Genomic DNA, 105,731 nt, shown 5'->3' with positions numbered 1-105,731 from the left:
GAATAAAAGCTATAAATATCCTGAATATAAAAGTTTACCTGCACATTTTGCCTTAATCATTTGATGCCTATTAATTTCTCTCAGTAGAGCTTAAAAGAAATTGTACGACTGTGTTCCGTTCGCAATTTACCAAATTCCTTGGCTTATAGGGTATCAATGAATTTGCCTTAGGTTTTAGTGGAGAAAAGATTTGAAAGCTATTTATGTTTATACAGTACTTAAAGCTGACATGAATTCATAAATACGCATTATTTCCCTTTTATCTCCGACTACTGCCATATTAGTTGTCGATTTCTATTGTTCTGTTCATCGCTAATCACCCCCTATATAAGGCCGAGAGCCCTCGTCATGCTTCACCGCATTCAGGACTTTCATACACCCGAACACGTTACCTTGGACAAAAAGACTTGTAAAAACGCGTTTTGAACAAAAATAATATGACAACCACTGCACTGGCAATATATATCCAATAAATGACGAAACAATACAGACTGAAATCCAGGCGCAGATACTTCAAAAATTCCTCGATAATTGTAGACTGTTTTCCTGTGGATGTTATAACATTGCACATGCGCAAACCACTAACTGTGGCAGATCGAGCTATGTCAATTATCGCATGGATTTCATAAACGGGGAGTTTTTGCAGGAACGGATGGAAACGTTGTTACTTTCTTGGATTTACTATCATTTAGCTACTGTGTTGGATGTAGTGTCACCGGGGTTTTCAAGAAGATGCAGACGTTATGCACTCTGTATGAACGACACACGTGTTCGATATGGATGCGAAGTAAGGCAGCACTGTCTGTGCAAGATACGGATATCTTGGAATCCTTTCAAAGAATAAATATATATTGTATTTCATTGATTGCTGTTTTATTTATTCTTTATTACTACATTTTACTACAATGTATAGTTCATGCATTTAGAAGTCCGTGCAACGTGAATGCCTCGATCGGAAAGCAACCGACCGTAACTTTCTCAACCGGTATATACCACAGTATATACCAAATGCTTTTATGAATTCATGTCAGCTTTAACGAGCACTGACATTAGTCGCATACAAATATACTATCCAGGTTTTACAGGAGTCGTTTTGAAACACGTGTACATTAATCTACTGTAGGATAATCCAGGATATGACATTTAAGTACTTATTGAATTTAAATTATATTGCACAAATACTATAACATACCTCTTTGCTTGGATTGTTATATTTTTAGATGAAACTCAGTTGCATATAATTAGCAAACAAACAAAATTCCTCCACTTGCTATCAGGAAAGGGGGGGGTCTTAAAATCTTGATGTATAATTTCTTTTAAAAAGATATTCAAAATATAAATTAATACAGATGAATGTAAAAAATGATAATAATCCAAGATCTACTTATTTTAATGTTTTTGAAAAAAAAATATCATCTGTATTTTTTTCTTTCATTTTTCATAAAAAAGTTAGATTTTCAAATCTATTAATGGAAAAAAATTAAAGTTTCTTTCAATATTTCGAGATCTTTTCAAGATAACGGAGCTAAAATGAATGTCGCACGTGGTATAATGTACTTTGAAAGTCCCCATACTGTGGTGTTTGTGTTCGTACAGAGGTTAAGTATTGGACTCCCTCCCCCTCCCTTAAAAATTCACTGGCTTGCTAGATCGGAGTAAAAGTTTAAATATTAGTAATGGTTCAAACTTCACTATAAGAAGTATGGGGAAGGCAATACGCATCGGAGTTTTTTTGTGTAAAACTTACTAGTTTCACTGAGATGCAAAACAATACATAGTGTAAGAATATATGATATTTTTTTATTTTTGTAAGGTCGTAAGCAATATTCAATTTGTTGCAGCTCTTTATTTAACCACTTTTTAAAACCATTTTTTATTTCATTTATGCAGAGATCCAAACTCCAACGGACTTCCTGAGTGGCCTTCGTACGATAATTCAGAAGAACAGTATGTTATCATTGGCGCCAACATTACGAAAGGAAGGCATCTAAAATCTGGAGCAACGAAAATATTGAATAAGATATTGAATGCAGGAAGCAAACAACTTTCACATTCTCAAAAGTTATCTCCGTTTATCCATATAAGTGTACTTTTTCTCCTTTTGTCTTTTGTTTTTCACCTGTAAACATTTTGATTATAAAAACGCCTTTTTCTCTGCTGAAGATATAAAAGGAAACATTAGATTTTAATCTGTCACGCAATGCCCAACCGATCCAACAAATGTATATATTTCGTAAATATTAGATTCAATATCTTCATTTAATATGAATTATATTTTTTGTTTTGTAGAAGACAGATAAATAATAATAATTTTATAATTATCTAATAGCCAACATGAAGTTTATTTTTATCAATAAGTAATTAACAATGTAATAAAGCTATGTTTTAACATTGGTTGAAACGCCAAATGTGATTGATATTTCTGCCAAAGTGAATATGTACATTAATGTATATATAGCATGTATTATAGTAAATAAAACATTTTTTGCATTTCTTTCCTTTAATTATAATTAACGAGGTTTGTTACTTATTTGTTTTGGAAATTTAAGTAAAAATCTGATATTAATCAATGATAGGTTCGGGAATTAATGAAAACCCAGAGGATTTGATAAAAAGTAATAAGAAAAAAAATATTGATACTTGTGACATCAAAGGTATTTATTACATTAATACATTCCCAATAAATTATTTACTGGATACTCTAATATCGCTTTACTAGATTAAGACCCTTGAAGAAGAATACCATAAACAACCCAACAAGTCAGTAGCCAGTAATTGACGCTCACATTATATTCAAGATGGATTATGGATACGGTACACATTCAAATAATGGTACAACTTTGGAATCTTTTCTTCTTTACAGTTGTTCAGTCAATATAAATTCTTACTTAAGTTTTTAATCATAACCACAGTAAAACGAGGATTGATGGAAATAATTGAAACATTAACTCTTATTCTCTTCGGAAATAAGGATAAACCCTCGATTTTTAGCAGAATAAAAAGTACGATGAATTTTATTTATAAATTTTTTTTAAATCAGTGACATCTTTAGATCATCACTGGTAAGCTGGTAAACTCAATTGCTAATGTCCATTGATCAGAGGCGTGTTCCTCAGAGCGAGCGTTCGCCAAAAGTTTCTTCTATATATCAAGCACATGAAAACCGAATGGGAAAAACATTTATTGATCAGTTTTTGGTTGTATATAAAGAAACAAGCATTTATATTTTCTCTCTATTCTTCATTTATGTGAACAAAATTTGATTTATTGCTACTAAAACATCTAGTTACCGAGAAACGTTTCTTACAGCCAGACTATACATATTATAGAACTGTTGACAATGTAAAAAGTATTTATTTTTTAGTTTTTTTTTTTAACAAGTGAATAAAAACATATAAACTGAAATTCTTAGCCCTTTCTCGTCCTCAACTTTTTTTTTAAGCAGTTGCTTTTGAGTTAAAAGGTCTTCCGAGATTCTTACCGATACCAAATTGATATAAACTCGCTGTGCTGCATTGAGGTCAAAACTTAGAATGCCGTCATTTTCAGATTTCTTTTGATTGACAACTGTTCTCCTACTATCTCCGTAATTCAACCCCTGCACCAGTGAAACTTTCATGAAAGTTAGTTAAACAAAGTACACAATTAGCATATGTCATTTGATTTCTTTTAGTATTGTAATATGTCTACAGGTTCTTTGTAAAAGTAGAATTGTTGTTATTTCTGATTTTATAGAGTATATTAATCTTTTAAATATGACAAATAGAAATAAAACAAAATAATCAAATTTCTAAGCTTATATGTATGATTTTTAAGTAAATGATAATTTATTGCTTAACACCTTATATCTAAACATTTAAGGTAAGTTGTGACCACCAGTCTCCTAAAGATCAATTTCCTCGTTACATGTAAATATAATGCAATCAATTAAAGGCAGTGAATAGTAACTCCTCTCATATATCGTAAGCTAATGCACGTAAATTTATTAAAGGAATAAATCATTAAATTGTGGTTGCCATGGTATCGTACAGCATCGATAGCAATTATCGTTTAGTTGTGAGAGGCCGAATTATTTACATCTTGCTTATTAACAATTTGTAAATAAATCCGTGTGGTTGAAGAAATAAATGTCTAATCATATAATTTTTCTGTATTGTTTGCAATAACTGCAACAAGGAAATCAAATAAAGATGTCTTAAACCGTGAATATAAGTGAGTATGGTTGCAATGAAAAATGACAGTTACAAACTGTCAACCATCTCAAAAATTCATAAAACGAAATACAAATTCCAAGCAGAGCAACACTGACCTCCAAAAAGATAGAGGTATGATCAGGTGCTAAGGAGGAATACGTATTTTCTGCTGACCGGTCTCACCTGCCGTGTGAACTTTGTCGTAATCAATTATGGTGTAACAATTAGTAGGAAAAACTTCAGTCAGCATGCGACCCAGTGGAAGATTGTATTTGCTGACAAGGTCGTTGTATCGACTATAGAACTTACGAAAAGATGACTTCAAACGAGACTGTTGATAGTCCTGTTTTATTAACTTGTTTGTTAGTAGCTTGCCTCGCCTCAGAAACTGTTCAAACAAACAGCATGCCCTTGTGTATCGAATTAAATGAGAGACAAAAACACCGTATGCAGGTGATGAAGGTATATTGCAACATACGTTAAGTAGAGTTGACAAAAGAAAAATTGAAGTCATCGCGTTTATCATAAAATTTTGTTGTCAGGTTACCTTCAATGTTCATTTCAAGTAAAAAAAAAATCAAAATATGAGACAAATTGAAATATCGAATTTATTTTTCATTAAATGTTGGGTTTTTCTCTACAATATAGTGGTTTAGTCGTTTTTGACCGGCATTGTCTTTTACCGTTTTTCAGCGGTGACATTTATTTATTATGTACATCAAACGTTTACACACTTGCTGTCGTTCTTGTCTATTCAGGTTTTTTCATTTTTGGCTACTACTCATGAACCTCTTGGTAAATTTCAACCAAATTTGGCTCAATGCATTCTTAGGTATAGTGAATTAAAGTTTGTTAAAATGAAGGTCAACATTTTTCTTTGAAAAGAAGATAATGATAGGGTCCTCCACATCTTTGGGAAAAGTTTCTCATACAAACTCACACTTTTATATTCCTTACTTAGAGATATGGAATTCTAGCGTGCATTTGGCTTAAAAATGACAGAAATTTTTTTTGAAGTTTTTGAAGGTGAAAAAAAGCTTGGAAAAGAAGGCGGTGGGGATTTTCGATTAAAACTATCTTTTAACAATATAAATCAATTTGCAAGTTTTAAGCACAATTTTTTTTATTATAGTCTGTCACACAAAGAAAATGTTGCCTTTAGTTTTAGTGGTATTGAGCATTCAACCAAAAATGCCTAGATCTGTGCTCTTATCACTGAACCATTTCATTGACAACAAAATACGTTATTTAAATACCATATGAATTTACAAACGTGTATTGTTTTCCAAAAACGTTTAATTGTAGGGATACAAAATAATATAACTAATGTATTATGGGTTATCTCCAAGTTTAAATGAAAGAAAATAGTTTGTTTTTCCATTAGAAATTAATCGGACTATAACAAACACACCGGTTAAAATAAATATATATTTAAGTTTTTAACAAATTTAAGGGTAACAAATCTATGTTATGTCAAGGACTCGTTATTCAAAACAATCAAAATTCGGTTGACATTTTTTCTAAAACACCATTTGTTCAGAGAAGATTAAAAGCTTTCGGTATCCTATGGTAGTGTTAATTCAGGTTTGTCAAAATCATGACCTCTTGGGGTAGGTTTGGGCACTATGGAGGTTGAATTTTTCAATGTGAAATAAACAGAGGGAAATCTCAAAATACATTTGGTCAAAAACTAAAGTTTTAGTAGAATCCCCCTCAGGTTGTGTAGTTTGTTTAAATCAAGACTCTATGGGAGGAGCCACAACTATTTATCGAATTCTTACCTGAGAATAATAAGCGAAAAATCTCAAGAGATCTTCTGAAAAAGGTCTCGATATTTTAAATAAAAATATTTGGTTAAAAAACCTGAAAATCTATCTAAAAAGGATCTCCTCAACTTAAATATATATGTACTTTGTCTTTGTCTTTGATACCATTAATCTGATTTTATCAGTGATTTTGCTATTGTTGTTCAGGTTGGCAATGTCGCTAATATGGACCTCTTTCACTAAATCGAATGAATTGTTAAATACTTTCAATGTTTATCATTTTTTTTTCAATTCCGCTAAATAAACAATAATCTGTGTTATTGCCTTACCTAATTAGGGCAGTTAATGGTATTTTTGTTTGACTAACATCTTTTGATATACAAAACATCGATCTCAAGATGCAAATCTTCCCAACAGTCGTTTAAGGTGTTCTCAGAAGTGAAAAAAATCCAGATAAGACCAAAAATTAGTGAGTAAACTAAAGGAAAATTTCAACAACGCTAGATAATACAAGTAATTTTATGTTTAAACGATGTGACAATGATGTCGCAAGAACCCATAAAAAAATCTGCAGTTTTCTTAAACAAGATCGACAAAAGTCTTTGGTATGCTTTATTCATATGCAGCAATATGCAAACGTGCACTCATTGTGCGAGTGAGAAATTATTTGGACCACGCGTACGAGAATCAATTTCAATTCAATTTTAAGTTTATAAGTGAATATCTAGAACGATGACTAACTAAACAAATAGTCTCTACCCCATTTAAAAAAAGATCGACCCAAATATGGTTACAAACCCCCCTTAAGCCACGTGTCTTGCATTTGCTTTTATCACTATATATGGTTAAAATGATTATTTGCATCACTTATCGTATTTTTAGATCTTGTGTTCTACTAAAAAAAATGTTGTTTTTGTTGAACTTTACACTCGCGTATCGACTGTGGGAGTCAATATTAGGAACGATGACATATGTGGCGAGTTCCTTTTTAACGTTTACTTGCAGTGCAGACGAAATCAAAAAACTATGTAATACAAAATGTGTATCTATGTGTTAAAATCTAGTATGATGACAACGATGAGGATTTTATTAATATCTCTGATTAACTTTTAGGTTATAAAAGATATTTAAGTCTGCAGAACATGTGCAGAGGCCATAGATAACCGAACAAAAACTTGTTTTGTGACCTGCATATATCAGCACAAATCGGTAAGTGTTCTTTTTTAAAAGATTATTAGATGTAAACACAGATGCGTACAATCATATTGCAGCTAGTTGAACTAAGACATATTTGAACTGTTTTTTAAAGAAAATATGAAGTCGGCTGTTCTAAATCTTAATGTTAAATTTTGAAATCTGCTTTTGTTTTCATTTCACAAAATGTGATGGACAGAGTGAACCATGATTTGATGGTCCTATTCAGCGATGATTGGAATATCTTTATTATAATTGTACTACTTTCAAAAGATGAATATCAAATTATTGAATGCAGATGTTTCTATATCTTTTGTTCTTTGGCGTTATAATTGCTGCAATAAAACTTGTCTATTGTTTACCTTTTGTTATCATATTTGCATCAACTGTGATAGATTCTGAGAGTATCTAATAAATTTAAATCCCCCATTCAAAGATAGTACGATTTTACATTAAGTTTCTTTTTTTTTTTTTCTTTTTTTTTTTTATAAATGTTTAATTTAATGACGACAAATCTTTATGACATTTTCAAAGGACTTTTGTCTTTAGCTTTTTCTTTACAATTTTTTTAAATAAACATACGTGCACATCTCTGATCATAATTGTATTATATAAAAGTCATGTCGGTCGTATGATTACAGATTTTCAAAGATGTTTTCCTTAATATTATGGTTTCTTCTGGAAATGATACAACTTGATCTGATAAATTTAGATCATCGAAACCGGCAGTAAAATAGGAAGCATGAGAGACGAATACCATATATAAATAGTATATACGTACACGTGCATGTGCCCTTATCGTAGTGATTTTGAAAACAATAGAACATTTTTATTATAGTATATAGAATACCATATTATATAAATATTATATACGTGCACGTGCATGTGCCCTACTTGTAGTGATTTTGAAATAAAACATTTTTAATATAGTGATAATATGTTTAAAAATGAAAAAAATATATTCAATTCACACTCAGTGATAATTTTTTCATGTCTGCAACTTACTTAAGTTTATAAAACTATAAGTTTAACAAGATACATACGATGAAGTATATAAATACATGTATTGTTTGTCATTTAACTTTTGTTAATATTTTGTCTCTAAGGTTTAATGCCTTTACAATATTTTAAATTGTTTAAATATATGCTATCTAAAAACATACATATCTTTACACTGAAACAACACAATTAAGCATTCGCATTTTCTAAGCATTATTCAAAACAAGTTTCAGTCTAAAATAACCAGAAGATATAAATTGAATTATGCAGAATTTCAGTAGACTTGACTCATCGCTGGTAAAATATGAGACGAAAGAGCTTGAAGTCACTCAGTATATTTCTGTTCGTCTATAGTTGTTACGTATAAAATGTTTAAGTTGGATCAAATATTCACTATTAATTATTGAACACAATCATTTCCTAGGCATACACTTTTCTTTAATACACCTTTTTCAGATATCTGTCAAACAATGCAGAGTGTTATAGCAATATGCATGATTGCAATTGTGACAGGCTTCAATATTCAAAATGCCGTAGAAGTCAGGACTCCTTCGGGCTGGGTGAGGGGATATGAAGAAAACTATAAGAATGGACAACTACACAGATTCATCAAAATTCCATACGCTGAGTCTCCAATAGGAGAATTGCGTTTTAGGAAAACAAGTCCAGTCAGAGAATGGGTAGACGTAAAAGGAATAAAAGATGTCAACGCCCCTCAGTGTCCTCAGGTACAATATCCAATTCCGGGCTTTGATACTTTAGAAAACGACGAAGATTGTCTGTATCTCAATGTCTATGTGCCTGGAAAAATTTCAAAAGACAATCAATTATCTGTAATGGTTTGGATTCATGGCGGTGGATTTATGTTTGGCGGAGCAAGTCAATATAAACCTCAAAAGATTGTTCTTAGGGGTGATGTCATTGTTGTAACCATTAACTATAGGTTAGGTCTTTTAGGGTTTTTGAACTTACATGACCCTTTGGCGCCTGGGAATTATGGTCTTTGGGATCAAATCGAAGCACTACGATGGATTCAAAATAATATTGCAGCTTTTGGAGGAAATCCTCAATCTGTAACTATATTTGGACAATCAGCAGGTGGAATAAGTGCAAGTATCCAAGCACTTATTCCATCTAACGAAGGATTGTTTCAAAGAGCTATTTCTCAAAGTGGGGTTGCTTCATTTTTCTCCTTTCCAAAACGAAAAGCAGAGGAACGAACAAATGCAATACTATTTAACAAAACGAAATGCAACAGAGAAAACACTGAAGAAACGCTGAAATGTCTGCGTGAACTACCGGTAGATAATATAACAGAAGCCATTGGTATGACCGAGTTTTCTAAACCTTTAAACGTTAGCTTCGAGATTGGGAGTTTTGTTCCATCCGTTGATGGTGAGTTGGTTAAAGAAAATTTGGCGTATCCAAAGTCTTGGGACAATGAAATCTACAATTTCTTCCGAAGCATTGACTTTATGTCGGGAACTTTGGATGGCGAGGGAGGATCTGCGTATTCCATGTTTCCTTCAGAGCTTTTAGAAAAAATGCATGTCAATGTGACCGAGTCCGTCCCAAAAACCGTTTTATGCGAAGTTCTTGCACCAGTGTTTGTTGAAACAGTTGCCGGAAACAAGCCGTCTCTGACTCAAGAAATTTGTGATTTTTACACCACTGAAGATATTGATGAGCAAAGCAACAAAGTATTTGAGTTTCTTGGAGACGCATGGGTCATTGCTCCAAGCAATTTCTTGCTATCGATACACGCGAAAAATAATAACAAGGTCAAATCTTTCCAGTATCTTGTAACTAAACCTACTCCCTTCCCTCTCGTTCCTATGGACCCTCCGGCGTGGCTAAAAGGGGCGGGGCATGGAGATGAATTACATCTTTTGTTTGAAATGTCACATGATGGTATATCAGAGGAGAAACTTAAAAATGTAGATCTTGCTGCCGTGGACAAATTGTCGAACGACGTCATTTACTACTGGACCAATTTCGCAAAGTTTGGGTAAATACTATTTATCATCTTAACCATAATTTAAAATCACACATTAAATGTTACCATATATCGTTTTGAAAGGTGAAATGAGAAGTAATTTGAACCTCATATTTATCAACATTCAACAAATAGTTATGATATATATATATATATATATATATATATATATATATATATATATATATATATATATATATATATATATATATATATATATAAATATATATATATATATATATGTTTCTAGTACGTGTAATTTAGTTGAGTCGATTGATTTTTAAAACGCAATGCGGTAAAGTTTATAAAGTTTATCTTAATTATTAAGTTTGTAGTATATTCAATTTGTCATAAAGACCACAATATTATTTTCCAATAATTATAGATGTAATGTATTTTGGCAGGAATCCGAATTCCGATGAAGTTCCTGTTTGGCCATCATACGGTTCTACAGAGGAGCAATTTGTCATATTAGATATCCCTATCACAACAGGAAAGCACCTTAAATCTGGAGCCACGAAGCTGATACATAAAATTATGGACGAAGGCAATTCTGCTTTGGCTCACGATGAATTGTAACAGAATTTAGACTTTCATTTTTTCTTCAGTTTTTATTCGTCGTTGTCGTATTGTCGGTGTTTTGTTTGTCATAACAATAAACACGTAGAACTTTATAAAACTAGCCAAATCAATGGGGTCTTGTATTACACTATGTCTCAATGCTTGTATTATCACTGTGAATGACAATTTGTAAAAAAAAAAGAGAGAGAGAGAGAGAGAGAGAGAGAGAGTATTGTTTCATGACCTATTTAGTGTTTGCTCTAATCGTTTTTCTCTATCGCATTAATATCCATTTGTTTTCTGGGTCGATCAAATGATATATCTCTTTTATTGTTGTTTCTAAAAGCTGTTAATTGAAAATTGTATGTCATTGTGAACAGTGAATATTTATTAGTTACACCATGTAATAAAATGTTCAGCGACTTCTGACCGGAAGAAAGTATGTAATATTTTTTAAGCAGTATAATTTTTAGATGTATTGTGAAACTTGGGATAACTCTGACCCACTTGTAGATTTGTACAAGTATCATCATTAAATTAAATTGTATATTATAAAATATAAAAAATCAACCTTTTTGTAAAAAAAAAAATAGTTATGGAAAAGTACATGTACATGAAATAGACAGTCAACAGATTGACGTTTTTAATTTACTTCTTCTGAGCCATTGATCATTAAATAATCAAAATAACGTGATCCACGGACAATGACTCGAGAGAGCAATCATTTTTATGGTTTTATGGTATCGTGTATTTCATGTTGCATTGTATTATTTTTGCAAATTATACAATTAAAAAAATACATAATCTGTTTTGATATAATTATATACATCACAAGGTACATGTACATGTAAGTGTACATGTAGCTGAATATTAATAATCAAGTTACATGTACAAAAATGACACGCTTCACAAAACGTGACTGAGGTAAATACTATTTGGAGTATCTTTATAGCGTCTCTAATAATATTTATGATAATGCTAATAATGATAATGTTCTTTATTTATAAAGGATAGTACAATTAGTTTTCAGAAACTAGTTCCGAATGTGGGTCTGTTAAAACGTAATATATACAGAAACCGACGTAACATACAAAAACATGCTTTATTGTTGTTTTTTTTAAAGAAATAAATGTAAATTACGTTTCTGTTTAGATAGTATGTAACTGATAGAGGAACTTTTTTGCTAATGTTTGTTAACAGGTTCTCTATGGATTAAATTTTTATTTACTAGTATTTTTTTTTGTTAAAAGAAAAGACGGATATACACATGTTTCATATTTCTCGAAATGTTTCCTGAAATCCATATTTTTCCAAAATTATTCCATATGTGCTAAGTAAAGGTTCTCCATCGATAATCTAATACTTTATCATATTAACGATGCACATATTTTAAATACACTTATCAATTGACGAGATTGAGTTCGGTCCAATGTCAGTTTTGATTTCAACTGCATATAGAAAGTTTTAATGATGCATTTGAGTGTGTTTTGTTAAAATACTTTCAATATTTCCTCCTTTAGAATTAATTTGACATTTCGGCACACAGCTAGACTTTGGTACTTTCAATATTTAGGTATATGGGTGAATATCAATTGAAAAAAAGCTAAAAGTACTACCGATTAACGAATTTCGAGTATTGCCGCATTGCAAATGTTTTCTGTCTTACAATAATGTTTGTAGACTTTTCTATACGGACCATTTCCATTGTTATCTGGGTTGTTCCGTCCTCATTTGCACAATGTAAAGGGTATGATTATTTTATATCTTAATATTTACATTTTTTAATGTCTTTGCCTGTGATAACACTACGTATCGATTTTGTACTATATAACCCATAATACCATAATATTATGAGGTGATAATTTCGGTCGGGGCGTAATTAAATTTATAATAAAGCCCTTCGGGCTTTATTGGATTTCATCACGCCCCGATCAAAATGATCACCTCATAATACTCAAAGAATGATTCCTTATTCCCTATATAAACTTTTTGAAATACTGGGTATAAAAAGGATATTTTCTTCTATCTATTTGCTTGTTTTCATTAAACAAAAATTAAAGATATTATCTTATCAAATATTTTAATGCATAAATAGTTTTCAGCATCTTGATCATGTATATTTTTTGACTGCACGTTCATGTGTATAAATCATACCTTTTTTACTGCATGCATGAAAATGGTAACAATCGTATTTAAGTACAAGAATTAAATGTACATTTGTGAAATTCTAATGAAGACTGGTTTCAAGTTTTAAGATGTTTTAGTAAATTTATGCAAATTATTTTTTTTAATTTCAATCAATACTGAAACTCTGGTTTATCCGCATGCTTAGAACTTTGACTAAAAATAGACCTCTTGCTTTGTTCTTTTCAGAAATATTGATGTAACGTGTCAGTGTCATTGAAATATTTTATAGATGTTTCGAATTCTGAACGTGTCTAGCACATACATCTTGAGTCCTAATGAGCAATCCTCTTTCTTAGAAATTAAATGACGAACCATGCTGTGTTGGAGAAAAATGGAACGTTAAGGAAGGAAAATGTATTGGTGAGTGTAGATCTTATGTCGCCCTAAAATATGTCGGCCTTTTTCCTGTTGATTAATGTCAGTATATTTAAAAAAAGACATGTCACTTCAATTGTTTTTCTGTTTTATTTTTGTATTTATGTTTTAAAATTATACCACTTTTATTTTTAAATTTTTTTTTGGGGGGGGGGGGGGTGGGGGGGGGTCTGAATTGTATACATTTAGATATACTGTATATCTAAACTTTTGTTTCCGCCAATAAAATAAGGATCAAAGATGAAATATCATATTATTACGGAAACAATAAAAGCCAGCATTGCATATTCATTATTTTCATATATTGAACTAAAAAGCAAAATAGATCACTTATTCACATTTACCAAAACTTTAAAATAGATGTTTAAGTATTTGAGTGAACAATATTTATTTTTTGATATTTAGATTTTTTTTACAAATTTGAAAACGTTAAGGTTTTCATGACATTCTAACACAGGGGAGCGTTAATTTTGCACAAAAGATCAAACATCGTAATAGAGTAAATATTATAAACTGTTTCCTTATAAAGTAGAGAAGATATAGCTATATGCTCAATGAACAAGAATTAGATAAACTTTGTTGAGTATATATTTTTAAAGGCTCTTTTGTAACTGTCCTTCATCTCTCCTTCTTTTAAATACGCCGTTCAGCCTAGAAATAATTCAACGTATGCATTGTTTTTATTAAAGGATGTCCAACAAACCACTTTGGAGATAATTGTACGTTCACATGCAGTGCACCTGAGAATGGTTACGGATAATTAACGGGAGTATGCAAATGCAACCGAATCTCTTGCAAAGTAAAAAAAACTCCTCACCAAAATGTGTGGCTTCACAAAGTAATTATGATCACTGATAGTCTGCATTGTACTCAATTTTCTAAACTCTGACCGTTATTATTAAATTCGTGAAAGTATACTTTTCAGGCATTTCAATTGTATTTTAACTACACCATCACTAATTCATCGAACGCTGCCTCGTTTCCTGTCCACTTATACCATGAACTCGACTGTGAAAAATTCTTTAAAGAGAGGAACATAACATGAAAAATGTTTGCAGCATGGTGTACAATATTTTGTGTATCGAGTAGTGTTAGTGAAGCACATTATGTATTTAACAGGTTTAACCAGCAATTTAAAAGTCAAAACATCATGCTACAGACAACACCTTAATTGTGTTGGTGTGTTATAGGACCGACGACATCCAAAAATAAGCATTCAATGCTTAATTATTTACGTTTTCTTAAACCTGAAACAGATTACATCAATATAAAATCGATGAACGTTACAGTTAAACTTATTCCACAATCAGCATCGCCTCCCAAACTTTCACAAGAGAAAATTAATTAGACCTCATATAATTACAGCTTCTTTTATAAAGCTCAGAATACTCACAGGATACATGACTACATATTGCACCATCAGAACATCCAACTTGATGAAAATACATCATAATAATACATGATAAGAAATATGAAAAAACAATCGTTGACATACAAACAGATTATCATTTAAGGTGGAACAACACACCTGGAAAAAGTCACTCAAATTAACTGAATTTGTTTCGAAAATGAAAGATATAATGATAAATAAACTGTACAAATGTCAAATAAGCGAAAAATTTGCAGTTTGGGATAAAAAATGAATATCTAAAATAATTATTCCAGTAAGCAACAACAAAAGCGCCTGCGTGACTCGAACTCGGGATGTACATTATTACATCATTTACATTATATACATTTTTGATCACTGACACTTCATATTTTATGATTTGAAAATGTTTGCGACCGGTCAGCAGAGAATGCTCACTCCTCCTATGCGCCTGATCCTACCTATATCTCTTATGGATTTTTGAAATCATTGACGGTTTGTTATTGTCAATTTTTTCATGATAAGAAATGAATTTAATAATTTTCTATTGATCGACGTATCAAAGGAAAAATTGACCGGAAAACTTCATTCATGCGCATATTTCTTAAAGTTTTTAAAACATGAGGTGTCCTTAGTTATTTAATAGTTGCAAAACTCTGTTTGAGATGTGAAACATATACTTTATTAGTACATATGGTCAGTTTGTTGTAGGTGGTATTAAGGTATGTAATCAACAACATATTTATTAAATTTGAATGTTATATTGTACGTAACTGTTTGTGCATTTAACGTGTATTTTTTATTAAATTAAAAAACAAATTACTTCGTCCCATTGAACCCTGAGCAGGATTGATTTGCAAATCTTAATTTTTGACATCCGAGCTTAATTATGGGATATTGGTAAAATGTATTAAATGTTGCGTTATAAACGATTGAAAAAAGTTCCTCAGCCGTGTGCATAATAATCGTAATCACAAGATACATACAATGTATAATATTTTTTCTGTTCATATTTCTTTCGAATGTTACCCGAAATCTACATTTAATTTTTCCAGTAATCCTTAATTAAGGTAAGCGATGTAAAGCATGCAGTTTTTCATGAAAACGTTTGATTCTGAGATGTTCAATGTCTATTTTGATTTCAAGTGCATTGGAAAGTTCTCATGAAGTAATCAAGTATGTCTCGTGGCATACAACATTAATACTTCCCCTTTATAATAATTTTTATCCTGAATAGAGTTTATGTATATTTCATTGTTTACAGTCTATAAATAAACATTTATACATTGTAAATGTTGTCCTTTTCAACAAGTATGGATGTAGATGTTTTTATATGGAACTTTTTGATCGGTATCTGGGCCGCTCCATCCTCATATGCACTCTGCAAAGGGTACGATTTTTTAACTTTTAAAAACTAGAAATATTTAGATGGAATTCAAATTCTGTTCTTTAGTTTTCTTTCTATTTGACTTATGTAATGATCACATCATAAGTTTTGGAGCTTATTTTTTTCCAGCATCTACATAATGATTATTTTACCGCATATTGATTTTGTTTCTGACTGCACGATTCTACGCCTTTGACACGCCTCATCATGACTGCTTACATGAAAATAACCAATACTATATCTTCTATTTTTAAATAATATTGAACTGCAAACTACCCCAATGCTATGAACTTTGACGTTAGCAGAATCTTTTAATCTATTTCATAAATAGATATCTTACAATGTTATTTTAAGAAAGATCGAGGAAACATGTCAATGTCATTGAAATATTTTATACAAATGTACAACAAATGTTAATGATTCTGTAGGACTTTCATTATCTTCTCGGGACGCACTGTTTTACAGATGTCTCTTAATTAATATTGTGCTGTTTAATTGTCTATTTCTTAGAAATTTAAAGCACGAACCATGCTGCGTTGGAGAAGAATGGAATGTAAAAGAAGGAAAATGTAAAGGTGAGTGTAGACTGTGTCTTCATTTGGCCTAATGGTAGCCCGAGAAAATATGTCGGCCTTCACTTTTTCCTGAAGATTAATATCAATATATTTTTTTATTAAAACAAAAATTTAACTTAATTTGTTTTTCTGTTTTAATTTTGTATTTGTGATTAAAAGTATACACATATATTTTTTAAATATTTATTTTTGTCTGCATTTTATACATTTAAATATACTGTATATGTAGATTTTTTGATTCCGCCAATATATTAAGGATCAAAGATTAACTACATGTATCATATTATTACGGAAACAATTAAAGCCATTATTGCATAGCCATATTTTTATAAATTGAACTAAAAAGGAAATCAGATCACTTCCAAACATAACAAAACGTTACAAAAGATATTTACATGTAAGTATTTTACTGATCCACATTTATATTTTTTAATATTTAGATAAAATGTTACGAAATCGAATACATCAACGCTTTTATAATATTCTTATAGGAAGGGACATTCATATTGCACAGAAGATCAAACTTGACAATAGAACAGATCTTATAAAATATTCATTTTTAAGTAGAAAACATTTCACTTATGTTCAATGAAAAAACATTAGATTAATTTTGTTGTTTATATATAGTTATAAGTTGTTTTATGACTGTCCTTTATCTCTCCTCTTTTAAATGCATCGTTTTGCAGCCTAGAATTATTTACAGTATGCATTGTTTTAATTCTAAAGCGTGTCCAAAAAACCACTTTGGAGAGAATTGTACTTTCACATGCAGGATACCTGAGAATGGTTACAGATGTTCTACAGGAAGATGCAACTGCAACCGAGTCACTTGTAATGTGACTATATCTTCACCAAATTGTGTTGCGTCACAAAGTAATTCTGATCATTGATAATCTGAATTGATCTCATTTATTTTGTGGAGATTTTCCAAACTCAGAACGTTATGTAATTTGTGTGAATAATTTTAAAAACATTTGAATTGTATTTTAGCTCCACTATCACTAAACCATCGGACGCCACCTCGTGTCCCGTCTACCAATACCATTTACTCGACTGTGAAAAGTTCCATAGAGAGAGGTACGTAACTATAAAAATGTTTGCAGTATCCCTGCAAGGTTATGTACAATGTTCTGTTACCTGATTAGATTCAGTGAAGCTCGTTATTAAGTTCGCGGGTTTTAGCAGCAATTTAAAAGTCAAGACACCATGCTACAGATTACATGCTTATTGTGTTCAATACACTGAACAAACGTTCTAATTGTTCACACAATAATGTTTGGACTATGAATAAACAATTTGCAAAGCTTCATTTCATAAAATATGATATATGTTTCATTTGGATCTTGTGTAAAAATTGACCCCCATGTGCCTCATGTTACGTTATTTCTTTTTAGAGGTTTCGTCACGAGTAACTGATTTCAATTGGTTATTCAATTTTTGTAAGTGGTATTGTTAAGAGACACGCCGTATACAACATTTTGAAAATTCAATATCACTTTATTCTTTGATTTTCCAATTATTCTATTTAAAAGAATGAACAGTTAGAAGTTTTGTAAAGTTTAAACTTGGTAAAACACATTATCTAACGGATGAACAATATACAACATGCACACACGGTAACTAGACAGTGTAGAACGTAACGTTGAATGTATTAAATAAAGTCTCACGTGTAACAACAGATGATACACCAAACACAGAAAGATGAGTTATTGTTTACATTTTCTTAAACCGGAAACAGATTACATCACTGTAAAATCTAAATATGGATGGCACAATTAAACTAATTCTAAAATCAGCAATACCTTCAAAGCTTTTACAAGAGAATACTATTTGATTTATAGACTGATAGATTTATAGATTATAGAAAGTTAATTACAACTTCTCTTATTATACTCAGAAGAAGATAGGATTCTGGCATATTTATTTTATTGATATATTAAATTTGGACTCATGACTAGACCATGTTCTATCAAAAAATTCTCTTGATGAAAATACATTATAATAATACATGATAAGAAATCTGATAAAACATAAAACCACCGTTGACTTACAGACAGATTATCCATAAAAATAGTAACCATCATGTTTCAATCTATAAAACCGATTTCTAACCTAGGAGACAAGGTGGGGCGTCAGTGATGAACGTTATTCCTTTTGAGAGTTTCAGCAGCAATTAAAGTCAAAACCAATATGTACCCACCAGGCCTGTTTTGGCTTTTTTAACGGTTGCCAGAATTATCTCCTTTGTTACATCTACATCTATCTGAAAATTGTAAACTGTATTACATAACACGTATTGCAACAAATAAATGGGGGTGGTGGCGGAAACCAAAAAACTATCCGTATCAATTTATAAAAACTGTAATGAAGACGTGTAAATGAGAGTTTTATTTTCATTACAGACATGAGAACTACCTCCAAACATACTATTTTCGCTATCTTATCCACTACGTCATTTTTAACTCGTCAAAACAATAAGGTAGAACTTTCAACCATGAAAAGAAAAGGTTTCCTGATGTATATTTATTGGGGTGTGGAATAGGAGTGTGCACTTTATTAGTTTTTCAATGTTTGACCACCATAAGGAAAACGATCGCGAAAGGCCATAGACAGAGAAGCAGGGAAGGGAAGTGCAGGACCCTATATACAGTGAAACCATGCTCTAATCATTGTCAATTTAGAAAAAAATAATGTTTGGAATATTTTTACATAAATTTCTTAATTTCCATTTTCCAATCCGGCAATTAGATATCTAGAAAATGATAACTATTTGTAATAATTCTTGATGATATTGATTGGTGTCAAAGTGATTGCAACTATTTATTGCAGATGTTTTAAATATTAACACACTATTTGTTTAGGTGTGCCATATTGTGGGATATATTTTTGTACTAATTGGACGTCAAGTTTCTCTTAAATGACGACTTTGCCTTTTTGCATATACACATCAGAGCGGGGGTATCACTAGTGAGCATTGGCTCACAGCTATTTTATTTTGAACATTGTTAGTGTTGTTGTTTTGTATTCATACGCGCCGCTTTATTTACATTATATACATTTTTGATCAATGACACTTCATATTTTATGATTTGAAAATGTTTGTGACAGGTCAGCAGAGGACGCTCACTCCTCAAATGCACCTGATCCTACCTCTATTTATTTGGAGGTCTGTGTTGCTCTGCTTTGAATTTGTTTTTCGTTTTATGGATTTTTGAGATGGCTGACGGTTTGTTATTGTCATTTTTTCATGATAAGAAATGAATTGAATAATTTTTGTATTGATCGACGTATCAAAGGAAAAATTGACCGGAAAACTTTTTCATCAATGCGATTCGCGCATTGATGAAGTGTTCCGGTCAATTTTTCCTTTGATACGTCGATCAATACAAAAATTATCAAATTTATTTCTTAAAGCTTTTAAAACATGAGATGTACTCAGTCATTTAATAGTTGCAAAACTCTACTGTTTGAGATGTGAAACTTATACTTTATTAGTACAAATCATATACTTTATTAGTACAAATGGTCAGTTTGTTGTAGGCGGTATTAAGGTATGTATAATTCAACAACATATTTATGAAATTTGATTGTCATATTGTACGTAACTGTTTGTGCATTTAACGTGTATTTTTATTAAATTGAAAAAACAAATTACTTAATTCCCATTGAACCCTGAGCAGGATTGAAATGCAAATCTTAATTTGTGACATTCGAGCGCAATTATGGGATATTGGTAAAATGTATTAAATGTTGCGTTATAAACTATTGAAAAAAGCTCCTCAGCCGTGTGCATAATTATTGTAATCACAAGATACATACAATGTATAATATTTTTTTCCTGTAAGAACCCTATAAAATGCCAACAACCTTCAATTTTGAAGTGAACTTCTGAATGACTTCACAATGTTTACCGCACATGCTTATCATTTGACGATTGATGTTTAAATATTAATTAAATGCTTTGTATTACTCTCAGTCTGGCCAGGCCATGGATAATAAATTAGTAAAAATTGACGTGCTCTAAAGATGACAAACTTGTTGTTCAACTTAATGAAATTTTGTGTGACTTTGTCACCTTTACATACCATTTTACTGAGAAAAGAAACTTTGCACTAATGTTTGTAAATAAACTATAGATTTATTTTGTAAAAAGGAAAGATTGAAAAAATTGAATGTTCATATTTCTTTCGAATGTTACCCGAAATCTACCTTTAATTTTTCCAGTAATCCTTAATTAAGGTAAGCAATGTAAAGCATGCAGTTTTTCTTGAAAACGTTTGATTCTGTTAAGTCCAATGTCTATTTTGATTTCAAGTACATTGGAAAGTTCTCATGAAGTAATCAAGTATGTCTCGTGGCATACAACATTAATACTTCCCCTTTATAATAATTTTTATCCTGAATAGAGTTTATGTATATTTCGTCGTTTACAGTCTATAAATAAAAATTTATACATTGTCAATGTTTTCTTTCCAACAAGTATGGATGTAAATCTTTTTATATGGAACTTTTTGATCGTTTTCTGGGCCGCTCCATCCTCATATGCACTCTGCAAAGGGTACGATATTTTAACTTTAAAAAACTATAAATACTTAAGATGGAATTCAAATTCTGTTCTTTAGTTTTTATTCTATTTGACTTATGTAATGATCACATCATAAGTTTTGGGGCTTATTTTTTTTCCAGGATCTACATAACAATTATTTCACCGCATGCTATGAATTTTGACGTTAGCAGAATCTTTTAATCTATTTCATAAATAGATGTCTTACGATGTTATTTTAAGAAAGATCGAGGTAACATGTCAATGTCATTGAAATATTTTATACAAATGTACAACAAATGTTAATGATTCTGTAGGACTTTCATTATCTTCTCGGGATGCACTGTTTTACAGATGTCTCTTAATGTATAATGTGCTGTTTAATTGTCTATATCTTAGAAATTTAAAGCACGAACCATGCTGCGTTGGAGAAGAATGGAATGTAAAAGAAGGAAAATGTAAAGGTGAGTGTAGACTGTGTCTTCATTTGGCTTAATGGTAGCCCGAAAAAACATGTCGGCTTTTTCCTAAAGATTGATATCAGTCCATTTTTTTATTAAAAGAATAATTTAACTTAATCTGTTTTTCTGTCTTGATTTTGTATTTGTGATTAAAATTACACAAATATATTTTTTAAATCTTTATTTTTTTCTGAATTGCATACATTTAAATATACTGTATATGTAGATTTTTTGTTTCCGCCAATATATTAAGGATCAAAGATTAACTACATGTATCATATTATTACGGAAACAATTAAAGTCAGTATTGCATATCCATTTTTTCAAAAATTGAACTAAAAAGGAAATCAGACCACTTATAAACACAACAAAACGTTACAAAAGATATCTAAGTATTTTAGTGATCCACATTTATATATTTTTTTTTTATTGCACAAAAGATCAAACTTCTTAATAGAACAGATCTTATAAAGTATTCCTTATTAAGTAGAAAATATTTAACTTATGTTCAATGAAAAAACATTAGATTAATTTTGTTGATTATATATTGTAATCAGTTGTTTTATGACTTCCTTTATCTCTCCCTCTTTTAAATGCATCGTTTTGCAGTCTTGAATTATTTAACGTATGCATTGTTTAAATTTTTAAAGCGTGTCCAATAAACCACTTTGGAGAGAATTGTACTTTCACATGCAGGATACCTGAGAATGGTTACAGATGCTCTACAGGAAGATGCAACTGCAACCGAGTCTCTTGTAATGTGACTATATCTTCAACAAACTGTGAGGCGTCACAAAGTAATTGTGATCATTGATAATCTGAATTGATCTCATTTATTTTGTGGAGATTTTCCAAACTCTGAACATGATATAATTTGTGTGAATAATTTTAAAAACATTTTAATTGTATTTTAGCTACACTATCACTGAACCATCGCACTTCGCCTCGTGTCCTTTCCACTAATACCATGAACTCGACTGTGAAAAATTCCTTAGAGAGAGGTACGTTACAATAAAAATGTTTGCAGTATCCCTGCAATTTTATGTACAATATTGTGGTACCTGATGAGATTCAGTGAAGAACGTTATTAATTCCGTGGGTTTAAGCAGCAACTGAAAAGTCAAAACATCATGCTACAGACTACATGCTAATTGTGTTCAATACCCTGAACAAACGTTCTAATTGTTCACACAATAATGTTTGGACTATGACTAAGCAATTCACACAGCTTTATTTCATAAATTATGATCATATAAGTTTCATTTGGATTTTGTGTAAAAATTGACCCCCATGTGCCTCATGTTACGTTATTTCTTTTTAGAGGTTTCGTCACGAGTAACTGATTTCAATTGGTTATTCAATTTTTGTAAGTGGTATTGTTAAGAGACACGCCGTTTACAACATTTTGAAAATTCTATATCACTTTATTCTTTGATTTTCCAATTATTCTACTTAATAAATGAACAATTAGAAGTTTTGTAAAGTTTAAACTTTGTAAAACATATTATCAACAATAATGAACAATATAAAACTTGCACATGCACACACGGTAACTAGACAGTGTAGAACGTAATTGTTTCTTTAATGTATTAAATGAAGTCTCATGTGTAACAACAGATGATACACCAAACATAGAAATATGAGTTATTGTTTACATTTTCTTAAACCGGAAACAGATTACATCACTGTAAAATCTAAATATGAATGGCACAATTTAACTAATTCCAGAATCAACAATACCCCCGAAGCTTTCACAAGAGAATACAAATTAAATTTATAGATAGATTTATAGATTATAGATAATATTATTACAACTTCTCATATTATACTCAGAATAAGATAGGGTTTTGGCATATTTATTTTATTGATATATTTTATTTGGACTCATGACTAGGTCATGTTCAATCAAAAAGTCCTCTTGGTGAAAATACATTATTAAAATAATACATGATAAGAAATCCGATAAAACCACCGTTGACTAACAGACAGATTATCCATAAAAATAGTAAACATCATGTTTCAATCTATAAAACCGATTTCTAACCTAGGAGACAGTGATGAACGTTATTCCCTCTGAGAGTTTCAGCAGCAATTAAAGTCAAAACCAAGATGTACCCACCAGGCCTGTTTTTTGACTTTTTAACAGTTGCCGAAATTATCTCCCTTGTTACATCTACATTTATCTGAAAACTGCAAAATGTATTACACTACATGTATTGCAACAAATAAATGGGGGTGGCGGCGGAAACCAAATAACTACCCGTATCAATTTATAATAATAAAGACGTGTAAATGGGAGTTTTATTTCTTTACAGGCATGAGAACTACCAAACATACCATTTTCGCTATATCATCCACTACGTCATTTTTAACCCGTCAAAACAATAGAGTAGAACTATCAACCATGAAAAGGAAAGGTTTCCTGATGTATATTGTGTTGGGGTGTGGAATAGTAGTGTGCACTATAATAGTTTTTCAATGTTTGACAATCATAAGGAAAAAGATCGCAAAAGGCCATAGACAGAGAAGCAGGGAAGGAGAACCGCGGGAACCTGTATATAGTGAAATCATGCTCTAATCATTGTCAATTTAGAAAAAAATAATGTTTGGAAAATTTTATTCATAAATTCTTTTATTTCCATTTTTCAATCCGGCAATTAAATATGTAGAAAATGATAACTATTTGTAATAATTCCAGATGATATATCAAAGTAATTGCAAATAAAGAATTACAATTGCAAAGGTCTTGATTTTGCATGCATACCAATGAAACCTGCTTTTTTGATTTTTGCCAAGCGTTTGATTTCCTTTTTCGTCTTTTTTAAAAACTAATTTGTTGTCGATGGATGTTTTTCGACGAAAGTGACACAGGCCGTTTTAAGAATTTAATCGCTTGATAATTGTACGTCGAAAGCCTTACAATAAAAATACTTGGCACGCAAAAGCAGGATCAATTTATCTAGCTTTTGGGAGCAGGGTGGTGGGTTTTTTTCCGACTTCTTCAGACTTTAAAGTAGTCCAAGTGTCGCACTACGTCATAATACGGAGTTTACAATATTGGTTCGACTTTAACATAGCGTTTTAGATATCCTGTATCTATTTTTCTCTACATCGCTCTTGTAAACAATGGCAACAATAAGCGAACGGTAATAGATGTACTTTATGAGAGATAGAAATGGCTAATGTTGAGAAACTCTATCGTGTTAAAGTAAAATTCTGATTTTCTGATTAACCAGGTGAAGAACTCAAGTATGCTTATATCTTCTTTGTTTTGACCCCCCCCACCCGATTTTTTTCTTTATCTTCTACTAAAATCGGTTTAAATTTAGAGACAGAACCTATCTCGCATTAAATAAATCGTCAATTTTAAATTATATTATTTTATTGATATCTAAAATTGTTGACAGATCTAAGCAGAAAACTGTAACAAACTGTGATTTTTACGGAATTTTTCGTCAGGGTCTAGAGCTTATACTGGGAAAAGTAATCCATCAACATATAATTTATTTCACCAATTTTTTTTCTATGATGTCATTCTATAGAATAAACACTATGAATTTAAGTTCGAGTCCATGAAATAGTAAAAAATGACAAAACAGGATAAATGCATTATATTTTTTGTATTCTATTTTGATACATCAGGTCCATGAAGGTTACTAACTTATAGGAATTTGCGAAAAAATATTGATGAGATATGGTTTAAATAAAAGTTTCTGTTTTGTATGCCCAGTTCTAATTTCCCCAACACTCGCAAATTTCATCATTGTCAATAATTTTCGCAAGGGGGTACACTCGTCTGAGAAGTGATAACAAAAAACTAGCATGTAAACATACACATGAATCATGAATATGTATTGCTATATCTATATATCTATAATTCAAAGCAAAGTTTTTAATGATTGAATCCATTTAGCGCTGAGTATAGGACTATCTTGAAGAAGACCTCTTGGTGTCTTTTTAATCACACATCTCATTAAGACTGTTTTTTAGACAAAGCTACAACTTAAATATGCAAGGTCCAGTCCTTTTCCCAACAAATGGTTGTTGAGTGGAAACCCATGAACTATTTTCATATATTTTTTTTTAATTTTAAATCTTAAATATATGAACGTTTTTATTTTATTTGAAAAAAAAAAACCCACCAAAAGTAACATTTGTCAATTTTGTTTTTATTGAACAAACACAAATTTCAATTAAAAATTTAATAAGACAACACAAAATATCAGTATCAGGATTCAAGAAGCATCATCTTCATGACATACCCTGTTTTTACCCAAATATATATTTTTAATTAAAAGTAATATCTAAGTACACTTACTACGTGGAAATTCCTGTGTGTTTGGGAAAATGTGTTCGCATTTTTTGCGATCATGATAAAGGTTCTGGATTATATTAAGGGAAATAAGTTGTTGTCGTCATTGTGTGTTTTTGAGTAGAGCACTCAATGTATGTTAATTGAACATACCAGAAAACATTCAGACTCTCAACAGACCATACAAAATTTCAGTGCGATACTATTTACTATGATCAGAACACTTTACTGTACTTTTAAATGCATACATGTCCATGTATCTAACTAGGCACAACATGCTACTTGAGCTTCTCTGTATCTACAAGAGTCCTTTTTTCCCCTGTTTTTAACACTTCCTTCAGATCAGTGTATGATATAGCCTGCTATATCACGGGTGTTGTTTTTAATGTCCTTTGGCGCCTATGTCCAGCAGTATGTAGACAATGACAGCTAGCGCCAGAACACCTAGTGCTACCAGCTGACCAATCAGGAGGAAAAACCTAATTCTAGAAAACTGAAAAAAGAAAGAAAGCGACGTGTTAAACCAAAGGATGCCAATCCTTTCCAGACTGTTTTTATGTACAGTTTTGTACAGTCATCTTCTTTATTTCCTTGTGAAAATGATATTCTAAAAATAAATGATTATCTAGAAAAATATTTCCTCTTATATGTTACTAGTTTGCAATACTTAAGATTGATTTACTTTTTGGGTTTCTCCAGACATCTGTTTCTTTTCTTCTCCTTCAATTATTCTCATTTCATACTTTGTATCTGTTATAGAATTAAAATTCATTTATCAATTTACTCACATTAAAAGCAGCTTGTACTAGCAATGCATATATTTGATGTCGACGATTTTAGTATATTTTTATGTCATCGTGTTCTATTTTTAAAAAAATTGCATTAATGCAATGTAGTTACATGAATGCTATTGTTTGATTATCATATATTTATTTTATTGATTTTATTAACGGATTTATAAGCAAGCAAAATTACACTCTAGAACTGTTTGATTATCATTTATTTATTTTATTGATTTTTATTAACCCATTTATAAGCAACAAAAATTACACTCTAGAACTATGATTACCGTCAACTTGGTTTCGCTCTCGCATTTTGATAATTTCAAAGATCACTTCAAATACAACAAATACAGCAATGTACACATAAACAACATAGGTAGCTCCTATTTTCACTCCTGATTTCGTCAGTTGTAGTCCGAAGATTATTGTGATCACTAAGATAAGAAAGAGAAAATTAAAACCTTATAGGCCTCAATATCTCATTATCATTAATTGATAAAAAGTCACGAACGTGTTGATTCAAGTCTAAGTTTATTGAAAAATTGATAATTGATCATTATAATATTTCAAAATAACTCTACATAAACCACATGATAACTTCTTGCCATCATTCCCTAATATATTTATGATATTTGTAATTTGTTTGTTTTTGTTTATGTTTTTTGCAATTAAAAGCTCTCTGTTACTTACCCGCCAAAATATGCGAGGATACTCCTACCCCAAAATGTGCCCAGTTAAAGATTTTACGGCGACTATCGTCTGGCGAACACCGAAAGAACGTCATGATTGGCTGAAATATAAATTGTAGCGTTTTTATAAAATAATAGATTGCAATGATTGGCTAAAAATAAAAGAAAAAAAACAAGGAGATAAAAGAATGTCTTGATTGGATAAAATTCAACATTACACATTTTTATGAAATAATTCCAAAGCTTGAACAAATAATGAGAGCTTTTATACAAATAATTGTTACACATTATCTTGATTAATAAAATGATTAATGTAATGTAAGGTAGTTGCAGGTTTGTAATACGTACATTTATACATGTCAGAATCAACACAATTATTCCCAAAATTGGATGTGAATTCAAATGCTTCTTGTCCGACGCCTCCAAGTTCTGGAAAATAAAATCGTTTTAATAATTCATAGAAATACATTTGAGGTTTTATAGACCACATTTAGCTGGGCTTGGAACATGAAGGTATGTAATGTAACATCGATTTCTGTTCATGTGGACCCATGTAAAGTTCGTTAAAATCACATATTTGACGTATATATCATTATGTGATAAGTTTTACAGTGTATTTGTAAAGTTCATATATTTAAATTATAAAATTACCAAAAATATGCCATATGCCTCGGACACCCCCCCCCCCCGGTAAAATTTTCTGGATCCGCACATGCAATGTACAATATGCACTAGATGATAAAAACTATAAGTATATATATTATGTTAAATCTTACATCTCTGTATCCCCCCGCAGACAGAATAATGATGAAAAAAGAAACCACTGTCAATGCCAGCACCAACACCATGCAAGCTCTGTGAACCTGGGGCAGTATAATCAATGAATTAATACATAATGCACATGTCTCAACATTTTGTTAATGATCGAAGATCGATATTGTAAGTGCAGTACCTGGAACCAGACTTTTTGTCCCAAGATTGTTTTGTCGCTCCACTCTGATTTAAAAAACCTCGCGATAGTCATTCCAACACTAGAAAACACCATCCAGGCTAAAACCATGATCAAACCTGCAAAAGTTCAAGGTAAGCATATCAATGAATAAGAGCCTGACACTTGAAGGCATCAACAATTAAAAGACCGATGTCACAGATATTCACAAAGCGTTTAACGCGTTTTTATACGAAAACTTGGCACCGACTGATTTTAAAATTATCAATCTTCAAGAAATTGATCATTGAGTTAAAGCGGACTGTATTATTACTCTAGGGGTCTGTTTTATGTTAAAGTCCATTGCATAACATTTTTTCCAGATCTGATTGATACATGCAATGTCACATGCCATTTGGCAGCATAAAATCTAAATATTCGCTATATAAAACTAAGTAAGAAAGTAAATATTTAGTGCTTAAGTTGACTAATACATGTACAAGTAAAGTATATAATCCTATAAAGTTAGAACTGAACAAACACTTTGTTTATGAAAAAAACGCACCATGTAATTTTGCTGTTTTTTCATTCATCTTGCCTCCGATAAAAACCTCAAAGGCAAACATATCAACGACGTCTTCAGTCTTAGGGGGATGGCTGGCATAATGTTCTTGGAGGATGCCATCTTTTGAAAAATGATAAAAAAATTTTAAATTGATAAATCAAAGTTTGCAAGAGTTATATTTGAGACGGATTGGATAAGAAAAAAATCACGAAGTTTTAATGTAAATTTTACACAATTGTCATTCTTTTCCTTCTTTCTTAATTTACAACTCTTTCTTCAACTATTAATTAACATATGACATTGTCTCGCATACGTATGGTATTGAGAATATATTCATTAAAACGATGGAACAAATTACCTGTTATAAATCCTTCTGCAATAAATAAGTACCATTTGGTGTTGAGATCAAATATCTTTGGATTGGTGGAATTAATTTGTCTATCAAACGAGCACTTAAATATGGATCCGGTTGCTGACGTCACAATATTAGTTATTTTCTCTAAAGGCTGAAAGCAAAACTTTATTTGAGTATAAGGTTCAAATATTATTCGTGTTATCTTATAATAGTAAACTTGGAGTTTCTTTAAAGTATTATCAATTTTATATTAATTTTAAAGATTAAGGAATCGTTCTTTGAATATTATGAGGTGATACATGTAGTTTCGGTCGGGGCGTGGTCAAATCCAATAAAGCCCGAACGTATTACTTATAAATATATTATTTCCAATTGGTATACTTTAAAACAACTTTACTTTAAAACCACTATTTTTTATGTGGCACATGCTATGTATTACTACACGGCGCAGCCAATACCGTTTTTCGGTTATGCAGTAAAACACGCCCATATTGTGTCACACATGTTTTATGAAGTTAATGGGTTTTAGGGTTCAAAATTGATTCGTAATGTTATTACAAACAAAGACAGTTGAAATTGTAAATAAATTGGATGATATTTAAGCATGCTGCATCTATCAGCTAGTGATACAAGAATTTACGGTAACGGTCGTAGCTGCTCGTATCGAACATGATTACATGTATTGTTTTGCTAGTGAAACAGACTGACTGATCGGAAGACATTCTATTAACCGGTTGTATTTAATCAGATATAAAAATATTGTCGAATTGTAAATTCAGAATTTACTGGGTGGTTATGATAACAAAATATACACTAATATGGCATTACTCCTAACCTATTCGTAGCTATCCTCGGATTCTGAGTATTTTTGATGTCACAGTTTTCACAAGTATGATGGTAAATAAAAAGGTGACTATAATTGTGGAAATCGTCACCTCCACATTTATTGATATCGCTGGTACAATTTATGATATTTTCTTGTACAAAGAAGGTGTTGCAGTTCCTATTCTAATTTTCCTCAAAGGAGTTGCAGATAAAATAGAAAATCAAAGTTACAGAATTCGATTAAAAAAAATTTCCATGCAACGTTGTACATAAAGCAGTGTACAATTTTATTTGGGAAGTTTGTACTAACTTGTTTAGGACCATGAAATAAATTTAAAAATGGTTACACAGACAAATATGGCAGAAATCACGCTATATAAAAGGGGAATCCTCATCATTGTGAAAAAAATGCCTCCTTGAGACAAAACTGATTTAATCTTAACGTTTCGAGTAAGACAATTTCTTGAAATCTGCCATTTCCGATTTTTGTTTCAAAGAGGCATATTTTTAATAAATTTGACTTTTGGAAAAAATCATGAATACCTCTGAAGTCTAAAAACGACGTATTAAATTTCCCCTATTTAATTCATGTCTAGATTGGTCGAGTGGTAACGCAGTTAGAATAAACTAAATCCGTCTCTTATATTTTTTAACAGGGGTTCGAATACCGAAAAAGTTGGAATTTTTTTTTTAATTTTATTTCTTTTAATCGCATGGAAAGGTAATGTATAGAGATAATTTAAGACTGTCAGAGTAAAGTTATTTAAACTCTTGTTAATGTAATATTGTGCATACCTGCTTATATTTTTTTTCAACATTACTGTGTGAAGTCCCCGTTATAAACTTGAAAAACATTTTCTTCTGAACAAGAGATTTTAAAGCAATGTACTTAGTATGCATCAATGTAGAAAGTAGATTTTTCCACCCTTTTTATGAAATAACGGGTATGCTGATTTCAAAGATACATGTACAGGTTGTTAAAAGCAAACAAAATCATTTTAGAAAGTTTGAATGGGTGATGAAGCAATAGGTTACTGAAAATATGTACGTAAAAAATTGTACTTTTTTACTAGACTTAGCGTTTATTTAGATACTATAGAAACAAAGAAACATATGATGATTATAATTACAACTCTGACGGATTTGAAGAGCCAGAATAAGATTTTTTCATGTATCTCAAGAATGATATTTTAAACACGCTGGACAGTAGATATCAAATTGAGATATGTTAACATTCGAATACAGAAAACATGTAGAACCATTTTAACAAGACCTTGGACTTTCGGTTGGACCTAGCTATCTATTTCTTGCGTCAAAACAAGTTAAAATGACGCCGTTTCAAGCGAAATATACACCCACCGATTGCGTAGTCTTAGCTCAAAAGCCAGACAAATCTTGTTGATTTCACAGAGCTATGGCTGAGTGGCCAGCAATGAAATAGACAGGCCTACGTCACATTGCTGTTTGACACAACTACCCAAAGTCCAAGCTCTTGTTAAAATGGTTCTATATGGTTATCTTTCTAAATGCATTTGGTGGCTGCCGTGTTAGATAGAAATGTTTGTTTGGTTTGCCTCCGTACGGAACATACCCGCTATGTAAATATAGTCGTCTACGTAATGTGTCTATATTTAGATGTGGCGGATATATAAAGGTCCTTTCTACGTTAGGGAATAGTCCCACTGTTTTGCAACACCTTCTTTTTTGACACGGGTAGTGGAGAGGAAAGTAATACGTCATTACATTGCGAACATTAATTGTAGATTTGTCCTGTAAGTATATACTTCGAAGCAATCCAGGGAATCCACTCAATATAAAAAATGTCCTAAATAATGCTGAACGCTACTCACATTGGACAGGATGGTGTAGGTTTCCTCTACGTTGTAACCTCCTTCTACAGACACCGAGCCCGACTCATATTTACAGGTCATCGTACTATCGTCTCCCTACACAACAGTGAATGTATCATCCACAAAAAGGAATAACTGTAGTCACCTTAGACTAAGGCACATGTATGTGTAAAGCACTCAAGTCATATTGAATCTATAAAATGTTGTCCGTCCAAAGTTTCTAGTTAGTTAATGTCACTGTATCTTAACTGATGAGTTTACACCCATTCTTTCACTTTTTTAACCTGCCGTTTATATACAGTAACTATATTTTTTATTTTGTTTACCATCAAAAATGTTGACTAATATATAAACAATTTAGACTTATTTTAACAATTCGATGCACCATATTTTTTTTCTTTGAGACGCTCAGTAAACGTCTATAAATGTTTGTTAAGCAAACTGCGCAAATTTAAGAATTAAATTGTTCTCAAAGCAATAAAAACAATGATTTTATTGACAACATGTAAAATATCAATTTTAAAAAAAGACAATTTCGTGCTTTTCAAAAATTAAGAGCATAAATTATTTAAAACAATACCATAATATATATTAAAGATTTTAAAAGGAAATTCTATCAATAAATTGATAAAAATTAAGTATTTTCAAGCGTACTTAATATGTAAAATTGCATTTTGCAGTATGACAATGTCTTTATAGCTGCTAAGCTACTAAGAGTCAAATAAGAACTTACCATATCATCATCATCTGAGAGACCAAAACTCAGGTATTTACTAGAACCAGTGATTGTGGAAGTAAATTCAAACTTCATTTGGTCTCCGCTCCTGTACCACGTGACCAGATATGAGCAGTCGCCAGACGAACACTCGTACGATTTGAAGCACCCCTTGGATACCCCGCATGTTGAATCAGCAGTAAAAGCTTGAATAGCCTGTAACGGGGTAAAAGTGTGAAAATATAATATTACATGGAAAAGTTTAGATATACAGTGTATATATTATTGGGTAAAGGTTATACAGTCGAGAATGAAAATAAGCGTTATCTATCATTACAGATTTTGCCAGACCAGTATCCTTTTTCAGTTGTGTACGGGTACTAGAATTATTGATATACACCTGTGCAGTTTCAAATGGAATTTTGTCCATGTATATTGCAAATCGTTTCTATGGATGAAACTGACCAAATTAGTTTAGCGAAACGATTCGGCAATTACCTAAATCTTATTGAACGTTTCCTAAAGAACACTACACCTATTCGACTTTTGTTGTTTACATTATAGATCGACTAATTTTTTGTAACGAAAAGCGTAAACACTAGACATTTTCACCCTTTAGAAATTCTCTTTGTTCAGTTTAGTATTTCGTTCAAACAAAGTAAAATATATTTTGGCCAAAAATGAGTGGTTCCATGTTAGAAGATAACAAATCAGATTTAGAATTTCACTTGTACACTAATTCTGATAGCTTTGTTTTGATCACAATTGATCGTTTTGTCCAGATTTGAAATTGAGTATTTTTATGTTAAATTGTTTATTTATTTTTTATTCATACATGTAATATTCCTTGCTGCAAAAAGAGCGGAGCACATGGGAAATATTGTTTATAATCTGTTTAACATGTACGTAAAAGATTTTTATGAATATTAGCAAATTCAAATATCAATATTACAATTCTAGAAATATAAAAAAAAGAAGGCAACCGTTATGGATTTTTATTTTTTTTTATTTTGTCAATTTTGCATACAATTTTATTTATAATTGATTTACATCATTTAAAATTCTGTTTGCAATCATTAGTAATGTTGGTCTGTATTTAATGAAAATCTAAACAGTTATATCTCAAAGACAAATGATTGGATTGAAAATGGGCAGTTTTAATACAGGATAATGAAAATAGATGTTTGCTTAATTACAGAATCTAACCTACAAAGCATACTTGAAAAAAGTAAAAATAACCGGGTAAAGTTTTCTTTTAGGTCCTGGAGAAAATGATCCGACATGAAAATCACAGGTTATTTTACCGAGACAACACACAGTATACAATACTCTATTTCATAAAATGCATATATCAATCTTTATTTTCGTTTACTAATTGTGTTCTTAAAAAGAAATGCGGTAGTATTTTCATTAATATGAATTCAAAATTGTTTAGTTTAATATATCGTTTACTCATGTACATGGTAAGCGATATCTAAAAGGAGCGCTGACTAACCTTAACCGACCTAGTTATTGATAGACCAATTATAATGTTCTCACATTCCATATTCGTTCAGAAATTCACTCTCTCTCTCCCTTTTGAAAACATGCATTTAAAATTACTATTAAATAGAATAACGGCCAACAGTTCAATATAACATAAACTACTATTAATGACGAAATTATCCTTATAAGATCTGACACCGAGTGTTACTCTCGTGCAATATGGTCAAAACTGAGTCCAGGATCTAGTATAATGTACAAAAGATCACACTTCAATACACTAACATTGTTTTCGTTATCTCCTCATGCAATAAGGAAATAAAATACTCCTTACCCCGATACACAGGACTGCTATAGATATCTTCAGAACATCCCGGCTGGTCATCTTCTCTGATCCTCTACCCTGGGTATACAGCGCCTAATCTCTCCAGTGTACCAAGTTCAAATGATCGACGTTTTAACGAGGACTTTAAATGGAACATAACAGTCTCGGGTTCCCTCACGATTCTTTTTAATTTGACAATGCTGAATAACTAGGTTATGTTTAATTTTCACATAACAGGATACTAGTATTTCGAAACCGAGTGCTAGTGATTCACGTTCACTCCGGTTTTTTTTTAAAGGGAAAGGTCAGGCAAAAGTAAACAAGAGTTGAAATATTTATATTTATCATAAAAATAATGTCAACCACTAAATTCTTCTTAACATGATCATAATTCAGCAACAATCACTGATTGAATATCAAAGTTTGACAAAGTCATGGGAGCTGCCATTTTGATGCTCTCCACTGTTTAGAGTTAAATATATTGTGGCTTATCATCGGGTTTTATCCCAGAATCCCGATAACTTCCAAATGTTCTGTGATGTCAGCATACCCCATTCACAGTTCTTATCAGTTCACATGTGTGGTCAGTGTCTAGGGAAGTTACACATCCTTGTTGTTTCTTAAACATCATAAATTGAATAATAGTAATGGAAAGAACATCTGGATTAAGAATTAGAAGATCAAATTGGTCATGGTCAGTTATACAACCTATCTCTCCCATATTTTCTATTGAATAATCGCAATGTTTACAACACATGCATTCCTCGGCAGTGGGCATGACCTCAAACTGTCTACAGGAACACCATTCCTCTAATGTTGGAATAATTGGACTTAATGATTTATTATTGGCAGGCAGATTTTCAACTTCTTCAGTATATTCAGGTTTAAATGCATAAGGTACTATCCCAAATATATTTTCTTGCGCCATTCTTGCAGAGTTATGTTATACAATAAGTGGGTCAGTTTATTGAAGTGGTATGCTGACGTCACAGAGATGCTATCATGGCAGCCTCCATGCGCTTGCAGGAGATTTAACACTGACCAGATAATTAAACCAAGTTTGATGGCTTAAGATGAGATCATGAGATAAAGTTTATGGTGGATGTTTTAAACAAACTATTGTTTATCTATTTCACTAGAGATGTGTTATACCTGACCTTTCCCTTTAACATATGCTATCATAGCAACATTAATTACCACGTGCTGGTTGGCTCATTTAAAGATCCGATATGTGTCACACCACCATTCCACTCTAGGTACACTTTATACCTTATCTATATACCCGGTGTTGTGAGATTAACCAAGGCTGAGTAAATATTTTTTACCTTTTATTCCTTATCGATTTTTTTCGTAGGAGACGATGACCTGACAACGAATAATCAGAGCATGCAATACATTCGGCTAGAGAATAAGGATGGCCGTATACAAATACATGAATTGCTATATTTAGCGAATTGTTTACCTTCAAGTTGGGGATTTGATAAACTAGATACATGTAATTTGTTTGTATTTAAGATAAAAGGTGTAATATAGATGTAATGTTAGATAAGATAAAAAGTGAAATTCACATGACTAATAATATACGAGAATCCTGCCATTTTGCATCTTCAACGGGTTTTTTGAAGAGTTGTCTTCCCCATAAAAAGAAGAAATTTTTTAATTTTTTTCAAAATATCTGTGCTAAATGATTCATTTTATTGTATATTGTAATAAAGAGAGACTTTATGCATACATTCACCAAGAGATTTGTATGAAGCACGACTAACATTTTTCTAATATCTTGCGCTGCCCATAAACTTCAATGTAGAATTCAAGGTGCAATTAATTAGACAAAAAGCAAAATAATGAAAAGATGTATAGCGCCTTTTCTCATTATTTCGCCTACACCTGTGTTAAGACGGAGCATGCGCGGATCTAGAGGGGGGGTCGGGGGGGGGGGGTCCCGACCCCCCCTGGAAAATGAAAATTTATTAAATTTACATAGTAAAATTATCGCGAAAATATGCCTCGGACCCCCCCCCCCCCCCCCCCCCCGGCAAACACAATTATCCTTCGGACCCCCCCCCCCCCTGGAAAAATTTTCTGGATCCGCGCATGCGGAGAGTACCTGTTACTAAAAATAGCTTCAGGTATTAGCTGTCGCAATATGATTTCCGAAACCTGGATACACTGTACTGATTTTATAATGGTGTCTATAACAACTGATTTGTCACAAATTCGGGAAACTCTGTGTATAACAGTAGTTGATATTCTGAACCGTGATAAGTTCAAGCAAAGTGCAATAATTCTGAGTGTAAATGGAGTACATGTACAGTGTTAATGAAGAGAACTGTTTATATTGGGTGTGCTCATACTCAGACTGAATTAAACAAGATAATTAAAATAAAAATAAAAAATAGAAGAAAAGTTACATGTTACTTTACCTCTCTATTCTGTTTATGTTTCAATTTAAGTGAAAAAAAACCAACACTACTTAGTGGATTCGATCCAGCGACCACAAAATCAGAACGATCACCGCGTTACCACTAGGCCACGCGTACGCATCTAACGTTTACAACAGATGCATTTTCAATATATATGGCTATAAACATGATTGTATTAGAAAAGACACTAATTGAAATATTTGTCTGATTTTCAGTACGAATACCACGTTAAATCAAAAGTAATTCAATGTAAACGTGTACTACAATACCTGTAGAACATAATTTTAATCGGATGTCTTTGGTTTAGAGTGGTTCAAATAGTCAAATATCCATTTTTTTTTACCATGTACTAACTACTTTCCTATATATCCCTACCAAACATGAATATTCTAATGATGTCGTGTAAGATAATTAAGACTCTCAAAGCATGGTGATCGTGTAATTTGCGTTTCTTTGAATATATTTAAACTAAATATTATGTAATATTGAAAATGTCTGATTTTTGCATAAGGCTATATTTGAGGCCAAATCGTATATTAATTGCGCTATATATCTCTTTCAAAAATTTCTTTGGTGAAGCTTTTTCATTTGATACATGTAACACCTTCAAAATGCTACTATGATATCAATTCATTCATTTATTAGGTACAAATTGTGGTCGTTATACATTGAATACCATAAGTACATGTACCATTAGTCTGATTGTGAAAAAAATATAATGGCTGTTATATGAAGAAGTAAAGAAACGATAACAGTTTCATGATTTTATCTTATTTTAAGACAAATTCTTCTAAAATTCACTTCTTTATAAAGTATATTTCAAACTTTTTGTGGTGTGGATTGTCGTTCAAGATATATCATTTTTCAGGATCGATGATTCAATTTCAAATGCGCGCCCACCGTCCACGCACGAGTTGACATGAGGTCACGAAGTCTTATCTATCTACACAAAGTTTGAATACCAAAATCCTGGACTATGTGTACATAACATTTTTTGTGACATAAAAATCAATAGTTACCGCTCTAAACAAGTACTTAATGACTATTAAAACAACCAAGGGCCATTAGCGAAATGTAATCATTGAAAAAATCTTTTGTAGTGTGGATTTTTTAATCTGGCGTAGATATATGATAAATCGGGTTTTTTGAAAGCTTGATCTATCCATTAATATTCATTTTCCCATTTTAAATATATTTTATACATGTAATTGTGCAAAGATGGAATGCTCTAGAACCAAAAATGCATACATTTGCGTTAAATTTTTAACAGTGCCAAAAAAATATGTGCTTGGATTCTAGTAGAATTTTGGAATAAATATACAAACACAGCTCTTGTAAAGGTTTAATCGGACATTGACATTGTCATACAAAGTCAGCAGACTACAATGTCTTTATACATTTTATTTGGCATAAAGTTTTGAAACGACACATAGATTTTCTGATGACATCGATAACTTATTTATTGAGTTCAATTGATATTTACAGTACGTGGTAGCAGCTACATTTGTAATTATGAAAATGGGTAAAAAAAAATATCGGTACTGCTTTCCATTGTTTTATTATATATGATTTAGACATAACAAAGTACATAATTACAACTAGGATTGGGCCAAAGTTCAAAAACTTAGACCGCCCTCTCCCATTACAAGTATATAATACAATACAAATACATGTAATGTTTACGCAGCATGTAAGGTCAACAGATCATATGACAGTTACATATAAATTGTCAATGGTGCACAAACATCAACTTAATCTTCTTGTTTCTTTAATATAACTGTAAACTAAAGAAAATTAATTTTTGTTTTCGCTGATACTGATTGCGCGGTCGCCTCAAAGTAGGACATGGGTATTAACAATATTCAAATATTGAAAATTTATTATTTTTCAAAGCTTGACAGAAATGTGCTTAAAAATCAAAACTATGTAATTCAGCTAATTCTGTATATCAGTACACTCATGAAGGATAAAGAGGGATTAGTTCTCTGTAAAAGTATATTTGTTCACAGTGTCATTGTACATACGAAAAAGGGAATATGTGCAGCGTTCGTGTATTTAGCGTCACCAAAGCAAACCAGAAAGGATGGTGACCTTAAAAGTGCCGGATTTAAAGTTTATCTACGTATGTGTACATGTATGTATATTCGACCGTAAATTTAGCAGAACCGTGAACTTTCTTCGGCTTAGTTTACAATACCAATCCATTAAATAAATACTGACAAGCAAAATCCGCGTTTACTCTCTCATATACGCCGTGTCCGGTTGCAAAGGTAAATACATGTACCATTTCAAATAAATTTATACCAAGCAGTAAGCGCAGAAAAGAAATTCTATGTTTATCTTGACAACATTGATCTCTATATCCTCAGTTTATGATTATTTTCCTTGATAGATTATTTCCTCTTTATTTGCATTCAAACCTATTAATGTCCAAAATCTAGGGTACATACACATTTCCAGTCTACTTTAGGGGAATGAATATTTTGTATTTTTATTGATAAAGTCATAGTATATATTTTCATTTAAACTATACATCAAAATTTAAAACAAAATATCATATAACATAACATATAATATTGGAATTACGTAGTGGATAATTTCACATCTTCAAATCATTAAATTGTGGAGGTAAAAAAATAACAGAAGATAGGTCGCGACTGACCTTAACTTCGCCATACAAATAGACAAAATGAAGACCTCCGCGTGATTCGCCATCTCCCCTTATTAAGTCTGGATTAAGAAGAAAACAACCAGGGTGGATGACACGGTACATAGTGCAATCACCGTGTAGAACAAAACTTGCTCAACGGGCACCTGTAAAATGTAACCAAAAGTATCATTAGGGGTAGACTGTACATGTTGTAACATTTATAATCTTTGGTGTTATTTATGTTGTTTTTTTTTTTTAAATGATGTTTTTTTTGTATTTAAACCAGAGTTTATAATTTAACATAATTGATAACAATGTTTGTGAATGACTTCTTGTCTTATTCATGCAGATGTATTTTTTTTTCATAAATCTAATGACGATTACATTTTAATAGCATCTTTAAACCTGAATGAAGCAAAAAGCGTTCTTATCTATTTTTGCCGGAGGGGAAGGGGAGTTAAAATTTTGTAATCAGGTCACTTAGTTTTCAGATAAGAGTATGTCAAACAAACACACCACAGACCTTAGCGCTGTCACTGTCATCGTTTGTCTTCGATATGGACGCCGTTTCTGAAATAACAGTCAAAATAATATTAAAGAATATTTTATGTTTGCCAATCAAAGTCAGAACTGAAGTGAATTTAGAGAACATTGCTTAATATAATGTTTTATTGTTGACACAATGTGCGCTCTGTTTAATTAACAAGTATATAATGGAGCCGTCTTAACTAAATGCTAGGATTATCTTACCTTTATCCTGGCAATCCTGCCTGCACCTCAAACAGTTATGGACGACTTCAAACAGAACAAAAGCCGCTGTATGAGTGTATACCACGGCCCCGGCCTCTGGCGGCAGCATACTCCTGTCCAGCTGAGTCCCCACGATGATGGTCACAACTGTCGTAATAAAAAAAATCAAAATCATACTTAATAACATAAATTCAATAAATTAATGGTTCTCTGAACCTCGGGACATTGACTTCAATACGTTTTTACGTTAATCAATTTTAAAATATTGTGAGGAACATTGCTTTGAAATAGGATAATTAATATATGGCATTAATTAGTTTTATCCGGACTTTGAGAGTTATAATTTTGTTTTATTGTTTTGTGGTGTAAGAGTAACACACACATTTATGTACATCTAAATACACATGCATTAAAAATGTTTCAATAATTCAATATTAATGGCCTATTTGAACTGTATTTTGTTTTTCTTCTGTTATTTTTATTTATTTTAAAGGTTCGTCTAAATGTTTTCTTACTAGAGAGATAATGTGAACTGGATCCAAAGAGTCTATGGACCCCATTGAATACCACCCTATATTTGTCGTCTGGTGGACAGCGGAATACAGAAATCAGGGCCTAAAATGAAAAAACAACACTAATCAATTAGTTTAATTTCATCCGTGAATTTTAAAGAGTAAAACAATTTATTTCAACGGCATACATGAATCTTTAAATAAAGGAAACTAGATTTAAATAAATACATATCAGAAAAAATAATAAACTATAGATAAAAACATGGATTTACGTTCGTAACGCAGAGACAAGTCACTCCAATGCCAAGAATAGGGTGTATATTTCGATAATCCTCAGTTATATTCGTCTGAAATAAGGAAATATATACAAGATACATATAACAGTAAGGAAGACTTATACACGTGTGTAAGTCTGAATTAAGGGATGTCAAAGCTTTCACAAATATTTGAAAAAATGGAAGCAAGATTATAAACACAGTTGAATAAATTATTGCTTATATTGTGGATATTATGCAGATAAAAGCATAACTATATTGTTATAAACAATCAATTCATACATATTTCGATTCAAAAATCTTATAATTCACAGGTGACTCTCTGTTAATGTAAAATTCACGGTAGTTTCATGGAAAGGGAAATCATCCAATTTTATTTGCTTGCAAGTTGCAAAGTTATCCACTAAAAAGTCATGTCTACTTTGTCTAGCTGCTCAGTGAAAATCCAATTCAGCCATATAGGATGCCAAAATGTAAATCAAATACACTGAACAGTTCTTTTCTCTCGAATTATGGTTGCTTTAGTACATCAGAACTATATTTTTTCACATTTTACATGTAACATGTTTGAAAGTTTACCTGACTTAGCCCCTTTACATCAGTAGCTATAGCGATGACAGCAGTGACTGTGAGAGTGACCACCAGAACCATGCATGCCCGATGAATCTAAAAACAAATTCGTTAATGCCCCAGTCACACTCATGGATCAACTCCACGGTTCTACTACGGAATATTTTCCACGGTTGACACCGGAAAATCAAATAATCGTTAATGCCCCAGTCACACATTCACAGATCAACTCCTAGGTTCTACTACGGAATATTTTCCACGGTTGACACCGGAAAATCTAATGATACGGAGTTAGTACGGATGCACTACGGAATGAATACAAATTGATACATACGAATAACTACGGATTTATACGTAGTTAAAACGGACTTCTACGTTCTAAAACGGTTTAGTAAGTTTTTCTAAGGAAGTACTACGGTGGTTTCATCCGTAGTGGAATTATGAACATGTTCAAAAATTGTCGCAGCTATACAAGTATTGCTACGTTTGGATACGATAACAGACGGAAAAGCCACGGGTCAATACATATCGCCACGAATGATTCCGGATCGCTTCCGTAGCTAATCCGGCATTTAATCCGCGAATGTGTGACTGGGGCATTATACACCTAAGTGACGTTAAGACAGACTAGATACACAGTAAGACCGTGTTAAAAAGATAGGCTTCTATTCACTCGCATATTAATAAGTGTAAATCTGGATATCAGCATGTTTTAACAATCGTAATCAAATTTCATTAAAAAAAAATATTCAGGTAAAGAGGCGATCTTAGTACTTTTTCGTCTTGATGACTATATCTCTTGTCTGTGCAGTACTGGAACTTTTATATAATCAGTTGAATACTTGCAACTACTCTCTCTCTCTCTCTCTCTCTCTCTCTCTCTCTCTCTCCGTACCTGAAACCAAACTCTTTGACCACATATAGCTCTCTTCCCCCAGCTCTGCCTGCAAAACCTTGATGCATAAATTCCTACCGGGGCAAATAACATCCAAGCAAGGACCATAAGAACACCTGGCAAAAAGAAATGGTTAGGAAATGTGATGAGTAAAACTTTTACGAATAATAATTGCTAGATTTTTATCAGTTGAATATATTAATTTTGTCCTTACATGTTTAAATATATAATTTTGTTCCACATGTGTTTTAGCGCAATACCTCATCTGCCAGAAAGGCTTACTACATGTACTAATTCATCGAATCAAGAAAAAAATTAACCACAAAGAAAATGGTAGCTCGCTTTTTAATTTCATACTGTAGATATCATATCGAAATTTATGAATACCGTGTATTTTGAGAAGAACTCGAGATGGGTATTCCTCAGTTACTATTGAATTAGACAAAAGGTCAATCATCTCGACGCTGACACTCCGTTCCGTGTGATATTGGAGGCTGTTCTCTGAAGGAGATAACATTGATTATCTGTAGTACATGTACTATTACAAGATGTGCGAAGTTGTTTGTTCAATGCATACAATTTTTTTTATATTTCTTGCTGTAAAATACACAGACTATAGCCACACGGAATGAATGAATTTTGAATTAACTCTAACAACATCAAACTATGAGCTATTCTTTTTCTTCGAATTTACAATTTCAAATATTGAAAACAAATGAATTTTAAAATTTATAAAATAGGGGTTTGACACCTTTTTAAAATAATGCCAATCTTACCTGATACAACACCCATTGCATGTAAAATATGCCATCTTCTGGACAGCTTAAAGAACCCATTGCCGTCTATTTTCCTGTCGATCGAGCATTTAAGAACACCCCCGACTACAGAAGTTTCAAGTACAATCAAGTTATCGGAAGCCCACTGCAAAGAAAAAAGAAAGAAAAAAAAGTATTCTTACTATGTCTGATAAATTATGAATGCATATTGACATTCTTCATCACATGGCATTACATTTGCTGTAATACCCTATATTATTCTCTTAAGGAAGGACAATCAAGATAAAAGTTTGCAAAAATCAAAATTCAATACATACATCACGAATCTGTTGGTAGCTTTTTCTATCAGCCAAGTTGTAACCTAATTCAAAATGTACGTCACCGCTGTAGGATTTACAAGACATGACGTCATCGTTTCCCTGCAAAACATGGATTACTATTGACTGTTAACAAAATGCTGTTAAATGGGTTAGTTTTTATCGGTTTGTTTGTTTTCAGTTTTCTACTCACCATAAATTTGTCGTCAGAAAAAGCAATAGATTGATAGAGGTTTAGGCCCATATTCAGTTGGTTCAAATCCGCCAGAAATTCAAATCTAGCGAATTCCCCGCGCTTTTCCCACGTGATTAAATGTGAACACGAATCAAGAGTACACTGCGACAAACAACCAATGGAAATTCCACAGTTTTTATGGACTTCTTTAATTGAAATCGTGTTATTCTCCTGTAAATAACCATGAGGATTTATATTTAGCTACACGCAATTTGTAAAATTACGAATAAAAAATTTGAATTTCTTCAAGTATAAAAACAGTGTAGAATTTATTCATTGCACGTACCTCACTCTGACTTGGTGTAGAGAACCCTTCTTCTGTTGAGAGTATTTTATACCCTTGTTCATATGTTACCACGACCGTCGCTCTGAACAAAGGCAGTTATAATTTTTGCAGATGTAATCTTTTGCGTCGCATACTAGCATAAAACTAAGCTGTAACATTTATCTTGACGCTTTAAATTTTGCCATCCAATGAATTTTTTTTAATTTACAAGTTTCACGAACCTACACACTGCCCAAATGAATACCAGCAAACATTTTGTTAATTTGTTAATTGCATAAAATTATACAATCATATGTGGTTTATCAAAATTGTATATCGTAAATATATCTATTTACTTTATGGCTTATTTTCTTCTTCGATAAATGTACACGTTAATGTAGCAGTTCATTTTTTTGCATATTAACTTTGTAATCATTGACTACTGGTAGTAAATACTAATTACAAACAACTTCATACTATGACTTACTTGAAATATACATTTCCATGGTAGTAGGAATCGGGTCTCCATATAAATTCCTGCGAAGTTCGGTTTAATGAGCTCCTTGTATGACAAACATCCTTTGAATAAAAATCAGCCATAGTAATTAGTTGATGTAAGTTTCAAGCTGCTTATTTCAAACCAGCAATTTTCCATTTAATAATCATACATAAGCACTCTATAACTTAACACTTAAAATACTGACATGAACGTCAAGTTGAATGCTATACATGTACTTATATTAGTTTATTTTTGCCCCGTGTTATTTTCGCCCTTTAACACTTGCAAATAGTTTCGCCTCATCTTTCGCCCGAGACACTTGTGTACGAAAAAAATAACTTGGAACATTGGAATTTGCCCAGTCTTAAATTCGCCCGCTGACAACGAGGGTGAAAGGGGCGAAAATAAAACGGGGGCGAATATTTCCCTGTATAAAATATTTTAAGCGTGTATTGACTATCCATTATATATTTTACATTTGGAAAACATATTTGAACAAACCATTTTTGAACATGCTCGAGATTCTGGTGGAATATCTGTAAAACTCCCATTCACCGTTTCTTCGGAAATGGTTGATATTACTCGTAGGTAGAATCCTTTAAAGAACGTCCCCTCAGTCCAAATTAGAACTGCTCATTTCAAAAATAATGTACAGCAATTCTTTAGAAATTACTTATTTTCATATTTGTTAAATTGCAAGATTTTAATTGTGTTCAAAGTTCAGATGTTACTTATTTCCAAAGACAACTAACAAACAGACACGATTGTTAAAACGAAAACGGTATTGTTTTCTACTCCATTATCCAATACAACAAACAAATAATTCTTAGGTCTTGAAAGGGCTTACAATCATCCCTATTGCACAATCTCTTAGAATTGCACCTGATTATTATCCTGTGTACCTGACCAGTCCGTCCCGTTTCTGAGTGCCCGGATGTAGATCGGGAGACTCTCGTTGTGAGGGGAATCCCCATGGGCAGGGATAAAACTAGCATCTGAGGTACCACAACCTCTGACTCCATCAGGTCGACCCTCAGTCGCTACAACAATGCTCACCCAGACCAGGAGGTAGTGACCATTCATGATCTTCTTTTGACGATAGCTGTTTCAAATAACGCCACAACTAAAATACTCTTGTGTTCGGAAAGCACATTTAGATTTAAACTGAAATCTCGTAAAAATTTCAAATATTAATACATTAATAAAATGTAACTTTCTTTAAGTGCATCACAAAAAAGCATTAAATTGGTAAAGAGTAATCGCATTTTCTAAATCAGTTCCCGTACAAAAGCTACCATAGAGTTACAAATTTGATTCCAAAGATGTATTCATCTGTGTTGATTAAATCTCCACCAAGCAGCTGGAATTCTCTTTTCGCATTTCAATGTCTGATACATTCAATGAATAAATGTATCATTTTTCTTAATCTCAATCCTTTATATATCTGTCGGTTAGTATTCAATCCGGGGGTCAATTTTAATGCTTCTGAAACCTATTCATATAGCTTTCCATAATTACAGTCGTTAAAACTGGGCGCACATTAAGTAATCTAATATACTATTCCACAAAAAAAAGAGTAATTACAGGTACTTATGTTATTGAAAAAAATGTTATAATTAAATGTGAATAGATTATCATGGCCAATTTTTTATTTTTAAATAACCATTTATGGGAAGACAATACGAGGTATTATGAAGCATTATTGGGCATGGAGAAAAACCTACAATTCATTTTGTAAGTTTAGGACAAAGAAGTTATGTAATTAAAACAGTAAACAAATTTATGCAGAACAATGGTGGTAGTATTACACATCAATCTGGCATACTGTCCGAAATTGAAAACTTTATAAAAATCTGTACTCCAGTTGTGATAACAAACTACATAATGTAGGTATTAGTACAACAGTTGATAAGACAAATGTTAACTTATTAGATAAAAATAGTCTGTCTGTCTGTCTGTATATTACAAATATGAAAACATTTGTGGGAGGACAATTCCGAGGTTCCGTTTAGCATAAGGAATGTTCCTTTTCTCATCTCTTTTGATTCTATTTCAGCTCAACACGAGTAAGCTAATATTTTTTTTTTAATTTATAAAGTATCTTTTGAACATAAGTACAATACACATATGACCTAGCTATGAACTATGAGGTACTTTTTTAAATAGTTCAAAGCTCTTTTAATGTTTTAGGAGTTAAATGTTCGTAAAGACTGTATGTATTCACCACAACAATAAAACAGTAACCGGCCATTATGCAAACAAACTGGAAAACCATCAAAATAAGATAAAAAAAAAGTACCACCTTTTTTCAATTTTTACAAATCACAAAATTTTATATAAAAAAAATGTATTTTATTGTTCTTTCATCAACATAACAATATAATGCCCATTTCTTTCCACACTTTGTTACAGCAAAAAGTCTTTAAAATTGCTTATTTTTGCTGCAATTTTCTTTTCTTTCACACTTTTTTTTCACATACTTGGGAGGCCAAATGAAATTTGATTATAAATCAAAGTAAGTTAGAGTACGATTACAAATATTTCTGAGAGCACTTCGTCTCTGGTCATCAACCAGAAAAGAAGGGTGATAAAATATAATTCATATACAAAAGTAAATACTTCAAATGTACACACTCAACAAATGTATGCTGGATATATTATGTTATAAATAATCATAACTATAACACTGCACGTGAATTTTTGCCTACATGCACGTGTCTGGGGTGTATCTCGTTTACAACGTCAGAATTTACACTGACTGTCTCAATCAATATTTCATGAAGTATACAAAATATGATACAGGGTCTAGTTTACAGCCTACAAATTTGTAAAAGTCTTGGAAGAAATATTTTTCCAAAGAATCTCTTTATGGGATGTTAATTCCAAGATGACATCATTATGAGGTTATTACTATGACGACCATTGCGACACAGAATGCAATCATGAGTAGCATGTGAATGTACAGGAAAGTTTCTTTTTTTATTGCCTGCAAAAGAAACGAAATAAATCACGTCAGTTTTGTATTCATGCAGTTATAAAAATACTTTTATAGCAGAGTTTTACCCTCAATTAATTAATTATTAGATGCTAGCAATTCCGATCGCTTTGCATAGAATTGAGTTGCTGCACTTAACATGCATGCATTGACTTGCTTTGCAAAGCTAAAAAGGTAACATTTCGGTACCAATGTCTTGTTTCACAATAAATATTATTTTTGTTTAAAACTAATATGTAATTGACTTGATAAGAGTAAAATATTCTTTAACATAACTTGCAAAGTTATTACACTAATATCTTTTTTTCTAAACATATGAAGAACTGTTTGATTATGATTGACATACCGGCCTTTTTTCAAACTGAATGCTCTTTTCGCTTTTTTCACTGGTGCACTTCATTTCTATGGCAACATCGTTACCTTAAAAAGACCAGAATGTGGACCCGTATGGTATAGTACGCAATTTAGTTTTTGAGAGCACTTACAAAACGCTTCATTTTTATGCAAGGAAAACACAGAGTAAACAAATTCATACCCTTTTTTGCATTTAATACTGATTTAATTGAACAAAGAACAGGCATGTATATCAAGTTACCAATAAATAATGATAATCAAATATGAATGTTGATATCCATCATTAGTGCAATCAAACTTAGAGTTGAACTTACTCGAATTGAAACTTTTTTCACATATTCTTTGGAGTTCAAAGGCCAACTCTATGGCAACGAAGGTCGCCATATACGCGTACATGACATAAGAAGCGTCCATGGAAACATTGGATCTGTCAATGTTCATACCGAATAGAACAGTGATGGCTGAAACGAAACAACCAATAAATGGTCACTTGCACAATTTAATTATAAATTCTTTGCTTAATTTAATTCTGTAATTCAATACTATACTTTAGCTTTTGGGGATTTTTAATAATGGTACAACCTGCTTACAGTTCTACCAAACATATCGAAACTATTATGAGCCTTTTAACAATTCTTACTTTTAAAAATCTACGCAAAAACTTTTTTGGACTGTCTACCTGCAAGTATATGAGCTCCAGTTCCCACTAAAAAGTGAGCAATATTGAATATGGGTCGTCTTTTGTCATCCGGTCCACAGCGAAACAAAGACATTATCGGCTGTTATAAAAAAAATCGAGAGATTAAAGTTCTAAATAGAGAAAAATATCGATATATGCGATCCATTTATTTACTGCTCGATGATTATAAATTATCTCACGTTAATAACTGTCAGGGCTGTGACGACTATTCCCAGTACCGGGTGGTATCGTAAATAGTCCCTGCCGTCAGACACCGCTACCTGGTGAATAAAACAGTAAATCGTCAACCCTACACACAAGAGTCGGAAATTGTAACACGAATACTCGACAGTCTTATTCCTGTTACGATATCCCTATATGTATCAGCTGTTAAACGATTTCTTCTTCTTACCTCTCTATATTCTCCCACATCAATGAATATAATGACGAACGCAGCGACCGTGAGTACAAAAACAGACACCATGCAGGTCCGATGAATCTGTAAAATGTTTCACCCTTTATCATTTTAATGAGTAAATAGATATACATTTACAGAAACGTTACAATCAGAAACATTACAATACATGAATTAATATGTAAATCGTGTGACCGTTGGACCGAGCGCAGATTTTCAACACAGTGCAGTTTGATTTTTGTAGAACAAAATGTATTTGAAACGCACTAAACGTCGCGTGCTCTGTCTACATTATGACGTCATGTCTCATACGTAAAACGTTCAAGTTTTGTCTTCGGAAATAGCCGAAGAGAGTTACGTTATGCCGAACATTTTTTTATTTCTTCTTTCATTGTTTATCAATTTAAATCATATAAATGCCGTTGTAAAATCTGAATACTTTATTTAGTATCTAAAAGATCAGTTCTTTGAAGTTAATGTTTTTATTTTCCATCTGATACTGACTTTGATAAGACATTCATAGAACCTGTCGTGTTTCTTGATTTAAGCACTACTTAAACTTATCTGATGTCCTCTTTTATTTCTTTTAATTCATATTACCTTCTATTGAAACACTGGAACTTATTTAATTGAGTTTAGGGGCAATAAACATCGATAAGTACCAGTCAATCAATGATCGAACTAACTTTTTAAAAACAAAATGGCTGCCAATATGGCGGCGCCCAGGGCTGGAAGAAATTTTTTTTGGCCTTAGTACCCCTGATTCAACTTTAATTTTTTCACTGATTTTCTTACATATATGTGTTACCATTAATCCTCGCTTCGCGAGGCGGGCTTTGCCCACCTCTCGCTGCGCTCGGTAATATGTAAACGGTGTGACCGTTGGACCGAGCGCAGATTTAACACAATGTAGTTTGAATTTTGTATTATAAAACGCACACAGTAGGATCCGCCTGCCTACTCATACCATTCGTCAAAGTTAAACTAAACGTCGCGTGCTCAGTCTACATTATGACGTCATATTTCAGACGTAAAACATTCACGTTTTGTCCTCGAAAATAGCCGAAGAGAGTTACGTGATTCCGAATTTTTTTTTTTCTTCTTTTATTGTTCATCAATTTAATTCATAATATGTAAACGGTGTGACCGTTGGACCGAGCGCAGATTTAACACAGTGTAGTTTGATTTTTGTATAATAAAATCTATTTAAAACGCACAAAGTAGGATCCGCCAGTATAGTTGCCTACTCAAATCATTTGTCAAAGTTTAACTAAACGTCGCGTGCTCAGTCTACATTATGACGTCATATTTTAGACGTAAAACGTTCAAGTTTTGTCTTCGGAAATAGCCGAAGAGAGTTACGTGATTCCGAAAAAAAAATTTCTTCTTTCATTGTTCATCAATTTAATTCATATGAATGTCAATGTCATAAAACTGAATACTTTATTCAGAATCTAAAAGATCAGTTCCTTGACGTTTATGTTTTTATTTTCCATCTGATAATTGATAAGACATACATAGATTAAGTCGTGTTTCTTGATTGAAGCACTATTGAAACTTATCTGGTTTCCTTTTTAATTTCTTTAAATTCAAATTACCTTCTATTGAAACACTGGAACTTATTTTATCGAGTTTAGGGGCAATAAACATCGATAAGTACCAGTCAATCAATGATCGAACTGACTTTTTAAAAACAAAATGGCTGTCAATATGGCGGCGCCCAGGGCTGGAAGAAATTTTTTTTGGCCTTAGTACCCCTGATTCAACTTTCATTTTTCACTGATTTTCTTATATATACGTGTTACCATTAATCCTCGCTTCGCGAGGCGGGCTTTGCCCGCCTCTCGCTGCGCTCGGTATGAATGTCGCTGTAATAAAACTGCATACTTTGTTCAGTATCTAAAAGAACAGTTCCTTGACGTTTATGTTTTTATTTTCCATCTGATAATTTGATAAGACATACATAGATCAAGTCGTGTTTCTTGATTGAAGCACTACTAAAACTTATCTGGTTTCCTTTTTAATTTCTTTTAATTCAAATTAACTTTTCACTGATTTTCTTATATATACGTGTTACCATTAATCCTCGCTTCGCGAGGCGGGCTTCGCCCGCCTCTCGCTGCGCTCGGTATTAATATGAAGAACACACATACATGTAAGCATACATTTGATTTGTTTGTATTCCATTTCAACTGTCCATATTGACAAACTGTCCTGAACTATAAACATAGCTTATTCCCTTTGTTGTTAGACAGCAAACTGATATAATTGTAGAACATAATTTTAAACATGTAATATAATTCATAAATATAAATAAGCCTGTTTTGAGGTCTTATTACTCATTCATGTTAAATGTACTGTAATAAATCAATCTGTTGAAAGCTAAACGTGAAACATCGCTGATTCTCGGGCTCTTTATTCAGTGTCCCATTACCTGAAACCACACTTTTATTCCTCCCAAAGTTTTCCCTTCCCATCCGCCTTTGAAAAACCTGGCTGTAACTATACCGATACTGGAGAACATTACCCAGGCGATCATCATAAAGGACCCTGTCAAATATAAGAAAACGATGTGAGTATTGAACAGTAAAATTCAAATAGCACTATTTTTACCTCATTTAATACGTGTGTATGTACCTATACTAAAATTAGCTTGACAAACTAAATATTAACTTTTCCATTACAATTTTTTTTCATTCTGGTCGCCTGGATTCTCACGAAGAATAACTGCTACCATACAAGTAAAATCCCAAAAAACACTGCCAAGCATTTAAGGTAAATCTAACACTAAATATACCATCAAAGGAAACGGGAATTTTAATCCTACCGTGAAGTTTAACCATTAGCAAATCTGCTTCCGCTTCCGTCACCAGTGAAGCTGACAGGAAGTCAACCGTGCTACTGCTAGAAGTCTTGGCCCTGTGTGTGCTTAGTGATCCCCCTAAAATAAAAGTTTTTATATTCTATATGAATATTCATTTGATGAAAATGGACTTTGTGTCATCCAAATATCACATCCTGGGGCAGGGCAGACATAATTCGATTGAATATGATTCCGTTATGCTACTATAAGTTTGTAGGAATTGTTCAATTGTAATGATATCACACAATTCATATATAATTTTCTCACGATTGAACATGCACGTTAAGTACATATAACGATATTTTGTAGCACATTTGGCCCTCTTAATAAATTCGATGTTTTAAGGGTTGGCAGTGTCACTAAAACGTTTTATGTTGTTGCCGCCCTTTTGACGTTTGATTCGATATTTTTTCTAATACATACCTGATACTGGTCCTGACGCTCTCAATAAGTACCAGTTCCGGGTCAGACTAAACACCTGATTGTTTGTACTGTTGATGGTCCTGTCAATCACACACCTGACCACGCCCGAGGTATAGGAGGTTTCTATAACGCTGACCCCCGTCCCTGTTAACTATTGAGGATTCAAATATTTCAATATGAGACAATCACATGCTTCAGTTATAATTCTTCCTCTTTACGAAATGCGCAATAAAATCAAGACGATTTATGATAAACACTCTTCACATTAGTCCCAAAGTTGAAAGTGTTCATTTAAAATTTCTTTATTAAGGTACGAACTTTTCATTTTTTTTTTAATTTACTTACATCAGGTATTGAACTATATGATTTGCCTGTGTTGAATCCAAGTTCAAATGATGCACTCCCCCCGTTAAGTTTACATGCCATCACTGAGTCGTCTCCCTTTAAATGTATAAATATTCAGCGTTTATAGGGATATTTTTAACATGTTGGTTAAAGACTCGTCATCCATGCAATCAAGTCGATACACATACAATTAAAATTTTATAAACCCGCGAAATTAATTAGTTAAAATAATTATTAAGTTATAGGATGCATCACAATATGCTTGAAAAGTACTTTTGTACATCATAAAATAATATCTTGAAAATTCTAACAATATTTTGATTGTTAAATTGATAATTGTATCTACCATATGATAAAACACAGACCATTTTGTTGTCACTGGAGAACCCCATAGCCTGGTAGTTGTTTCCGGACAATGCTTCCATCATTTCAAACCTCACAAGGTCATCTCGCACCTGCCAGGTAAGCAGGTAACTACACGAGTCGCCGCTACAGCTGAACTGACAGCCTTTGGAGACCCCGCAGTCTGGGTCACGACCGATGCCAGAGGTTGGAGGCTGGATGTTGGTTTAAACAAAAGGATAAACACGATTGGCTTAAGACTTGATCAACATGACCCTTTCATTCAATATGTAGCTTGGAGACATCATAGAACACCGAGTATTAGACTAAGTATCCATCGGGGTTTTTTTAACAACAGAGTTCGCATCATATTAATAAAGATTTTACTTAGTCTCTCTGACGCATAACGTCTTGAAAAAGAGAACTTAAAATTTCGTGAATTTCGTGATTCGAAAATAAGACATACCGGTTGGTTTGCCGTAAGGAAGTCCACCTTGTTTTGGGTTGATGTTGTGGCAGTGTGCTTTACGACGTAACCACCTAGGCAAAAATTACACACCACTGTGTTACACAGAATGGGATAACTAATTACTGTAATTATTATATACAATATGTATTGGTATGTGGTTACATGTTGATTTATACTATTTGATGCTTGTATTACATTAGCAAATTATCAGGCTTCTACAAAATTAATATAACAGCTTATTCGTAAAAAGAAAATAAATGTATGCTGTTAATGGCAGAAATAGTTTGTTAAGTCTGCAGTATTTCGAAATACAAATGCCCATTTGTTTATCTTTACATCCACCTAGATTTGGGTATGACTTTAAAAATAAACTATAACGTCTGCAGGGACAGTTCTTTAGATAATCTCCTCAGAACATGCATCGTTTGTGACAAATTAAAGATTTTTACCATTAAATATATTTGTAAGTACATGTACATGTAATTTGTCAACTTTTCCGGGTAAAAAGCAGTGACACACACGTATCAAGAAAGAAACCCTGGGTTTTTCTCCTTTTGTCAATATTATTTTTGCTAGCGTCTTTGATTGTATATTTTCGCTAATAATACCTGTAGTTACAAGGTGATAGAAACGGTGACCTTTGACAGACAACAGTTCTTGTGCTTTAACTCACCAGTAACAACTGGTCCTATGGCGTGTAGGAGATACCAGGACTCTGTCAGAGGGAACACATTCGAATCGTTGCTGGTGATTGGACGTTCCACCACACACTTAAAGACGCCATCAGCTTGGGACGTCTCTATGGTTCTGACGTCATTCGGCTAAACGTGAAGCACAGTCAAACGCAACATTACCATAAAAATTAATACAGTCAAACGCGAGTATTTACTTGTATGTGTAGTTCAGTGTATAAATATGTTCAGTGAAAAGTTTGGAAGAAATGGCACTTGAAAACGTCAACGGAATTTCGGAAAATTTGGATCCTGTTAGAAATAAAATGTAATCTGGATATAACAGACAAAATATCTTACATTTCTAAGGGATGCATAGTAAGAGCCAGGTCCTGGTGAGTTGGTACCTTGCTCAAACGATGCAACATCTGCTGAGGACTTGCAAATCATTACACTGTCATTACCCTGAAACGTTTGAATATAATGGTAAGGCACTCTTTACTGGTCCTATATATATATAATATAGTATTTACTATAATGTACCATTCTATTTTACATCATTAATTTACACTACTTTAATATTTACTTTTCCTATGCCAATTTTTTTTAAAAACTTTATCAATAATTTCTAGACTCAATGACAAAAATATCTTTAATACTCTGTCAGATTAATATTTTTTATTAAAAATGCCAAAATAAGGGTTTTCTTTCTTTATGGTTATTTACATAATTATTAAATGACCTGAATTTTAAAATTGTATGTGTGAAATTAATAAAAAAAAATGTGTTTTAATTAAAATTAGATTTACCATTAACGAGTCGTTAGACAATCCTACAGCTTGGTACTTATTACCAGTTCCTAATAATTGCTGAAATTCAAATCTCACGAGATCCCCCGATCTTTTCCACGTGACTTGGTAGGAACAGGTGCCCGTGTTGCAGTCGGATTGACAACCCTTGGTAGAACCGCACTCAGAGTCCGGCACAATAGTTGGGGGTAGGGAAGTGGTAATTTTGTAATCTGTTGATTTTGTATGAACTATCGTTGCTCTAAAAAAGCATATTTTTGTATCCTTTACCACACGTTATTTTAACAATATCCACTCAGTTTTATTTTTATTCATTTATTTTTTGTTTTTAGAAATTCGTTGGAGTCAATTTTCTTACATTATGCGAGACACATAAGTTAAGGGAAACATAAATTCCGAATCAATGGATATACTATTACAAAGTGTTGTCATGTTTTAATAGTTCGATTTACTTCAATTAACTTTTAATTTCAACTTCAAAATCCTAAAAATTGGCGATAAACACAAATACAAAAGATATACGTACATGTAGAACATGAAAGTTATATAAGTTTGGCTTGAAACATTTCATCATAATTGTGTTCATTGTGATATTGTACATCTGTAGAGTGTTTCAATATAAGTTACGCATGTTTCAGCACAAAAGATAAATCTCTGTAGTAAAAACTTACTTGAAATAGACATCCCCCGACATTGCGTCGCTTTGTCGCCATAAAAAAGTGAGAGACGTGTGGTTGGTATCCGCTGATGTGTGAGTAGCATCCTATAAAATTGTTTTTGGTATACTTCAAATATTTTGTTCACTATACCAAGGCCTATGTGTCTATTTATGTTTCTTTTAAATGTTTTCAAAATATATGCACATATGTATAAATAGAGAAATATTAATTGAAATCGATGAATAAAAGTAAACAAAAATTCTTCTTGATTATGTCGTTTTTCTGTTCGACGAATTGACTAGAGGGAAACAATTTCTACGGTAATTCATGTAGACATTTCATATCTGAATGAACAAAAGAACGACTTTTAATTTTTCAAATTTAGAAGCCGGGTACCTTTATATTGATTCCTAAACAAAACATTTTTTATCTATAGCCGTTTCCTAAACATGTGAAAATATTGATGTTGATTTTTATTCTATAAAATTTATGTATATAACCCCCCCCCCCCCCCCTTCTTCCAAAAAAATACGAATTAGAATTCATACTGTAGCTGAACAGTTCCTTGTGTCTGATGGTATTGTCACGTAACTTCCTGTCACTGTTTCGGAGGAATTCATCGGCATAGCACGTAACAGAAATCCTTTAAAATAGCTATTGTCCGCTCGAATAGTTACTGTAGAAGAAAATTAATTAATATTACAAATAAATAAGCAATAGACATGTCTTTACATGTGTACAAGCAAGTTTTGTATCATTTCATTATTTTCATATAATTATCATATCACGTAATTAAATGAAGATGTATATTATTTTGAAAAAAAAATGACATTTTGAATGACGTGTTCAATTCTTTTTTTTTTTGGGGGGGGGGGGGGGGGCGGCGGAGGGGGTGTTTAATTCATATTGTCAAAAAAGAAATAATAAAAAAAGAAGAGATTTTGAGGTATTCTTTCTTTTTAAAAAGCATATAGCCATGTACATGGCTGTACATGTAAATCTGAGACACCATAGATTAACAGAGAGTTAAGAACTTGTTATTCCATGTTAAATTTCCATACCTGTCCAATCTTTTCCAGACTTTGTAGCATTGACTGTATAGGGGAGACTCGGGTCGTTGACAGTCGTACCGTGAGAGGGGCTGAAGTCACTTGGGCCTCCGTTCGAACACCCCGGGGCTCCAGAGGGGTACATCAGCACAGGGCTCACACAGGCGAGCAACACAGGCCACAGAACTTGCGATGCCATGGCGGTCTGAAACTGAAAGCTTACTAAATATTCTATATTTCTTACGGTGTTCTTCTCATAAATGTATTTCTTGACTTAACAGGACCATACGTCGAAGATATTACTCATGGGGTACTTTTTATTAATCATTAGAGTGCCACAATAAATGTCCCAAATCACGAAATGGATAATTTTTAGAATGAGATTTAGAACATTATCACATGCAGAGTTCGCGGAGTGCGACATGACAAAGTGAATTCAGATAAAGAATTTGTAAACAAAAGGACGTCGTATCAAAGGATGATGCTGATAATTTTATCATTCGGGCCAGTCTACAAGTTCATGTAGCTTAAAATTCACAACTACAAGATGGGCATTTATTTAGGGGTGGACAATCCGACACTATTGTCCATAAGATCCCTAATTCTAAATAATTGCCGTTTTTTCTGACCTTTTTAACGATTTTGATATTTGACGTTTGTCAAAAAGCCAGAAAAAGTTTAAACGGCAACTATTTGGGATTAAAAGAACTGCTGCAGTAAAGAGCGTGATATCTTATGGTTCTGTCCTAATTGTATGACAGCAAGTGCTTTACATTCAAAGACAAACACATGATGTAAACCAAAAAACATAATAACAATATTTGGTACCTACCTTTTTATAACGTCAACGCCAAAATGGTCGGTGGAATGTTCCTTTGGACCTTTCAGAATACTTTTGGAGAGCAATATGGTTGTGTTTAATCACTGACGAGCCGTACTGACAATAAATTACAATGCATTGTAAAACAAGAGCGATTGCAAATGGATTTACACATCCTACAATATTTCATATCTCATACTTAGAAATGACAGGGAGACCGCCATTCCTGATTTGTCAACACAACTACAGATAATGGAACGGTAAGGGAGAGATAGATACCTACAGAAGAACGCACGCGGGATGGATTTATAGACGTTAACAGCTGATAGGGGCCGGGAGGCGGGGGTCATGTTGTTGTAAACATTATAAAATCTGGTGTTGTGTAAACAACCAATTTTTGATGACATAAGCATAATGACCATCAAAGCCATGTCACCAACTGCATGTTTGCATTTTACATAGTAAAGTAATAACTTCACTAGATCCGTAAACTAGATCCGTAAATAAAAATTAGAGAACAAATTACACCTGTCTGCATTGTGTCAACTGAAAGTGAATCTGTACTTATATTTTATAAAATAAAAAAAAGAAATAAGACATGCAAGATCCATGTTAAGACCGCAAATTTTCTAAGCATAGATATCTATAAGAAATAATATCTAATTTTTAGGTAAGATCAATTCGCGGAACTTACAGAGCTTGACCGCATTTCTTTGTTTCTAGGGTACATTCTAGATCACATTCACCCAGAGATGTATGCACAGGTTCATTACGACTCTCACAGATAATGTCACTATTTAACCGCTTTGTAACGTAAGAGAGAGAGAGAGAGAGAGAGAGAGAGAGAGAGAGAGAGAGAGAGAGATCCTTGGTATAAAATTGTTTACTGTTTCAATGTGTACTAGTAGTGAAGATTCGTCTATAACTTTAAATTTAAATTAATGTCAACTGCCATCAAGAAGTCGTGGTGATTTTGGTTCGGTTGCATTTCGGCCCCTTATAGATCATGATCAAAAACTGGCTACAAAGCTTTTCCATTTTTTTTCGAAAAAATTTAAATATAACGAGTAGTGTTAAATTGAATTGATAAAATATTTTTTAAAGTAATATCTTAAAGTGAATTTCGAGACGGCCTTTAATAATGGCGAAATTTGATAAATACTGTATTTCTGTTTATTTATGTAGACGTTTTGCAGTTTGTTTTACTCCTGACGGATTCACTGAACCTTGGTTACACAAAAGCAAACTACAGAAGGTTTTCCAGTTCGTCAGAACAAAGAGCAGGCTATATATGATATGATGTACATGTATGAAGGTGTATGTGAAAAATCTGTCTATAGATACAATTTTAGAATTCATTTAGTTTTATCAAAATAGACATTGCTCGCGTGAGCGTTGAAACCCGGGGTCCTCTTATTTCAACCTTTGGTCGAAATTAAAGCGTGCACTCGCGAGGTAGATGAAAGTTTCATGTAAATGTGTCATGGGCGACTTAAAATTTTGGCCTGTTCAGTTGAGTTTATTACCGCTATCGAAATTTTTATTATTGAGCATAAATTCGTGTCAAATAAAACGCCGATGCCATCGCAAAACTTCTTAGAATTGTTATGTTTAAGAGATACATGTACTGCAACTCTTTAAGACATAGCTACAGGGTTTTTTTTTTAATTGGTATATCATCACCGCAATTGTCAATTCAAATTTTTGGTTTTGGATTTTTCAAAATGACATATAACGTCATAAAAGCCTACGGATATAATGCAACTGTATATTGAGACTCGTTAACCTTTACTACGCTAGTAGAAGAAATATATTACTAGGGAAGAAGAAGCGGAAGAAGAGAAAGAAGAAGAAGAAGAAGAGAATGAAAGACTTGAGAAGGGATTTTAACACACAGCTGGCTCGGACATGTCATACTTGAAAACTAAGGACAATAAGGACAATCGAAAATTATTTGCCTAATAAATAATATATAATAATGATAAGAAATAATTTTTAAAAACTTTAAGATTTCGCATTCAATGTATCCAAATAAAATATATCCAATTTAAAAGTGTTCAAAAGCAAATAAGAGTATGAACACTACATACAGATGTGTACACATATCACATCATGAATGGCTGTACATAGTTATATTAATATGTTAAGAAAAGACCACAGAAAGTTGTTGTGTTCCCTTTAGGGATTTGGTGTATCTGCAGGTCCTGTAGATATGTAGTTTCCGGTCTGGAAAATATTCAGATGGACGACCTGGGACCTACAGTTCTTTTCGTGCTCAAAAATAGCAATTTAAGGCGCATAAAAAATCTGCAGTAGTTTTGGGACGGAAAGATAATTAAGCGTGAATTGCATTATTAATACCCTATCATTATCAGGATGTTAGCCCAGGTGCTTTCTTTTGATAGTATTATTGATAGTTATGAAAAAAAACCACATTAAAGATATGAAACAAAAGTGAGGAAAAAAACAGCAGTGTTGAAAACATAATTATTGCTAATTGTTGTTTTGTACATATAAACTTTTATTTCAACAAAATTAAAAGAAAGTAGTTTTGAATTTGTCAAACATGCGGGGTTAAATACAAAGTCATTTGTTTAATATACCTGCTCTGCTGTGTAAAGCATGCTAAAGTCGACACTTTATCTCCATTTTATGAAACTGTAATACTTGTAAATTCATAAATCTGATTCAGTGACTTTAATTTTGAAGTTTAAAATCAATAATAGTTATAAAATTTATAGATCACTTTTAACGTACATGTACTTTCGTTCGTAAAATTCCCTTGTCACCTTACTGATAACGGTGGCTGATACAGTTGTGTTTTATAAAATTGTTTATTGTTTTTTTTTTAAATAAACATCTTTTATAAACAAATCAAACATTATTTTTTGCATCTTTATACAGAAGAATTTTACCAAAAACATGTATATATAACGATATACAAGAGTTACTTTTTTTGCATTGAATTCGTGAAATTTAGGACAGCACCTACCTTTCTTGAGATCTCTGTAAACAATTAAATCGTCAAGATCTCTGGTCATGTTACGTAAGTTATACATGATATTAATTTCTTTGAAGATATCGGTCGTAACGAAATGTCGGATGTTGTGTTTGAATTCTTGTTTTATTTTTGAATGAATGTACAAGATTCCGTGTTATGATGGATGTAACGAACCTGGTTACAATGTTCTTTTTCTGTCTTTTTATCTCAGAAACATCATATTTAATTTGTGCAGGGAACACTCTTATCAATATAGAAAGTAAAATCCGGATAAAACACGTTTACTTTTAACAGATGAATTTTTATCAATTGTACACCCATATATGACTTTATTGCCATTACAGTAAATCATCTATGCACTGAATTACTGTATGTATTTCGATAGACATGAAAGTTATTTGTGAATTATAATGTGAATTATTATTCTACCCCCCAAAAACGTAATTTATAGTCGTAGGAGAAAAAAAAAACATTTTTCTTATCAATATTTCACATTGCCGTTAATTTTTTCCACTTCTCTATAATTGTTATATACATTACTACATTGTACGTTCGAGTTTTCAGTGCAGAAGATTGATAAACAAAGAAATGAAATAGTAGATAGCCGTATATAAAATTACCAAATTCCAATACAACGCAACTGTGGAATTTAAATGTCTTTAACGTGCAGTTCGTATCGCCAGAATATACAATATTAATGTGCAAACGATTACTGCGCAATTCATTGGATGTTATGTCTTATTTTGTGGAAGTAGATAACACACGTCACAAAACCGCCGGAAATGCAAGCATAGTTCTACATTTTGTTCCCAGTTGTTAAAAATCGATAAACCTTATTTCATTTCCCATGTTAAAAGACGAATTTAGCACGTATGTGTCATTCTACAAGTTACATGCATATATCACCCGCTCTGGCGTTACATTATCTCGTAATGACAAAAAAATGTTCTCCCCAACCATAAAAATACTCAGCTTTTAGCTAGAAGGTAATTATTCTATTATTAGAAAATTGTCTTACGTTAGGTGCCTGTGTATACATGTATACTAGCCATTTAGTTTATATGGAATTAAAAAAACTAAATAGTCTCGAAAGTCACCGTTTTCTATTCCTACTTGGTATATTAAAAGTTAAGCGACCTTTTAATAATTCATATATATTTTTTTTTAATTTCTAATTGAATCTAAACTCAAAAGATGTAAAGTAAATATCTTTCGTTTATTAGTTTAATAGAATCAAATGATCACAAATACCCAAAATATCATAGGAGATACTTCTAAAGAATGTTTTGTTTAAATTTAGCACAAAAATGAGTCCAAAATATTTACACATTGTTGTCATACTCTGTCTTTGTTTCGTGGACAAGACAGTACTTGGAATCAACCCTTTCTTCTAATGGAACCTCCACATTGTCAACGGAAGACACGCCATCTTCCACCTGTCTTCCTTCCTCCACTTCTTCTAGCGACAGATAATTATCTTCATTCAGATCTACGTTTTCGAAGCATACCGACCCCTCATTGGGCTCTCCACTAGCGCCACTGTCGTCAAAAGCTTCGTTCACGTGACCATCACCGCATTTTTTCATTGGATGCACGTGATCCTCAGCAGACGACAAGGAGTATATTGGTGATTCTCCTCCCTGTGATCTTTCTGATGCTCTTCTCTCCAGAATTCTTTGCCTTCTGTACAAAATACTAATCTACATGTCATATGAAAACTTTAATAACAAAATTTTTCTTTACATGTGGAAATGAAGATAACTTTTAATTACATATGTTCTATATATAGATCTCTTAGTTATAAGTGGAATGAAATCTGAATATGTAGTACGTATTGAATGTGTAGTATGAAATGAAATGAAATGAAAGTATTTGACGATATGTCAAAAATACCACGGAAATAAACTGTAGACAGAAGTTTGACTGTTTTTAATTTATCTTTGATTAAAATACCTTCTTGTGCAGTAGATGGAGATAAACAAAGCGCAAAACGCCGTCATCACAGCACCGATTCCACCAATAATGTATCCCACCATGTTGTTTGCTACAAGTATAGAATAACCATATATATAGAGTATATGAGTACTGTAATCCTACAATTTAAAAATCCTGTAATTTACAAATAAATTCAAATCATAGTCAAAGTCAACAAATTGGATGGATGGATGGATGGATGATACATGTGTATACGTTGTAAATTAACTTAAAACATTCACCTGTTTTTTCGGTCGACTTGTCTTTAGATTCTATGACAACGTCTTTGCCCTCGAACCTTGACCTCCTGGGATTATGCCCTCTATTCTGTGCGTTGTTTATTGTTACACCGTACGGATTGGGTGCTACTGGAGCCGGTGTGGCCCTCCGGTTACCGCCCATGAAGTGTACCTGATGGTTGTTCTGTCGTTGGGCGGGTGGATTCTGGTTCCTGGACCAGGCCGCCGGGGGAGCGCTAGTCGTCGACTGGGCGTCCTGAGTCCCGGATGTAAATCTCGGGTGGGGAAAGGGTGGGCCTCCCCAGTTCTGAACCCCTCCCCAGTTCATGGGCCCTGAAGCCATAGCCCGAGGCGGCACGCCCCATGCGTTGCCCTGTGTCTGGATTCCCTCGAAGACGGGAGGGGCTGGTATCCTCGGTGATTGCTGAAATTGTGGATTCATCGATCCCATGGGCGAAAATGGACCAAAGGGGCTCGGCATTCCTCCGTGGTTCTGATTGACCATGTCTGGAGACGGGGTGGGCTCTCCGGGTAAGCGCACGGGTCCACATTCCATCGCTATTTCATTTTGCACTCCGATACCGACGGATGGAACTGTATGTAAAGATTCCATCATTAGTCTCAAATTGTGTCATAAAAATCAAGATCCTTTTTTTTTTACTAGAAATAATAAAATGTGTATCTAATCCTTTGGAAATTTGATGTATAAATTTATTTATTTTTTTACCAGCAATAATACTACTTCTTTTGTAAAAATTACATCCAAACATGAGTAAATATTTACCGAGTAATTTTGAAACAAATCCGCTTTTCGATCCGGAATCGACATCTTTGAAAGTGATTCTGAGATCGCCCCTGTACAAGTAATTGTTCAGAGATCGTCTGCCGCACACTTCCGTCGTCTTATCCAGTTCCGTCTGGTTGGGACTCAATTTACTTTCAAAAAGGACAGAACTTTCCGTACACGATTGATTGGATGCCTGGTATATATCTGTATGGACGTACTGGGCCATGATGCGGTTGTCATAACGACCCTTCAGAATGCACTCGCACGTTTTAGATGGCGGTGATTCTCCTTGAAAGAAGCTAGGTGACATGATAAACACTTCCGGTTGACTAACGACCTTCTTTAGGTCCTTGCAGATGTCAAAAGAAGACCAAGCTGATAGAAAAAGATGAATGCACATGTAATTGCATGTATCACTTGGAAAAAAGCTGAAATACATCATCATAGGCATTTCATGATCTTTATTTGTATGAAGTTTAATGTTATGAGAAATAAACTTGAGAACTTCGTAAACAAACAGATAATACTTACGATTTATGCATTCGTACTCTATGTGAACAAAATTGCTGGTAACACTACAGCCTGGCAACAGCTTTCCCGTGGTCCTAACCATACATTTAACCTGACCATCACAAAACGGGGTGATTTCTTGATCTTTATAGTCCACGATATCACAGTTCTGGTCTGGCGAGGAACACGAATAGATACCACCATTGCCGTAAACCAGCTTCGTTATTAATATGGTGGTCCCCGGACGATCAGTACAGGACAGACTTCCGGACAAGAAAACGCCCGGATGTCCCGGTGCGACTTTGTTTACCGGCATATGTCCCATCATACCAGCAGTGTTGGGACTTTGCTGAATGTGAGAGGCTCCGCCTAGGCTGGCAGCAGTGTTGGGGAGACCGGAAACAGTGCCGACTCCCGTGTTCTGCGCAGATAACCCCCCTGCTCCCTGCATTACTTCCAATGGAGATGTTCCCGGGGAGAAAGAGCTTGGATTGGCCCCGCCCTGTAGGGATCCGGGGGGAGATATTCCATGCTGGACTGCTCCGTATCCCCCGATATCCATTCCAAACTCCTCGGAGGATGCGGAATTCTGGGAACTGTCAAAACCAAAACCACCATCACCTAGTCCGCCATAACCCGCGTTAATACCCCTGCCTATTCCACCATTGAAACTCACACATGCGTATTTCGTAACGGCATCTGAAATCATGTGAATTGTTTTTCACCTTTAACAAATTAATTACAATATACTTTTATTTATTCATTTTAAAAGACATTTAACGTATCCTTTTCAAACAAATATGAAATTGCGTTTCATTTCATTGTATTTTCTTTTACAATAAGTCTATGATGCTTACTATGTAAGAATCAAGTAAGGTAACAAATACATTTATTATACTTTCATGTTAAATACTGAAATCTGATTGGTTTAGACACAGTTGATAATCCGTTCTATTACCCTCAGCGTAAGCAACACACCTAGCAACGGGTAACACAACAAATTGTTACATGCGCGTAAATTATGCGCGTACGGTTTACCGTAGAATTCACGTCAATTCTATATAAAAGCAGTAAAAAAGTCTCTAAAATTAAGACATTCAGTATAATAAAATAAAAAGTGCCTGTTTGGAAGGATAACTGTCCGAAAATGTGTTGAACTTGTTATGTAGAGATGAACGTTAAAGCAATTTCATTTTTAAATAAAGACGCAATTTTTAATCAAACTTTCATACATTCGATACGGCTGGTTATAATCCCCAGGCACTGAAAGTACTGGTAACTTTTTGAATAAAAAAAAACTAAGTGAACTTAAATTAAATAAGATTAATTCATGTATTTGAAAAAAAAATTCAATTTAAAAAATCCAAAGCCGCTTACCGATTACTGGACTATTACATAAAAGACTCCCCACGAATATGACCCATAGACCATCGAACTTCATGTCTGAATAGAGCCCCTGCCCGAGACAGCGCTATGTAGCCCGAGTCTCGCCCCATTGATCCACTGATGAATATTGATTGAGAGAGAGCGGTCTGTCACACCCCTGGTTCAAGCCAGTTCTCATTTTAAAAAAAAAATCAAGATCCTTAGTCGGGGAGAAAATTGATCTCTAAGCAAGATTTCCCTTTATGTGTTTATATGAGAAATTGAATTGTAATTTATTAATTAGTATCTGTTATAATTACAATTTAGTCTTTCAAATGTTTCAGAAAACATTTTGATTGTGAAATGTCCAGTAACGTTAAGGATGCTTGATAGTATAAATATATTACATGTCAGACAAATAATTTCTAGACATTAATTAGTATTTATTTGAAATATATTCATAAAATTGAACTTTTAATTAAATTCAATATTTTATATTACATGTATTTTTATACAGATCTTTTCTTTTCCCAGATATTAAAATAATCTGAAAACGGTCATACCTAAGACTTTGTTCATTGCATTGATATATAATATCAAACAAACATATATTTTCTTAGTAAAAGAAATGTATTTCTAAAACCTTTTAATGAATTAAAAAAGGGTATTTAGGAATTTAGGACTTTAAATTTGAAGGCATACACCCTCTTGATATCTATATTGTGCGCCTGTGTTTTATATTTGCTTTATCCAACAAGTTGAAATGATATATGTATATATATTCGCAAAGCTTGCCGAGTGAATATAACCATTTCAACGAGTTAGATAAGGCAAACATAAAATCACAATTACAAGATGTTTTACTTACATGTATCTCATGCAATTTGATTTATATTATAACACTTTTGAAACAACCCCTTAAATGATACGCAGTGGGTTTTTTTATTTGCCTAATCGATGATGGAACGTTGTGTTATGCGGTTATTGTGATCTTACGCAATACAACTTAGTACGTCATTTCGGAGATAAATATAGCTGCTTTAATATAAAGTTCCACTAAAATAGACATTGAAATAATTTTTATCTCAAAATGATTTCTTCTTCTAAAAGAGTTTAAACACTTAATTGGAAATACTGAAGACTTGAAGCTTTAGTCACATGTGTTGACGTACACAAAAGTTGTGAATGTTGGTAAGTTTGAATTGACTCGAACGAGGAACAGTTGTTCATGTTACTTATAATTCGAAGTTAATAATAATGATTTAGGATGCCTACTGGTGGTAAAATAAAAGTCTTTGGAGGCATAAATTGGTACCTTCTCGTGTTAAAATTAGAACAGATTGAAACACAGCCAAAACGTACGTTCTGTTTACATCGCCTCCTCTGAAATATCCTTGATAGCTAACGTGATTTGCATTTTTATTAATACGCCCATTTAATTTCCCTGATCAATATTGAAGTGTTCCACAAAATCCATTTTAAATCTATTTTTGTTGTAGAAATATAATACACAGGAAATTAATATGTTTTAATGTTATTTTAGTTCGCATGTACTTACACCAGTCTAAATCTATAATAATTTGTAAATGGCGGGAAACTTCATTTGTTTAACAAAACTACTTTAGGATATGAAAAATCATTAACGCCGCCATATACCGACCAACCTGTACAATGTATGTTCCCCCCAAAATCGCTGAGCAGAAAATGAAACTTTTTGCAAGACTAGACGAATGCGATTAAGATCAGTTCTTTAAAACGTTAGATTTTTAAGAGCATGCATGTCGAATTTTCAGTCATTTGTATGATTAAAACCTTTTGATCAAAGATATGATGAAATTAAAAAAAAAACAAGTCCTAAATCCTAAATTTCCTAAATTCCTAATTTACACAGCGTAAAAAATATTCATTGATCAGTTTTTCGTAATTTACACACCGTTAGAAATACTCAATGATCAGTTTTTAAGTCCGTAGAGCAATATAAATATTAAGAGTGCCCGCGCGCTCTCAGTCAGATATTTTACGAAGTGATATGTGAAACAGAAGACGTAAGATTTATCAAGAGTTTATTAAGTTAAAAGCAACAATTAACAATAGATAACTTGTGGATTTTCGGTAGATCTAGATATTGTTGTCGTAGACACTCTCTTCGAAATCCCCGGGCCGTCTGACCACCTCGAGGCTCTTGCAGTACTTGGATTCAACCATCATCTCGAGAGGGACATCATCACCGGAACCTCTTCGTCTTTCCTCTGCTACCTCATCCAGAGACAGGTAATTCCCGTCGTCGTGCAGACGAATGTCCTCAAATGACCCAGATATGACGCTGATTCTATCCCCTGCAGCTGCCTCGGTTTCGTCGAAGGCACTGTTCACGTGACCACAGTTCGCGCGTTCTATTGGATGTACGAGATCTGATGCAGAGGGGTCGTTGTACACGGGTATGTCTTCAGAACTAGAGGATTGGTTTTCTATTTCAGTGTTCGACTTCTCCGAAGCTCTCCTCTCAAGAACCCTTTGTTTTCTAGGATTCAAAGTGAAAAAGTATTACTGGTAAGCCTTAGCGCTTAAATTCATTGACCATGTGGCCATTTAATTATGTTTAAAAAAGAAGAAAATTACACCTATCATGCCTGCTCAAACAGAGAACGTCATGCCCTAAATCAGGATTGTATTGATATGTCAATATTAATGTGTAAATTCATTACCTCCTTGTGCAGTATAAAGAAATAAACAAAGCACCAAAGGCTGTCATAACAGCGCCTATTCCACCAATAACGTATGCTACTAGTCGCCCTGTAATGTTGAAGTTAAACAGTATATAACTTTAATACAAAATAACATTACATGTATATGTAAATGTTTTAAAAAATATAAAAACGTTACAAAAAAGTACTGTTTAAAATTAATGAAGTGCCTTTTTTATTCATTCATATATTGTTTGATTAACTTTGGTTCATGTTATTAGTACTACATTATGTAGTTTCAATGATTAAAGAACATAAAGCAAGCTTACCTGTATTATCCACGCCGCCATCTTTGGTTTCCACGGTGACATCCTTACTCTGTATCCTTTGTCGCGTAGGAGGCCGCCTTCTTGTGGCTGTCATCAATGGCGGCGGTCCTATGTTGCTTGCGATCGGTATCGGCGGTTTTTCATTTCTAGCCCACGCTGGGGGTGCTGCTGTACTGGTGGTCCCTCCGCCTGGGGGACCGAAAGAGAACTTGGGAGCCTGGAACTGAGGATTGCCCCAATTTGTCTGTCCTCCCCAGTTTGCTTGTGGGGGGCCCATGCCCGGAAATGGCATTCCTACATTAGGAGGCTGCATTGAGTTGACTCCTTCGAACACCGGTGGTGCGGGAATTCTGGGAGATTGCTGAAATGGTGAATTAAGCGTCCCTAATGGGGAATAGGGCCCAAAAGATCCAGGGAACGGCATTCCCATTGGGTTGTTGTTCATGCTGTTTGGCGCAGGAGTAGGATCTCCTGCGTTTCTTACAGGTCCGCACTGTATAGCTATTTCATTTTGCATACCCATTCCAATGGGTGGAACTAAATAAAATATGAACGTTGTTACAAATTTTGATGTGAATTACATTTACTACCTTCAAAATATCTAAATATTTCGACATACAAATTGGAAGGAATCAAATCAGATAGAAGAACTAAAGAATACACACCAAGTAATTTGGAGACAAACCCGCCTCTGGATCCCCCAGAATCGGAATCACGAAATGTGATTCTGAGATCACCCCTGTACAAGTAATTGTTGAGTGATCGTCTGCCGCACACTTCCGTCCTTTTCTCGAGCTCTGTCTGGTTGGGGTTTAGTTTACTCTCAAACAGGACAGAACTATCGGTGCACGTGAGATTTCCGGACTCGTGTAGATCGGTGTGCACGTACTGGGCCATGATGCGGTTGTCGTAACGACTTTTCAGGATACATTCGCACTTTTTGGATGGCGGGGTTGCTGCCTGGAAGAAGCTGGGTGACATGATGTAGACTTCCAGTTCCCGTACAACAGTCTCAGTGTCCTTGCATATGTTGAAAGACGACCACGCTGTAAGGGCACAATACAAAGTTATGAACCAATAGAAAACATTTTTTAATTTTGGATTATGATATAGAAACTTATTTTTGATTACGGATACTCTAAGTCTTTACAGTGCTTATAATTTTATATATCAGATTTACCTTCCAACAAAAGAATTGCTTGAAACACATTACTAGTAGTTCATTTCATTGTTTTACTTACGAAAAATACATTCGTATTCCACATGGACGAAATTACTGGTTGCTTTACAGGAGGGTAACAGCTTCCCCGTGGTTCTGATGTTGCAGTTGACTCTACCGTCACAGAACGGCGTGATTTCCGTGTCTTGATAGTCCACAATATCACAGTCCTGGTCAGGCGCGGAACACGTGTATATGCCGCCATTGCCGTAAACCAGTTTTGTTATTAAAATGGTGGACCCCGGACGGTCAGCGCATGTAAGTCTTCCGGTTAAAACCATCCCTGGATTTCCTGGTGGGCGAGGGGGGTAGGGCATGTGACCCGGGGGTCCAATGGCTTGGGGGCTTTGTCCAGTAATATGTGAGGCACCCCCGAGACTGGCCGCTGTGTTCGGCAAACCGGGAGCCGCTGCCCCGGTGTAAGGTGGGGAAAACGCACCCGCTGCTAGCGGGGATGTCCCTGGGGACATATTAGGTGCAGGGCCACCGAACCCCGGGATCATTCCGTACCGGGTCGCTCGGGGATCATAACCGCCGAATCCAAAGAATTCCTCAGAAGATGCTGAGTTGGAGTTGCTGTCGCCGAACAAGTCAAATTCCCAGTTAGGACCCATAACACCGCCATAAGGGGCACGTGGACTGCCTATTCCGCTAAAACTCACGCAGGCATACTTTGTCACGGATTCTAAAATATAAAACAAAATAGAGATTCATAATTTTTTCGAGTGTCGTTATTTAATATTAAAATTTTCAATCATACACTTCAACAATATATTGTTGTGTTGTGTTCCTTCATAATAAATCCTTAATTGGGTAACGCAATATTCCTTACCGGCATATTTGAAATAAAATAAAGTTATTCCCAATAAAATGACCAAGCGGGCGCGAATCTGCATGTCTCTAAGCACACTGTTCGACTACATGATAAGCTGATGACTGCAGACCGACATAAAACTTCATAAAAACTACAGTCGAGCCATCATTGGAACGCTTCATCTCAACTCTGATGCATTTTGATCGAACATTGATGGAAAAGCCGAGTCCACAGACGGGAGGCTTGTTGTGCTATTTTAGTTTTGCGTCATTGACTACACGTGCTCAATGAGGTGTGACCATTTTTACAGATATTTCATTGTGAAGCTATTGCAACAAATGTACATGTTTCTTAATTTGGTTGCGCCGTGTCACTTATTTGTTAATGTGCGTTCTTTTTAGCGCCGTGGGTGGCTATTATTTCTTTTTAAAATTTATTTTGTCCGACATAAACAGTACGTAGTTTGTTGGTCAACATTGGCAAGCAACCTAATGACAGACTAGTACTGCCGCTCCTGTATGGGATTAAGGCGCTAGGTGGGCGTAGCCATTTCCTCTTTAGAAGAAAAATTCTTTATAAAGATACCCCCCAAAAAAATAAAAAAAATTTAAAGCTAAAATATTTGGATTTTTCTTTAATAAATAATTATAGTTTATGGTCAAAAATGCCACACTGAAAAGTTTAAGGCAAGCCTGGTGGTTAATTTATTGACCCAACCCCCATATACATTCTCACAGTGTTTTCTCGTCAGCATTTTTAAATCTATTCATAAAAAACATAAAAACAAGAATTTATGAAATTTACAAACTGGTCGTTGCTGTGAATTCAAGCATGAATTCCTGTCACAAAACAGTGAAAGAAACAACTCCAGAATGGATATACATGTAGATATAACTCATGTTTAAAAGAAACGCGGAAGAGCAATGTCTTAAACGCTCATCCTCTACGTACATCGTGCAACACACAAGAAGCAAATGAGAAAGGGCCGGGTATGTGGTGGCAGGTGGCATTGTTCCATTATTTCCTATGATTTTAATCTGACAGAATTACCCAACTGCTTTAAATATCGCAGAAAAACAGCGATACTTGAGATAGAACCATTTTAACAAGACCTTGGACTTTTGGTTAGACGTATCTATTTCTTGCGTCAACACAAGTTAAAAATGACGCAGTGTCAAGCGAAATATTCACCTATTGCTTAGTCCTAGCTCAAAAGCCAGACAAATCTTGTTGATTTCAAAGAGCCATGGCTGAGTGGCAAGCAATGAAATAGACAGACCTACGTCACATAGCTGTTTGACATAACTACCCAAAGTCCAAGCTCTTGGAAAAATGGTTCTAACTCTCCTTCTAATGACATACAGCACACTAGTGATCGAAGAAAATCTTGACAAGTGGTCAGGAAGGGCGTGGTTATACAGGAATCAATAATTTATTTTTAAATTGAGAGCTACCCAGAATGTTTATTAATCATATACATTTTGCTCATTCTTAATTTTAAATGCATATTTTTATCCTATAAAGTAGTTGTACTTTATCAAATGATTTTTGAGTGGTTTCAGTGAGTGAAAATTAGTTATACTTGTACGTATACCAGAAAATATTTTTGTAATGATACAGATACATGTACAGTTATAGATAACTCTTGAGGAAAAGAAAAATATACCATTGAAAATGATGATTCCGGAGTTTAGAACCATTTTAACAAGAGCTTGGACTTTGGATAGTTGGGTCAAATAGCACTGTGACGTAGGTCTGTCAATTTCATTGCTGGCCACTCAGCCATAGCTCTTTGAAATCAACAAGATTTGTCTGGCTTTTGAGCTAAGACTACGCAATTGGTGAATATTTTGATTGAAGCTGCGTCATTTTTAACTTCTTTTGATGCAAGAAATAGATAGCTACGCCCTACTGAAAGTCCAAGGTCTTGTTAAAATGATTTTAAAGCCATTACCATGCTGAAAGAGGCAACCAATCCTATTCTCTTTATGTAGTACTCTTTTAATTAAAACGATGAGAGTGTTACGCTAAATATAAATAAATTTTGCATGTAAAATACACAAATTCTTTTTCTGTATTTATCACTCACTCACTCACTCAATCCTCTCTGCGCCGTCAGGTGCTTGAGGCGTCTACAAGGGATTTCCACCTGGCTAGGTCTGCAGCAACTCTAGGTGCTGTCTTTATTTTATATTTATGACACATACATGTATTTTCTTAATATTTACATTTCCAGTGTCTTTGCCTGTGACAACACTACGTATCGATTTGGTACTATATAACCTATAACTTCAAATATCGTAAAATTGGGGCGCCAGCGGGGTTTACTTATTTATATTTAAATATTCAGTCGTACAATGGCTTAAAATTGCATGGATATAAGAAATAAGGAATCATTCTTTGTATATTAGGAGGTGATAATTTCGGTCGGAGCGTGTTTAAATCTGTCATAAAGCCCTTCGGGCTTTATTGAATTTGATTACGCCCCGACCGAAATTATCACATCATAATACTCAAAGAATAATTCCTTATTCCTTAAAAAATTACAAATAACATAATTTCTGAAATATGGTTTATTTATCAACTTAACCCGTGCGCTGATTTAGTACATGTAACACACATTAACAATATATGGCTTGAATGTATCATTAGGGTTTTAATTTCTACATGTACATAGACCCTTTGTAAATGATTAAAGAAAAATATAATTAAAACTTATTTTTTTCTTATATCCTAATTTTAATTTTTAATTTTTTTTTTTGGGGGGGGGGGTGGCTGATAGTGAAAACTGTTTGTTGGGTTGAAGGAAACGATCCCTCCTTCCCTTACACCTCTCACGGTTTGGAATATTTTTAAAAGTTTTGTTATTTTATGGGGGGGGGGTGTAACCGCAATGCTTATCTAGACCTTCATTCCTCTCGCGAGACATATTCGAACGAAACTCACCTTAAATCTCTCTCTCTCTCTCTCTCTCTCTCTCTCTCTCTCTCTCTCTCTCTCTCTCTCTCTCTCTCTCTCTCTCAGGTTGTGTTGTAATAAAAAGAAAGACAATTCCGATAATCGTTATCAGGAACGACAACTCGATAATACTGAGCTCGAGATTTCTATTTACTTCCTTTTTGGCATTGTTAGTTAGAGAGGTTTTTTGTTGTTGTAAGCTTCCTGTTAATTATGGGATAGATAACGAATTTCCGAGAAAGACTAGGTGTATCAGTTCATTATCTTGTGTGATTGTGAATATACTTTTCCATTACTTTGTGTTCTGGCGGGGTTTTTTTTGCGAGAGGAAGTGAGGTAAGTTTTTCTAGATATAGAATAAAAGGTATTGTAGTTAATCCTTTATCGTGATGTATATAGGTCAAGTTAATGAATGAATTGGTGTTTTACACTAGGTACATCCGATGCATGAAAAAACACTCAAACATAGTTTAGTGCCTTTTAACTACGGTTTTATAAACATGAGACACATATATTCAACTTTCTTTTTTAAGTTTACATGGTTGTAGTGTATAGATCAAATTATGTTCTAAAATTAAAGGGAAATATAATAGAGGGATAACCGTTCATGTCATGCATGTATTTGAAACTGAATAGAAAAAACAAGTTTGCTAAAGTTATTGGTATAACAGAAGTTTACCCAGTGTATATATGAATCATTTTTACCTACGCCCTTAAATCAAAGTGAAGTATAAGAGGTAGAGGGATTTGAAGAGGCTGTCTGATAATAGAAACAGCTGAACTCATATAATGGATTTCTTGTAAACCCAGACAGACAACTATAAAAAGTTAATTACATGAGAATGTTGGGATAATCATTAAAGAATGAATACATCATATACGTGCAGTTACACAATGCATGCACCATGATATGCCTCGAAACTCGATGATCAAATTAAAACTTGATTTTGAATCGGTCGTCCAGGTTATATATACCTACAGGAAATACGCACAATGTCAAACGAGAGAGTGCTTTTTATTGTTTACGAAAGGAAATACCCAACCTCGTGTGGAGATGTATATTAGATAGGCACATAGTTAACTTTGTATATGACTTATGAACTTGACAGTCTATTTCCGTTGTTGACTTTAATGACAGAACTCTCACCCTCTTAAAGATAAGCGATAAATATAGGAAGTTTTCCCCTTCCATATTTCATGTGTCTTTTGTTTTTTAAGTGGGGGTATACTCAAACTACAATAACATTATTTTTTTTCATTCGGAGCAAGATAATCATCAATCTAATTAAAAGCATTTTTTTTTTTACATTTGTTGAAACAAACCATTCATCAAAATTCTCTCTCTCTCTCTCTCACTCTCTCTCTCTCTCTCTCTCTCTCTCTCTCTCTCTCTCTCTCTCTCTCTCAATGGATACAATCATGTATAGACAAACAAGCACTGACATCTTTTCATGCGCCATTTGCAGGTCAAGCCATTATCTCGACATGGTTACCTGAGGGAGTAATTAAAAGCGAATAAACACGATAATTAATAATGTTGGTTTACTGCTAGGGGAGTCTAAATCAGATAAAAACACAACGTGTTTCACCTGTATAGGTTTTCAGGTGTGCAAACACACTAAACATCTTTAAGTGTGTGACTGTTACCAAATATACTGACACCTCTTGCCGTCTGAGTAGTATAATGTTTGTTATCATATTTGCACACGTTTCCATTTCCCCGAGTATTCACAGTATTAAAACAAAGAACTGAAAAGACTGACTTAATAAACGCCGACTGTAAACAATCCTATAACTTATCATAATTAAAAAGAAAAATATTCTGTATACAAAGCCATTTTCTTCATTTGTTTGATAATCAAAACAAGGATATGCGAAGTAATTATTCCATGTACGTATTAAGTTCCTCATTTAGAGTAAATCTAATTTTATTTACTCCTAATATAACTGAATAAAATGCTTGCATAAATCAATATTTTCCTGTTTATGTAAAATTATTCCAAAAAACACACAAAGTAAGTATAGGATTCCAAGGAAAACGGAAAAGTACTACATCAATGACATTATTATACATGTAAGTAATATTCAACATATGAATTCCAGTTTTTCAAAAAGGAAATTATCTGGCATGTATGTAATCTTCATTATATATATAAAGATATGTATATAGTATTACATGTTTGGAGATTAGGTAGGATGTTCAACACCTCCCCCCCCCCATCCCAACACCCCAACATGTTCATTATATATAGGTACATGCATCAAACATGATTTTTGCTATACGGTCGTATTTTATTACAACTTTTTATATGATCAGATGTTTTGCGAATGTGTGTGATTTTTCCAGCAAGACCAGGCCTTGCATTACGAAAATATAATAAAACTCTAAATGAGAAAAAGCTTATATCAGATACAGGTTTCATGAAATGATACATGCATTTCAATACATACATGTATATAATACACCGTACATGTATAAGCACTCCATCTTTAATTGTTGTTTCAGGCAAATATAGCGATGTATATGTTATTTTTCATACGATCCACCCCCTTTATTTCTTTACAGAAAAGTTAAACCACTGTCAAATTCTAGTCCATGTACTGGCTATTATTAGTAACCAATCAATCTAATTAAGCTAAGTTAAACAGACACGGTCAGACAGAGAAGTGTGTAGATGATGACACTAAAGCCCTAACATCTGTAAATTGTTTGACTTGAAGATAAGGGCCCTCTTCCTGGTTGTCATGGTGATTCACCGGAAACCATCCCATATGACCTTAGTCAAACAGAAGGGAAACATGCAAGGAGAATAGTTTGTGTTGTATTTTCTTTTCTCATCATCTTCTGCCTGTTTGTAGAGATGGCGTCAGATATTACAACGGAGCCGGATTCTATAACCAACACCACTGCTTCACCTACAACAACCATTACCACTACCACTGAATCAACGACGGTACCGACTACCACCATTAATGACGATTCAACCACTTCAGGTAAAGCTTTCTCTCTCCTTTATGCTGTAATTAAGTTTAATCAAAAAGTTTGTCAATTGGTGTTTTTGAAATGATGATAATATGGAATTCCTGCTTAATCAGTGTTATGTTTACGGAAGTTTTGTTTTTAAATAAGCTGTTTTGACGTATAATTAACCACACAGGCATTACACATGTAGTTTATCGTCCGTTCTTTATATTATCTTGCGATGTTTAATAGAGAGGGGGTGGGGCAGATGACTAGGTGATTTAGACACCATTTATCTAAGTACCAATAGCTAAACTAACTTCAGAATGTGTATATGTTAATGCAGTTTTAAAATGTCAAAGAATGAGGCGATTATTGCTTAGATTTTAAATCTTTTAAGTGCTAGCTTTTAATTAATCCCGTATCACTTTTTTCAACAGAATTTTATATCATGTATCATTCATGCGCGGATCTTAAGGGCGGTCTGGGGTTGGGTCTGGATCCCTCTCCTTTCTGGAAAATTACAACTTATTAAAATTCACAAAGTAAATTTACCAAAAATATGCCCCACAATATGAATCCACCCCACCCCCTTCCAGTAAACATAATTATCTCATGGACCCCACCTTCCCTTAAAAAAACCTGGATTCGTGCATTTTAATCACTAACCTAAAATGAACATGAAGTGAAAATTAAAAACATATCTAGAGATCACTTTCTCTCTCTATTAATTTACAAACTCTTTGGTGAAATGCATATATATATATTTATCTTTAAGATTTTTGTTTGTTAAGAATATTTGTAAAACTCCGGATATGCTCGGTAAATAGTACTTTTATTGTTAAAAGTACTTTAATCTATAAACGTAGTATATATACAGAGGACCTACAATAATATTTCTGAAAATGGTACTATTTCATGCGATCACATGCAAAAATAAATGATATATTGTTATCATTTACTGCATACTAAGTACTCAAATTAGTAATTGACATAAAACATATTTCATTCGACTTATGGAAAACCCTAATAATTAGGTCAAATACCATCGTCAATTGTAATTCTTATTTCAACCTCATCTTTTTGTGCTTGAACGATGTAAAAATCAGCCAACAACTCTCTCATAGAACACAGCAGGTCAGTTGTATATGCCATTGCAGATAAAAGATCCTGAGACAATTGTATTGTGTTGTGTGTCCAATCCGTCTTTCAGTTTTCCAAAAATTATTATATTTATAGAACATATGAATCTTAGTCGATATGTTCCAATTTAACATTTAGCTACGTATACTGAACAACTGACGCGCTTTCAACAAAAAAAAAAAACTGTTCATCTATTTGTTTTCGATGATATGCATGTAAATTACTACAAAACCAAGCTAAGTAAAACATGGCGAAAGCCTACAGAGGCATTGCCTGCTGCCCAATCCATTTATGTAAATGTATATTTACATAATAAAATATGTTCAAATTAATTAAAACTTGTTATATATTGTAAATCTATTCCGTTATGATCAATGTATGGACATACAATTCAACAATCATTATTCTGGATTGCTAGGCGTTTTAACGAACGCATCTTGATACAAATTTTATTCCTGCTGAATTTAACAACAGGAAAATATTGTTTGTTTATGATGAATTCATCCGTCATCAGTTTGATATTCAAACCAAACCTTCACGGTGACTGCGCGTCAAATAAATGAGACCATGATGCTAACCATTCAATTTTATCTAATCACAAGTTATATTTCCTTATGAGTAAAGTTAGAAAATGTTGTTAACATTTTATCAAATAGATTACAAATTATAAATGCGACTGTTTACCAATTTTTCTACTTACGTATGCGTGAGAGAAATTTAAAACTTTCATAGCTTAGTGAACATGTTAAACTTTTTTTAAGAGGTTCTACTATATAATAAGGAAATAATCATTTGAATTATTTGAGATGAATTGGAAGATCTTAAATAATTTCAATTATGTCTATCTTGTGGCATCATGTGACCATCTATTTAATTGAAAAATCCAAGATCATCGTTTAAACATGGCTTTTGTATATATGTTCCTTTATGCCAAATTTCGTGTATGGAAGTCATAAAGTAATTAAATTACAGGGTATATGCGCTTCATATACTTAATTCATATATTTTATAAATTTTAAGTAAGCTTCCATTTCATCTTTTATCATTTTTTTAGTTTGTTTTTTTTTTATTTTAAAGAAATAGTAAAAAATCGATGGAATACTAAAATTCCATTGATATTAACTGCATCTTTTAAATAATTAAAAGAAATCAAAGAATGCATGATTAAAGATGAAATGGAAGCTAAGTTAAAAAGGAAACTTGCCTCTTAAACGTATATTGAAGACTGTGTTCATGCTTTAATTCAAGAACAGTCCATTACAAACTAAACCGCACATGCTGGATTTGAAATCTGTAAATAAAGTATGAAAAGGACAAAGTGTCTCTATAGATAAACTTTTGGTATTGGAATGCATGTAAATAAACAATTTATGTACAATAAATGGCTTATGTATGCTGCCAGTTGGTTAATGTGGGGATTTTACCCCGATTAGTGATATTTTGATCTGGTAATTTGCATACATGGCCACTGCGCATGCGCAATTTCCTGAACTTCAGTTATAATAATAATGAAATTGTCAATTGGCTTTAGGAACATTCATACAAGATGTTCATTAGCTATGACAAAATATACTGGTTTTTGGGAGTTGATTTTTAATCAACTCTCCTATGCAGTCACGCGGACAAACCGAAAGTGAAACAGTGTTTGGACCTCAGCACAAATCATTGCTCCTGACAAGACTTAGTTCTTAAAAATAATTGATGAATTCGATGTAATGTATGCTAAAGCATTGTTTTTCAAGGAAACTTATTATTTAGAAATACCTTAAAAATAGTCAGATTTTAAATGGTACGAACAATTTAAATATTTTTGTAGTCGTATATATTCCTACGCCAGAGTTCAATATAGTCTCGTTCAACTCGACGCTCGGCTGTCTCCGTAAACCCTTGTCGGAGATTTACGGTGTCAGCCGAGCGTTTGGTTGAACGAGACTAGAGTTCAAAATTGCTTGGATCCATACAATTTTCGAGAAATATTTCTACCACTGATACATATAGTTTGATTGAATTAATTTTATCTTTAAATATTATTTAACATGATTCATATGGAGGTTTCTCGCCAGTTCTTCAGTACTTTGATTTAAATAAGCATTCACATGATTGCAGAAACTCTGTTGATTCTGATTTACCTGGAGTTATCCTAAATGAAGCAATGCAAATTGTTGTTTTTTCGTGCAGTTTGATTAAACCACTATAAATTCATATTGCTTTGAGCAATAACCGTTTAGTTTAGTTTATTTATTCCTTAAGCCAAATGGCTCATTAGATACAAAGAATACATAATATATACACAATAAAAGAAACAATATGTAGTAATACACGTATTGAATGCATCAAAGTATTATCCAGTAAAGTAAATAATGTCTGAATGTTTGTCTTTTCCAGCACCACCAAACGTAGGCATGGTTATCGGTATCACCATCTCCGCCACTCTCTTTGTGTTCATCGCCTTATTTGTAGCACTATTTTTGCGGTAAGCTAGGTTTGAACACAAACTTTAACAATGCAGTTTACATCTAGAAAACATACACGTTTTAAACAGTTCTATTCATTTTTGCTCTTAAACAGAAGAAAGTATCTAAGGAAAAAGAAGAAACCCCTACCGAACCCACTTCCAAATCCTGATGATATTGACAAAATAGCCTTGGAGAATAGGAGTAAAAAGGTCAAGAAAGGCAATAAAAAAGAGAAACACACTTATGAAAAGGACCCCACCTCAACACTCTCTGTGGAGCCCGAGGCACCGTCGTGTCCGGCCTTCATGGCACCAGACCCACCATCTAGTAGCTCTGTGGATTATGAAAATGCCCCTTCAAAGAGAAAACAGAAGGAGCTTAAACTAAAGGCTAGTGAGTCTATCTCTAGTAATGGCACATCAGAACCGAAGTATGTGAACGCCAAGAAAAAAGGTCAGAACAATGAAGACGTTGATGAATATGTGGCCCCGAAAATGAGCAATACCAGATTGTACTCCACCGGGGAGGGGGCAGAGTATTATGTGTGTGATAATAATAAGGCCACAGCAAAATCTAAAAAAGGTTGGAAAGCCCCACCGCGAAATCCTCTCGAGGATAGTATTACTTCAACATGCTCTGCATTGGACTATGTGAATATGCAGAGTCCGTGGAAATACCTTGAATTGGTCCCTGAATCCAAACCTGTCGATGAGCCCCAAGATTTGTATGAACCAATGAATTCATAAGGATTGCTGAAGTTTGTATCGTTTTGAATACGATATATAGCGTTTGTTGTATGTCTAAAAGAGGAAAAAATCTGTATTGAATAGGAGAATTAATTTAAATTATCGAAATGGAAGTGAGATTTTGGTGGTTAAGTTCAGTTTGTGAACTTTGTGAAATGTGTGTAAAAAGTGACCAAGAAACTACTGATAAAATTGCATTATTTATGAGTAGGGTCTGGTATACAACTTACGTTGTATGAAATAGTTTTCTGCCCTGTTATAGTGTTTTATTTGAAACAGAAAGAGGCGGAGTGGAAAGAATTGACTTAACACAAGTAGTTGTAAAATTTAAGCATGAGAGTGATATTTAAGCATACATGATTTGGTATATCTAGTCCAATGGTTTTACATATGGATGTATTCTAGCTACATTTAACTTATAAATACATGTTTAAGTGTTTATTTTATATTTTGTTTATTTTTGAGCTTGTTTACGCGTTCCGTGCGTCACTTCCGTATGTGTAAATTACCAGTACAAACAGTAAAAAGTGCGTGCTTTTATGTTTTAAGAGAAAATTTACTAGCATCTATATGAAGAAAATATTTGTATAGATAAAAGAAAATCCAATCGTTTCAAAAAGTTGTCTTTATTCAATTAATGTTTTGTTATTTATCTGTTTTTGTATCTTTACAGTTTATCATTTCTTTTTTATATAATGGTCACCATTACATAAATATATATGTATAAAATAATCACGGTAATAATATCCTATAGAACCGTTTTGAAGTTTATTTTGACAAATTGTCACTTGAATGCTTAAGTACGCATACTAACTTTATGATAGATGTGTGTTTGCATTTCATGATGAAAAGTTGTACAACAGGACAGAGGAACCTAGCCTATATCACACTTCCTGCGTTATACCCATGAACGGGAAAAACATCTTTGATTAATTGCGATTTTCCAAAAACACATTCCCCAAAATAGTGTAATTACCTACATGAAAATTTGTGTACCAGTTTATTAATATTTTTTATGCGTATGTGTTGGGTGCATTTTTTGTGAGTTTAAATATTATTAAAGCTGAGAAATTGCATACGCATAGAAATAGTCATTTTTTTAAAATGATTTTTTTAGATGCTTGAATCAAGTGGATGATTTTTACTTCCTGAATTTTATGACATTGTATATTGTTTAAAGTTACATATAGAATGTATTTAAACACATTCAATCGAACGTGTTTTCGAAATTTGGCACACATTTCAATTAAATGTTTTTGCTTTTAAGGGTTTTTTACAAGCCAATGTCAACAGTATTTATACTTGTGTACACGCACATTAAGCAATTAAATAAAAGGCAGAATGCATATGAGGACCAACATTCTCTTGGAGTGGTTAATAAACACTAAAAAAAATATATGTATTCTGAAATCTTCCCTGGTTTTCAGTATGAAACATCACACTGGCAGTTAAATTTACGTAGTTACAAGTTTAGTGTGATATCTGCAGAGTAAGGAATGCGGGCACGACCACAGACACTCAATGCATGAACCACCCTCCCTTCCTCTGTTTTAAATTCGTTTTAAATATCGAAAAAAATACAAGGCAGACACTCAATTTTTACTTTTTAAACATACTAATTTGTAAACAATTTTTATAAAATAATGAAATCTTTTCTATACTCTATGAGCTATTTTTAAAAATTGCAATTTTTGACTGACATATAAAAAAAGAGTCGAAAAAAGCAATTTTATAAACCAGCTTTAAAAGAAGAATAAGTTACCATATCAATAAAGCATTATGTATATAAAACATAAATAAAAATACGTGTGAGCTGGCTTCGATTTTTTTTCCAATAAAGATGGAAAATGGGTGTGGTAATCTGCGTTCCAAGTTGCAGTAAGCACGACTTACCATTTTTTATTATTTTGGAGTAAATGTGTAACCCTCACATTCCATGTCCATTTATTAGGCATATCACCTGATTGATTTGCATGATATACAACATTTGTGTACAGTGTGAGTCATGTTAATTAACATAGATCAGCAAGCATAATATTTCATTACTAATAGATCACGAAGAAAATAAACAGATGTCCATAGACCTAATACATACAAGTAAATATAATTTTTGTTGTTATATTTTAAGAATACATGTATCATACCTGAAATACTTTAGAAGACAATTATTTTAATGGTACGTCATGATGTAGATCACAGCTTATGACGCAGAAAATTCTATTATACAAGGTTATTTTAATAAACAAATTAATAGTGCAATGTGGTTCAAGTAAAATCAAAATAATCATATAAAATTTTGATACATATTTTTGGGAGAAATTAAAAGTAAAATTTCTTTAATAGAGTATTAAAGGGGGAAAAAATAAAGTACGTCAGAAAGTTTGTAATTTTTAGGGACAGTATAAAATCATGCAAGCATGGGTTATTAAAACTACGATTTTCGCCGGCGGATCCAATTAAGCATTTTACGAATTTTCTTTAGTTTCTTCTTCTTTTTTTTGATCGAAACCTTCTCAGTTTCTTCCTGCAAATATAAAGGGAAAAAATTAAAGTACACCAATAGTTCCAAAAGTAGATGACAATACCCATATTAGGTAAAACTATATGAAACTGGGTCATATAGGAGAGGAACTTTTACTGAAAGGTCTGGACAAGAAGCTCAATGACATACATATAGCTCTACCACCAAGTCACCTGTAGGCTACCTCTCAGTTACCTTTCAATTTCATAATGCGTAAACAAGTATCCATACGCATAATATACACAGTTTTATAATTTATATGCAAAATAGTAATTTTGGGGGTAAAGCTGTCAAAGAGTCTGACCTACTCAATTATCAAAGAAAGTCAATGGTGATTGATAAGAACAGTACTTAGGCAAAGGAAAAGGAAGAAACAACATCAATACTACTTTATGATTCATTCATTTATTCAAGATGGTCTCTTGATATTAATTGTTATGCCGAAAAGTTATACATTAAGAATCGTTCTGTAATCCACTGAATTCACACCACTGCGCCTAAAAACTATAAGCATGACTCAAATGCATATGCAACATATTGTGTAGAAGTTATTACATATTCATTTAATGAAAATTACGTATTTCCATACAAAATCCGGTTTTGAAAAAATAACAAACCTGATATTTTTTGTGTGGTGTATTTACAGGCATATTATCGGCTTCTTTCTTATCCATTGTTTTGTCTAACTGACCATGATTGTCATCGTCATCTATTCCTTCTTGTTTCTAAAATAAGAATAATACATGTACATATTCTATCAGTATATCGCCAACTCTTATAAACATGTTTGTAAAAGCTAAGGACGGTAAGCATCTAAAACAAGACTTAATACATGTCAAGTATTTCTGTGTAGTGTGTTTAGTACCGTAAGTACTGCATTGATTTGACTTTAATTGATTTTCATCCCTGTCCTTTTGTCTTCTTTACGTGAAATGAAAACGAAATACAAGAAATATGAGAAATATTTAGTGTCATTCACTTGTTTTATTTTTAAAGAGTTTAATGTTTCAATTTACCCTTTAAAGTCAATTTTTGACAATTTGTATTTTATAAACACAAGTGAAGTAAATGTGAGTGGGTTTTTTTCTGTAAAATTTCTTATATACCCATAGAAAAATATCCTATCAAATTAAGTCTCAAATTGCTACACACTTTTCCGATCAAAAACTTTAAAATCAATTTCATAATTTCAATTTTTTATGCGTCATGTTTTGTGATTTCCTATTGGCAATAAATAAATAAATTATTGAATAAATTTAGAACAACTCTGTGATTCGCATTCTTTTTAAAGAGAAAACCGGATATATTTTGTAGTAAATGTAGAAATTCACCTAAAAGAAAGACCAAATACATATAATAAAACAAGTGAAAAGCTGTCAATGTGACAGCAAACCGGGTTTTCTTTTATGTGAACTGTATCCATAATCCATGTCAACCCGTATCCAGTGAAATGGATAAGGTGAAAGGGTACCCTATATGCAATATTTTGCCAAAAAATGATTAAGTTCAAAAGCTGGTATTTTTTTCATAAATAATCAGAAATCGAAATCCTAGCAATATGCACACCTCTGATATATGTACAATTGATCTGCAAAAGAACAACTTCCTATCTTGAAAACTGTAGGAGGAGTTATCCGTACAATGAGGGTACCCTATATGCAATATTCTAAGTTCAAAAGCTAGTATTTTTTTCATAAAATATCGGAAATCTAAATCCTAGCAATATGCACACCTCTGATATATGTACAATTGATCTGCAAAAGAACAACTTCCTATCTTGAAAACTGTAGGAGGAGTTATCCGTACAATGAGGGTACCCTCTTGGTAGAGTAAGTTAAATGATCAACAACAACTTTTGGGTAGTTATGATGTTAGATCTTCAATGAACCAAACAATCAATCAATCAAGATGAATCAATCAATGAAATCAATCAATCAATAATTCAAACAATATTTCAATCAATCAATCAATAAAGTATAATCAATGTTTTGCTTTAGTGAATGTCTCAATATGACAATCAATGTATCAATTTAATTGATTACTCAATGTATTCAATTATGACAATCAACCCAATGTATCAATAGAATTATTCAATTACTCAGTGTATTCAATGACTCACTGTCAATCAATGTCTGAATCAAACAAAGTGTCAATTAAAGTAAGCCCAATTATTGGCCACGGACCTGGAAGTAAACAGAATCCGGGGCAGGCTTAAGCAAAATTCGGCCATATGTCTTCATGTATGAAAAATCTATGATATGATGCATGAAGACATCCGCCACAAGCGGTCAAAATTTTGCACAATGCCATGACAATAAGACTGCGGAATTACTCGGCCTGGGATTTAGCATAAACTTTAACATTATTATGTAGCATGCTTAGGAGGCCAGCATGTATGGTTTTCAAAAATGTATTCTTAGCAGTAACAGACAAATGTACACCATCACGGTAATATTTTGGTGTATTGTTGTAGATCAGGGTACTTTAAGCAGGCGCCCTTACGCTTGACTATAAATGGGGATAATGATTTGTTAATTCTTTTTCGAGCGGTCTCGCCGGTGTAATGAAGAATAATGACCCCCGTAGAATAATGACCGGGGGTCATTTTTCTACGTAGAAAAATTACCCCCCCCCCCTAGCCGAAGAATAATTGGATTTTTCTGAAGAAAAAAGACCCAGGGGTTATTTTTCTTCATGTTAAACATGAAGAAAAATGACCCCCATAAAAAATGACCCCCCCCCCCCCCGTAAACATGAATAGAAATTGTTTACCCCGTATCCAAGATATGACTTTGAAATTACTTTAAAATTTTTCACTCTGTTCAACTGATTTTGAAGTTATAAACACCGAACTTGTAAATAAATTGCTGTATATAGTATTTCATATCCGTAGCAAGCACACGCAAAACACTCTTTCATTGCCACAAATTGATTGTTTACTGTTACGTCACTTCCCTCGTCGACATAAGGCGGGAAATGACGCATATAAAGAAAAATTCATACACAATGAGGATATTGTGTGATAATTAACGAACAATAATCATGAAAGAACAATTATTGTAATAATATAAGCAATATTCATTGGTGAATGAATTGTCAATCGTAGAATGATACATGTATATATCTTTATGGAAAAAAGACTAAGGGGACAGGTAACGTAGAGATATGAATACTTCTTATTTACATTTTTTGGGTAAAGTGATTTTTTTTTAAATTATTCTGCGTTAGTTTTGTTTTCTTCTACGTAATACATGAACATCAATATTCGAAAAAAATTGTTGTAATGTTGTATTTGTGATCATGAATAGACTTTATTCTTTTATAGCAAATTTGTGAAGAGTACCTGACTATAGTAAATCTTAAAAGATAATAAACACTGATCGATTATAATAAGAAAAGATTGTTTCTAAAAGCGTTGATAAGAGGTTAGGGCCCATGTTAGGGGTTTATATCCCGCTTGATTTTGATCACACGATCTTTATTGTATCCAAATTTACCAATGCTCATACAAACTATTGATGCATTAATCGTTTTGATATTAACTAAACTTACTAAAGTATGCCGATGATAAAGTAAAATTTATTTTCTGTACGAGTACTCTCAGTACTCTGACGAATTTCCTTATTGGCCGTTAACCTCTACTGGCGTAATGGCTGCTGTCAGTGCCTACTAAGTTCAGCTTGGTTATAATGCCTAACAGTGGAGTAAACTTTTCATAATTTTGGTTTCATCATTAATTCTGGGTGATGCACTTGTATACCCAGCAGTTTGTATTGTGGAAATCCTCAATTCATGAACAATATGAAGAATATAGAAGTTGCGACGGCGAAGCGCGAAGATGCGAAGAAGAAAGTGCTAAGTTGCGAAGGCGAAGAAGTGATTTTCGCCTTTGCAACTTCGCACTCTCGTCTTCGAATTTTCGCGCTTTCGCCTTTTTAGCTCACCGAGACGAAGTCAATGGGAGCATATGCTATACCCCCGGCGTCGGCGTCCAGAGCTGGTTAAAGTTTTAGTTGCAGCTCCTGTATCTAAGCTATTACTTGTCCTCTCTTTCCACCAAACTTACATGGATGATGCATCTGGACCTACTGAATCTGGTTCCTAACTTTCATATGCTGGAGGATGTTAAGGTTTTTGAAGCAGGTTAAAGTTTTTGTTGCAGGTGCCTTTAATAGCAATTTCTTAGTTACTGCTGGTCCGTACTTCACCAAACTTGCATGGATGGTGTGTCTTATGATACTGATGCATCAGACATGCCTGGGTGCTGAATCTGAGCTATAGGTTTCGGATACTGGAGAAGGTTAAGGTTTTTGCAGCTGGTTAAAGTTTTTGTTGCAGGTGCCCTCTAATGATAATATCTTAGTTACTACTGGTCCTAACTTCATTAAACTTGTATGGATGATGCGTCTTATGATACTGATGCACATAAGAGGCTTAAATGCTTAATCTGAGCCACAGGTTTCGGATGCTGGAGGAGGTTAAGATTTTTAGAGCTGGTTAAAGTTTTTGAAACAGGTGCCCTCTGATGATGATATCTTAGTTATTACTTGTCCTAACTTCACCAGACTTCCATGGATGGTACGTCTTATGATACTGATGCACCTGACAGGCTTGAATGCTGAGTTTGAGCCATAGGTTTATGATTCTTGATGAGGTTTAGTTTTTTGGAACAGGTCACATGTTTTATAGATGATAGCTTGCATAGTTGATTTAACTTTATTATAAATGAAACGCAGAGATTGCTTTGGATGCAGAGCCTGATCTCCATTATCAAGGATTTCCTACCTCGCTCAAACCTGCTTGATAGATAAATGTGGTTGTTGTTAAATGATGTAACTTGATTCCTATGATATAGTATTGTATGATGTGAAACACTATTGTTTAATAGGATACAATATAATACCATATGTTATTTGATACGATATAATATTGTATCATTTTTAAAGTATTTTATGTTATGATATTGTTTCATGATATTGCTATGTATAGTATTGTATATTATGATACAATATTGTATAATGTTATATTGCATTATTTATCAATTATTTAATCACATGATACTATTACATATGATATGATATATTATCATATCATATAAAATTGTATTTTATGATATTTTAATATATATAATTGTATCATATGATACAATGTGTATAGTATGATTGTATTATATAATATCTTACTTTATCACATGATGTTGTATCATTTGATAAGATACAATGTTGTATCAAATTACATTGTATTATATTATACAATATCATTTTATGTATCAAATATGATACAGTATCATACAATACAATATCATACTATAACATTTACATTCACTTTCTTTCCCTCTATTAAATTGCATTGATTTTAGTGATATTTACGCACAACACAGAAGACCCAATCACCAAATCTGGTGCGTATGAATACATTCAGTTTTCCTTCAGTATTTCTCAAAGAACAAGAACTGACTCTTCTCGCGACTTCAAACTGGATAATTAACTGATATTATACTTACGCTGATAAATATTTTATTGATGTAAATATATTTTGACAGTTAAATGAATTCAATTGATTAATTTCTTAGTATACCAAGAGTAAATTCATTAAATTACAGAAAGAAAAATAAAATTGTGTTATTAGAATTTAAATCGCTGTGCACTATTTTTGTAAGCATATTTCGGCTGTTCGAGTGGCCATTCCGTAAATTTCGCATTACTCGTTGAATAAGACAGAGCCTTTTAAAAAAAATCATATTTGCGGAAAGGAAATACATGTTTAAAATACGTAAATATAAGCATTGAATCATCATTTTTCCAGAGATGTGGTCTCATAACTGTAACGATGAATGCAAACAAATTTTCATAACGCGCTACCGCGCGTTATACAATTTGTATGCACACACCGTTGCAGTTATGAGACCACATCTTTTAAAAAATAATGATTCAATGCTTAATTATACAATATAATATCATATGTTTAAATGTTATGATGTATTATTGCAGTATGATATTTCATATAATATAATATTGTATAATGTTTTATGATATTGTATTTTTTTATCAAATACAATAATGTATAACACAATACAATGTCATATCATACGTTACAATATCATATATCACAATTTTTTACGGTATTTTATGGTATTATATGATGTATATTGTAAGTATGATAGGATGCAATTTTAATTTTATATTATTGTATTGATTAACATATGAACATATGATTATCATACAATTTTTAACCGGATTTTCCAACAGAAAAATCCGGTTATTAAAATGGTGAAAATGGCGGGCGGGCGGGCGGCTGCCAAAAGGGTACCCTCATTGTACAGATAACTCCTCCTACAGTTTTCAAGATAGGAAGTTGTTCTTTTGCAGATCAATTTTACATATATCAGAGGTGTGCATATTGCTAGGATTTTGATTTCCAATAATTTATCGAAAAAATACTAGCTTTTGAACTTAGTCATTTTTTGGCAAAATATTGCATATAGGGTACCCTCATTGTACGGATAACTCCTCCTACAGTTCTCAAGATAGGACGTTGTTCTTTTGCAGATCAATTGTACATATATCAGAAGTGTGCATATTGCTAGGATTTTGATTTCCGATAACTTATCGAAAAAATACCAGCTTTTGAACTTAGTCATTTTTTGGCAAAATATTGCATATAGGGTACCCTCATTGTACGGATAACTCCTCCTACAGTTCTCAAGATAGGAAGTTGTTCTTTTGCAGATCAATTGTACATATATCAGAGGTGTGCATATTGCTAGGATTTTGATTTCCGATAATTTATGAAAAAAATACTAGCTTTTGAACTTAGTCATTTTTTGGCAAAATGTTGCATATACATGTAAGGTACTCCATTTCACTGGATAAAGGTTGACATGGATTATGGATACAGTTTACATAAAAGAAAACCCGGTTTGCTGTCACATTGACAGCTTTTCACTTGTTTAACAGATGATATACGATATTGTTTCAAAACAGAATCCATGAATATCCAAGATCATAAAGGATGGTTTTCATATAATATGATAAAGGTGGTCTCATAAAGGTGATGCCTCGTCTTGGTGAGCTTTGTAATCTGTGATTACCTATGTTTTATAATTGCGGAGCTCTCCATAATATAAAATTAATAAAAAAAAAATTCCGGGGGATGGGGTCCGCACTCCCTCTCCCCTTTTCCTGCGTGAAATTATTAATATTGAATTTTCCGGGGGACCCCCCCCCCTCCTCCTCTAGATCCATGCATGAGCAAGGAGTGTCGCATAATGAAATTTGAATGTTACTGTGTTTGGTCCACGGTAAACAGACAGCTGGTAAGTGACAGGAGTCTAGAAGTGCATATGTACACATTATGGCGGACATTAAATTTTGTGTGGAGTAGATAATGATTAGGCATAGCCAGCACTGATAAACATATATGTTACATGTACACATTAAAATATTGATAAACACTCATAGTAAGCGCGATGGCCTAGCGCATGCGTACCAATAATAGCATGGATTAATCGGAAAACCTTGGCGAGTGCGTGCCTGTATTAAATTCTATGTAATCGACCGAGACTTGCTGAATGCAATCAAAAAAGGCGAATGCGAAAGTGCGAAGTTGCGAAGTCCAGAGTGCAAAGTCGGGAAGGAGCGATAGTAGTATCGCTCCTTCGCCTTCGCATCTTCGCACTTTAGGCATCACATCTTCGCACTTCGTCGTCGCATCTTCGCACTTTTGCTTCTTCGCCTTTGCACTATCGCCTTTTCAACTTCGCATCTTCGCCCTAAGGTCGAAGTGGCCATATCGGAACACCATGGATATATGTAAATGTAATTGTTAAGATGACAACCATACCCCGATGCAATACGTTAATATCTTGTTATAACGGAAGGATTTTTATTTCTCAGATATACCCCTTCTTTCACTTTAAATTTAATTGAATACGAATTATAATTTCTGTTACTTTCTGTAAACTGCAGCAGTGAATATTACAATAGTGTAAAGACTTATCACAAATAATAAAAAGAATATACTGAAAAACTTTAATCTACAAGGGGGTCATTATTCTACAGGGGTCACTTTTCTTCATGTGGAGTGTGCTCATTTTTATGAAAATTACACTTATTCTTCAGGCAAAGGGGTCATTTTTCTACGTAGAATAATGACCGGGGGGTCATTTTTCTGCGTAGAATAATGACCGGGGGGGGGGTCATTTTTCTACGTAGAAAAATGACCCCCGGTCATTATTCTACGGGGGTCATTATTCTTCATTACACCGGCAATATTTGATAACATATGTCTGTAGTAATTTCGTGGGAGTATCTGGGACCAAATGAATCTTGTATTCGGCAGAATTGTTTGTAGGTTAACAACGGTTAATTTCATGAATTTTTGCAGTCTTACATGTAACAACGGCATGGTCCCAATACTATTGCCCCCGCAATGTAACATTACCCAATCTGGGTGGCCTCTTTGTTCAATATTATTTGTAATTGTGGGCTCTATATCCTCCCAGACCATACCACTCTTTCCGTGCCAAAATACTGTGATATTATGTTTCTGAAGGTCTAGGTGTGGGTTTCCAGATTGTTGAATAGCGTGATGGGATGCATGTTTGATAATTGACGAACCAATGATCCAGACCGTGGTGTTGGGACCTGAAAACTTAGTAGTATTGAATAATAATACGAAGCTGTTATGAACACACATAAAATTATGGTTTACTATCTGATAATATGAACAAAACGCGTTAGATTCCATCTGCCTTTTGACTTAATTTCCTCCTCCGAATGTCCTTGTAAGTACAAATGTATAGCTCAACCTATTCTAAATGAGTGGGATTTGAAAGTTGTTGTGTCAAGGCCAATAAATTTGACAGATCTATGTAGTACGGATGTGAATTGATATTAAGTAAGAGGTTTGTGGTTAAAATGGCAGAAAAATAGGCCTTGTATTTGTGGTCTAACTGCCAAAAATTAACGCATGTGCTTGAATAAAGACTGGGTTTGAGAATTTATTTCAGTCTGTAGCTTAGTACCCCTATTGTATTGGTCTGTTTTTGAACCTTTAATATACAGACCAATGTGTGTTTCATTAATGGTCACGTCGTGAAATAATAAGGCTGGTGCGTCGTTACTAGTGAAAGTAAATTTGCTAATGCGAAAAATGCCAAATGAAAGGCTGCTGAAAACATAACAGCTTCATACAAGCTTGTGCACACCGTAGGTAGTATAGAAACTAATTTAATGAGACAAGATAGGGAAATTGGGGACCGTACATCCTTCGCTGGATTTAACCGATGAAAATTTTTTTAACTATGAAAGTTTTAGTGTTATCAATTTGACCCTCTAACTGAAGCTTGTAACTAATACCGCTCAAATAACATCTCGTTGTTGAATAGGACACTTTATTTGCATGCAGGTATGCGATGTAGTTGATTATGTGGTCCAGTGGTGGAGGCCAACAGAAGATAAAATTGTGTTTGGTACAAAACGTTTCAAAGGAATTTATGCCTTTTTGATACGTTGACGCAGTATTTTTGGATATTGCTGCTTCAGGTAAACATTCTACGTGGGGTCTAAGAGGGACAACAATTCCGGAGGTAAACGGGCTGGAGTCTTGTCTGCCTGCGGAGCCAGGGATCTGAATCTTTCCCACTGAAATCGAGAAATTGAATCTGCAATGGAATTTTGGTAACCTGGGATATGCCTAGTTTTAATCTGAATGTTATTTTTCATACATAATAATACCAATGGTCTTACAAGAGACGTTGAGACTTACTACACTTGGCATTCAATATATCGACCAGAGCTATATATGTTGTCAGGGTTTATTAGCAATTTCTTAGCTGTAAATTGATCTGCCCAAATCCACAAGAATAGGCACTAATTCCAAAAATGTAATATCTCTTCGTATATCTGAACCCCAAGACTCTGGCCAGGATATCACAACTGATGCCAGTGATTCTGGAAAACCGCACCTCCACCGTAGGAACCACAACTATCGGTAAAGAGGTTTAGGGTTTCATTATCAGACCAATATAGTTATGGGAATGGTGAACGCCCATTGTATTGGTCAAGAAATGTGAGCCAGATGCTAGCATCCTCTTTAACTGCTTGTGCGACCTTGATCAGGTGGTAATGTTTCCTAATACCAGTTGTTGTGTTATAAAACCTTCGGTTAAAAGCCATGCTACCAGGGATGGCTTTGGCGAAAAAGTTAAGCGAACCACAAAGTGATTCCATTTCTTTCAGGGTGACCTTTTTAGAAGAAGTAATTGATGAAAGCTTGGACCTAAGTTCTGCAATCTTATTGTCAGGAATAAAAATGACCTTATCTATGGTATCAATCCCTAGTCCTAAGAAAGATAGACGAGTGCATGGGCCCTCAGTTTTCTTGTCGTTTAGTGGGACGCCCAACTCACTGCAAGTTAACTTGAACATTTCAGCAAGCTTTGAACATTGTGATGTATTTTGCTCGCCAACAAACAAAAAATCATCAAGATAATGGATGATATTATAATTTTGAGATTTTGTGCTACAAGCCAATGCAAAAATGATGAGAATTTTTCAAAAGATGAACAAGCTATGGAACAACCAAAGGGCATGCATCTATCAAAATAGTATTTTTCTTAAGTCTAAATGCGCTAAACAAATCCATTTTACAAAGCAATGTCCCTTTACTATTCTCTTGGATCATAGAAATGGCCTGATCAAAAGAAGCGTAAGACACTGAGCACAGAATTGGATCAATATGCTCGTTGACGCTATTGCCAATGGGCGCTGACTTTGAAATTAACCTGTAGCCTCCATCGTTCTTGGGCAGGACCCCAACAGGGTTACACCTAATGTTAGGAAAAGGGGCCTGGCATCCTTCCTAACGTAATTTCTTTCTCAATGATAGCCGAAAGTTGATCAGCATGTTCACTCGCGGACTTCATAATTTTGGATTGTAAGTAGACTCTTGGGCCTATGTAACTCAAGTAAAAGCCGGATTTGAAACCATTTAATAAAAATTGAGCATTCTGAATATCTGGATATGTAGCGAGGTATTGCTCTAAAACGGAGATCTTAATTTGTGTCGAATCTAGGTGCATGAAATCTTGGTCTTGGTGGCTGATAATGCCTTGGGCGTAAGGGACGAAAATTGATGTTATTTTGCGGGGAGAAATTTTGGTGTGCTGGATTTGGAGGGGGGGGGGGGGGTCTGATGACTTGGGTCTGGACCGACGGATAGGACCAACAATGCATTCGTGGGTGTGACTGTTTGCAATGCATGCATATATGCTGGAATGAACACTGGGGTTTGGGACAGGAACCTTTAAAGTTATAATTAAAACATTTGAGTGAAGATTTTGACTGTTGTGGAGCTTGTTGAACTTGAGCCTGCATATACAATAACCATAACTCCGCATCGATAGAGCCAAATGAAATTGATGTGTTTTTTGACATTTTTAGACGGAACTGCCTGTCGTATTCAATGCAATTGCCATTTATATTACGGCTATATCTTAAACGTATTGTGTGGATATATTTCAAGATAGCCTGTATGTCTGATGGGTGTCTAGCTAGGTATATACTTTTGAAAATCAAAAACGCATCAAGCCAGGTGTTAATTGATGTAATTTTGTTTGTTTTAGTTTTTGGTTCAATAACTAACTGACCCTCAACTATGGAAAATCTGTGCGAATCCTGAGCGGATGTATCAACTGTATCTGAATTGATGATTTTTGACCATATTTTGTCTTTGATTGTTTGAGGGACATGAACCCCAAGCTCATCAGAAATGCTTATTAAAGGGTTTTTACCTGAAGTTGACAGAGGGATTGATGGCGCTATGGTAGGTGGTGGTACTGCAGTCTGCTCACTAGTTGTGGGATTATCGACTGGTAGCTGATGCTCTTGATTTTGAGGTTGAATGGACACAAACTGGACCGCTGCCTGCGTGGGTCTGCTCGGGCCTGCTTGGGTTTGGGTGGCTTTGGTTGCCGGATTGAGGGCCTGAGAGCCGGATGTGCATTTGGCCTGGCGAAGGGTGACTTGCTCTTTCTTTTAGACTTCAACATTTTCTAGGAAGTTAACAAAACTGAGTAACTTACTATTTTTAAGTAGATACAAAGTTATAAAGAAATATCAATGAAAATTAATGTATCATAAACGTTATAATATGGCTATAAGGTTATACCGTAAGCAAACAATAAAGTTATTGTATCTGTTAACGTTACGTATTTATGCTAGATGACTATAGAATATACTATATGCAACCGTAGTCCTAGGTCAGCACTAGCTATATAGGCCCTTCAAGGCCTACTTGAGTTTGAATATTTTAAATTTATTGTAAATTAAAATTTTACAATGGAATATTATATTTTAATGATGATGCCTATACTTTTTATTAACCAAGTTATAGCCGTTGATGGCCCACAATTTGACTTGAAATAAACCTACATCGTAATGACTATCTAATGTAACAATCATGGCCGCCTTAAAGAGAGAAGCAGACGAAATAAGAAAATTATCTTGTATTGCAAAGTTTTAAAACCCTTTAAGAAAATAAATGGAAGTGAATACGTACCGCAACTTGGACAATTGATTGAATTACACAAGATTACCCGATTACTATCCACCGATGATTAATCGAGCGATTAAATCAGTCGTGATGAACAATGCATTGAATTTTTTCCAGGTTGAAGCTGAGAAAGGTCGATACACTCCTTCGCATGCGTAATATAAGGACCCCAAAAAGGCCGTGCGAAGTTACGAGAACCTCATATTGAGGAGTTATCTTTCTTTCGATGTATAAATTAGTGAAATGGTTATTTTGCGGGGCGAAATTTTGGTGTGCTGGATTTGGATGGGGGGGGGGGGGGGTCTGATGACTTGGGTCTGGACCGACGGATAGGACCAACAATGCATTCGTGAAATGGTTAATCTATTCATTTCCATAACATGACTTAACTCATATCGAGTTAAGTCGGATTAATCGCAAGAAACTGTTTATTTATGCATAAGATGAATAACAAGATAGACAAACCAGCTTTAAAAATATTTTTTACTGGTATATTGAACCTATGTACACAAAAACAGGGCACGAGCCTTGTTTACATGAGGAAGAGTTGTGAGCCCTGTATCTTGCTTAAAACTGGCACCCAAATTTCATTTGATCATTAGAAATGCATTCCTAAAGCATTACAAATAATAAAAACAGAAAAATGAAATTTGACCAAAATTGTGACCATGCCCCTTTAAGCATGCTAAATTATATTTTTTAAGTATTAAAAGTCATATTATATGTATGTTGTTGTGCGACCTACTTTAAGAGAATTCAAGAAAGAATATGACAATCATAAACTCTGGGAGTTACAGGTGAGTCAGGAGTAGAAATAAGTAAAAAGAAAACACATCAGCTTCTGTGGAGGAAGTATTTGTTTATTAAGAATAATTTTCGTAGAGTTTTTTCGTAGCTATTTCTATCATAAACTTTGAATCTACATTAGCCTATTTTTTTGACAACCGACGGTCAAGGTTTTCGAATGCTAACTTAAAAGTATGATATCAATTGGGTTTTGGAAAGCTTACTGCATACATAATGCAGGTATTGTCGGGAATTATATTTTTAAATGTTATATAAGTACATGTGTGTGTATATATATATATACATTGTGTGTGTATATATATATATATATATATATATATATATATATATATATATATATATATATATATATATATATATATATATATATATATATAGCGTTAACAACACATTTTGCAACGGGTAACACAACAAATTTTAACATGCGTGTAAATTATGCGCGTACGGTTTGCCGCAGAATTCACGTCATCCCTAAACAAGAGGCCCATGGGCCACATCGCTCACCCGAGGAACAAAAGGTATGATAAAATCAGCTTAATGGAGTCATAATACAAACTATCTGGACAATGTACAATAATACATGTGTATGGAGTCATAATACAAACTATCTGGACAATGTACAATAATACATGTGTATGGAGTCATAATACAAACTATCTGGACAATGTACAATAATACATGTGTATCCTGTATAAATAAAATCCATTTTCCTCTGGATATTCTTATGTTATTAGTCTCTTTTCTAACAGGATGATTTTATAGTCATATCATATGTTGAGTATTGCAGTTCTTAAAAAGATCCTCAACAATAGTTTATATATGGGATATAAACGTACATCAAACTCTGAACCTTCTCGTGAGGCCAAAGAATTGTCCTGGGTCCAAAGTCTTAACAATTATAAAGAATTATCTGGCTGATTAGTTTCTGAGAAAATTTATCGTATATATTCCTTTGTTAAACTTTGACCCCCCCCCCATTATGGCCCCACCCTACCCCTGGGGATCATGATTTTCACAACTTTGAATTTACACTACCTGAGGATGCTTCCACACAAGTGTCAGCTTTCCTGGCCGATTAGTTTCTGAGAAGAAGTTTTTTAAAGATTTACTCTATATATTCATTTGTTAAACTTCGACTCCCTATTGTGGCCACACCCTCAGGTGAGCTAAATAGGTTAAGTTTACAATACAATAAGTTGATAAAGTTGGTTTCCGGAAGAACAGACTTTGAAAATTTTCTTAATAAATATTGACAATTTTTTTACTTTTTTAATCTTTAGTTTTTAAGATCTGTGTACAAACATAGAATTGTGAGCAAATCTCTGTATCTTGCTTATAATTTGAAGCTTAACACTCAAATATGGTTAGTATATAGAAATTGTAAACAATTAAACACAAGAAACATGCACTACATGTATAACAAATAAAGAACACAATTTATTTTTTCGAAATGAATCATATATATACATGTATATACCTACATATTTCCGTCGGCGATATCAAACTCTATTTAAACTGAATAAACTCGAGAAAATGCCGAGCATCTCAACAAAACCTATTGCATTAATCTACCATTACGCAAAAGACAATGCCGAATTACCGATAGAATGAATTGTATTTCAGTACCCCTACTGTGACATATTTAAAGTACAAGTTAATTACATAATCATTGTCAACCAAATGTTTTATTGTATGGTAAAATGTACTATTATGTAAAACATGTTATTGAAGCTGAATATGATAAAAAGTCTACACACACATGCGTTGTATATGACATGGTGTCAGAAGTGGCTGCCAAAATCGGCCAGATACTCAGACCAAACGAAAACACCCTGCAAGGAAATTAAGTGTTCGACATTTACAGTGACCATTTGAAGTCATAATTCATGTCATTTTGAAAAGATGGCATCGGACAAGGAGCCAAATCACAAGATGGCGTGGGAATCTCAGGACCTCCCGAGTGCATTTAAGTCATTCAAAGCTCACTGTGAATTTATGTTAGGTGGACCTCTTAAAGGGAAATCGGAGGAACAACAATGCAATTACCTGATGTTATGGGTAGGTGAAAAGGGCAGAAACATTTATTCGACTTGGAATCTGCAGGGTGATGACAAGAAAACTTTAAAAGTTTATTTTGACCGTTTTGAACAATATTGCAAGCCTAAATCTAATGTGATATATGCACGTTACAAGTTCAAGTGTCGCACTCAAGATGAAGAAGAAACTTTTGAACAGTTTTATACCGATTTGAAAGTGTTGTTCAATGACTGTGGTTATAATCCTGATATTGAGGATGAGATGTTGAGAGATCACATTGTGTTTGGTGTGAAATCAAAGAAAGTTCGTGAAAAACTCATTAGTGAAGGATCAGAGCTGACACTGCAGAAAAGTAAAGGCATTGTAAGAACATTTGAGCTGTCACAGAAGCAATTGAAATCTATGAATTCATCAGGGGAAGACCCTAATGTGAATATGATTGTAAAAAAGAAGCCGCAAGCAGTTAAACCTAGCGCATTCAAGGCAAAACAGAAGAAGTGTTCCCGATGTGGATACGAACATTTCTATAAAGATAGATGTTCTGCTATTGGTCAGTTGTGTAATTTGTGTCAGAAGCCTGACCATTTCGCAAGTATGTGCAAAACGAAAACACAGTCGTACTCCCACAAGCATGTTAAAACCAAAGAATATCATAAACAGAAGAAGAAAGTGAATATGGTACAAGAAATATCATCAGATACAGACAGTGAAAGTGACGAAGAAAGTGATACATCTGCTGAAATATTTATGGGCATGATACATGAAGTTAACTCTGTAAATCCAGAATCAGACTGGACAATTAACTGTAAAGTGAATGACCATAGTGTAACAATGCATGTGGACACTGGAGCCAAATGTAATGACCTTAGCCGGAAGGTTCTACAGCGCCTGAAATTCAGTGAAACAATACAGAGATCAGAAGCCGTATTGAAAAGCTTCAGTGGACATACCATGAAATCCACAGGATTAGTAGTACTTCCATGCATATTTCACCATGAAACATTCAACATTCCATTTGAAGTTGTAGACATCAAAACTCCAACAATACTTGTATCAGAGACAAGTCAACAGATAGGACTAGTTCAGAAGATGTTTAGTGTGGCACAATTTGAAACACAGGCCTCACAAAACCTAACCGAACAGTTGATACACAAGAACTATTCAGATTTATTCATTGGTGTTGGTCGTTTACCTGGCAAACACAAGATACACTTGAAGGAGAATGTGCAACCAGTCGTCCATCCACCGAGACGTACCTCAGTAGCACTTCGTCAAAAGGTGAAGGACAAACTTAGAATCATGGAGAAAGACGGAATCATTGTTCGGCAGATAGAGCCAACTGAGTGGGTCAACAGTCTTGTTACAGTCATAAAACCCAATGGTTCAGTGAGACTTTGCCTTGATCCTAGAGATCTCAACAAAGCCATAAGAAGATCCCATTATCCTATGCTTACCATTGAGGAAATTGTCACTCGCATGCCAAATGCCAAGTACTTCTCTAAGTTGGATGCAACTTCCGGTTTTTGGCAGATTCAGCTGGACGAGGACAGTTCCAAACTTTGTACATTTAACTCACCACTTGGAAGATTCAGATTCTTAAGGATGCCATTTGGTCTCAACTGTGCATCGGAAATATACCAAAGTGTGATGTCACGAATGGTGGAAGACATTGACGGTGCTGAAGTCATCGTTGACGATATTCTTGTGTGGGGTGAAACTCTAAATGAACATGACGAAAGATTAAAGAAAGTCTTAAAACGAGCAAGAGACTATAATTTGAAATTGAGTTCAGAAAAATGTGAATTCAACAGAAAGGAAGTTACCTATGTTGGACATGTTCTCAGTAGTGAGGGACTCAAGGCAGATCCAGAGAAGATCCGGGCCGTGACAGAAATGACACCGCCAACTAACAAAAAGGACCTAAGGAAATTCATGGGATTCATTCAGTATCTTGCCAAATTTCTTCCAAACTTGTCTCAGGAATCGGCACCCTTACGACAATTACTCTCTAAGGATGTTGCATGGCATTGGGATGGAAACAAGCAGAAAAGTTTCCAGAAACTGAAGGAGATGGTAACCAATACTCCAGTTTTGACATAATTTGATCCTGAAAAACCAGTCTTACTTACCGTGGACAGCAGCTCAACAGGTCTTGGAGCAGCATTAATTCAAGATGGTAAACCAATCGCATTTGGATCCAGAGCTTTGACTACAACACAGCAGAAGTACTCACAGTTGGAAAAGGAGACCCTAGCTATAGTTTATGGCTGTCAAAAATTTCACCAGTATGTCTATGGAAGACGAATTCAAGTTGAAACTGACCACAAACCTCTTCAGTCTATATTCCGTAAACCATTACATGACATTCCAGCCCGACTGAAGAAAATGGTTCTTACATTACAATGTTATGACTTGGATGTAACATACAAACCTGGAAATACTCTTGTTGTAGCTGATTATCTATCCAGTAATTACTTGAAAGAGACAACAGAGAAGTTAGTTGATAAATTCTCCGTCAATGCTTTGTCGTACTTACCCCTATCACCTGGAAAGTATGCAGAATTACAAAATCAGCTTCCGCAGATCTTGAAATGATTCTACTCAGTAAAGCTATTCAAGAAGGATGACCAGAGAGTCGCGATCAACTTCCCGTGGAAATACGCACCTACTGGAATTACAGAGATGAACTTGCATGCATAGATGGCTTGATCTACAAAGGTCGTAAGGAAATGTTAGCGAGGATACACGAATCTCATTTAGGCATTGTAAAATGCAAAGCAATGGCACGTGAAGTCATGTTTTGGCCATCTATGGGAAGTCACATTGAAGATATTATCTCCAAATGCAGCATTTGTGCTACCCATCAACGACGACAAAATCCAAAAGAAAGTCTTATTCCTCATAAAATACCAGACCGACCTTGGTCTAAAATAGCCATGGATTTGTTTTAATTCAATGGACACCAGTATCTCCTGTCAGTAGACTTTTATTCAAAATGGCCAGAGATAGCGAAACTGGAACAGCCTAACCCCAGTCGCACGATATGGTATTCCTGATGAAGCCTTGTCTGATAATGGACCTCAGTTTGCTAGTGCTGAATTAAGAAAATTTGCCCAAGATTATGAATTTCGCCACTTGACGTCTAGTCCCCATTTCCCCCAATCCAATGGACAAGTGGAACGAATGGTTCAAACAATCAAACACTTACTCGAAAAAGCAAAGGATCCTTACCTGGCAATCTTGGATTATAGGAACACACCTTTAGAAGAACTTGGATTATCGCCAGCTCATTTATTTCTAGCGAGACGATTAAGGACAAAGTTACCTGTATCAGCAACACTTTTGAAACCACAAAACGCTGAATTTGTCAAAGAAAGCTTAAAGACTCGCCAGGCCAAGCAGAAGAGGAAATTTGATAAACATGTTCCAAAATCTGACTTGAAACTAGTGATTCCAGGAGAAAAGGTTATGATCAAACACAATAATCAGTGGATACATGGATCAGTTGCAGAGAAACATGAATTGCCACGTTTATATGTAGTTAAGGGAAACAATGGCAGGAAATATCGCAGAAATAGAAGGGACTTAAGGCCAACGAACTCTAATCCTGCGGAAGTGAGGGAAGAAGAAAACCTGGAAATTACACCATTCCTGGATCATGCCGCCCAACATGGATCGATGGATCGTGTGGATAGGAAACCCGAGAGGAAACCTACTATTGGTAACGCAGAAGAGATACAGAAGGACGCGCCTCAAAAGATTCCGAGTCCAGTGAAGACCAGGTCGGGACGTGAAATCAAACTTCCATCAAGATTCCGTGATTAGTTGTGAAATCGGTGATAATGTGTTCTATATTTTATTTCTTTATTTGAAATTATCAGTGAAAGTTGTAGTGGCTCAGACAGAAAACGTTTAAATAACTGCACTGTTAATTTCAATTTCAAAACTTAAAAATGAACTCCGAAATGCACTGAACTCCAATTTCAATATTTCTTTGTTGAACATATTAAACCATTGTTGAACTGTTATTTACAAAATATTCAAAATATGAATTTGTTGAAGTTTATTGTCGATCAAATATTAAAAGAAATTAAAAGCAGTTTTCTTTAAAATAAACACATTCAGTATTATAAAATAAATAGTGCTTGTTTGGGAGAGTAACAGTTGCAATTGACACCCCTCCCAAACAGGCAATATTTATATACTATTACTAATTTTTTAAAGGTATTATACCTATTGATAATTAAGTTCTTGCAGGTAAAATAGATTTGTACTCCACTTTCATGTTTTGGGCAGTATCTTTGATCAACGTTTATTTGATAACTATTTAATTTGCACGAGTTGTCACTTACTTTGTTTGTTTTGGGCTGCTCTCCATCAGAATTATCGATATTAACTTTAACACCGATACCATTCCATATTAAAGACACGTTATTCCCTCTAATCATTCCCGTCACTGCTGTTGCAAGAACCACACATGCATTTGCGCCTAGGGTTGCTAAAATGACATTGAAGGCCATTTTTAAAACACATCTGTTTTAGATTGTAAAACTTATGTTGTATCTATTGACATCTAACGAATCATTTATATATACCATTTGAGTCAGATAACGAGTGGACATGCCTAACAATAGTAATGTTTACTTTCCTGATTAAAGTTTATGAAAAATGATAGCATAAGTGATTAAAAGGGGGTTGTATTGTTTTCTGAAATAGATATATTTATTGTTGAGATACTGCATAGATAATTATTGATAAGAGTAAAATGTTTTATCAAAGATATCCTGCCATAACGACTTCACATTTGATTCGGTTTAGAATTATTCGCATTTTCACACATTAGCTTTGATATGATGAAAATCAATTCTTTGTTGTCTTTGTTTCATACACAAACTTGCGTATATACTTTGCTATGTGACGTTGTTGATAAGTTTAACGGCATCTCTCTTTCTCTCTCTCTCTCTCTCTCTCTCTCTCTCTCTAAACGTCTGAATATCACTTAATGAAACAAATTAGAAACATTAAAAGGTATAGGAATGTACATCAGTTATTTACATAATTATATAATTTTTGCAAATTTTGGATAATCGGCTCAAAAATTTACAGCGGCAATCTGAAACATACATGTTGTTATATTTTATGGTTCAAAACTTTATTTTAATGAATTTATTTTCACTTTTATGTAGTCAAAATTGATATTAGTTTTGTTTAAATTCCGTTTCGTTTCGTTTCGATTTTTGGTTTCGTTTCGTTTCGATTGGTTTCGTTCGATTTCGTTTCGTTTCGTTTCGATTTCGTTTAGCACTTTACAGGCGCCCCTTAAATATGCACATTCTTTTATTTTAAGTTTTCTTTTAATATGAGTTATAATTTCTGTAACTTTCTGTCTACTGCAATACAATAACAATATTGTAGAGACTATTTAACATATTCAAAACAGGATACTGAAAAACTTAAATTTTTAAGGGGGGTCTGTTGCAACCACTATTGAAATAAATTATTTCAATAGTGGTTGGGAATGCATTGCATTAGAAAAATCACTTTGCAACCACTATTGAAATAAATTATTTCAATAGTGATTGGGAATGTATTTCATTTGAAGAATCACTTTGCAACCACTATTGAAATACAACCACCATTGAGATAAATTATTTAAATAGTGTTTCGGGATGTATTCCATTTTGAAAATCAATTTACAGACACTGCTGATGTACAACTACTAATAAAAAAAATTTTTCAATCGTACCTTAGAACGAATTTGTTTATAAATATTACTTTGAAATTTTATATTTTTTTCTTTACATTTCTCTTTCTACGGACATATCATGTCCTATGAATAGTGTATATTATTTGCAAAATAGTGAACATCCAGAACTTCTATTCAAACCCCCTGTATATTGAATAATTATTTATTGATAAATATTATTATAAATATCACTATTGAGATAAATTATTTCAATAGTGGTTGGGGGTGTACTTCATTATGACCACTATTGAAATATATTATTTCAATAGTGATTAAGGATGCGATTCATTCCAACCACTATTGAAATGAATTATTTCAATAGTGGCTAGGGATACCTTTCATTTCAACCACTATTGAAATAAAGTATTTCAATTGTGGTTGATGATGCATTTCAGTTTTATGTCTATTATTATGTCTGTTTGTAGCACTTTCCTTTCTGCTAGGGGATAATGAATTCCTTTTTGATTATGATGTTCTTTGATTTACCTCTATATGGTCATGTTTCCCATACCAACTGTCATCTGGAACCGAAAGTGTTATGCACAGTCGGAATTATAGGCATTAAAATGACATGCATCCCTACCACTTTTGAAATATTTTACTTCAATAATGGTTGTAGTGAACCGCATCCTTAACCATAATTGAAATAAATTATTTCAAAAGTGGTTGTAATGAAATGCATTCCTAACCACTATTGAAATAATTTATTTCAATAGTGGTTATAATGAAACGCATACCCAACCACTATTGAAATAATTTATTTCATTCAATATTGGTCATAATGAAGTACATCCCCACCCACTATTGAAATTATTTATCTCAATAGTGATATTCATTATAACATATATCTATAATGATATATAAGCTATAAACCATTTTTTAATATGCAGGGTTCTGAATAGAAGTTTTGGCAATTTACAACGTTGTCTTCTAGTACAAATACTAATTTTCATAAAACATGATATATCTATAGAAATAGAAAGGTAAAGAAAAAATATGAAAACGATTCCTTGTGTTAATCTGCGGGGATTGGTTATTTCTGCACAAGAGTGAAAATCCTAAAAAAGGTACATTTATTTCATAGTCTTGATTATTATTACCGCAAAAATATGCAAGTCTTTAGTACCTTAATTGTGTATTTGAAATTGTTTGTTAGATAAAAACGAATGTATAATTATGTATGTTTATTTGCGAGAATTGGTTATTTACTTCTACTCAGCAGTGAAAATTGTATCATAATTGTGTATATGAAATTATTTGTTAGATATCTTGCATTTCAAAATAGTTTGCAAATATGATATACAACTTCTTTCTTTCCAAATGTGTTACAATAGTGATTACATAGTTATATTCATAAAGTAATTCATTCCCAACTACGATTGAA

The 105,731-nt window shown here is 33.5% G+C and overlaps 10 protein-coding genes and 1 long non-coding RNA gene across 13 annotated transcripts in view; 4 read left to right on the top strand and 7 right to left on the bottom strand.

The window, feature by feature from the left end:
- Positions 1 to 2,484, top strand: part of LOC128184218 (carboxylesterase 1C-like) — an 8,237-nt gene extending 5,753 nt beyond the window's left edge. For both annotated transcript variants that reach the window (XM_052853594.1, XM_052853595.1), the window contains exon 3: positions 1,891 to 2,484. In XM_052853594.1, coding sequence (XP_052709554.1) covers positions 1,891 to 2,125 — 235 coding nt within the window. In that variant the 3' untranslated portion in view covers positions 2,126 to 2,484. The remainder of the gene's footprint in view (positions 1 to 1,890) is intronic.
- A 4,409-nt stretch (positions 2,485 to 6,893) lies between these two features.
- LOC128184222 (carboxylesterase 1C-like) lies at positions 6,894 to 11,328 on the top strand. The gene is made up of 4 exons (XM_052853604.1): positions 6,894 to 6,987; positions 7,073 to 7,168; positions 8,609 to 10,160; positions 10,553 to 11,328. The coding sequence occupies exons 3-4, from the start codon at positions 8,623 to 8,625 to the stop codon at positions 10,725 to 10,727; spliced, it is 1,713 nt and encodes a 570-aa protein (XP_052709564.1). The 5' UTR covers positions 6,894 to 6,987; positions 7,073 to 7,168; positions 8,609 to 8,622; the 3' UTR covers positions 10,728 to 11,328.
- Positions 11,329 to 20,476: 9,148 nt separating this feature from the next.
- LOC128184227 (uncharacterized) lies at positions 20,477 to 24,305 on the top strand. Its single transcript, XM_052853610.1, has 5 exons — positions 20,477 to 21,160; positions 21,545 to 21,609; positions 22,257 to 22,403; positions 22,521 to 22,607; positions 23,922 to 24,305. The coding sequence occupies exons 1-5, from the start codon at positions 21,084 to 21,086 to the stop codon at positions 24,182 to 24,184; spliced, it is 639 nt and encodes a 212-aa protein (XP_052709570.1). The 5' UTR covers positions 20,477 to 21,083; the 3' UTR covers positions 24,185 to 24,305.
- A 1,449-nt stretch (positions 24,306 to 25,754) lies between these two features.
- On the bottom strand, positions 25,755 to 34,725 carry LOC128184223 (ferric-chelate reductase 1-like). The gene is made up of 12 exons (XM_052853605.1): positions 34,444 to 34,725; positions 32,646 to 32,843; positions 31,913 to 32,008; positions 29,241 to 29,388; positions 28,883 to 29,002; positions 28,342 to 28,457; positions 28,166 to 28,252; positions 27,738 to 27,818; positions 27,391 to 27,490; positions 26,988 to 27,134; positions 26,601 to 26,668; positions 25,755 to 26,411 (listed from the first exon to the last, which is right to left on the bottom strand). The coding sequence occupies exons 1-12, from the start codon at positions 34,492 to 34,494 to the stop codon at positions 26,301 to 26,303; spliced, it is 1,323 nt and encodes a 440-aa protein (XP_052709565.1). The 5' UTR covers positions 34,495 to 34,725; the 3' UTR covers positions 25,755 to 26,300.
- Positions 34,726 to 38,255: 3,530 nt separating this feature from the next.
- LOC128185493 (putative ferric-chelate reductase 1) lies at positions 38,256 to 42,178 on the bottom strand. The gene is made up of 6 exons (XM_052855076.1): positions 41,624 to 42,178; positions 41,042 to 41,116; positions 40,773 to 40,872; positions 40,258 to 40,404; positions 40,031 to 40,077; positions 38,256 to 39,671 (listed from the first exon to the last, which is right to left on the bottom strand). Exons 1-6 carry the CDS (start codon positions 41,693 to 41,695, stop codon positions 39,582 to 39,584), a joined length of 531 nt encoding a protein of 176 aa, XP_052711036.1. The 5' UTR covers positions 41,696 to 42,178; the 3' UTR covers positions 38,256 to 39,581.
- A 1,944-nt stretch (positions 42,179 to 44,122) lies between these two features.
- LOC128184229 (uncharacterized) lies at positions 44,123 to 45,220 on the bottom strand. The gene is made up of 3 exons (XR_008243707.1): positions 45,103 to 45,220; positions 44,590 to 44,681; positions 44,123 to 44,205 (listed from the first exon to the last, which is right to left on the bottom strand). It is a non-coding gene; the product is annotated as an uncharacterized LOC128184229 (long non-coding RNA).
- A 1,711-nt stretch (positions 45,221 to 46,931) lies between these two features.
- LOC128184217 (putative ferric-chelate reductase 1) lies at positions 46,932 to 57,751 on the bottom strand. 2 transcript variants are annotated; one of them, XM_052853592.1, is made up of 19 exons: positions 57,507 to 57,751; positions 56,687 to 56,885; positions 56,174 to 56,301; positions 55,638 to 55,729; positions 54,967 to 55,207; positions 54,518 to 54,622; positions 54,160 to 54,307; positions 53,484 to 53,557; positions 53,041 to 53,232; positions 52,676 to 52,771; positions 52,331 to 52,481; positions 51,872 to 51,985; positions 51,479 to 51,594; positions 49,042 to 49,128; positions 48,830 to 48,910; positions 48,630 to 48,729; positions 48,265 to 48,411; positions 47,943 to 48,016; positions 46,932 to 47,587 (listed from the first exon to the last, which is right to left on the bottom strand). In XM_052853592.1, exons 2-19 carry the CDS (start codon positions 56,871 to 56,873, stop codon positions 47,498 to 47,500), a joined length of 2,223 nt encoding a protein of 740 aa, XP_052709552.1. In that variant the 5' UTR covers positions 56,874 to 56,885; positions 57,507 to 57,751; the 3' UTR covers positions 46,932 to 47,497. The 2 variants fall into 2 exon arrangements, with proteins under 2 accessions (XP_052709552.1, XP_052709553.1); XM_052853593.1 differs by having other exon boundaries at positions 56,687 to 56,879.
- Positions 57,752 to 61,692: 3,941 nt separating this feature from the next.
- LOC128184657 (uncharacterized) lies at positions 61,693 to 65,485 on the bottom strand. The gene is made up of 6 exons (XM_052854220.1): positions 65,383 to 65,485; positions 64,027 to 64,704; positions 63,493 to 63,870; positions 62,712 to 63,302; positions 62,449 to 62,539; positions 61,693 to 62,178 (listed from the first exon to the last, which is right to left on the bottom strand). The coding sequence occupies exons 1-6, from the start codon at positions 65,444 to 65,446 to the stop codon at positions 61,818 to 61,820; spliced, it is 2,163 nt and encodes a 720-aa protein (XP_052710180.1). The 5' UTR covers positions 65,447 to 65,485; the 3' UTR covers positions 61,693 to 61,817.
- Positions 65,486 to 67,416: 1,931 nt separating this feature from the next.
- Positions 67,417 to 70,587, bottom strand: LOC128184641 (uncharacterized). Its single transcript, XM_052854201.1, has 6 exons — positions 70,435 to 70,587; positions 69,625 to 70,287; positions 69,049 to 69,429; positions 68,384 to 68,920; positions 68,076 to 68,163; positions 67,417 to 67,891 (listed from the first exon to the last, which is right to left on the bottom strand). Exons 1-6 carry the CDS (start codon positions 70,496 to 70,498, stop codon positions 67,489 to 67,491), a joined length of 2,136 nt encoding a protein of 711 aa, XP_052710161.1. The 5' UTR covers positions 70,499 to 70,587; the 3' UTR covers positions 67,417 to 67,488.
- A 2,914-nt stretch (positions 70,588 to 73,501) lies between these two features.
- LOC128185822 (uncharacterized) lies at positions 73,502 to 81,283 on the top strand. Its single transcript, XM_052855493.1, has 4 exons — positions 73,502 to 73,710; positions 76,234 to 76,368; positions 79,865 to 79,952; positions 80,048 to 81,283. The coding sequence occupies exons 2-4, from the start codon at positions 76,236 to 76,238 to the stop codon at positions 80,679 to 80,681; spliced, it is 855 nt and encodes a 284-aa protein (XP_052711453.1). The 5' UTR covers positions 73,502 to 73,710; positions 76,234 to 76,235; the 3' UTR covers positions 80,682 to 81,283.
- Positions 81,284 to 83,112: 1,829 nt separating this feature from the next.
- LOC128185712 (uncharacterized) lies at positions 83,113 to 103,121 on the bottom strand. The gene is made up of 3 exons (XM_052855345.1): positions 102,954 to 103,121; positions 83,820 to 83,927; positions 83,113 to 83,205 (listed from the first exon to the last, which is right to left on the bottom strand). The coding sequence occupies exons 1-3, from the start codon at positions 103,119 to 103,121 to the stop codon at positions 83,113 to 83,115; spliced, it is 369 nt and encodes a 122-aa protein (XP_052711305.1).
- Positions 103,122 to 105,731: the final 2,610 nt, after the last annotated feature.

The sequence above is a fragment of the Crassostrea angulata genome, chromosome 5 (genome assembly GCF_025612915.1).
Source record: "Crassostrea angulata isolate pt1a10 chromosome 5, ASM2561291v2, whole genome shotgun sequence".
In the NCBI taxonomy this organism is placed as follows: Eukaryota; Metazoa; Mollusca; class Bivalvia; order Ostreida; family Ostreidae; genus Magallana; species Magallana angulata.
The sequence above is the reverse complement of the archived record's forward strand: the minus strand, read 5'-3'. Positions and strand labels throughout refer to the sequence as shown.

What these genes read in the sequence shown, in the direction of transcription:
- LOC128185712 (XM_052855345.1), bottom strand. Translation starts at nt 103,121, where the DNA reads ATGGCCTTCAATGTCATTTTAGCAACCCTAGGCGCAAATGCATGTGTG. An exon ending in AGCAGCCCAAAACAAACAAA is followed by an intron (nt 83,928 to 102,953) that starts GTAAGTGACAAC and finishes TTCTTATTTTAG; the next exon opens with AAACAAGAAGGAATAGATGA. An exon ending in CACCACACAAAAAATATCAG is followed by an intron (nt 83,206 to 83,819) that starts GTTTGTTATTTT and finishes TTATATTTGCAG; the next exon opens with GAAGAAACTGAGAAGGTTTC.
- LOC128184223 (XM_052853605.1), bottom strand. Translation starts at nt 34,494, where the DNA reads ATGACCAGCCGGGATGTTCTGAAGATATCTATAGCAGTCCTGTGTATC. An exon ending in TAGCAGTCCTGTGTATCGGG is followed by an intron (nt 32,844 to 34,443) that starts GTAAGGAGTATT and finishes ACCCCGTTACAG; the next exon opens with GCTATTCAAGCTTTTACTGC. An exon ending in GACAAAAAGTCTGGTTCCAG is followed by an intron (nt 28,253 to 28,341) that starts GTACTGCACTTA and finishes ATACTGCCCCAG; the next exon opens with GTTCACAGAGCTTGCATGGT.
- LOC128184217 (XM_052853592.1), bottom strand. Translation starts at nt 56,873, where the DNA reads ATGGCATCGCAAGTTCTGTGGCCTGTGTTGCTCGCCTGTGTGAGCCCT. An exon ending in AGCGTCAGGACCAGTATCAG is followed by an intron (nt 51,986 to 52,330) that starts GTATGTATTAGA and finishes CTTTTATTTTAG; the next exon opens with GGGGATCACTAAGCACACAC. An exon ending in GCTAATGGTTAAACTTCACG is followed by an intron (nt 51,595 to 51,871) that starts GTAGGATTAAAA and finishes TATATTTGACAG; the next exon opens with GGTCCTTTATGATGATCGCC.
- LOC128184222 (XM_052853604.1), top strand. Translation starts at nt 8,623, where the DNA reads ATGCAGAGTGTTATAGCAATATGCATGATTGCAATTGTGACAGGCTTC. An exon ending in ACCAATTTCGCAAAGTTTGG is followed by an intron (nt 10,161 to 10,552) that starts GTAAATACTATT and finishes GTATTTTGGCAG; the next exon opens with GAATCCGAATTCCGATGAAG.
- LOC128185822 (XM_052855493.1), top strand. Translation starts at nt 76,236, where the DNA reads ATGGCGTCAGATATTACAACGGAGCCGGATTCTATAACCAACACCACT. An exon ending in TGACGATTCAACCACTTCAG is followed by an intron (nt 76,369 to 79,864) that starts GTAAAGCTTTCT and finishes TGTCTTTTCCAG; the next exon opens with CACCACCAAACGTAGGCATG. An exon ending in TTTGTAGCACTATTTTTGCG is followed by an intron (nt 79,953 to 80,047) that starts GTAAGCTAGGTT and finishes GCTCTTAAACAG; the next exon opens with AAGAAAGTATCTAAGGAAAA.
- LOC128185493 (XM_052855076.1), bottom strand. Translation starts at nt 41,695, where the DNA reads ATGGTTCTGGTGGTCACTCTCACAGTCACTGCTGTCATCGCTATAGCT. An exon ending in CAGTTCACATTATCTCTCTA is followed by an intron (nt 40,405 to 40,772) that starts GTAAGAAAACAT and finishes TTATTACGACAG; the next exon opens with TTGTGACCATCATCGTGGGG. An exon ending in ATGACAGTGACAGCGCTAAG is followed by an intron (nt 39,672 to 40,030) that starts GTCTGTGGTGTG and finishes TACATTTTACAG; the next exon opens with GTGCCCGTTGAGCAAGTTTT.
- LOC128184227 (XM_052853610.1), top strand. Translation starts at nt 21,084, where the DNA reads ATGGATGTAAATCTTTTTATATGGAACTTTTTGATCGTTTTCTGGGCC. An exon ending in AAAAGAAGGAAAATGTAAAG is followed by an intron (nt 21,610 to 22,256) that starts GTGAGTGTAGAC and finishes AAATTTTTAAAG; the next exon opens with CGTGTCCAATAAACCACTTT. An exon ending in AAACTGTGAGGCGTCACAAA is followed by an intron (nt 22,404 to 22,520) that starts GTAATTGTGATC and finishes ATTGTATTTTAG; the next exon opens with CTACACTATCACTGAACCAT.
- LOC128184641 (XM_052854201.1), bottom strand. Translation starts at nt 70,498, where the DNA reads ATGCAGATTCGCGCCCGCTTGGTCATTTTATTGGGAATAACTTTATTT. An exon ending in GGAATACGAATGTATTTTTC is followed by an intron (nt 69,430 to 69,624) that starts GTAAGTAAAACA and finishes GTGCCCTTACAG; the next exon opens with CGTGGTCGTCTTTCAACATA. An exon ending in GTTTGTCTCCAAATTACTTG is followed by an intron (nt 68,921 to 69,048) that starts GTGTGTATTCTT and finishes TATTTTATTTAG; the next exon opens with TTCCACCCATTGGAATGGGT.
- LOC128184657 (XM_052854220.1), bottom strand. Translation starts at nt 65,446, where the DNA reads ATGAAGTTCGATGGTCTATGGGTCATATTCGTGGGGAGTCTTTTATGT. An exon ending in ATGTAATAGTCCAGTAATCG is followed by an intron (nt 64,705 to 65,382) that starts GTAAGCGGCTTT and finishes ACATGATTTCAG; the next exon opens with ATGCCGTTACGAAATACGCA. An exon ending in AGAGTACGAATGCATAAATC is followed by an intron (nt 63,871 to 64,026) that starts GTAAGTATTATC and finishes TTTTTCTATCAG; the next exon opens with CTTGGTCTTCTTTTGACATC.